Source organism: Malus domestica, chromosome 15 (genome assembly GCF_042453785.1).
Source record: "Malus domestica chromosome 15, GDT2T_hap1".
Lineage (NCBI taxonomy): Eukaryota > Viridiplantae > Streptophyta > Magnoliopsida > Rosales > Rosaceae > Malus > Malus domestica.
Genome location: NC_091675.1, coordinates 54442503 through 54559942, shown reverse-complemented (window position 1 = coordinate 54559942; position 117440 = coordinate 54442503). Strand labels below are relative to the sequence as shown.

The window sequence follows — 117440 nt, the reverse complement described above, 5'->3', positions numbered from 1 at the left end:
CGGACATAAAAAAGAGCGGTTATTGAGACACTAAATTTCTTGCCGTTCATTTCACCCAAGTTGAAATTTCGTCCCTACGAATTAATGGATTATGGTAGTTTAAAACGTCGTTCCTAGAAACTAGTCTCTCCTTTTTATCACGTGCGTCGCTCCCAACTCACAGATTATTGTTTTGTTCCATGTATTTGTGTACGGGTATACAGATCAATTAGTTACATAAGAAAAAAAAAATGCAACTCTTTGCTGTTTTGTGGTCATTAAATTATACAATTGATGTTTCATGGTCAAGTTTTTCCGTTGATTTGGAACAATTTTTTACATTCGATTGTTTTTTTCTGGTTGTATTAACAGAGGGCAATTTGAGATTATTTCAATGTTTAACCATAACGCCTTCTGCCTTAATAATATAGACTAGCCTTCATGAAAGCGCTCACGCGTGTGCAGAAAGCATTTTTTGAATCACGGTGTACTACGTGCGACTTACACTTTTTAAATGTGTTTATATGCGTAAATTGACAAAAGAAAAGTCAAATATTTGAAGTAAATGAATAATTTTAGATCATGCTAGACGAAATCCCTCATAAACCAATTAAAGCAGCTGAATTCACATAATAAAATCGGTCTCTATAGAATTTACAGTAATAATAGAGAAAATAATATTTAATAAAAAATTTATTGAATCATATTATTGCTAGCCCATTGTGAGGCTAAACTCACCCATCATCCCCTTAGTGTAGATAATATCGTTTGTTTAAACAAAAAAACAATAATTTGATAATTAATTTAATCACATTATTATTCGCATGCGAAATATATTTTTTTATAATTGGCATTACACGCCTCTTAAGATGTTTTGAACATGTTTAAAAATAGAGAAAATAATATTTAAAATATACAATTTGATGTTTCATGGTCAAGTTTTTCCGTTGATTTCGAACACTTTTTTATATTCGATTTTTTTTCTTCTGGTTGTATTAACAGAGGCCAATTTGAGATTATTTGAATGTTTAACCATAACAATGAATTAAAAGGCCGAGGCGTGGGCGAGGAGGGATGGTCTGGCCTAGGCGTGAGGTGTGAGGGGAAGCCTCACGGGACCTAAATTTTTTAATATATACACTAAGCATACACATATATTATATTAAAAAAAGATTATTAATCAATAATCACCTTGAGCACACACATATATTATAAATACATACATAATAATGCATGTAGACAGTACACACATTCATTATAAAAAATAAATAAAAATCAGAAAAAAAAAAGGCTGAGAGACGATAGTGCAAGGAAGAGGTATGAGACAGTTAAAACCTACCCAAAATTTGGGTTTGGGAGTTAAAAAATAAAATTTAAAAAAAAAAAAAAAGCAGCCAAACAGAGATGCCTGGACATCCTGAGGCGCGGCTCCGACAAAGCCTTCCGCCCACTCCCTCAAAACAGAGGCGGCGACCCTCACGTCCAGCATCAGAGGCCGCCTAGGTGCCCCTAAGGGGCGCCCTTTAAAACATTGAACCATAATGCCTTCTGCCTTAATAATATAGATATAGATAAAAACAAACCACTATTAAAAGTTGGATCCAAAATTTATAAGGAAAATTGAAGAGCACAAAGAAGTTGCAGATCTTTTTATACAACTTAGGAGATTTATAGAGTGGTAATATACACAAATACCTTCTAATCAAATTGGTTTTCTCCTTATTGAATGTACAGCACCAATATGTGGTATAAGCATCGATTTATTACAAGAATCACGATTCAAGATGCTATACGAGGGCAGAAATATCACTCACAGCCACATCCTCTTGCAGGTATAATCGAAAACAGTCTGCAAAATACTTCTTGACGATTCGTCTGGTGGCAACTTTAGAAGCTGAGCCACTTTCGAGAATCCAGCCTTGTGCCTAAGCAAAATAACTTCATCCACTTCTAATTCCGTCTCCTGCTTGAACAGCGGTGGTTTTGTTAAAGCCCACTGCATTGACCAAATCGCCAGAGGGCGCATGTAAGCTAAAGATCTGTATTCGCCGCTGGTGGTCCAAGCTTCAGGAGTCTGAAAAGAGTATCTGTCGATATAAAATGATAAAGGAGTTAGGAAGCGAGAAACAGAGAGCAGATAACATGTACATCAATACGTTGAGTTAGCAAGAAATTGACAATAAGTGAGCCAACATTTAATGGATCATATATCCCTTGACTCCCTTCAATGAGATTGTTGACAATCTCCAGTATGGTCGCATTTCAGAAACTTGGAAGAGAAGTCATGTATTGGCATTTGTTTAAGCTGACACCCGACATACTCTTTAAACAGATATGATGCTCTCAGAAACTCAATCTGAAACTATGTGACGGTAAAACTAAAAAATATGGATACCAGGCTGAAGCTGTTCCTATCGGTTAAAAGTTCAACTGAACTTGGAGACAGAGATGATACTTGTGGTTGTGGTGATGAGAGGTTTTTTCTTTTATACTATTTCTTTCAGGGATAAATCTGGTTAACGAAATATGCACAAGGGAGGGGTTAATATGAGCAAATTTGGAGGTTACACAAGAACCACCCTATGGTTATTTGATGTCCGACTTCTACCAATCTTGAGCTTTCGGATTACTGATCGTAAGTTAACTCACCCAAGTCCTTCTTTGGACCATCCAGCTTCATAAATTCCCTCCGCAGTATGAAATCCCATATCAATTGCATCTTCCTGAATCATTGTTGCAGCTACAGCGTATGTAACTCCGGACCATATTTCTCTTGACTGCAATGTTGACATGTCAACCTTTCCATTAGGTAGCATCCCGTTAACAGCCCCTCGTCTTCCATCCTTAAACTTTAGGACATTGTAATTATAAACCTTTTCCAGTGCAGTTCGTGCCTTGTCTTCGTCAACAATTGGCAAAAGACCGCATGCTCTGGCATACCTACAAAGTAGCTAGACAGTAAGTTTTAATTCATCGCCATGCATTACTAAAGAACAAATAACCACATGATTTCCCCAAAGTACTGAATAGGTCATTACTAAAGAGAATAACTTCACCGTGTGTGATGGTTTTGTGAAAGGAATCTTTTAATTGGCATGAATAGATGACATTCAAAATATCTAAAATGTTAGTTGAGTCACAACATACCATTGTCCGGCCAGTTGATCAGCTTGAATTGATGAACTAGAAGCTTGACCACTGTTGTCATAATTAAAGTAAGATCCATTCCATAATTTCGCATACACGGCTTTTGCCTTCTGAAACTTTTGCCAAAAATAAACTTCTGAACCCTTGTCACCTACTTCTCGTGCCATGGCTGATGCAGCCTGCAATGCTGCTACCCACAGCCCACCACTATATGCACTCACACCATAGACTGACCACGTATCATAAGTCTGATCTGGGAAGCCATCATTCTCAATCATTCCATCTCCATCTTTATCAAATTGTTCCATATAAGCCATTGCAACATAAACAGCGGGCCAAACGGCTTCTGCAAACTTCTTATCACCCGTGGCAACCACATCCCTGTAAACTTGGAGAACAAACTTAGGATTCAAGTCTTTCCACCTATCTGTGTTATACAGGTTATAAGCATTTACTTCAAACCAGGGGTCATGGAGGCCGATATCATGAGGAACAGCTCCAAGAACCTTTCTTTGGACCCATGTTCCATCACAGAGAAGTCTCATTTTACTGGGGTCATGCATCATTACTGCTGCTGCAAAGTCTCGTTGGATGCTGAGTTGAAGTTTTGGAAATAGCATGACTAGTGCAAAAGATGAGTAGAAATGGACATCGTAAGTATTCCACATCTGATATTCAATTCCTTCAAGATAAAGGAATTGACCAATGTTTTCTTCTCCCTCCTGAAGGAGATTTGTTCCAAATGCAGAGTTTGCTGCAATGGGCATGTGAACTTGCTCAAGTGTTGATGTCATCCTTCCAAGAATGTCGATAGCAGTATCATTTTGTTCGGGTGCATCAATGATGCTTTTCAAACCTAATGAGGACTTATCAAGGGAAAACTTCCTTTCTATAATACTTCTTAAGCTATGGACTGCAGGTGATCCATCTGCAAAACGATTTATATGAAAAAAAATGAGCTAATGTTTCACTATAACTGTCAAATTTCACTGCGAAAAATCTCAAACTTAACAAATACCTGTCCAAACTGTGCCCCCAGAATTTAGAAAGTATAGCTCATTGAACAGAGTGACAGGGTACCTGCAGAGAACTTTGACAAATCTTAGGAATCTTATCGGACATATGCTCAAACCAGATTAGACATCTAAAACTCACCATTCTGGAAGTCTCTTGTCCTCAAGAACTGGTCTTTGCCATGCTTCAATCTGGGATTCCCAATGGCGATGCTCTACGTTTCAAGGAAAATAGAACAAAAAACAAAGGATGTAAGGCAACCGATGACAATCAATGGATAATATAACAAAAGAAATGGTGAATTAGGATTTCCTAGTTAAAGGAGTAGGTGAGTTTCACACTCCTTTGTGTGACCAGGCGACAATATACTATGTGACCACTTCCTAGTTTATAGACCAATGTTCCTTTAGGGTTGGATGATGACACAAGGGTTATGTAAGAGTGACTGACCATGGATTAGGTACACTCAAATAAATAATTATATTTAACAGCCTTAAAAAAATTCACCAACATGAAATGTATGTAATCAACCATTACCAAGAATAGCATCATGAGCAATATTTGCAGCAGCTTCCCCATGTGTTCCATAAAATTTAGTGTACCGCCTGTTTATAAACAAATTTCAGCACGTAAATAACTAAATACTATTCTACAATATCATATCTTTCCCCCATGTGTTTGGCCACCCACCTGTGATACGTCTTCCCACCCGTAAATTTTGCTTCTGGGCAATCCCATGCCAATGAAAATGTTACAGTACGTACTTCACCAGATGGAACTGCCACAGACGCAGCAATGGCTGCCCCAATAGATGATCCGGGTTCTGAAGGTAATGGCATTTCTGCAGAATTAAGACGATCAAAGGATCCATGCTGTAACAAAGGAGGCACAAGTATCAAGGTTTATGAAGAATAAGAAAAGTTCGAATACACCAAAATCAAATGGGTCTCCCACCCAGCACCATTTCCTTCAAGAGCATCAAATGATTAAATGAAAATCTCCCATAAAAAGACAAAATTGTTGTATATAGACCAGATATTTGGTACAATCAAACTGTCGTTTGAAACAGTGAAATCTAGCCTTATAAACTACTTCATTGTAACAATTAAAATACAAAGGGACGAAGACACTTCTATGACATGAAAATGTTAGCATAATCTGCTGACCTCTTTTATCTCACTCCACATGTCCTTAGCCGTGACACCCTTTGAGTCACCAGATATTACAAAGCAAGGACACTCTGATACGTGAACACCATCAGTCTCCTGTGCTGCTATTGCAAATGTCACTGGGGACAGCCCACTTGCAGTCTTGTATCTGCAAATAATGAGTGTTACATGTAGATAAAATATCAAACATGTCGTAAATTGAGCAAATCATTTCAATAATTGTTTTCCATCAAGAAAGAAAACTTACTTGTGATGTAGAAGTACGCCATGCACACCATCCTTCATCCTAAAAGGTTAAATACTGTGGGTTAGAATAAATTTTAGTTAAGGTGATGAGCAATAGGGTACATTTAGAGATACATCATGAAAAATTTATATGCACCACCATGTGTATAAGTACACATGCATGTTATTTTGAAAACTCAAAGGTCTAAATTGGAAATCCAAAGAGAAGTGAAGCTAACTACAAGATCTTACAATGCTCTTGAATTGGAGTGATGACCAGAAAATTCAGAAAGCCCTCCAACAGAATTCTGAATGGGACATGCCGAAATGATTTTGAATTAGTTGTAATGGCATCTCATGGGATAAGTCTAGATTCAAGATTGCCAAGAAAACATACAAAAAGAAAAAGATAAATAAAATAATTCACAAAAAATAAAAATGACTTACTGCCCAGGTGAAAAGCAGTGTGACATCAGCTGAAGTCTTCCCAGAATTATATAGCTGGAAAGAGAGAGAAAGAAAAAGAAAACTCCTGATACAGCTGCACCAGATTTTAAGAAAACATATTTCTCACAGAATCATTCTTACTGTATAAGTAAAAACTGAAACAGGTAGGCTGCTCTCCTTGTAATTATGGGGGATAAAAGGTGAAATTTGACGACAGACTATTTTGAGAGCTGGGTCAGGTTCACCTGCATTAAAGAGAAAATTATGACCCACAAAGAACATAATACCACTCAGATGTATAACATTTGATGTATCTTACCGTCATAAACAGACCAAGCCCTTGGAAAAAGGGCATAATATGTAGAATTATCCCCGTTCAGATTCCAGTCCCAAGATCCAATCCCTGAAACTTGACTTTCTCTGTTCATGCACACAATATCAGTAAATTCGTTCATTCATTCATAGGGGTTCCTAATTATAATGAAAAGTAAACAAGTTGTCTTGTTTCATGTTTAGGAACTTACTTCAGATCATCTGGGCTCCTCGGACAGAGCACAGTAGAATATTTTTCACCATTGGTGCGGGAAACAAATACCTGGCACAGCATTTGTGATTCAGTAATTAAGGGAAGAAACTTTTACATCATCTTGAAAAAAAAAGGTCTAATAAGAAAGGCTACTGCAACTATTGGGTTAAAATGATGATGAAATATCATCAGAAGGTTCCAGAAGGGATAAGAGCGAAGCTAAAAGGACGTCTATTGAGGTTGTATCAGACATTTATGCATCTTATAACTTAAGGAAAAATCAAATGAAGGTTATGTAATGAGGTACCATAAAACTATTGATTTTTGAAAAAGATTCCAAAAGAAATCATGGACTTAAATTTGCAGGTTCTTCTGCACACTTAACTGAACAACTGTAGACTCAGCATCAGTGTCTAACACATGAGGAGATGTATTATGCTTCTAGAGTGTTGCACTCCATTAAGTACATAATTCTCCCCAAGAGGATGTGTATATTATCTAACTTCTGATTGTTGAAGGCATTAGCAAAGAAATGCCTTGAGATGGCCGGCAATAAACTTACATAATTTTCTACTTTTCTTTCTATAAGAATTAACTTACAGAAAATTGATCTGCTAAAACAGGTTTCTCTTCACATCTTCCAGGGAACAGCTGCCACCGCTGAAAATCCCCACTGTAACTTCTTCCGATGCTTCCTGCCCTAAGAAAGCAAACAAAGGGATTATATAAGACACATTTGCAAACAAACTGATCTGCTAAAATGGTTGAAACAGATCACAACTGAAACAAACACACAAAAGAAATAAATTGGGAAAACCAAAAGTTCTCCTGTGAGAAACGGTAAATAGATACAGAGTACAGTAAATATATTTAGCTTCAATAATAATTCCCTGCATCTTGTGACGTTCAACAATGTCTTTGGTTATAAAAAAATGAACCTTCAAATATGATATGCAAATAAATGTATATTCAAGTATGATATATACAACATATGTCTATCTGCCCCACCACCAGCAACGTCTTAAAAAATCATCTTGTTTCTCTCCAAGCAAACTGCCCCAAAAAAGCCAATATTATGCACCCATAAAAGTTTGACCTTCTCCCTATATTTCTTCTCTATCAAATTAATAGAAAAGTAAAAACTGAAACCCAAAATGATAAGGTTTTCAAACGGACCCTAAACTACATGTAACCAGCAAGCTTCAAATACACACAACAAGATAGACATATGCATAAAAATTTGTCTTACTTCTATACTATGCAATTGGTTATGCTTATGAGAGAGAGAGAGAGAGAGAGAGAGAGAGAGATTGATGAGTTACCCAATACCACCAAGTGGGACACCATGACTAGATGTTAGATGGCGCTTGGCAAAGGGATCAATGAAGCCCTCCTGCAGATAAAAAACAAACAGGGTGCATCCGTGTTAGGAAGAAATCCAAGTAGATGGATCCCCTAAAATAAGCAATCATCAAAGTAACTATGCTCATTAAGAAGATTACCCTTTTGTTAGCAGCTTCTTCTCGTAAATGACGCCATAGGCGAATACCTATTGGAGCCTACCAAAAACGAAACACGCAATATTGTTGAGAGAAACAATAAGAGAAGGTAAAGGTCAGATATCAAATGGCAGTCACCAGTCAGTGATATGCTGCATCACCAAGGCCTAAGGCCAAAACTTCATGCGAAATATCTCCAGTCAATACGTCATTTGTTCAACTTCATATATGGTGCACTTTAAACTTCGTACATTCATATATGGTGTACTTCAAACTTCATTCATTCTATATTGTTTAAAAGACCTTAACTGTTTCCAAAAGAGTACATAATTAAGTGTTTCTAACTCAAGATATGAACATGAAATCGCACGACCCATAGGATTTTAAATAAACATTTATATTGAAATTTGCAAACTTACCAAATGAATTATCTCTTTTAAACTTAGAGTGAATAGCAAAGGTGCACTGCCCTTGCTGTTTAATTTTCGTTGCCATGTCAGTGATGCAGGCTTCCCAGGGTCGACCTTAATCCAGATAAACAAAAGAAAATACATATTAGAGAGCGCCAAATAGCACAAAATTTCAAGTCTCAAACAAATTTCAATCAACAGTCTTAGGTCACTTGTCAGATCTTAATTACATCACACAGACTATGTTAAGTAAAAAAAAAAAAACCCACTATTTTTATTGGCCAAATCCACCATTCCCCAGTGACAGATTCTAAGCGTTTTCTTCAATTTTCATATTTAAAGAGTAGAGACATGAACACAGTGGGTCTTCAATATAAAATGATGCGATATAATCAGCCTTCCTTTCTATACTTGAAGACATTGAAAAGTTAGACTGAATACAATTACTTCATTTATTGGCACAGTTGCATTGTCACAATTATCCGTCTCCTCTAAGATGCATACGAAACAGATGCTGAAACTAAAGCCTCTAAGACATATTCAGCAGAAGTTAAAAGTCACAGGCTTTTCGTAAGAGAATGCAAAGTCAGTAATTAGCTGGATAAGTACACGAATTTCATCTTTTGAAGAATATAAGGACGAGTTAAAAGTCAAAACCTTTAATACACATCAAAAACAGGTTCAATTTACTTGTTTCAAACAAACAGGGAATGCTGCTACAAATAATCTGTATTGATCCTACCTTTTCAAGTGAAGAATCCGAAAGCTCGTGATCTCTTTCAGCAAACCCATTCTCCAGTATCTTCTTCTCAGGCATGTTTCCTGTATCAAACAAAACAGTACTTAATCGGACAGACCGCAGTTACATGATTAATTAATAATGTTCTTCATCTTATCATGTGCCTTCGGTTAACTGGAAGTTAAGAACATCAACACAGGCATTGAAATTACAGCTACCATTTTACCTCGATAAGTTGGTAACAAGAAAATGTCCTTTTCCATCCTCTCATCCACCAAAATAAAATAAAACAAAACTAATGCAAATAATTTCAGAGCATTCTCTGCAAGATGATCAAAATTACAGAAGTGGTAACCCAGATAGTCATGTTTTGGATAACGGTAGGACCCACAGTCCTTTGACTTTAGCTGATCACTTTGCAATGCTTCCTGATTCCGCAGGATTATTGAAATTTGCAGTTCACACAACCTCAAATTTCACAACAAAAACAAAAAAGAAACAGAACCCAATTGCGGAAATAAACAAGAATACAAATCAAGATAAGAAATCTTCATGACCGATTTCAACCGAACATGAACCCGACCCAACAATCCAAATAAACATAAACAAAAATATCGACTTGAAAATGCAAAAGAATCGACCCGAAGGGACGAACAAAACTGTGTATATAATTCAAACCTGACAGTTATCAGACTGGAACTCCAACCAGAGACACAGAAGAGAGAGGGAGAGAGAGATGGTGAATAATGCTAATGGTTTGATCATATAGAGGTTAAGGGCCGGGCTTTGACCGCTATGCATGTCCAATCCAAACGCAATAAAACGCAAGAAAAAGTCTTGAACTCCAACAGCATGACAACGACATTGATACTTAATGAATTATGTCTCTTCTTTTTTGCTGGTTAGTGGGGATGTCTGGGGGTCCCGGTTTTCTTGACGTTTAAATTTCGGAATGAGACTTTTATGTTCATTATTTTAACACTCTTATCTTTTCTAATCCTTACTTATCGGAGGTTTAGTGTTGTTTGATTGATTAAGTTGTCAATTTTTAGTGTTCTAGCAACAAAATATACTCGGGTAGGCAAATTAATGGTACTGTAAAAACATATTAACGACTTCTATGGTGATGTGACGATTTAATATTCGTAAATGTTTTAAGTCTTATACCAATGTATTACTTAAAAATGAAAGTTTGGAAGCAATGTGCTTAAGTATTTTTTGTTAGAAAAGTCATGTGCTTAAGTAAAAATAAATATTGTGTGACAATAAATTAAAATGCAAGGCTCGTAGCTCAGCTAAGTAAAAGCATTTGCTCTTGCACCCATTCCATAGTTTACATGAACTAGTGGATTATCTTATCGTTTGTCAAAAATAAAAATAAAGAATTTTTCTCATAAAATGGCGGGCTTCTTATTTTTCCTTTTTCTTGATTTGTTTTGCGACGCTAAAAGAGAGTCTAAGGTGATTCATGTTGAATTAAGGTGATTCATGTTCGCTGGTTGCCTTAACAATGTTGTTTATTCAAACTGAAAATGTGTTGGCGAAAAAGAAAATAAAAAATCTCAAGATACTTTAGAGGTTTCGCGTAGAACGAGGGTTTGCGCAGGGCAATTTGTGTGTTGAGTTGGAGATGCTTCTGTTTTCTACGCATCTCGTATTTATAAAACTATCATCTTGATAGTCGTCGTGTTGTAAAACTGCCATCAATTCCAACGCTTCCTCTTGCATAACAATTTCATGCAAAAGGAAAGATTGTTATGCCTTATCACTTACCAGCACGGCACCACCATGTGCTAATTAATAGCATGTACCAATTATTAGCACATATCTTTATGCTGATAAGCATCTTAATTTGAAATATACCACATCTTGCATGCACGGCTAACCAACTCCAAGCACATGTGGAGTTGATTCTCTGCTGATTACGCATTTTGGCATCCCATTTAAATGCATGCATTAATCTTCTGTGTCAATCAATATCCGTTTGCCAACCAACTCCACAATATATTAAAACTCTTGATAAAACGCTCTAATCCTCCAATCCACCATGCGTCCAAACTCCAAGAGTCTCAAATCAAATTGAACTGCATTACTTGCTTTGGAAATATAATTTGCATCTCATCTATCTTTAAACAACCAGCTGGATATAGCTAATATTAGGTTTAGATAATCTAACACATATTAAGAGATAATATTATGATTAAAACCATTTATCATCCAACGGTCTAAAACTCTACTCATCTAACGGCCTCAATTACTCAAACCGATTGTGTAATTTTGGGCCCAAACAGCTTCATATTCGACTTTGACGAGAATCGAACTTAAGACATATCACTTACAAGTGAAGAGGAATACCACTATAAAAAAAAATTGGATCATTTCTCGATTTATCGAGTCATCCTTGCGCAATCTTCAACTTTTTTAAAAAGTTACTTTTACAACAAAAAGAAAACTAATAAAAAGAGTTTGAAAACTTTAAGTTTTAATTAAAATGACAAAAATGTGTTGTAAGTGAATAGTAACATAAGTGACTTTTTAGAGTAAAAATGTATTTTTCGTTAAAATGTCTTTTTAGAGTAAAAAACTACTGCAAATAATTTCAAACAATTCTCTGCAAAATGATCAAAATTACGGACAAGGATTGTCTGCCCTCCACTTTTGGTGCCCTCTCCGTGCCCTCCTGTTTGTATGGTCACGGTTAAGCTACGTCAATATTTTATATTACTATTCATTTTTGTCTTATTATATCTACAAATAATCTGTATTGATCATACCTTTTCAAGTGAAGAATCCGAAAGCTCGTGATCTCTTTCAGCAAACCCATTCTCCAGTATCTTCTTCGCAGGCATGTTTCCTGTATCAAACAAAACAGTACTTAATCGGACAGACCGCAGCTACATGATTAATTAATAATGTTCTTCATCTTATCATGTGCCTTCAGTTACCTGGAAGTTAAGAACATCAACACAGGCATTGAAATTACAGCTACCATTTTACCTCGATAAGTTGGCAACAAGAAAATGTCCTTTTCCATCCTCTCATCCACCAAAATAAAATAAAATAAAACTACTGCAAATAATTTCAGAGAATTCTCTGCAAGATGATCAAAATTACAGAAGTGGTAACCCAGATAGTCATGTTTTGGAAAACTGTAGGACCCACGTTCCTTTGACTTTAGGTGATCACTTTGCAATGCATCCTGATTCCGCAGGATTATTGAAATTTGCAGTTCACACAACCTCAAATTTCACAACAAAAATACAAAAGAAACAGAACCCAATTGCGGAAATAAACAAGAATACAAATCAAGATAAGAAATCTTCATGACCGATTTCAACTGAACATGAACCCGACCCAACAATCCAGATAAACATAAACAAAAATATCGACTTGAAAATGCAAAAGAATCGACCCGAAGGGATGAACAAAACTGTGTATATAATTCAAACCTGACAGTTATCAGACTGGAACTCCAACCCAGAGACGCAGAAGAGAGAGAGGGAGAGAGAGATGGTGAATAATGCTAACGGTTTGGTCACATAAAGGTTAAAGGCCGGCCTTTGACCGGCATGCATGTCCAATCCGAACGCAATAAAACGCAAGAAAAAATCTTGGAACTCCGACAGCATGACAACGACATTGATATTTGAGGAATTATTTCTCTTCTTTTTCGCCGGTTGGTGAGATGCGTAGGGGTCTCGGTTTTCAAATTAATGGTTTAGGGGTCCACTGTAAAAACATATTATACTGTAACGACTTCTATGGTGATGTGACAATTAATTTAATATTCGTGAATGTTTTTAATCTTGTGCCAATGTATCACTTAAAAATGAAAGTTTGGAAGCAATGTGCTTAAGTATTTTTTGTTGAAAAAGTAATGTGCTTAAGTAAAAATAAATATTGTGTGAAAATAAATTAACATGAACCAGTGGGATTACCTTATTGTTTGTCAATAAATAAAGATTTTGAAATAGTACATGGCTTCAATTTCTCATAAAACGGTGGGCTTCTTATTTTTCCTTTTTCTTGATTTGTTTTGCGACGCTAAAAGAGAGTCCAAGGTGATTCATGTCGAATTAAAGTATAGTTGTTGAGATATGGTAATCAAGAAATTATACACTCTAAACGTGAGTTAGGCTTGTTGGTCATAATATCGTATCTGTTATTTTGCATTCAGTACAAATCAATTGTAGTTTACATTATTTGCATTTAAAAAAGGATAAGTATACTTTCATTTCTATTAGGACTAGTTTGGGGTTGTTGTGTTTTTTTTTTATTTTCAAATTACTTCTATTGTGCTGTGAAATTAAATAGCAGTGAAAAAAAATCGGTAAGTTTTTGGTAAACTATAGTTCACTTGCTTTAATGAAAAAAAAAAACCATTTTTTTTAGAAGCATGTGTAGTGCTATTTCTGATTCTGCTATCATGGACCCATGATTTTGAAAGAAAAAAAAAACTTTTTTTTTACATTTACCAAACATAATTAAGGCTCCAACTTTTTTTTTTTTGGAACAAATGATATTATTACACTAAGAGAAGGAGGTAGGCTTAGCCTCACAATGAGTTAGCAATAATGTAGTTCATATCCACTTTTGATAAGAATCAAATTTAAAATCTCTCATTTACAAATAAAGATGAATACCATTAAAAAAAATTTAACTATTTTTTTATTTATGCATGTCATCCTTGCCCGGCTCCAACTTTTTAAAAAAAACTACTTTTACAAAAACTTTATGCAAGTCCAAAACAGGTTCCAACTTTTTAAAATAGCTACTTTTTTTTTTTTAAAAAAAAGCTACTTTTACAAAACTTTATGCAAGTCCAAAACAGGTTCCAACTTTTTAAAACAGCTACTTTTTTTTTTTTAAAGGCTACTTTTACAAAATCTTTATGCAAATCCAAAACTGCCCTTAATTTTCGACCGTCGGATCGAATGAATTGAAGAAAATTAAAGGATAGAAATTAACAAAGGATGTGGAAGAAGTAAAGAGAAGTGTGTGGATAGCACACCCCATCAAAAAAAAAATTGCATAAGAGTAAGTACTGGTGAGATGCTTTTATAAGAAGTTGATATAAAAAAAAATTGAGCTCAAAATGATGTTTGGTAAACACTTAAAAACAACTTATTTTCATAGTTTTGGATGAAGAAAAAAAAAAACTGAAAACGTGAAGCAACAAAAATGAGCTTATTCTCACATCACAACAAAAACATTTTTTTTTCAAAGCACATCAATACCAAACCAGCCCGAAAAACATACGGATTTGGATCCTAGGGATTAAGTAACACGGACTGTTGATAAAAAATCGTGCGGTCCCAATTAAATGTTTTTTATATTTTTAAAAGTAAAGCAGCATCATTTTGCTTGAAAAATATAAAAAATGAAAAAATTGTGACTACACGATTTTTGATCAACAGTCCATATTCATTGATCCCCTAGAATCCCCAAGGAGGGGATCCGGCGAGGATCCAAATCCAAAACGTACGCCCCAAATATTGTACCACATCAAACTAAACCTTGTTTTTTACTTCCCAACAGGATCCTCTTCGAATCTTTTTGGAAAGGATCCCAATGATCCGTGAATCATGTTCATTCATCGTACATCATACGATCAGTTTTTGTCAAATACTATTTATGTTTAATTTTAAATAAAAATATTTAAGATAATTTCTAACCGCACGATGTACGATGAACGGACAAGATTGACGGATCCCCGGATCCACACAAAGAGGATCCGGATGTAAAAATTGACAAGTACTTAACCGCCACAGGACTGAAAATACTGAGAAGTAAAAACTAACTGATAGCTTCAGGCATATTCATCTTACTATATACCAGAACAAGAAAACCATCTCAAAGTTATGGGATTTACTCGGATAAAAAAGTAAAGGGTAGTTGATCCCCGGCAGTCCGTGCCACACTGGACAAACGGCTCACACACGAGGCCCGAAAATCATAATCGAATAGGCACAATGTTAATAACTCAACTCAACATCATGGACTGAGAATTTACAGAAGTGCTGATACACGTCGTTTCTTCAGAGGCAAGCAACTTACGTATCCCAACCTTCTGCTGCGTCAATTCCAGGAATATACTGGTGAGTTCAAGTTACAATGAATTCTCCGTCTGGGGCCCTTCCAAACATAAAACGTTGCAGGGACCTTTTGCTGTCTAACTCATCACTGGTACTTTCCAAATCAAATAACTCTTGCATGAATTAATGGTACGTTTGAGTACAAGTATGTGTTGACTGGTTTCGAGTTTTCAATGAATTCTTCCTTCCAGATCTAGGAAAGCTGGCAGAAATGTTTCAGAGAACATCAACAGATTTCTTCTGCAAATATGATATCAAAGATGAATTGAACTGCAAAAAGAAAAGAGAAAGAATTACCAAGGAGAGCATGAGTTGCGTACTTCAGTGTCATCCATATAACTTAAAAGAGATGACAACTACATGAAATAAACAATATCGAAAAGACACAAATTGAATAATTATTGAAGAGAAAACAGAACGAGGTAAGTAGAAGTCGGAATATTTTAATCGCATGGACCATAAAGGATAGATGATTGACCAAATATCAAATGAAACAAAAGGACAAAGGTTTCAGTTTCAATTCCACGTCAATTAACTTGTCAAAACCAGTCGTAACACAAATATTTGTACAAGAAAATGGAAGGAAAGTGGCTCAAAGCATATATATAGTTGAAAAGATTGGTCTAACCCTATCACATATTGTATCTTACCTTCCTCCTTGGGGATGTTAGGCTGATCAACCAAGAGCTGCTGGAGTGCACCCAAATCACTGTCACTGGAAAATTGATGAACAAACGTCAAGTACAAAAGCTTAGTTCTTAAAAGTAGGAAGAAATATGTTGAAATATGACCATGTTAAAAAATGGCTGACGCATCTGCAGATTACACTGAGTTCCAAAGTGTGCCAAATTTATAGTAGACTTGTAACTGTAACAATAAAAAACTCAAGTAGAATGGAGGTCCAAATAAAGTTCAGTCTACTGATCTCAGCTCCCAAATCCCCCAGCCCGGATAAAAAAGGAATGGAAACTCAGAAATTGAGAAAGTTGAACTACAAATATATAAATCAGGGTGGGATGCGAGGGGTTGGAATCTCAACATAGCTGGCTGCTGGTATTAACAGTTCATTCTCCCTCGACGTTATATGTTAAAGAAGAATAAAAGTTGCATTAAATAACATCTTCCAAACTACAACAGAATCTCTTCACATTTGGAAGGATCAAGTTCCTAAACAAATTGGAAAGGTAAAAGTATCAGTTCTGGTTAGAAGATAAGTACTTCGCACACCTGGGTTTCAAGGTCAGTTCTGACAGTGCTGAAACCAATGATGACTTCAAAAGGTACCTGATAAAGGAAGGGGAAAAGATAAAATTATTCATGATCTCAAGTCTCAACCAATATATAACCCCAAAAGAAAGTTTAATTACATTGGTGCGTGGTGTGCGACTGTGCGTGTGGGCAGGAGAGGACCAGACATTTTGCAGCAATTTAGATTAAACTTCCAATACATCCAATTACCATAAAGTCACAGAAAAATAGGAATGACATCTGGCGAAACCTCATTTGACATCTCAAAGCTAGCACACAACAATTATCATTTAAGAAACCAAAGAGTTACATACTCAGAGCAATGCATGTCCTGGAGAAGCATAAGCCCATCTAAGCAATCTGCAAGACTGGGCTTTACACCAATTCGTTGCTGCAGTTGTTTTACACTCAGCTGACCAGAAGCACCGCCTTTTACCATCTGCCTACCATCACGATGGATCTTCCCAAGAGACAGTACAATAGCATGAAACTCTTCCCTGAAAATAATAACACAAGTTTAACCATTTTCCCCCCTTTCCACCTAAAAAATGACTGGTAGCACTAGATATACGCAAATAAGCACGCTATGCTTTCAATTGGAATAATCATGGTTTAGGACTGAAATGGATGCATTCATAATAAATTTCAGTTACCGCTACAACAACAACAAAACCTTATCCCACCAAGTGGGGTCAGCTGTATGAATCCAAAAAAGCGACTGCTTTCGGTTTTGGGCCATGTCTGACTGCCGTAGTCCCGGTTACCAGTACCAGAAAGAAGATAACAGGAGGAAACTTACATGGTTTTCTTCATGGAAAGGAAGATGTTTTGCAATGATTCCATCTGCTTTGCCAGTAGTGCCTCTTCAATACCAACGACATCTTTCAAACGGCCGTAGTTCTTGGAATCTTGAAGCACCTGATCAAAAACGCAAAGTTAAGAAATGAAACCCAAGTTGTAAATTAACAAAAGGCATATCAAGAAATGGTTTTTCTTTGGGGTGGGTTTGTTTTTCGTGGCTGCGTATGGAAAAAACAAATGGATAAGAAGAGGGGGTTCGAGACCTGCAACCTCTGGATGATGGAGGAGGCGTTCCTGAACTGCGAAATCAAGCGAGACTGAAGCAGGGCCCAGCTATCCATCTCATCCTTCACCTTCCTGAACCTCTGCTGATACCTCTTCACCATCGCCTCCATCCCCATGACACCACACTCCACACAGAGTGTCAGAGACGGACTCTAACAGCGTAGCCGAAATTTTAAAATTTTGGTTTGCTTGTAGAGACGGGTCGATTTCGAGATTCCACCTCTTTCGCATGAGGCTGCGGCTGTGTTGGTGGTGAGGCGGAAATGAATTGACGATGGGTGGGTAGTAGGGTGGAACCGTGCAAGGGTGGGTGGGCGGCCCATTTACTTTTTAACTTTAAATTATTTTCTTCCTAATCATTATTAACCTTTTAAAAATAATTATGATTGAGGAAATGACCAAGGAATGTATGACATTGCAGTAAAATTTTAAATTTGTATATGAGATTGTAGTGTTTTTATTAAGGTGTGAAGTTGTAATAAAATCAAAACTTGAAAATGCAAAATGTAATTTACTCATTATAATTACTCCCACAAACGCAAACTTTTCGTCCCACTTTAAAATTTACTCATTATAATCTACCCCTTGTGAAGCTATAGGTCCCATAGCAGAAGTAGCATATTGAGGACCCGCAATAAAGTTCAAACCAAAAATTACAAAGATGGAACTTCAAATGGAAAAATGTAAAGGGGGAGCTGGAGGAGCAATACTCTCTCAAGCCATCCTGCAAAATAAGCAATTAAGCACACAGAAACACAAGCAACACATCGCCCCCGCACAGAAACCTCAGTGAAACTGGAGAGATTTCAAGGATTTTTTTTTTTTTTTTGTTAAACGATAGATTTGTTAGATTAAATATTTGATTAAGGAGCCAACAGAATTCGAACCAACGCCGTGGTACAAGAACAACACTCTTTTCCACTACTGTGATATAAGGTCACTTGCAATTTCAAGGTTTCAGTTAAAATACTTGGTATTACTATTACATTACACCACGGAACAACCGAAAACTTCAACCACTCACACGATCGATGGATTGATTAACAACAAACCAGTCTTGCAGATTTAGAGCTAACGAGTCTGTCTACAATTTGGTAGCTAATCTCATCCAACTGGAAAACAAAATCATGTTTCAACTCAACAGATTCGAATCAAAATCGAAAGGTTTTGCATATAATAATACAATTAGATCTTCATTTCAGCAAACAAGAAATGTGGATTAAGAGAGAGAGAGAGAGAGAGATCATATCATGAATTCGATCAAGCAAGCAAAAACCCATCACTAATCGGAAGAAAACTAGAAAAACAAAAAACAAACCAAGAACAAAAATCCTTATTCAAAAATTTAAACCCTTTACAATCAGTTTTTCTTTACCACAAAATTGATATTGATATTGACCAGGCGAACTCAGTTGCGGCTGCATGCTTCTATCTAGCTGTGGTTCCGTGAACTTCAACTACTGGTGAGTGAGATGATGGAAGGGGGCGCATGGGCCACCCGAGCAGCGGAGGTGAGTCCGGGGGTGATGCATCTCGACTAGGAGAGAAGAGGCTCAGTTCCACAAAGGGTACCCTAGAAGAACCCTCCTCCCTTTCCAAAGTACGAAACGAAATTGATCCACGCTTTGCTGACGCATCAGAGTTTCTACATGGGCTGATTCCAGAACTTCCCTCCATATGACTCTGGTTAGCAATAAGAGAAATGGTATCATTTTGATCATCATTAACTCTCCTACTCTCCAAGTCCTGTAAACTCCCCAGGGCTAAAGAATCCGCAACTGGGCAGTAAACAAGCATGCATATACACACCCCGGCACAACATAAAAGTGCAAGAAAAGCCAAGAAAGCAAGAGCTTCAAACTGAATGTGCTCTGGTTTAGATAAAACAGAGAAACCAAGCAAAGTAACTCTTAATGGAAGGAAACTTGAAACCGAGAATATCAATGTATAAACTCTCTTCTGTAGACCCTTGTTGATGACCAATTTCAAAATCTGCCTTCCAAGCCAAAACAAGTAGGCAGTAAGAATGATTGCAAAAATCCCAAGGAGGATGGTACTCAGCAAGGGGTAAGTGCAGAGGGCAATGTGATCAGTCTTGTTCACTGTACTTGTGAAGTAGGAAGGCAATTTATGTAAACTCTCATTCCTGTAGAGTTCGGGTCCAATTAAAATAACAAAGAGCTGAAGAGCAACCACTGGAAGGCAAAAGAAAAGAACGTAACCAGCTGTTTTCCCATTCCACGTTTGGCTTAGAATTCCAGTCTCCATTGTCTGCAAGGGCGCACGAAGTAGAAACACAAGCGTCAGGAATAGGCATGGTTCTGCAAACCCAAGGTTTGAGACAATGTAACATTTGCAAAGAGTCTCCTGCCATTTCAAGTTAAGGGCGTTCAACACTCTCCCCTCACGTCTCAACAGACTTAAACGGACAATTTCACCGAAACCCCACCAGATTGCAAACACGATGAAAGTGATTCGGATAATCCAAGGGCCACTGAAATAACCCAGCTGAATAAAACCCTGACTACGAATGCGAGAGCGAAAGTAAAACAAGTATATAATGCAGAGGAAACCAAGAAGGATCAAGAGAGCAACTAGACATATGGTCAACACACCGAGTGTATCGGCAGCAATACTCGTCAGGGGCATTACCCGAAGCACAGATTCCACGCATGCTCTCTGCCAGCATGGATACAATGATCCTCTGGTAGCGTAAACGCTTCCTTCCCAGAATTAACGAGAACTATCAAAGCAGTTTAAATAGTAATACCAGAAGATTCTCATCGCACCCATAGATATATCAATTACTGAAGTTGATGTTTCCAGGACATTCCCATGAACAACCATACAGCACCAACACTATCTGAACAATGTTGGGCTCTTAGGTTGATTATGTGACCCACACACCTGCAAAACAGATGGAAGAAAACCATGAGCACACAGGGTTTCCAGAGATTGAAGATTAAAAAATTTATGGTTACAATCAACATAACTCAGACAACTTAAACTTTAATTAAACAAGAAGCTAAAAAATACTACACCAATAAAAATTTATAACTGGCATACCTGTAAGAAAGGGTAAAAAGGTCACACAAAATAACCAACCCCATATAAGATTGTCAAAACATAATAAAGACAAGTGCATACCACTTAAAAGAGGAAACATGAAAGAATAGCTTTTACTCGAGGCAAATGATAAGTGATTACAGATTCTATGAATATGTCAGATTTTGCAAGTACCAATTTTTGCATAAAAAAATTAGAGCACGTCAAAGTGTCTGCGCACCCAAATATCTACTCTTTGTAATAGAAGAGATCTGTAGATCACATGTCCAGAGAGAAGAAGCGCGGATGGAATCTCATTGCTTGCGTAACATTCTTCCCTCAGCATTGTGAGAACTAGTTTCGAACGATTAAAGCTTATGAAAATATCAATCAAGCTACAATATCTCTCTTCTCACAAAAGAGTGTTTGCTCTAAACTGCTTATACTCTTATAATCTGACAAAAATCTTAGTATTGCATCTCATTCAAGGACACTACTGATATTCTATCGAGCTATATAGACGTGTGCAAACAAATCATAAAAAAGAAAACAAAAACGAAACCAGGAAGCCTAAGGTTGTTCATTTATTTGATATCCATTATAATAGACCCAAAAACTGGAAAATATAGTTTAAATTTATAATCTAGTTTCTTTTCATTTCCTACCATTTCTCAGCAACCAAACAGTCCATAAACATTAAACCGAATTTCAAAATAGTAAACCTTACACAAACATTATATTCCAAATCATTTCAAGAAGAAAGTACAGGAAAACAAAAGTCACAAAAATGACTAAAAAATAACTATACCCCGAAAAATTAAATGAACTATGAATAACATAAAGAGAACAGCAAGCCGCAAACATATTAGAAACCCTAAATTTAAGAAACGATGGCACAAATTAGTACGAAATAAAGCAAAAGGGGGATCAATCGAGATCTTACAGAGCCGAGAATCGTGATCTGCTGAAGCCGAGGCCTGAATTGCAGAATCGGACGAGAAGATCAGAAAACCCTAACTTGCACAGAGAGATGGAGAGAGGAGAGAGGGGAGGGTGAGAGAGAACAGAGGGACTGGAGAGAGAGAGAGAGAGCATAGTTAGGGGAATAGGTGAGTGGGACTTTGTTGGTGACAGGCTGTTTCCAGCTGTGTCGTCCGAGCCTCGTGGTTCGAAATCTGAATAGACTTGCTTCGCTTTCTTATCGAGCCTACGTGGCAATGTCGTGGCGGCGTTTACAGTGAGTTTCCTTTTTCTCCTTTTTGTTTTTTTTTTGCCGTTTATTTTTTTGTTTTATTTTTCCGTTGAGGACAATTCTTTGGGAGATTGGGCAGTAGATTCTCGAGTTTCCTCTTCTACACATTTTTGACTAAAACAGCATAACCCCTTGCAAAAATATAATTTTAATTTCTTAATATGTTAGTTGTAATAATTTGGTCAGAACATGACATTGATAATCGAAGTTAAGACTTCACATACAAGTAAAGAACAATACAACTTAAAAATAATTTTTTCTAAATACAAAGGTATATTCAATAAGAAAAAACCGCATTAATATAAAACTTCTCCAACAAACAAACAACTAATTGATACACTCGTTAAATAATAAATTTTGAAATGAGATTTGGAGGATTCTCAAAATAGTTAAACAACAAGTCACAGTGAAGAGCATAACGAGCTAACTAATGAGCATCACCATTGGCTTGGTGTCGTACATGGTAAAAGTTACTCCAATGATTGTAGAGAGTAGATACCATGCATCTTTCACAATAGGTCAAACAAAATACAAATTGACAAAAATATTCTTCAATGCTATGACTCAATCGTACGCGGAGGCGCGTAAATTTGATTCAAACAGTTATAGTCGATAAAGTAACAAATAAAAAGCACAAAATAAGTGCTTCTTTTAAAATGCACTCAAGCAACTCAAAACGAGCCTTTGAAATCTTGGCTAATAGTGATAGTGATTTTAGCATTATTTTACTATAAATAAGAGAACACAACTTGTTAACCTTTTTGAAAATTCTATCCATGTCATCATTTTAATATTTACACAAGTCTCCGACTCTCCCCTCAACCACAATTTTATTTATAAATATTTTCCTATCGAATTAAAAACCCGATTATGTTGACAAAAGAAAAGTAAACCTGATACTGAACCCGCACTTGAATTGTAAAAGGTTGGGTTGCTCTTCTTACCCGACCAACCACTTGCAAGTTTTAGTTAGGAATTTAAAGAATTTTGAAAAAAAGTTATAACCCTATGAAGTTTTATGGAATTTCGTTGACTCTATGTAGTCGTTTAGAAGTGCTTTTAAAATAACTGAAAGAGTTTTTAGAGAAAATAATTTGGATGACTCTGCATGATTCGGTCTCAGTCTAGGTTCGAGGATCCCGACCTTATGGCCGATCATTTTCTAAAAGATGTTCAAGGTTGAGTTGTGAGTTATGGGGGATGCTTTTGCCCTTCTGTGCTTGTAATGTGTTCTCAAACGTTATTCTTTTGAATGAAATTTGACACATCCTGACCCGAAATGTCCAGTAGAACTCCGAATCGAGCTGTGATGGCCGACACCTAGAAGGTGACGAAACCATTAAGTATAGTGATGTGAAAAATGTGAATAAATTTAAACCTAAAAGTGACTAAAGACAAAAGTACGCTATGAGCGAGAATGAACCCATTTCACACGCGACGTCAGAGCATAAGTGAAATACAGTAGTGTGGGTAAGGATCATACTTATATTGAGATTCGCCATGAACCCTCGTCGATACGAACTTTCACCAGCTAAAACTTGGAGGGGTGCAAAACAATAGCGAGTGGGCCTAAAAATAAAGTTTTTTTAATAAAAACCTTTTGCCCTAGCCGTAAAACCCATATAATTTCCCAGAAAATAATAACACATACGTATATAGAAATCATGCTCAATAGTAATGAAAACCAAGTATATGCCATGTCAAGTATCTCAGCAATGAAATAAGTAAGCTAGGTGAAATATATCAATGTAAAATGATATGCCAGCTAGAGTCACCTAACGTGACCTGTACGGCTGAACCTACAACTCATTAACCAATTCATACACATAAGTCGGAACCACCTAATGTGGTTTGTACGACAAGTTGGGTCTAAATAAATACACTCAAGTGCTACGATCACGTGAATGTTGTGCGAAGTATTGCAAGTCACCTACGTGTCGGAACCACCTAATGTGGTATGTACGACAGGCTGTCACCTGCCTTGGATCCAAGGTGAGCGTGTGGTGTGGGAGGTGAACGATCACGTGAAGGCTAGCCTTGGCCTCGGGCGGAGCACCAACACCGAGGTGCAGGATAATGAGTACTAAATGCATCTAAACATAACCATACACACTGCAATCACTATCATCAATATGCACTCACCCGAAGCTTACCTGGGCGTCCACAGCGTCATGCAATAATATGCATATCTATACTAATGCATATACTAAAATGTAATGCAATTGACATGGCATTTAAAAACATAAATCCATTTAAAACAATTTCTGGGAAAATGGAAAACATATATATACGTATATATAGAAAACCAAAAGCCCACTCACCTGGAGTCCGCGCTACAGCTCCCTAGCACAAACAACAAGGTGTCACAAACAATCGGCGCCTAGAACAATTATCAAATCATGTCTTAGAATTCTTATCAATAGAACATATAACTTACATATCCTATTCAAGAAGATCCGTACGTCAGATTCCTGATTCGTAAGTTTTTAATATCCTCAAATATTACGTATTATAACGTATCAAAGTTTGATGACGATCCAATGGTCAGATCGTTGATTGCTATAATAATTAAGTGGCGGACCTTAATGGAACTACGTTCAAATGACGAAAATTCGTCAATCGGACTTCACCAATGGAACCAGGGTATTCAAATTTAGCTTAGGAAGATCATGGGACGTCTCGGCTCATGTGCCGCCGCAGGTGGCAGTCGGCCGCCCCTACTTGCCGGAAAATTCAACTATTTTTTAAAATTCTCAAACTTCACAAAAATGAAGATCTTAGTTAGTAGAGCAACTTTCATACATGTGACTAAGGCCAATTTGGCCGGGAAAAGCCCCAATTTTACGAAAACCCGCTGGAAGCCTTAAATTTGGGTAGTTGTTGATTCGCCACCAAATCGAACTTCGATGCCTCTACCAAAGCTTAGGCCTTGCTCCTGGGGTTGAGAGGAGTCTTTTGGTGGTGGTCATCGACGGTGAAACTCGCCGAAGCCATCGAAAAAAGATTAAAATCGTCGGATGCTTTCGTGGGTTTGTGGCTTCAATTTGTGAATTTGGGTTAGAAATCTAGAATTCTAACACCACAGAGATGTTGGGCTTGATGCGAGCTTTCCTTAGACACCAAAATCACCTCAAACGGACATCGGATGAAGGGGATAGGACCGGGTTAAGGAACCGGGTCGGCAGGTTGGAAACAAATCAAGGTGATCCCGTGCTCTCTTCCTTCTCATTTCCCCTCATTTCTTCTCTCCCCCATTGGTCACCCTCTTTTTCTCTTCTTTCTAATTGGGCGTCCCACCCCTCATTTCTCTCCTTTATCTTTCATCTTCACCGCTTATCTTTCTTTTCCTTCAATCTCAGCCACACATGTTGCTTTCTAGATTTGGCTCCAAAAATCTGGAGCTTTCTTGATATTAATTAATTTACTAAAATACCCACAACTTTAAACGTTAATATCTCATTCGTTATAACTCCAAATTGCATTCCGTTTGCGCCCATGTGTCCTTAGCGACGAGTAATACGAGGATACGCCAAGAAAATGAATCTTACGTAACTTGACAAGGTAGTCAACAAAAGTCAATGCATTTGCCTTGAAGGGCATTTTCATAAATTCACTTTAAAAATTATAAAGACTGTAACTTTTGGGGACGGATCGTTACAAAATTTATTGTTGCTTGTCAAAAAAAAAACAATTCAAGTGCTTTTCCATGATTCCATTGCATTTTTACCAAAAGATTGAATAAAAAAATATTGTCACTAAAAGTGCTTTTAACCATTTTAAAATTGACACACCCCGATCCTAGAATCAAGGCATGTTGGCCGTCACGTGAGCATGACGTCACCATAAGTGCGGTGCGGAAGCAAAATAAGAGAATTACGAAAGAATAAAAACCAACTACTAGCAAGGATAACCAAAAGCATGCTAGAGAGAGTTAAAGTGTGCAACACACAATTTCAGAGCATAAGCAACTAGGTGCAGTCAAGTAGGACTATAATTAAGTTACAACACCCGCAGGTGAGTCCTACATTAGGAGAGTCTGTCAGAACGTCGAAGAAAGCCTCGTGAGCCACCAACTGCTAACTAGAACTTGGAGGGGCGCAAAACAAAATTGAGTGGGTCAGTAAAACAAAACTTTTCGAAAACCTTTCATTTAAAATATTTCTAACCCCTCGCTGTAAAACCTGTATACTTTCCCAGAAAATAGCATACTAGCATAATACTTTTCATTTATCTCAAATCGTCAATCTTTCTTAAAAACCAGAAAGTATGCCATGTTAAAAACTTTCAAAAACAGAATGAATGATGCATCAATGTAACAGGTGAAATAATGAATTAACCGGAGACCCTGCAGTTGATCCTGTACGGTTAATTCTATAGCTCAACATCAAATCCATCCGGAGTCACCTCGGTGACCTGTACGGCACTACACTGCATATACATCAGAACTACCTGAAGTAGTCTGTACGATAAGGATGGTGTAATAATAATACGCTCTAGTGCTTCTCTCATCAAACATCTGTGTACACAATCTAAGGTCACCTATCAGTTGGAACCCTCTCATGGTCTGTACGACATGTCGGAACCTTCTCATGGTCTGTACGACATGCACCTACTTGGATCCAAGGTGAACGTGCGGTGTGAGGTGAATAATATAAGCACTAACACCATGATTGCAGGTTATGAGCTATCAACATAATACATATCAACAATGCACATGAATAACATAAACTCACCTGATACTCACATGTGAGTCCACAGCACCAATTCACATATATATATGCATCAATTATCAATTCATATAACTCATATCATGCATGCATGGCATTTGAAAACGTATTTTCGTTCAAACTCAATTTATGGGAAACATATCAATAGTATATAGGTATAAACAGAAATACTGCCCATTCACTGATAAGTCGAAGGGTCGTAACCCCCGTGACGTCCCTGGATGCGCTCGTCCTCGGGATAGGTGTCACCTATATGCGAAATAACTATAAAAACGTTATTTTTAAAGCATATAACCAACAATTCGTAATAACTTCTCATACGGTGCTCAAATCGGGTATATGAATATACCTATTCGACGTCACGAACGTCGACAAATTTTTAAAATAATTTTTGGGCTTGTCACGCGCCCCGACGCGCCGTGGGTGGCACGGACCTACGCGCCCCCACGCGCATCTTTTTCCTCGATGCTCGCCGGACTGAGTTTTCCGGTGGCCGGAAAACTGGGCAATTTTCAATTGCCTTGTTCTCCCTCGTTTCTCAACCATTTTCTTTGAATTTTATATCAATTTGAAGCCCTAAACAGGTAGTTTCACGATAGACTAGTTTAAAGCTCTAAAAACTACGAAATCTCACCGGAGAAATCCCACAAAAACCGGCCAAAGTTGAATCCGGTGATCCCGACGTCCAAAACCTTCAAACGAAGCACTCCGAGCTTCCTTGGGACCTCACTAAGCTCACTACAAGCTTAGAATTCCCTGAAAATCGACATATTACGATTGCATGAATAGTGACATAAAATGGAGGTTCGGGTTTCACGTGATTTCGAAGGTTTCACGTCCTAAAACTAACACCAATCGACTCAGGAGGTTAAAATGATGAAGAATCATACCTTTTTGGCGTCGATCCGTGAAAGTTGGAGGGTTCTTGGTCTCGTCCGTACGGTTCGAGAGAGAGAGAGACTGAGAGAGTCGTGAGGGAGAAGAGAGAGAGAGAGAGCACAGGGGAAGGGGAGAGGTCATGTGCGTGTATGTGGTCCAACCAAAACCATACATACCAATTTTAATCCCTCACCACACAAAAATACCATCCAAAATTAATCCAACTTAAATTATTTTCTCCAAAAGCTTAGGGAGTAGGAAATATTCAAAACATGTCACAACACTTACCTTAGTAACGTCAAGGGTACTTTCGTCATTTCACGTCCTTAATAAGAAAATCTCGGGACAGGCTGTGACAATCTTCCCCCCTTATAGAATTTCGTCCTCGAAATTCATACAACCAATCAAAACACTTAATACCCATAAAACAACCTCGGATACATCTCTCTCATTCGGTCTTCCGTCTCCCAAGTAGCTTCTTCCACTGAGTGCTTCTTCCACAATACTTTCACCAAACTCACCGTCTTATTCCTTAGAACCTTGTCTTTCCAATCCAAGATAGTGACTGGTTCCTCATCATACGTGAAATTCGGATTAATCTCCAAAGGTTGAGGAGGAATCACATGTGAAGGATCTGAAACATAATGTCGAAGCATCGAGACATGAAACACATTATGCACTTTAGATAACTCTGGAGGCAACTCCAATCTGTAAGCAACTTCACCAATCCTCTCGGTCATCTCATAAGGTCCTATGTACCTAGAACTTAGCTTGCCTCTTTTTCCAAACCGCACTACACTTCTCCAAGGTGACAACTTCAAGAACACCAAATTACCCACGTTATAAACTCAATCAGTAGCATGTCTATTTGCTATACTCTTTTGTCGATCTTGGGCCGTTTTTAGGTTAGCCTTAATCACCTGAACATTTTGCGTAGTCTCATCCACAATCTCTGGGCCTTCTAGCACTCTTTCACCAACCTCTGACCAACACAATGGCGTACGACAAGCTCTACCATAAAGTGCCTCAAATGGTGACATACCAATGCTCGAATGAAAGCTATTGTTGTAGGCAAATTCCATCAAATCCAGGCGATCATGCCAAGAATCACCAAACTGCAACACTGAAGATCTCAACATATCCTCCAACGTCTGAATAGTCTTCTCTGATTGTCCATCTGTCTGATGATGATAAGCAGTACTGTAAAGTAATTTCGTACCAAGAGTTTCCTGAAAAGCTATCCAAAACTTAGAAGTAAATCTTGGATCTCGATCAGAAATAATATTCACTGGAACGCCATGATACTTTACAATCTTCATGATGAACAACTTAGCCAATTTATTCAGAGGGAACTTTTCCCTCACAGGAATGAAGTGTGCTGATTTGGTAAGCCGATCTACAATCACCCAAACGCCATCAAATCCATTCTGAGTACGAGGAAGCTTATACACAAAGTCCATAGTGATATTTTCCCATTTCCACTGAGGAACGGGAAGTGGTTGCATCCGACCAAAAGGCTTCTTCCTTTCAGCTTTGACTTGCTGACAAACAATACATCTACTTACGTACTCAGCAATTTCCCTTTTCATACCTGGCCAATAATAAAATGGGCGAATGGTATGATACATCTTGGTTCTTCCTGGGTGCATCGCATGAGCCGAACAATGTGCTTCATCCAAAATTTCTTTCTTTAGTTCCTCGTTATTCGGCACATACATCCTGTTCTCTTGCATAAGCATGCATAAGCATGCCATCCGATTCCCGAATCTTGAGGTTTTTCTTTTTCCCTTCACTTCTCAATTGAATCAATTCCTGAATCTCCTCATCAACCAACTGAGCTTCAAGTACACGATCAACCAAAATTGGCTTGACTTGGAAACTAGCAAGAAAAGCTTTTCTTCGCTCTTCCATTTCCAACTTAACTCCAGTAGCTCTCAAATCTGCAAGTAGAGGAACACGACAAGCATACAAAGCTTTAAGTCGACCTTGAGGTTTCCTACTCAGTGCATCAGCTCACATTTGCACGACCCGGGTGATACTCAATAGTGTAGTCATAGTCACTTAGCAACTCCATCCACCTTGCTGACGAAGATTAAGATCATGCTGAGTGAAAAGATACTGAAGACTCTTATGATCTGTGAAGATCTTACATTTCTCGCCATAGAGATAATGCCTCCAAATCTTCAGAGCAAAAACAATGGCTGCCAACTCAAGATCGTGAGTAGGATAATTCCTTTAATGAATCTTCAACTGTCGAGAAGCATAGGCGATCACTCTGTTATGCTGCATCAATGAAGCATCACTGTAAATCTCATAGTTACCACTATCGTCAGGAAGTACCAATACTGGAGCGTGAGTGAGGCAATGTTTCAGCTGCTGGAAACTTTGCTCACAATTCTCATCCCAAACAAACTTAACATCCTTCCTGGTTAACTTTGTCAGTGGTAAAGCAATCATAGAGAAATCTTGAACAAACCGTCGATAGTAACCTGCTAAACCAAGAAAACTTCGTACCTCGGTGACGGTTCGTGGTTGTTCCCAATTCTCCACTGCTGCTATCTTCTGAGGATCAACTTGAATTCCCTGTGCCGATACTACATGTCCCAAAAATGCCACTTGATTCAACCAAAACTGACATTTACTAAACTTGGCATACAACTGATGCTCCCTCAATTTCCTTAATACCAAGTTTAGATGTCGAATATGGTCTACTTTCGACTTAGAGTATACCAGAATATCATCAATAAAAACAATGACAAACCTATCAAGATATTGTTGGAATACTTCATTCATCAACCTCATGAAAGCTGCAGGTGCATTAGTCAATCCGAATGGCATTACCAAAAACTCATAATGTCCATAACGGGTTCTGAAAGCTGTTTTAGGTACATCCTCATCCTTAATCTTCAGCTGATAATATCCAGATCTCAAGTCAATCTTGGAGAACACACATGCACCTTTAAGTTGATCAAACAAATCATCAATACGAGGCAATGGATAACGGTTTTTAATCGTTACCCGATTCAATTGCCTGTAATCAATACATAACCTCAAAGTTCCATCTTTCTTCCTTACAAACAATACCGGAGCTCCCCAAGGTGAAGTACTAGGTTGGATGAAACCTTTATCAGTTAATTCCTGTAACTGAATTTTCAACTCTCTTAATTCAGCTGGAGCCATTCTATAAGGAGTCAAAGATATAGGATCCGTACCTGGAAGTAAATCAATCGAAAGCTCCACATCTCTGTCTGGCGGCAATCCAGGCAAATCATTTGGAAATACATCAGGATAGTGCCTGACTACTCCCACTTCCTCAATATTGCTAGGAGCAACATCATTTAACACCACATGTGCTAAGTATCCTTGACAACCTTTCGATAATAGCTTCTTTGCTCTCATGGCAGAAATAACACCATGTCTCACCCCACTTCTTTCACCCACAAAAGTAACCTCTGGTAGTCCAGGACGAAGAAAAGAAACTGATTTCCCGTAACAATCAATATGGGCACGATTATAATGCAACCAATATGCCCCTAAAATCACATCAAAATCCACAATATCTAACGGGATAAGGTCAGCTGGCATAACTACGCCATCTACCATCACTGGACACCCTGGATAAACACTATCAACATAACATTTGTCTCCTCTAGGCATAGCAAACTCTAAATCAAATCCTAGAGGTGTAGGGTGAGGTTGTGTCATTTGAGCAAACGTATGAGAAATCACAGAATGGGTAGCACCACAATCAATCAAAACTCTAGCAAAGTGACCAAGGATGTTTAATGTACCCATAATCAAGTCTGGATGGTTCTGAGCATCCTGTAGTGAGATGTGATTAACATGTCCCTAACCTTGCTGTCGTCCACCACGACCTCTGTTACTCTGACTACCTCGTCCCTGGGAAGTGCGTCCCTGACCTGACTGGCTAGCCTGCCTAGACGGTCCTGTGCCGCTAGCAGTAACATCTCCCTGACGGGGTTGATTTCCCTGATGCCACTGGGATCCACTAGCTGGCATAGAAGAATACGAAGAATAACCTCCAGGATCTTGAGAATACCCACTTTGGAAATAAGAATCCTGCGAATACTGATTCTGTCCGGAGGCATAGGGAGCAACATCACCATGATAGTGGTAAGCACCACCTCGACTCGTCTAACCATAGCTGCCTGATCCATAATTCTGCTGAACCGGTGCTGGGGGTGGCATAGTAGACTGCTGAGGTCTCTGCTGACTCTGGGGACACTGTGCAGCTCGATGTCCCATCTACCCACAAGTAAAACAACCACCACTACCACTTCTCCTGTACTATCCATGATGCCTGAAGTTACATCGACGACACAACGGAGCATTTAAACCACCAGCTCCACTAAAATCTCTCGGCCTCTGAAATCTGGGTCAACCAGCAAATCTTCCACCTCTCCTCGGGCCTGTCACACTAAGCCCTCCATTGGAAGAACTAGAACTCGCTCCACTCCTCTTGAAAGTCTGCGTCCTACGGGGTCTCGGAATAGAGATACCCTTTCCCCTGTCATCTCTCATCTGATTATCATTTTTCTCTTCATCATCCTCATTGTTACTGGGAAGGTTATTGGAATCCTCCATCCGAACCAGAATCTTAGAAAACTCATGATAATCGTTGCAAGGAAGTGCACTAGCAAAAGTTCGCCATTTCCTCTTAGTTCCTAACTTAAAGCGGCGAAGCATCTCTACCGGATTACCAGCTGTATCAGGATCGTAACGAGATAAGTCTGTAAATTTTCGGTAGTACTCATGCGCCGACATATCCTTTTGCTTCAGTCGGGCGAATTCTTGCTTCTTACGGTCAATATACTCTGGAGGAACAAATCTCTTCTTAAAATTCTCCTTAAATACCTCCCAATCAGATGCCATCTCTGGTGACATAAACTGGGCCTGATTCTTCCACCAACCTGCTGGTTCTCGTCCCAAAAACCAAGTAGTGGTCTCAACCCATCTGTTAGCAGGAAGGTTCCCCTGACTTTGCATCACCTGAAACGTCTTCTCAATATGGTCTAGCCATTTCTCTGCCCCTTCGTGACCCTCATTACCCATGAAGCGGTCTAATTTCAGGTTGTACATGGTCTCTAGGGGTGTTCTCTGAGGAGAGGGATGAGGATGGATAACATTCTGAAAAGCATGAGCCATCGCTTCCCCTAATTGAACTATATCAGGGAAGTTAGACTCGGAAGTACGACGTCGTTCCCTACGAGGCGGCATGGTTTTGACAAAAGACACCAAAAGATCATTAGAACATTAACAATTATACAGGACTGCAACCTAAGCTCTGATACCAAACTAACACATCCCGATCCTAGAATCAAGGCATGTTGGCCGTCACGTAAGCGTGACGTAACCATAAGTGCGGTGCGGAAGCAAAATAAGAGAATTACGAAAGAATAAAAACCAACTACTAGCAAGGATAACCAAAAGCATGCTAAAGAGAGTTAAAGTGTGCAACACACAATTTCAGAGCATAAGCAACTAGGTGAAGTCAAGTAGGACTATAATTAAGTTACAACACCCGCAGGTGAGTCCTACATTAGGAGAGTCTGTCAGAACGTCGAAGAAAGCCTCGTGAGCCACCAACTGCTAACTAGAACCTGGAGGGCTGCTAAACAAAATTGAGTGGGTCAGTAAAACAAAACTTTTTGAAAACCTTTCATTTAAAATATTTCTAACCCCTCGCTGTAAAACCTGTATACTTTCCCAGAAAATAGCATACTAGCATAATACTTTTCATTTATCTCAAATCGTCAATCTTTCTTAAAAACCAGAAAGTATGCCATGTTAAAAACTTTCAAAAACAGAATGAATGATGCATCAATGTAACAGGTGAAATAATGAATTAACCGGAGACCCTGCAGTTGATCCTGTACGGTTAATTCTATAGCTCAACATCAAATCCATCCGGAGTCACCTCGGTGACCTGTACGGCACTACACTGCATATACATCAGAACTACCTGAAGTAGTCTGTACGATAAGGATGGTGTAATAATAATACGCTCTAGTGCTTCTCTCATCAAACATCTGTGTACACAATCTAAGGTCACATATCAGTCGGAACCCTCTCATGGTCTGTACGACATGTCGGAACCCTCTCATGGTCTGTACGACATGCACCTACTTGGATCCAAGGTGAACGTGCGGTGCGAGGTGAATAATATAAGCACTAACACCATGATTGCTGGTTATGAGCTATCAACATAATACATATCAACAATGCACATGAATAACATAAACTCACCTGATACTCACATGTGCGTCCACAGCACCAATTCACATATATATATGCATCAATTATCAATTCATATAACTCATATCATGCATGCATGGCATTTGAAAACGTATTTTCGTTCAAACTCAATTTATGGGAAACATATCAATAGTATATAGGTATAAACAGAAATACTGCCCACTCACTGATAAGTCGAAGGGTCGTAACCCCCGTGACGTCCCTGGATGCGCTCGTCCTCGGGATAGGTGTCACCTATATGCGAAATAACTATAAAAACGTTATTTTTAAAGCATATAACCAACAATTCGTAATAACTTCTCATACGGTGCTCAAATCGGGTATATGAATATACCTACTCGACGTCACGAACGTCGACAAATTTTTAAAATAATTTTTGGGCTTGTCACGCGACCCCACGCGCTGTGGGTGGCACGGACCTACGCGCCCCCACGCGCATCTTTTTCCTCGATGCTCGCCGGACTGAGTTTTCCGGTGGCCGGAAAACTGGGCAATTTTCAATTGCCTTGTTCTCCCTCGTTTCTCAACCATTTTCTTCTAATTCTATATCAATTTAAAGCCCTAAACATGTAGTTTCACGATAGACTAGTTTAAAGCTCTAAAAACTACAAAATCTCACCGGAGAAATCCCACAAAAACTGACCAAAGTCGAATCTGGTGATCCCGACGTCCAAAACCTTCAAACGAAGCACTCCGAGCTTCCTTGGGACCTCACTAAGCTTACTACAAGCTTAGAATTCCCTGAAAATCGACATATTACGATTGCATGAATAGTGACATAAAATGGAGGTTCGGGTTTCACGTGATTTCGAACGTTTCATGTCCTAAAACTAACACCAATCGACTTAGGAGGTTAAAAGGATGAAGAATCATACATTTTTGGCGTCGATCCGTGAAAGTTGGAGGGTTCTTGGTCTCGTCCGTACGGTTCGAGAGAAAGAGAGACTGAGAGAGTCGTGAGGGCGGAGAGAGAGAGAGCACAGGGGAAGGGGAGAGGTCTTGTGCGTGTATGTGGTCCAACCAAAACCATACATACCAATTTTAATCCCTAACCACACAAAAATACCATCCAAAATTAATCCAACTTAAATTATTTTCTCCAAAAGCTTAGGGAGTAGGAAATATTCAAAACATGTCACAACACTTACCTTAGTAACGTCAAGGGTACTTTCGTCCTTTCACGTCCTTAATAAGAAAATCTCGGGACGGGCTGTGACAAAAATACTTCCAAACGAATCCTTTGTGAATTATGTAAAATCATTAAGAATCTTAAATGCCTTATTTCCTAAAGTCTAAATAATTACAAATCCCTTAAAATTCTTCGTATTTTAAAAATATTTTCAAATCAAATTCTAATAGAATACTAATTTACTACTATGAATTTATTTAAAATATTAATTAAATTTTTTGTATTTTTAAATACCTTAAAATTAAATCTTAATAAAACAATAATATAGTTATATATATATTTTTTTGTGTCAAAAGATAGATTTTCTTAAATTAAATGTCAGATTAGTCACCGACGATATTCGAACTCACGTCGTCATGTAACTTAACATTTTTCCACCATTGTGATAAATGGCCACCTGCCACTAATTTACTTCTATGAATTTATTTAAAGGTAATTTAGTCAAAGATCAACAAAAACTACTGTTTAGTCATATATCAATGCTTATTTTTGTTATGGACTTAATCAATGATATATTTTTGTTAATTAGGAATAGGTTAATGATAAATGTTACATGGGCTTTAAGGCATTATCATAGTTAGTATTTTACCCTTCTCTCATTTTCTCTCATTTGTTTAAAAAAAAAATTGTGATTACATGCTGCGACCTTTCTCTTCCACCTCATAACTAGCTGCCAACTAGATTTGCGAAATGTGCAATTAAGCCGTTACGTGCACTCCGTCTTCCCTTGCCAGGACACCATGTCGATCTCTCTTAACCTTCTCCCATTCTCAATCTAGCAACTTGTTCTTGGTGAGACTATTCGACGACGCTACACCACCGCCACCACCTGCAGGAGAAAAAAGACCCAAAAATCAGACCAAAAAAGCTATGATTTCAATACATACGCCTCATTGTCGCTATCTTTCACCGGCAAGGCCTTCTCGTTGAGCCCAAAACAGGTAAAGTCATGATGAGCATTTGTGGGGGATGAATTTGGGGTTGAATTTTATGGGTTTTGATGTTTTCTTCTTTTGGGTTTGAAATCTTTTTGCGTTTTGATTAATTTGATGGGTTATATCTCCTTTTGTTCTATGATATGAAATTTATATTGTCTTAAAGAAGTAATTTTATGGGTTGAGGGAGACTTCGTGAATTGTGGAAACGATGACAGAAAGAAGAAGAGAATTAGGAAACGGACATTGTAATGTAGTGTCCTGAATAAAAATGTAAAAACAGAACCAAGAAACAGACACTGCATTGCAGTGTCTGAATCAAAATGTAAGAAAGAAAAAAAAAAAAAAAAAACCAGGAAACAGACATTGCACTGTAGTTTCTAAATCAAACAGTAAAAAAAGACAAACAGAACAGGGAAACGGACACTGCATTGCAGTAGAGGGTGGGCAAATGGGCACTAGGCTCGCGAGGTGGGCCAGTTCCATGCGGTTTGGGGCGAGTTTGAAATTTGTAAAGACAAAAAGGCTTGAGAAAATGCCCGGGCCCGTTTCTCCCTATTCTCACCAAAATATCTGCTGTGGTTAAGTGGTACTACACTATTAGTACAATTGCATTTGTTTTCTTGAGTGGTAGTACATTTGTACTACACTGTTTTCTTTCTTTATTTCATTTTTTTTTAATTTTATTTTTTAGCTGGGGCCCTATGTACATCACTGATCACTATCCATCACAACTCTCTCTCACTTCTTCCCATCTCCTCACCATAAAGAAATCAAACTTGGCTCTCACCAATCACTATTTTCACTGTTTGGCACCGTCGTTTCGAGACTATCGTTATCACAGTCACCAACCATGTCGTCGTCGTCGAAAAAGAACACCCTTAAGAGCTCGGACGGTGAGTCATTCGAGGTCGAGAAGGGGGTGGCGCTGGAGTCGCAGACCATCAAGCACGTGATCGAGAACGATTGCGTCGATAACGGCATGTCGATGTCGCCAAGCCCAACGAGAAGATCTTAAGGATGATCTCAAGGCCTGGATCAGAATTTGGTTTGATTCTAAGGTTTCAGAATTTGGGGATTCGGTTGGGTTAGGGTTTTTTGATTTGGGGATTGGGGTCAATTGTGTTGTTCTAGGGCCTAAGGTTACTAATTTAGGGGGTTTCTATGATGATGGATTGAATGACGAACAAGTATTGGGTGGTGTCTCTGCCGGTTCAAAACTCAACATCGTCCCCATCATCGCCGTCTGATCATCCATCATCATCGTCGTCGCTGTCGTTATCTTACTCAAAAGTCGACAAGAAAGGGAAATTGAATGGCGGCTAAAGGGTTTGGGTGGGAAAAAAATAATAATAGAGGACCCGTGTACCAAGGCCATAATTGACCCATTTTAAACGGGCCAAGTTAGGTCCAGTTCTAGTGATCAGATTTGCAATACCCGGCCCGGCCCTTCCTATTTCCTATTTAAGCTGGTCTAGTTTGGTCCCTCCAAATTTGGGCCCAGCCCAACCCGTGCCCACCCCTACATTGTAGTGTCTGAATCCAAATGTAAAAATAAAGAGTCGCACGAAAAATGAAGCATAGAAGGCGTGTGAGTGATGAAAAAAAGGGAACCAAGAAACGGACACTGTAACACAGTGTTTGAATCCGAGTGTAAAAGACAGAATTAAGAAACAGACACTGCGTTCCAGTGTTTGAATCGTATTGACCTATTCCAAAATATGAAGAAAAAAAAAAAGAGAAATGGGGCAATGGTTGATTAGTATTGACCTATTCCAAAATATGAGAAATGGGGTATTAGTTGGAGTGGATGTCCGCTGTAGTGGCATATTTTGTAATTTTTGTTTATTTTAAATGCATTTAAGTGTCATAATACATGATTGACCTATTTATAATTAACATAAATATTGTTGATCTACTATCAATATGATAACTTTGTATTGATTTTATACAAAATCACCCTTTATGTGACATGTTAATCGAATACAACTCTTCCAAAATATTTAAACTCCTAACTATTTACTAATTCGTAATCAGTTGAGAGAAATTGAATTGAAGAGAAATTAAATTAAGAATAAATTATAACCAGATTCCTATTAAGTTGTTTGCTAAAATCGTCTGGAATCAGAGTATAAAAGCTACGGACCATATAAACTGTGCATTAACTCATATGAATCGAATGAAAATTAATATTATTACCAAAATGCCCTATTATCGGTAATCCATTTGTTGTTGCTGTTGAAGTTGGATTCACTGAATTGTCTATCTTTTCTCCTCCTCCTTATAAAAGGTTCAGCTTGTGTCCTCCTCCTCCACGTTCAGACTTTCACTCCGACGCCCATATGCTGCCGCATTATTACAGTTCAGATTCTCCTCTTCTGCGTCGCCGGAGCTTTGTTCCTTCTTCCTTCTCGCTCTTAATTTGTAGTCTGGTTTCTTTCTAAATCCCGATTTCACGGATCCCTATAGGAATTGAGGTCCTCACCGTCGCCGGAGCTTTGTTTCCGGTCAAACTCCTCTGGAATCAGTGTATACTGAGACGCACCTCTCTTCATCGCCGGGGTCCTCTGGATCTTCAACAATCAACATGGCTTACGTTTCGAGCAACAAAGAGGTAAACCTTACATTGCTCAATTTGATGAAGCAACAGCTTAATTAGTATGATCTGCTTCCTAGTTTTGAAAATATTGTGTTAAATGACGATTTGGCGGGCTTTGTGCTTGCGTGCTTGCAGGGAGACTCTTATGATGTGAGCAATGGTGATGCTCCGAAAACGGTTTTCGATTTGGGTGCATTTGTTGGGGACTTGACTGTTGAGGAGGACGCAAGCAGGTATATGCTTATATCATATATCTACGTAGATGATGTATTGAGTTCGCATTGTCAAATTTCGGCTAACAGCTATCGGATGCTACACTAGGAATCGGTATTCATCCATGTATGAGTAATGCCATGCACAAACAAATTTATAACCTCTTACACGCGATGGCACAGACAATCGTGTATGTTGACGGGGCACTTTTCACAAGTGCTTTGATAAACAAGCCTGCACAGATATTATATGGAATTTTTTATTTTTATTATCTGTGTATCAAAATTAGGAGAGGTTTATGCGTGCAAATTAAATTGCTTACTTGAAATGCATGTGTGGCGTGGCCACATGTTATGCTGAGTATGTTGATGACAGATGGAATAAGTATTCTAGAATTTCAAATTATAGTCTGAAAGTGCTTCATCTCAGAAATGATTCCATCGTAACTTTTTCCTCTCCTTTCAGTGATGATATATCGTTAGAAGGACTGCAGCAAGAATTGGAAGAATGTAAACACGATGATGTGAGTAACATTCAAGTTTCTATGCTCTTTAATGCTCCAATACATGGTTTCAACATATTTCTTTTAATTGGTATTTTGTTTGTTGCAATAAGAGAGAATGGTCTTTTCTCTGTGCTTTGAGGTTTTGAAAATGGTTCTTGTGAAATGTAATTATCTGTTGACTAAGGAGAAGTTTATGAACTCATGACAAATGGAATGCCTGGAAGTGATTTTTTTCCTGGTCAGAGAACTCATATGATTTTATTTACATTTTGAAAATAAGCTAGTTAGTTCATAAGGATTCATGTGGTTGGACACCTATCCCATTTTAATACTTAAGTGTAGTTTGTGTGAATAGTGAATACAGTGATTTCCTTGTAATTTCGTAGCTCTATTACTTGTGATGAACTACTCAAATGCATCAATATTTCTTTTATCTATCATCTGAATCTGATGTAGAAAGTTGGGAATATATTGTCTTGTGGTTATCACTAAAATGCATTAATCTTTCGACCATATATCATCTAATATAGGTAGTTGCGAACATATTGTCTAAAGGCACGAAACTTCGGGAGCATACAAAGGGGGTTGAGAACAATATACGACAAGTTGAATTGGACTCCATCCAGGTTCTTGTTCGCTCACATTCTCTTTACCATTTTATGTGCATTCCCTAGTTGAATTATTTCTAACAGATTTATCGAGTTATTGGTATCGTGATAATAGTTCCTTTTTTTCTTTTGTTTCATTTGAGTAGCTTTGTTTGTGTGCATAATATGTGCAAATAAGATAGTGTTAATATTCCTGTTGAAATGTGTACTTCCTTGAGCTTTTTGTGATTACAATATTTACCTTGTAACAAGGTTTATTCACGGTGAACTGTTCTCCTTTTGGTTATCAAACATTTGTTATGTGTTTCAAATCTTTTCAAGAGGTACTCATTTTTCTTGGAAGAAGCTGTGAAAATTTATGAAGGGTTAAGATTTTGGTTTCATCCTGTTGTGTTTTGGTGCATTTTGAAATAATGTTGTCAAATATCGTCGTTTTCAGCATAAATGCTTCTTCTGTGGTGCATGATTATTAATTTTTGTGAAAATCATTTATGCATGGCTCCCATGTAGTTTCCTGCATTAATTATATATATATATATATATCTATATAGTGGATAAGGTTCTTGGAATAATTAATTTGATCGTTAGGATCTTCCTTTATGCAATACTGCAGGACTATATTAAAGAAAGTGATAATCTGGTATCTCTTCATGATCAAATTCGTGATTGTGACAGCATTTTGTCACAGATGGAAACTCTTCTGAGTGGATTTCAGGTAGATTGGTCCCTTCTTTACTGTTTTACAATCATTACATGCTTTCACTCACACGATGACTGTATCTTCTTTTGCTTATATTGATAGAAAGACTTCTGGCTTCTCACTTATGTTTGCGGAAAATATATTTAATGATGACTCTTTAACATCAACATATTTACCCAAATAAAAACCCTCGTCAATATCTCTAGGAGGATTACTTTACAGAAAAAAAAATTCCTTCTTTTGACCAGCTTATAAAGTTTTGCTTCATGCAAATACTTTGTATATGTATAGTACCATTATTTGAGTTTTGAAGGTGTTATGTTAGATAGATGAACTTTTATATTTTTTTTTCCAGATTTTCATTAATAAAGTATGTGTTTCTTCTAATGGTTTCTAAATTTTTATTTTATCCCACAACTATGCACGAAAACAATACTAGTATCATTTCAGCTGTGATACAACTCAAAAGCACATAAATTTCCAATATTAGATGCATTTTAAATGATATCCATTTCCTTTTTCCTGTTCCTTTTCCTTTGGTTTATTAATTTCATATTAGGTTTCCTCAAGTCTTGTTGCTTAACCTTCAATTTCTTGCATTGAAATTTTATTTTATTTTATTTCCAATTTTGTTTTTTTTTTTTTAAAATTTAAAGCAAGAGCTTCTATTAAAAACATAAGCATAAGACTGGAGAACAAGGAGTCATCTGAAAAATAAGCACAACATGCAATCAGCCACTCTATCCTTAATTAAATACAACAAACCATAGAATTTTAAGGGGATTGTTTGTCAATTATCCTCACCCTTAACATATATTATATAAATGTCATTAATACGTCAAGAATTCTTTTCCAGTCAGAGATTGGTTCAATAAGTTCAGACATCAAAATTCTCCAGGAGAAGTCTATGGACATGGGTTTGAAGCTGAAGAATCGCAAGGTACCATTTGTTTGTATAAAAAAGCTCTATGTCTTTGCTTCTTTTGAGTTCAATTAACAATTAACCTTTTGAGTATTGATGAGGCATGCTCCTCTGTAGCTTGCTGGTTTGTGTTATAAAATTGTTGGAATAATATCTGTAGAAATTTCTTACTAGATTAGCAGATAGTATGGTATGGAATGCCTGTAAATCATCATCATTGATTAAGGTGAAATAATGATAGACATAGTTGGTGTGCTTCTTATCCATATGCTTCTTGTTTCTTATATGAATGACCGGTTTATGTTCATTTAACAGGTGGCAGAATCAAAATTGGCAAAGTTTGTTGAAGATATTATAGTCCCTCCAAGAATGGTAGACATAATTGTTGAAGGCGAGGTATATCTTATTCTTTTAATTGTTAAATTTCTCCTTGTAAATGCAATATCATCATTTTTCACTTTTTTTCTGTTTGTATATGATAAAAAAGTGCCATTATAATCTTGATAAGAATGTTTTCTCACAATCTCAGCTGTATCATTTGTTAAGTGAAACTTAATGCAGAGTAACATGTTCTTTAGTTGGCATATTGAATTTGTATTATGTTGTGTTGTCTTTCTTTCATTTCTGTTAACATGCTCAATATGTCGTTGTTATCCAGGTGAATGATGAATATATGAGAACTTTAGAGATTCTAAGTAAGAAGCTCAAGTTTGTAGAAGTAGATCTTATGGTTAAAACTTCAAAAGCCCTAAAAGATGTTCAGCCCGAGCTTGAAAAACTCCGACAGAAAGCAGTTTCCAAGGTTGGTACCAGAGTTGCCAGATAAACTGTCTGATATTGATCACCTAATTGCTTGTGTAATTGTATGTTCTTATCATACATGCCTGATCTATGTCAGTAGAGCAGTAAACGCCTTTTAGGAGTAAAATCTAGTGTCTTCTGACAAAAATTGGTCATCCTAGCCAGTTAAACATGTGTGCATGCGAGTATGTCCATTGCTATATGGGAAGCAATGTAATTGAGATATTTGTCTACTAACTAGTAACTAATTTATTGGGAGGGATTTCGCAGTCTCTAGTCTAGACTACCAGGTTTTTCACTCAATGTTTTGTTTGAAGTTATGATATGGTTACAGCCTCATGTACACTACTAATCCATGGTCAGTAAAAGCTGAAATTTGAAAAGAGAAAAAAAAACTGTGCTGTAGATGGTAACTGACATATTTTATATAGACAATTTTTCAGTTGAATTCTTGTTAGTAGTTGTTATGGATTAGTATTTGAGTTCTATTGTGTTCCCCTAATAATGTACGAAAGAATGAATTCTTTTTTATTTCATTGTTCAGTACATTATCTTGAGCTAACTCTTGGTTCTCTTATATCAGTGTGTAAAAAACTTGGTCACTTTCTTAGGTATCGAACTAATTCAGGTCTTATATCAGTATTTGAAAATATTGGTCACTTTCTTATGTCTTCAAGCTCTTTTGCATTTATTTCCTTGGAAGTGTTAATTTCACATGATTTAAACCAGTCAAAGCATGATTTAGACTTGGCACAAAACCGAGTGTAGTGGCGTTCTAGGATTCGTACAGCCGACCTCACTTAGTAGATAAGGCTTTGTTGTTGTTGTTGTTGTTGTTGTCAAGTTATGCTGCTGTTTAATTTCAATGATCCATCCCTTCTACAAAAGATTCATAGTGTATGAGTTTTCATCTGTCTATCTATCTTTCCACAGGTGTTTGACTTCATTGTTCAGAAGCTTTATGCATTGAGAAAACCTAAAACAAATATCCAGATCCTTCAGCAGAATGTTCTTTTGAAGTACAAGTGAGTAGTTTCTTACTGTATTCTCAATTCTATTTAGTTGGTTTCCATTAATATCACAATTTAATGGATCAAATTCAAGTTGAATTCAGATCATTGAACCAACCCATTGACAGACCCAGTTGCTGATATTCATGGTGGCAGCAACTATTAAGGATAATGGTCTATTTACATGGGATATTAGAGGATTCATTTGGGAAAAAGTTATGTTGCTTATTATTTTGATGCCGGGAAACAATCTGATTCACTTATGAGTTTGTTCGTACGAGATAAATCAGGCTGTGAAACTATTTGATTGTCCCATGAGTTTAAGATTAGGAGAAACTGGATTATACAGTCTAAGTGTCATTTTTATGTGTGTCCCAATCCTACTATCCTTTTTCTGGATTATGTGTTGGTAGTGCTTAATGATTGTAAAAAATAGTCTTCCTTGAGCTGTTCAGAACAAGTTCTCCATGGTGATATTGTTTCTGTATAAATATAGCATTCACTCATGTACCAGTAATGTGTGAGTGTAACACGACCAAACATAGGTATCTGTTAAATGTGCATGCTGTTTTGGGTTTATTTCGGGTGCAACTGCTGGTATCTATTAGGTGTGTATAGATATTGTTATCAGAATGATTTTATTTTTTCTGTTTGATTTATTATTTGACTGATTCCAGTGTGACAATGTAGGTACGTTGTTTCCTTCCTGAAGGAACATGGCAAGGAGGTATATATTGAGGTTCGCGGAGCATACATTGACACAATGAACAAGGTCAATGCTTTAAAACTGATGACCTTCTTTGAATTATGATCTTGAAGAACTAGAATACTGCTAGATGAATTACCATACATAAACAGGGAGTGTCACAACCTCCTTGTCCATTTAACTTAAAATTCTCTCTGTTTTCTTCTATTATCAATTCTGGATTAGGTGATTTTGATTGTACATTTTATTGATCTATAATACTTTCATCAAAGCCGAAGCTAAGCTGCATAAGTGTTTAACCGCAGTTAGTATCCTACTTCATAAAAAATGCTTCACAAATTTAATTTTTTATTTTTTTTTCTGTTTGTCTTTTTGGGTACTGGTTACACAGTTTATAAATGTTTACTAGCAGATTACAAGCTTTATAAATGTTTACTTCCAGTTTGTATCCAACTTAATCAAAAAGTCTTTAGAAAGTCTTGTTTTTTAAGTGGAAGCCAAGTAATTTTAAAGACCTTTCTCATTGCATCATCTGACATTCAAATTATGCATTGCCTTCCTGTCATTTTGAGGACAGAAATTCCAAAAAAAAAAAAAAAACTACTTACATGAGATGTGAAACTCATGGTGGTCAGAGTTTTGATGATACACTTAGCTGCCCTGTGCAACTGTACTATGATATCTGATGCAAGGGGAAGTTAGGGGAGAATGAAGCGAAGGATCTGTTAGGTAGAAGGAGGGAGTTAAGGGACTGACTTTTTACTTTTTAGTTATGTATTTTACAGGTTTTAATATAAATAGAGACACACGGAATTGATGAAGAAATTTAGAGCGGAAGAATGAGGGTGATGGAAAAGAATGGAGTCAAAAACTAGGCAACCATGGCTAAATACTCAAAAGCAAACCTATATGCAGAGAAAACACATATTTACTGAGAAATTAATGTTTGAACCTCCTAACAAGAGGGGTATAAGAGAAAACACAAATTTATTTATTCACATGTTAGTTGATTGATTAAATTTGATGCTATATTCTCTATTTTATAAAATTTGGTTTCAACATAGAAATAGTGTACAAATACTTTGTTTTATTCTATTTCTGCATGTTTATACATTACCTTGTTTTAAACTGTTTACATTTTGTCCCACCAATACTCTATACACAATTGGCCTGTTTCTTTAATATTCTAAGGTTTGTAACTTCATATAAAAGGGCCTTTCTGCATGGTTCTGATATTTGAAGTTCATTCCTTGGTTCCTCATTTTAACATTTAATGTAGCTTTATTAAAGGAGTTGGATAATTTATGCTATAAATACTATTGTAAAGAGTAATTGATAATGGCACATCTTTTCCCATTAATAAAAATGGGGCAAAAAGAAAATGGATAATGTATGTAGGATATTGAAATTCAGTTATATGTTTTGCAGGTTCTCAGTGCACATTTCCGCGCTTACATTCAAGCACTTGAGAAACTACAGTTGGATATAGCAACATCTAATGATTTAATTGGTGTTGAGACTAGAAACACTAGTCTCTTTTTAAGAGGAAGGGAACCACTGAAGAACCGGTCTGCTGTCTTTGCCCTTGGGGAGAGGAGAAAAATTTTAAAGGTTTTGTTACTGCAACTAACTCGTTAATCCAATTTTATACAAGCCCATGGGAAAATGATACTAACTTTATTATCTTTGCTAAAAGGTTGTTTCCTTTTTTTCGTAAAAATAGTTGCGAAAAACTATCGACAAACTAATGCAACCTGTGTAACTTATTTATGGCATAGCGATTATTATGCTGAATGTTGCCATTTTTGTCCCACTATATTAGCAGTGTGACATTACATGTTAGAACGGCCTGCTATATATGTTGAAGAATATAAAAATTGCAAGATAGGCTGGAGCAACAGAGGAGCTCTTGTGTTATGTTGATCATTGTATCATGATTCATGCCTTTATGAATGAAGAATGATCAACATTTTAAATCTGTTGTCATAATCAAATTGAGGAGATCTTTAACTTCTTTGGGCCTGTTGGTACTATTGATACTGAATGTCTTTGAGATGGGAATTGTTGGGAGCTTAGAATGAGTATATCTTTAATAGCTTTTGAATGGTTGGAATTGGCTGTCTAAAAACAGGCAACACTGTAAATGTAGTGTATTGTGACAAATGACATCTTTAATTGTGAGTATTTTAATTTTAATAAGGATTGTTATACTTTGTCTTATACTCCACTTTTAGATGTTCAATTGGTATAAATGTGATAGATGATGATTTTGTAATGGGCAGCTATTGTTAGTTTTCTTATAATGGCATTTTCTTTATATATATCTTGCATGTAAAAAAACATGTCATGTTTGAATTTTGTTATCTACCAGGAAATTGAGGAACCTGCATTGATTCCACATATAGCTGAAGCCAGCAACATCAAGTATCCATACGAGGTCCTCTTCAGGAGCTTGCACAAGCTACTTATGGATACTGCTACTTCCGAGTACGCTAGAGTTTGCCTCTTCTCCTCATTGATGGTTTCTAAAATGCTAATGGAAAATTGATCAAATAATGATATTTGTTTTCACAATTTTCCCCTCTTATATGCAGGTATCATTTCTGCGATGATTTCTTTGGTGAAGAATCCATATTTTATGAAATTTTTGCAGGTAAATCTGACAGCTATTCTTAATTCATTTTCTTATGGTTAAATCTTTGGCAAAATGCATACTGATTATAAGTACAAAGTGCATGAACTTCTCCCAAATTTTAAAGCATTACTGGTGACTGTGTTTAGATTCAGATGATCACTTTGGATCTTTTGAAGATCTCACTGTGCTTCTTTTTGAAAATTTGGCTCATTTTGATGACTTCTAATGTTTTTTAATGCCAGGCCCATTTTCTGTAATTGACGAGCACTTCAATTCAATACTTCCAAATTGTTACGATGCTATTGGGGTAATGCTTATGATTCGCATAATACACCAGCACCAGGTAGTGTTCCAGTTCCTAAGATCATATTTTTTGTATACGAGTTTAATCATGTCCAGAGTTGTTATTTAACCTGGTTGTCTGTATGTTGGTCTAGGTTTTCTCATTAATTTGTTGTGTTTATTTTGTTTTTTGAAGTGTTTCATGGACTACTTGTCTGTGCTTCTTGTATTCCTTGTGCTTTCTCTGGATCAATCTTGTGGTTCTAACTTTCTTATATAAATAAACCAAATAGTTTTAAATATCAGTTGACTTTTCTGGGCCTCCATATTGTCTGCATTTTTTGCTTGGTTTGGTCCTGATGCAAGTGTTCTTACTTTGTAGTTTGTACCACAAACTCAAGACATAGTCATCTTGTGCATACCATGTGGCATTGCCGCATGTCACTTGGCTATAGATATTGAACAGAAAGTGTTGGACAATTCTCATTCTAATGAGACCCTCAACCTGTGTTCTGTGGTGCATTTGCTAGAAGATATTCTATTTCTGATTCTTTTTCCTTCCTTTGCAGCTAATTATGTCTAGGCGGCGTATTCCATGCTTGGACTCATACCTTGATAAGGTTTGTGTCCTTAATTTGTCTGCATTCTAATCTTATCATCTGCATTCTGCATGCATTTTCATGTATTCTTAGATGGTTGACGATAGGTAAATGTAAAGAGAGTTACAAATTGCTAGTATTGACTTATGTTTCTTCAAGTGGATCATATTGAAAGCACAGCTTGTATTGGGCTCTTATACCGTCTGATTTGAAACATTAACAGGTCAATATTGCCCTATGGCCTCGCTTTAAGATGGTATTTGACCTGCATCTAAACAGTCTGCGGAATGCAAATGTGAAGACATTGTGGGAAGATGATGTTCATCCTCACTATGTCATGAGGCGTTATGCTGAATTTACAGCTTCACTTATCCACCTCAATGTGGAATATGGAGATGGGCAGGTTAGATATAGAAAATGAACTTAAAAACTTAATGCTCAGGAAGATTCTTGATCACTTCATGGGCTTAATTATCCATTCATGATTCGCAGCTTGAATTAAATTTGGAGCGGCTGAGAATGGCTATTGACGACTTGCTTATCAAGCTTGCTAAATCATTTCCAAAACCAAAACTACAAACTGTGTTTCTGATAAACAATTATGATATGACGATTGCTGTGTTGAAGGTAACCTCAGTTTCTAGTTTTTTTTTTGTCTTTTCAAAATTGAAAAGGAACATCAAAGATTCTATATCAACATGAAGGTGAAATTTAAGCGTCTGGCAAAATTTCTTGAACATGCTCAGTTGTATCAGTTGCATGCTTTGGCAGCTGCTGTTTTTACAATTTTTGTCATTTGAATACTAGGAAGCTGATCCAGAAGGTGGTAAAATTCAAATGCACTTTGAGGAACTTCTGAAAAGCAACACGGCATTATTTGTGGTAAGTGCCTGGTCGTGCTATCTGTCTTGCAGATAATGTTTTGGTGCAAATTGAAGGTTGCATTATGAGTTCGGGTGTCAGCTAAACATTTTATCTTTCTAATTCATATTTGATATGGAACTTCGGTATTGCTTGCATATTCTTTAGAAGCTTTTAACAAGAACGTAAATGGAAGCATATCAAGTAAAAGTATTAAGTTGATAAAAGTCGAATTTACTTATTAAAGTAATGGTCCCTTTTTCATAGATAGGAAGGGATAACGATTTGCATCGGTGGAAACAGTGGAAACAGTTCTTTCCTTTAATTCACCCAGGAAGCTTTAAGGAGAAGTTAATTGGTTATAGATTATATGTTTTTAAATTAAGAAGAAATTAGGTTTTATAGCCATTAGCCAATCAAATGCTTCCTCTTACTTACCAGTATATTGTAATCAAAATGGTGAGAAAGGGAGAAATAACGCAAACGTACAGCCTCTCGTGTTCTTTCTTCCCTTTACGGTATATGGTTTTGCTTTGCTTCTTTTGTTTTAAGCTTTCACCTCTCTCTCCTTGCAGGAAGAACTACTACTAGAGCATTTTGGCGATTTAATCAAGTTTGTTAAAACCCGAGCTTGTAAGTATTTTGATGAATAATGCTTAGGCGTCTTAAACCCTTCTAGTTTCTTTATATTAATGTACTTATTTACAATTTCCTTATCAGCGGAGGATCCAAGTGCTAGTTCTGAGAGGCCTATAACTGTTGCGGAGGTTGAGCCCCTTGTGAAGGACTTTGCAAGTAGATGGAAAGCTGCAATCGAACTGATGCACAAAGACGTCATAACTTCTTTCAGCAACTTCTTGTGTGGTATGGAGATCTTGAGGGCGGCATTGACTCAGCTGTTGCTCTATTACACTAGGCTCTCGGATTGCATAAAGAGGGTTGTTGGTGGGTCTGCTCTCAACAAGGATCTAGTGTCCATACCGTCAATCATGTACGAGATTAGAAAATACTCGAGGACTTTCTAGGTTGTTTCGGTTCATATGGGTTTCCTGCGTTTGGACTTTGAAGATAAAGACAGTGACAGAGTGCTTTTCGCGGATAATCTGTTGCGAAATTTCGTGATTGCTTTTGAATCTTTGGTTTTGTCACCAAGACGCCATTGTTGTAGACTAGTAGGTCGTGATGGTAATTTACTTACTGTTATTATTGAGCTGAAGAGGGGAGCCATAATCAGGAGAGATTCTCTCATGCAACCAAGATTTAATACCAGTTATATTGTCGTATAATAAATGTTTGCCATGTTCGGTGACATGAGAAAATCTCTCCGTAATCCGAGGGGCGTTCAGACTGCTCAAGTTCAACAATGACTTCGTTAGTCGCCACCAGCCAGAAAGGTCATGTTGAGCTTATTTCAAGGGTTAGACACGAATTTCTTCTTAGTACATTTTGCACGTCAAAATTAAGTCTTTGTTTGGTATTTAGGATTGAATTGTACGTTGAAGGGAGATGGTAGGATCTGGTAAAGCAGAAGAAGAAATTGCTCGAAGTCTTCCTTTGAAATTTTGTTTCCACCGTTTCCAAAGACGTTTGGATACTTTAGTCACGCAAAACACCTGTCCCGCTGAGTGTGCCAACACATGATTTGGCTCGAGTATTTCTTTCAGTCTCAATGCCAAGAGAAAGATTTGTGAGGAAATATGATTGCATGCGTGCCACTGTTAGAGGCTATCAACAGATAGTGTTTGTGTGGTGATTTTGTAAGTTTGTGCGAGATCTCTAAATCAAACAATTGAGACTTTGGTTCGGTTAAGTTATTTTTTATGCCTTAATGACCGAGGACTTTTGGGTTTTCAATGTGTCATGCTTGCCTCAAAGAATGCAAAGACTATGAGCCAACTAAAAGGAATTACATATGAACGTAAGAATGAAAACTGTGATAATGCTAAATCAGATTAGTGATATATGATACCAAACTGGGTTAAGTGGAGAACATTTTGCCTCGGAGAGGAAAACTTAGTTGAAAGTCCATCAAATAAAATTATACTAAGGAGTAGCTGAGCTATAAACATTGGATCGATGGGTTTGTTTGGAGATTTGCGTTGAAGAAGGTTTTAAAAATAAGCTGAATAGCTTTAAAGAGTTGAGTTGATCAAACGTGAAGTTTTGACAGTTGTAGAGATTAAATTTGACAATAGTCATGAACTTTGAGGTCTTCGCTCCAATTTTTAAGACGAAAGTTTGACAATTTTCTGTTTCCTCGGATTTTTGTACACCATACACCACCCTTCATTTAATTAAATTTGGATTTCAATTTTGAAAAGGTAGTTATGGGAATGAGATCCATTATAAACCTATTATGATTATATATTTCATGTTCTTTTGTCTAACAGTTACCAATCTCTATTACTTAATGAAACTCTAATTGTCAATTAAAAGAAGGTGAAAAGACAACTTAATCAGCTATTACACAAAAAAATGATGGGCAATAATGTAATTTCACATGTCCAAATTTTACTTTTTTTTATTGAAGCCTCACCTACAGATGATGTTAAAATATCTCTAATATTTTAAATTAAAAAAAAAAAACCAAAAACAAAAACCTCCCACTCCCTCCATATTCTCTCTCCCTCCCTCTCATTCTCATTTTCTAAAAAAATGTGTTCAGACACACAAAGTGTGTAGGCAAATAGTAGTTGCTCTATTAAAAAACAATTAAAAATAATTAGACGAATTTAAAAATAATATAAAAAATTTAAGAAAGACAGCCTGGACCTTGACTAGTCCTGTCCCATTGCATCTTCCTGTGGGACCAATAATCTTGGACCCACATGTCGCCACGTTGCAGAACCTCAACTCTCTACCCGTGTGGTCTCTCTCTCTCTCTCTCTCTCTCTCTCTCTCTTCCTTCTGTATGTCGCTCTCTTTGTTCGAATGTAAATTTTAGAGTAAACTGTCGATTTGTCATCTGAATTATCACCCAACTTTCGATTTGCTCCCTGAACTTTTTAATTGAAAAATTAAGGACTTAAACTAATTTTTTTGGCCAATTTGCCCCCTGCTGTTAATTTTTCATTTATTCCATCCAAATTTCTGTTAAATGAAAGCATATGCACAACATGTGTGGGTAGTTCGGTCACTTCATTCTTTAAAATAATTGAAAACCTTAGATTTCTAAAATATAAACCTATGCAAATATGTGTGATTCTATAGCTTTTCTGTCTGAAGGTCTAGTGAAATGACGCTTTTGTCCACAAATGAGAGTTACGTGGTTTGCACATGATAAGAGTTAACGTTAATTTGGATGAAATTTATGAAAAACTAACGGTAGGGGGGAAATCGGCCAAAAAAATTAGTTTAAGTCCTTAATTTTCTAATTAAAAAGTTCAGGGGGCAAATCGAAAGTTGGATGATAGTTCAGGGGTTAAATCGGCAGTTTACTCTAAATTTTAAGCTCTCCCTCTCTCTCTCTCTCTCTCTCTCTCTCTCTCTCTCTCTAAAACTACCAATAACAGAGAGCAAAGCAAATAAAACTTACTCGGTTTCTTTCTGTTGAAGAAAACAGAGTGGAATGGTGTCTGAGAGAGCTCTGCCTCTTCCGAGTTCAATATCGTTGGCTGGCTCATCGTAATTCCAGATCCTAAAATCTCTCCCCCTCCCCCTCTCTCCCTCTCTAGAATCTCCCCGTTGCTCGTCTGTCATAAACCACATTTGAATTCCCCAAAAGGGTAAATATTTTCAATTCAAAGTAATAGTCTTGGATGGCTTTCGTTGGAATTTACCTACTTTTTCTATTTATGGAGTTAACCGCATTGGCCCCAGAAATTTTCGCTACTTAGTCACCCTCGCTCTGTTGTTCCTTTTCCGCCATTTGATTCCGTTCTGCATTGCCTGATTCCCCAATTCACATTCTTTCTGCAGGTTTGATTCCTTCTCTTTCTATATCTCTCTAAATCCCACTGGATAAAAAGCATTGGCCTTTTTTGACAAAAAGTTTCCTGCTTGGGGTTGATTTTGATTGAACGACTTGTTTTCCATCTGGGTTTTTGTAATTTGTGAATTTGGCATTGGGGAATTCTTAATCTCAACTGGTAGTGTGGAGAAATCCCCTCATTGGGTTGTTGGCATTGCTGGAGTTTTCTTGAATTTGGGGATCTGGGTTCTTTTGCGAGTTATACTTTTATAGTTCTTTGTAGGTATTCGTTTAGTACCGTCGATTCGGAGATCTGGATTCTCTGCCATTTCCTTGGTTTGTAGAAATTTGAGTTGAACTGCTGGTCGTGCATTTCGTATTCAAGAACTAATCTGAAGGGTGCATTCATTATATAGAAGTTGTTGATTGGAGAAGTCAGGTTATTGATCAGTTGAAAGTGGTGATGCAATGCTGATCGGATTACATGCTTTGCCTGCAAAATTCACGGCCTGAGAAATGGCTCTTTGCGCTTGGAATTGATGAATTTTGCAGTATTCTTGTTGGAATAAGGGACTGTGAAGTAGAATAATGGGCTGCATTTGCTCAAAAGGAAGGTCAGCCAATCAGTATGTTTCCGAGAATCATCGTAGAGACAAAGAACAAAAATCAAACAAGTCTTCAAAACGGTCAGAAGCTGCAGTTGGGGCTGATGCAACTGCGCGGTTGATAACCAATCCCCGCACAGAAGACAATGCAGGGTCAACTCCTATTTCATCGGATGAAGGGGAGAAGAAGATGGTGGTTGCTGAGAAACCCACAAAACCCTTCATGGAGGGTGGGGCAAGTGGGGGAAAGTTACCGTCTGGGCTGACTAGGATAACCAGCGTAACAAATGGAGAAAGAGGTGCACAAGTTATTGCTGGATGGCCTTCTTGGCTGACTGCAGTGGCAGGTGAAGCGATTAGTGGATGGGTGCCTCTCAAGGCAGACTCATTTGAGAAATTAGAGAAGGTCTGTTTGTTTGCTTTTATATCTTTAATCCTCTCGTTTAATAACAATGGTATTACGTCCCCTACATTTGAAAATTTTCAGGTGTGAATATTACTAGTTATTGTGAATCTCTGATTCCTTTCATTTACTTTTCAGAGTAAAATAAAACTTTGGGGTTTGTTTTGGAGTTTTACTTTAAGTTTGTGCCAAGAACATATGCGCATTTAGTTTTTGGGTGACATGCTTTAGAAAAGTCTTAATTTGTCAGATTGATTTGCTTACAATTGTTGTCGGGTGGTGTCAGTAGATTTTTATTTGTAAAGAGATCTATATGCTTGCACATTCTGATAGTAAATTTATCATGCATATCACCATTTTAAAGTGGGTTAGATGCACTCATACTGCAAAAAAATAACTAAAACTAGCTACTTCTGATTGAAGTTTTCAGCTACAATACCAATGGATCCCATCTATGCTCACTGTTGCATTGATACCTTGTTTGTGAGAACCACATAAAACCAAGACGTTTGAAACTACTCCTCTCTTGTCGGTGTCGACATTAAGGACATTTTCTTTTAGTAATTCTTTCTCTTCTGTGTATAATGCAGATTGGACAAGGAACTTACAGCAGTGTGTACAGAGCCCGTGATCTTGATTCAAACAAAATAGTTGCACTGAAGAAGGTGCGGTTTGCCAATATGGATCCGGAAAGTGTGCGTTTTATGGCGAGAGAAATTCTTATTTTGCGTAGGCTTGATCACCCCAATATCATGAAGCTTGAAGGTCTGATTACATCAAGGGTTTCGGGCAGCTTATACCTTGTCTTTGAGTACATGGAGCATGATCTTGCAGGGATTGCAGCACGACCTGGGGTCAAGTTCACTGAAGCACAGGTCTTTTCATCCTTCTGATCTTATTTTTATTATAGTAGCAGGACGTTCTTGCGGTTGACATGTGTTGTTTGTGCACTGGGTTGCAGATTAAGTGTTACATGCAACAGCTTCTTCGTGGACTTGAGCATTGTCATAGTCATGGTATCTTGCACCGTGACATCAAGGGATCAAATCTTTTGATCGACCATTATGGCAACCTTAAGATTGCTGACTTTGGGCTAGCAACCTTTTACCGACCCCGCCAAAAGCAGCCCCTGACAAGTCGGGTAGTAACCTTGTGGTACCGACCACCTGAACTTCTGCTTGGCTCTACAGACTATGGGGTTGCTGTGGATTTGTGGAGTGCTGGTTGTATTCTTGCAGAATTATTTGCTGGGAAGCCTATCATGCCAGGAAGAACAGAGGTATTTTTCCCAGCTTCTTCATGATATATACACCTAAAACTATAAATGTATATATTTATGTCCGCTTGCTTTACATGTATTAGATGTGGAAAAAAAAAAAAAAACTAGGTATTCATAGTCATTTTGAACTCCCAACAGCAAACTTCGAATTTAGTATCTTTGTATGTGAATGTGTTATGGGTATGAGAGGGGAATATAAACACAAAGTCCTGCTTACATGTTTGATAACTGGTTTTGCCATATGGTCCGAAATAGGCCACAACTGCGTTGTTCTTTGTTTGTTTCTTCCCACCATCATTTGATAAAGATATGCGCTGTAACTTAGAATGTAAGCATGAAGAATTTAAACTACTCTGAGATGCAACTGTAGTCGTTCAAAAGCACGAGCTTGATGTTTGACTGATTTGAACGTTTACGTAACCAGATTGTAATGAATTTCATTTTGTATGGTTAAGGCCTTGTGCTCTAACGTGAATCTAGCAACTATGCCAATGAAACTATCAGACATCTTATTTGATTGTGATGAGATCTCATTGTTTATTGTTTTTGAAGGTGGAGCAACTACATAAGATATTCAAACTTTGTGGCTCACCTTCTGAAGAATACTGGAAGAGATCAAAATTGCCACATGCAACTATTTTTAAACCAACACATCCATACAAGAGATGTGTTGCTGAGACATTCAAGGACTTCCCTCAATCCACATTGGCCCTGTTAGAGGTTCTTCTAGATGTAGAACCTGAAGGACGGGGAACAGCTTCTTCTGCCCTTCAGAGTGAGGTAATCACGGGTTTTCTTTGCTTTTGGAAACCATGCTGCCTATTTCTGTTGGATTTTGTGATCTTGTCAATTTGAAACAATTTTGGAAATTAGATCTTACTTCTGATCTATTTTTATTTATTTTTGTTTCCCAGTTCTTCACATCTTTGCCTCTTCCCTGTGATCCATCAAGTTTGCCCAAGTACCCACCGAGCAAAGAGTTTGATGCCAAGCTCCGAGACGAGGAAGCTAGAAGGTGAGCTATTTCCAAATTGTATTAACTAATTTTCAGGTCCTTGTGCAAGCGTTGGTTACGAAATCTCTTTACTCATACCATTAAAGAGTATCTATTTACAGAGAGAATAATGTTCTCTTGCTAGATATTTCACATGTTATGTTGCCAAGATGTCAATCTGGCACCACACATTCAAACAAGAGTCCATCTAATTAATGGAAAGAGATGTGTATGTGTGTTTTGAGTCAAAACCAATCTTGTTTTTACTCACGCTTGAAAATTATTCTCGTCTGAACCAGGCGAAAAGCAGCTGGTGGTAAAGGTGGGAGTTCCAAAGACTCAAAGGTTGTGCCAGCATCAGATGCCAATGCAATACAGGTATTATTCCCTTAAAAGTTTGTAATTATATCTTCATGTTTTTAAATACAAAACTCAAATTGTTGCAAAGAATTACTTATTTAGGTTCTAAACATTTTGTTGTTTATATTTTCTAATCTTGAAGCGACAAGGACAGGCTAACCCCAAAAGCATCAGTGAGAAGTACAATCCGGAAGAGGATAGTGGCTCTGGCTTTCCTATTGAGCCTCCCAAAGGAGCAGCACCAAATGCCTTCTCCCATTCTGGCCAGTCAGTGCACCCAAGTGCATTTGGATCTTTGCAATCTGGCCATTCTAAGAATGGTGCGGAGTTTAGCAGGCAGAAGTCTTACATGTATCGTGGAGCAGCCCAGTCATCGAGGTTTTCTAATTCAGCTTCAGTTCGAAGTGGTTCACAGTTTGATGGTAATATAGAAAGTGCAAATCCACACTGGCCAGAGGAGCGTATGAATGGCAGATATAACTATTTTGATAACGGGGAGTCCTCTGCGAAACATGATTGGTCCCGCCATTTTCTGGAAAGGCCAAAGTCTTCCCATAAGAAGGATGAACAGCCATCTGGGAAGGAGTCTGCAACGGTAAAGGAGTTTACCATTTTCATCTATTACATGTTTAATTTTAAAATTTGACTCATGCAAAACAATATTTTAAAACTTGTATGTAATAGAAACTCTCATCGCTTGCTTCTGAACCCCATGTCTACACCTTTGTTTACTGCCTTTGTAGAATTTAAACATGAATAATACTGAATCATTTTCCGTTTGGCATCAGGGTTACACTAACAGGAAGAACCGGATTCACTACTCTGGACCATTGATGCCCCCTGGAGGAAACATTGAGGAGATGCTCAAGGAGCATGAGAAACAAATACAACATGCTGTCCGCAAAGCTCGCCTGGACAAGACCAAAACCAAGAAAGCTAACAGTGACAATGGACAAACAGAATCCCTACTTCAGCATGTAAGAAACGGCAGGTGATGACGAAAGAGAGAATTGCACTGCCTTAATTTTGAAAGCCAGAGCTCCTCAGATCGGCATAATTCTGATATTGAAGAATATATTCCTTTCGAGAACTTGACAAATCTCATCACGGAAAGATAAACTGGGACGCATGGAGCTCCTTCTGATTATATCACATCGAATATATACTCGATTTATGAAGGTACGCCATCAACCATCAACTCGAGTACTAATCATCACATGCTAGAGTTGATTCAGAACGAGTATTAATCTTGCATTCGAAGTTTGTTAAATCCGCGGGCATTGACTTATAACCTGCTCCTGAATGATGGTATTTGTTATTGACAAACCGGAAAATGTTTCGTGGGCAGATGGCGAGAGAAGATCGTCGCTTTGGTGTTGAGATGCTGGAGACAAGCTGAAACCCTATCTGCTCAATCAGCTCTATTACATTCTTTGTAAAGTAAAAGGTTAAGTTATATGATTAAGTAGGAGGTTTTGTCATCACATTCACAAGTGCATATAATTAAGGATAAGCCTCCGATGTGTGCAGTTTGTTTGTCGTAGATTAATTTTTTACAAGGTTATATTGCAAGCTGTTTTAATTTAAGGAGATGAACATACGAACCTGGAAGCAACGCGGGACGTTGTTTAGGGTGGTGTTATCCACACACGTCTTTTTACTTCTCACACTTTTTTAATTTCCGATCGTCAGATGAAATTTATTAAAGAAGATCAAAGGACAAATTAACAAGGAATGTGTAGAAAGTAAAAATTAGTGTAGATAGCATCACCCTTGTTTTATTGCTTGAATCAAAATCCTGGAGTCCCCTTCAATAATAATTTGATTAAAACTTAAATCCATTTCTGTGATTAACTATAAAGACTATGAATAAAATGTATCTAAACTAACAATGAACATGATAAAAATACAAAAATTGATTACAAAATGGATAATGATAGGGTAGACAAAATTTCTAAATCAAATGATGTGTTAACAATAAAAAATAAGTACGTTAATCGATACTTAACATTCCAATTATTGACGACCACATCATTTGGTTTAAAAATTTGTTCTCCCTAGCATTACCCTTACAAAATAATATTTTGTTTTTGTAAATACCTATAAAGAATTGGAATTTTTCAAGCTAAGAACATTTTGAAAAAAAAAAAAAAATTGGATCAGAAATTCAAAATTCCTATAATTTTTTTTGGAATATTTGGAATCCCTATATTCATTTCAATTTCCATATAAGAGAAAAGTATACATTTGGCAATTTAAGATTCCAATAAACTAAATTAATGAGTGTAAACTGAAGAAAGAGTAGATGGTAAGTTTATTAATTAATTAATTTAATTTCTTTTCTTTTTCGCAAGAAATAATTACATGTATGAGCTATTCATGGTTAGTTTGTAAACACATGGCACAAATCGATAGCGGGGTAACGCTACATACATCCTGATTAAGGAGGATAAGCAAAATCGAGTTTTATTATGCATGATACCTATAATACGTTTTTGAAGTGTCAATAACAACTCCATAAATAAAACCTAGTACTCTATCATCAACACCTCCAAACTCAGGAAATTAAGCAGCCACTAAACAAATCTCAGAATTTAAAAATGGCCAAACAATTGAGACCTGCAACCAAATGGAACTCGTAGATCTACCCACCTTAACTTGATCCCTTTGCTTCACAAAGAATCCTAGCAGCTCTTATGTCTTGATCAATTAAGCATCCGAACCAACTTCCTTCCCTTCGTGTTTAAGCATCCAATACAAGTACTACAACGCAACGCCTCCTCATCAACCCAGTCTCTTTCTTCCTCCAACTCACTCTACCAAATTAGTCAAAACCGTTACATATACATACATGCATATACATATATATATTACAGAAATTATATGCGCATACACATATATATGCTTGGTTTAGGGTTCCAACCTCTCATCTTAACCTATTTCTCTCCACACATACTGATCAAAGACACACAAAAAACCAGATAAAACCAGCCAAACCATGAGAACCAAAACCTATCCAACTTTCAATGTTAAGCTTCTCCTCCTTGGAATTTTCCTTGCTTTGGTTGTCATCTTTGTCTTCAGGACAAGTTCTGATTCATCACCAGCTTCCTCCAATGAAAAATCCCCCATTTCGGGGAAACAAGCCAAAGATGATCACGAAAAATCAACAAATTGTGACTCCACAGGGACTTGCAACAAGATTCCAACCTCCCTAGCCAAAGCCCTAATCCACTACACAACCTCCACCATCACCCCACAACAAACCCTAAAAGAAATCTCAGTCACATCCAAGGTCTTGGACAAGAAATCGCCCTGCAACTTCCTCGTCTTCGGCCTAGGCCACGACAGCCTCATGTGGACTTCCCTCAACCACGGCGGACGCACCATTTTCCTCGAAGAAGACGAGTCATGGATAGAGCAAATCCGGCGCCGCTTCCCCACTTTGGAATCGTACCATGTCACATACGATAGCAAAGTGAACGAGGCTAACAGTCTCATGGATGTTGGGAAGGGGCCTGAGTGCACTGCAGTTGGTGATCCTAGGTATAGCGTATGCCAGCTGGCACTCAAGGGGTTGCCCAGTGAAGTGTATGAGATAAAATGGGATTTGATCATGGTGGATGCACCCACAGGGTATCATGATGAAGCACCAGGGAGGATGAGTGCCATTTATACGGCTGGGATGATGGCCAGGAACAAAGAGGGGGGAGAGACTGATGTGTTTGTGCATGATGTGAATAGGGATGTGGAAGATAAGTTCTCCAAGGCTTTTCTTTGTGAAGGGTACATGAAAAAACAAGAAGGGAGGTTGAGGCACTTCAATATTCCTAGTCACAAGGATAGTTCCAACAGGCCCTTTTGCCCCGAGTAAATAATTCATGTGTTTTTTTTTTTTTTTTTTGCAAATTAATTCATGTTTCATATGATCATATCGATTTTGATTGTCTCAATTTGATTCCATCCATTTAAGCGTTTCTTTCTGTTTTTTTTTTTACTTATGGCCATCCTTATGTAATTTAGTGTACGTCTAGAACTTCAAAGATCGTCGGGCCCTAGAATGAATATAAACTATGAAAACCTTTGCTTTTCTTGTTGTGTTTTTCTTTCACTCAAGTCTTCCTTATATAGTGGTTCGGAAGAGTGGAGAATGACAAATTAGTCCATGAAAATCCTAAGTATATTCCAGTATGAATATCTTTTAATTTTCTTCTAACTATACCAATAATAATAAAGATAAATTATATCAATCAAACACCCTCATTTAGATGGATTAACATTTTATTTATCTAATAGATAAATCCTACAATGATCAACAAAGTCCCACCCGGATAGTTTTGATAAGTGCTTCTCCAAGAGTATTCCATTGTACGACTACGATTGACGAAGAGGACCTACTTCATCTTCTCGTATATCTATAAAAATCCTTTTTCAAAAAACAACAGGGAAATTTTGTTTCTTCATCTCAGTTTTATTTGACCAAGTATAACAATAATCTACTTAAATTGGAGATAATGATGGCGCACAAGTTACGAGGTCGAGATGTGATGGCTGACATTAAATTGACTATATAACCCCATCTGTAGATGACGTCACAAACCAACTTAATAACGAAGCCATAGTAAGATATTTATGATGTATAAGAATTTGAACCAAAAGATGTTCATTGAAATAATAAATTCAAAGCTGCTACATAAGTACTTATCATCCTTCTTACTTGGGGGTATTATCTCGGGTTTGATCCCGTTATTAATCACATCACATCATAGTAGCTAGAAGTTTCACACAGCAGTAAATACAACAAAGTGCAGTGCTATGTATAATCAAAAGTGCGATCGTGCAATAATTATTACAACATAGATAAAACTGTAGTAAATGAGTCATCACCCAAAACCCAGAGGTTGAAAGCCTCACTGCCAAGCCCACTCGTCCCCACCGATGTTCTCCTTAGTCTCGTTACATCCTGAAGGGGTCGATAAAACAAAACGTGAGTAGACCAGTTTTATCACAATTATAAAATTTTCATTTAAACATAATAACCCCTGTTTTGAAAACATATATAGTAAAAAACTATATAATATAATACTACCATAATAGTAAAGTCTCATTCATCAATATCAACGAAAAACCATCAAGTCAAATCCAGAAATCATACATTCAATCAATCAGTCATGCTAGCATCCACTAACATAAGTATAGCAAGCAGGAAATATACTAGCATCAACTAGTTAATCTCAATACCAGTAATAATCATCAACCCTAGCGTCCACTAGGACAAATATAACTTGCAAACAAATCTACGGCCGAAGATAGCTACACAACTCATCACCTGATGACCATGTGGTCAAAATAGATCACGAATGATCTAAAGATATTATCGATATGGTCACTAGTCTCGTCAAAGACTTAACATATTAATATGCATCCACATATTAAGCATATATGCATATATAAGCATGTATATATATGTATATATATATTAATGACTAACTATGAATAAGCATTGCTGTTTTTCAAATTTTAATCATTTGACATGGTGATTATTACCGTGATAAAGTGGTCGTATGAGGTGGTGGTGACAATGATGCTGGTACAAGTGTCCCATGGTAATTGTTGGCAAGATAGTGATATTATATGTATTGTCTTAAGTGGCTACAATAGTAGTAGGGATGGTGATTGTGGCGACATGGTGATGGGGTGGTGGAGGATTGGGGTGGGGGCATGGTGATGATAGTGGTAGAGAGAAGTGAAACGAAAGAGTTTCACAACAAGGAGGTATATACAGTCGTGCAAGGTTACTTATTGGACAAATTTGCGATATCGAACACTCAATTAAACACATGTGAACTGTTGTGAAATATAATTGTTGGAATTGAATTAGGATTTGTGGTTATCTCGTTTGTAAAATAAGCATGTTAAGTTGAGTCGAACTGAACTGCAGTATGTAACACACCAATAGGGTCAACAGTGGGAAAAGAACATGTCAATTGAACATCACTGGTGTGGCAAGCCATCTCAGCAGTCATGTTAGTCTGTAACATTATATCTTGCATCTCTTTCCTGATGTCTGTGTGGTGATGTATTACTAGTAATTTTGCTATGAGGGAATATGAAAACATGAAGTTACGTTTTATATTCTTTTGTGTGCCTTTTTCAACCCCAAAGGAGTCTCCCAATATTCCACTATTTAAGTGGACTAGATGTTCCGTAAAGCGTACGAAGCTTGGATTTGTCAAGGAATTCTGATTGATTGAATTTTGATCTTGATCCATGTGGAACTGAAACTCTATTTGGATTATAATGGAGTTTGTGAGACTTTTATCAGAAATTTTGATAGAATTTGTGGATTGACACATATTTTAATGACTAATTATGAATAAGCATTGATGTTTTTCAAATTTTAATCATTTAACATGGTGATTATTACCATGATAAAGTGGTCATATGAGATGGTGGTGGCAACAATGCTGTTTTCCAAATCTTTTCCTTTTTATGTTGAATAATAACTTAATTTCAGAAGAATTTCCCATGGAGCTTTGCATGCTACAAGCGTTGTTATCACAAAATGCTGCAACTCAAATAGGCTATAATTATGTCCACTTTTCCATTTACAACCAACGGGTTAATGCGTTCTTTTTTTTTTTTTTTTTTTCTAAATGGGTTAAGAAAAAATTTATATATTGAATTAGATTATGCGGGTAGTTTAGGTGGTAAATTTGGGTTTGAAGAGATATTGATTGTTTAATTAAGAGTAATATAGGTGAAGAGAGTAAGTTAAGTGTAAAAATAAGTTATATGAGTTCAAATAAAATTTTTCATCCCGTAATTGAAATCTAATTCCATGTTTTGATTATGATTACGAGTTTGTAAACATACCATAAAGTTAGTTGACAAGTTGGACTGAGGTGAAAAGATCACAAAATTATACGGATGAAAAATATTAACCAAAAGTAAAATTAAAAGAACGAAAGTGAAAATTAAAGTACATTAATTCGGCCTTTACAAAATGCAAAACAAAATCGTCATTGCATGATTGCATCTACGGTAAATTATATTTTACCACCTTATGTTTGAGGTTTATTGCAATCTCATACAACATTTTCAAAAAATTTCATTTTAATACCTTACGTACTATTTTATTTTAATATAATATGTTCGTTATATTTTCCATCCATTGATCCATTGAGAGCTGACGTGGCTGCCACATTTGTGCCACATGGCAAACAAATATTTTTTTTATTCATTTAAAATATTAATAAACTTTTTGTAAAATTCAATTTTTTTCTTCTCACCCTTGGGCTTAATTTTTGTTTGGTTACAAACAAAATGACGTTGAGTCCGTGCAGATCGCTGGTTCTCGAGTCGAGTCGGTCAGATATGTCCATGGCGTGCAAAGCGCTCACGACAGAGGCAGAATCGCTAGTTCTCGAGCACCAGGTGAGGGGTGCACACGATAAGGGGTGGGGTGGGGTTGGGGGTTGGGGGGGGGGGTGTTGCGGGGGAGGTCGGGGTGGGGTGGGTTTTTGGATGGGAGGGGAGGTGAAGAGGGTGGAGGGGAGAGAGGTGGGTTTCTGGGTTTATTTGTTTATTTGTTTTTTTTTAAAGGATCAATATAATATTTTTAATGCATAAAGAATTATGTTTTGTCACATGGTATAAATTTAGCAGCCATGCTAACTCGTAACGAACCAATAGATGGAAAATGTAAATGATGTATTATATTGAAATAAAATAGTACGTGAGGTATAAAATGAGGTATAAAAGTGAAATTTTTTGAAGATATTGTATTAGGTTGCAACAGACCTCAAACCTGAGGTGGTAAAGTGTAATTTACCATTGCATCTATATTCTTATTGGAGAACAAATGGCTTGTCGTTTGCGCTTCAAAGCTGATAATGAATTGACAACAAGCTTCTAAAAGACGCTAAGTGCTAGTCGGATGACGAGTTGGGGTTCATGCCTAGACAGCTAGACGGGGTCCAACTGTTGGAGTGAGATTTCCTACAAGAAGAAATAACTCCATAGATTTGTTGACCGTAATCCTCACGTTTGCCGAATCCTTCTTTGAGGTGGCCCAGAATAACCTTCCTCCGTAGCTTGCCCAGGCAGGGTACCTGCAAAAGATACTCCGACGCTCAAGTCAGTCGATTGGTTTCCTACTCTTTGGATTCTCTCAACTTTTTCCTACATACCTTGTTCTTTGGCTCTTCTCCATAATTATAGGATTGCATGCCTGAAGAACAAGTATCACGATCTCTTTTCCTTTTCCACTTCCTTAGTGGTCCTCTGTAATATGACCGCATGCTTTGGGAACAAGCACCACGTCATATTTTCCTTTCCCACTTCCTCAATGATCCTCTGTAGTGGAGGCGGTTACCTGGACACATGCGCGCGTTCTTCGTGGGCTTTCCTTACGGTTTACCTTGCATAACACCATCCCCTGGGTGACTTAGATTGGCCCATGAGTCGAAACCGGATTTTATCCTCCCACAATGCCCCATTTTTCCCTTTTTTACTTATGTAAAATAGGGGAAAACTAAGTTTTTCGATCATATGTGGCCTTGAAACTATGATTTTTGAACCTAGCTAAACTTTAAGCATTTCTTACTAAGACCAAATTTATGGAAGTTGCTAAACTTTAAGTCATTGTTCCGTGTGCCTAACTCGCGAAAGCCAAACAGGCTTCTTCGCTTACTTTACGAAAGTCACCTCACATCTTCACATAAAATGTGGGCTGACACCTTCCACGAAAGCAGACTGACATTTACGAACGAAGATTTACGAATGAGAATTTAAGTATGAAAATTTACGAACGAGGACTGACACGAAAGTGGACTGACTTGTATGGTTTACGAACGAGGATTTACGTACGAAGATTTACGAGTGAGGATTTACGAAGACATTACGAAGGTGGACTGACATGACGAACGAGAACTGACATTACGAAAGTGGACTGACATGATGAAAGAGGGCTGACATTACGAAAGTGGACTGACATGACAAAAGATGACCGACGAAATTTAACTGAGTAGGCTGTCTGACAGGTTACACGTATGCGTATCTATTATATAACTCACTGTCCCATCTTGTCGAACTGACGAAAGCAGCAGCTGTAGCTGCAGCGCAGAAGCCTAAAACACGTTCACACACTCGCATGCATATATATAGACACCAATATCGACACTTGCCTTTATACATACATATATATGTGTACGTTTGTGGACATCACGTCATTGCCACACTTTTGCATGCTTTTCTATATGTTTACACACCAATATATAGGACTAAATGGATTTAATTAAATTTATTATATTAATTGGACGGTGATCAGACAAGCGCTTAGTCGGGCCTAGGCGGGATTTTTAGGCTATCTCCAACCGAAGGGTCCAGAGGGTCGAAAATAGCCCTAAAACCGTCTCCAACCGAGGGCTAGGCCAGAGGGCTCGGGAATCTGGGAGAGCCCCACGAAATTTCAAAGGGCCAAAGGGCTGACTGCTTTTGCCAGCCAGCTAGCCCCAGGCTGGCTATTTTTTTTTAATGTTTTGTTATTCCTGTCGGTTATGACCGACATGATTTATTAAGAAAAAATTCAAATGAAACAGCTACTAGCCGTTGCATTTGATTTGATATTTTTTTTTACATTATTATTATTATTTTTTATTTACAAAAATTTTCATATAACTTCTATTTTTTCCTATAACTTCTATTTCACAAAATTTATTTCATATTTTTTTTAAATTCCATTTTTTTTCCTATAACTTCCTAAGCCATTATACAATATTAAATTAAATTAAGTAACATGAAACAACATTAAACAATATGAAACAACATTAAATAACATTAACCAACATAAAAATTATACAACATGAAACTTAAATAACATTTTTAAAAACATTTAAAAACATAAAACGTAAATGCCTACTCCATGCTGACGTCGCTTAGCCGTTGGATTTGAATTTAATTTGTAGTTTTTAAATAATAAATTATATTTGACCCTATAGCCCTTTGGCGCTCGATTGGAGATGGTTTTTTGTGAAAGGGCTAAAACGAACCCCTCTGGCCCTCGGTTGGAGATGGAAGCAAATATAACCCTATACTATTTATTAAAATATTAATATCTTGAAAATTTTTGAAGGGTGGGCTCCATCGGTTGGAGATGGCCTTAGAACTGACAGTCGAGGCTGCCCAGCCCGCGGGACGACGCTAAAATAGCAAAGGGTTTAGAGGGCAGAAACAGGAAGAGCAACCATGGCGGGTCCTTGAGTTCTACTGCGGCATTGGCGGAATGGTAATACGGTAACCCATATACCCTAAATACCCCGTTTTGCTTTCCAGTTTTTTAATTCTTCAACGTTTTTTGCTCAAGTTTGCATCTTTGCGATTGTCAGAGGTACTCGCTAATGAGGGTAGGAGTGAACGCCGAAGTTGTGGAAGCGTTCGACATCAACGACAATGCCAACAAAGTTCACCAGCATAATTTCGGCCACCGTCCCTATCAGGTTCTTCCCATTTTTTAGTTCAATTTTGTAATTTATCCAAATTCAAGCTCCTTTTTATACAGTGTGCACAGCCTAAGTACAAATTTGTGGTGTTTGATTTCTTGAGGATCAAAAGTTTTTTTATATATGGCTACCCAATTTGAGTTTCTTACACTTAGGGATCGTTTAAGACTGCTTTTGTAGGAATCACTCTGCTCATAAGCACTTTTGTAGAAGTGCTTTTATCCGTTGAAATTGTTATTGAAATGCAAAGTGCTTGGTGCATTCTATGACCCAGAAATACTTAAAAGCTTTTTGCAAAAAGTAGGCGGAAGCGCCGTTGGTTATTAAAAATTACTTTTAGTGAACAGTTCCAAACAGGCGCTTAATCTCTTAGATGCTTTAATTTTGGATGTTTTACAATTTGTTTGAATATTTTGGTTTAAAATTGCTTGTCAACTGGTTCTGTATGGGGTCAGTTTTGTATTAGTACTGTTGGATAGTGGCCAAATTAGTGGCCAAGGGGACAACAAGCCAACTCTCCTTTCAGCTATTAAACAAAGAAAAGTTTGGTGGACATCATCATGAGTAAAAACACAATGATGATGTTTGTTGAAAAGAAAAAGGAAGGTCATGATGATGTTTGTAAAGGAATGATTATTCCTTTACTTTGGATTTTTTTATAGGCAAATGGAATTGGGTTTATTCAGCTCATTCCTTTGCAACTTGACAAAAGAGCATTTCTTTTGGTATTTTCTAAGGCAGCAGCAGCTGCTATATGTTTGAGGAGAAGCCGAGAGAAGAAAAGGGAGGGAGCGGCAGATGAGAGAAACCAGGGAGAGCATTCGGCTCTCCCATTTGAATATGAGCTGCTCCTTCCCACCATTTGTAATAATCCCATTTTGTTAGTAATCACTCAATCAAAGGTGTTGGTGCTACTTGTGTAGCTTTTGGGAGAGAAGGATTTTGATATGTGTTTCTTCTTCTCCATTTGTTTCTTAGTTTGAGTGAGAGCTATTGGTTGTATGTGGAATTTGGGTTTGAGAGTTAAAACTCTATTTGTAATCTCCTTTTGATATAAGTAGAATTTCCTCTCCTCGCCGTCTCGGAACTGGACGTAGGCTTACGCCGAACCAGTATAAATCATTGTGTTCTTTGGATTATTTGTCTTGTCATATTTTGCCGTTGTAATTTATTGGTTTCATATTTGACGCTTCCGCACAACAAGTGGTATCAGAGCTCCGGGTTTCGACTTGGAGGCTTTGTACTAGTTTGTCTATGAAATCTTCGAATGACGGTGAAATATGAAAAAATTTGACAGGAGGAATGACTTTGGCATTTGGTCAATTGGAGATACAAGTTTTGCTTGCATTGCTGCGAAATGTGTGGCGTTGAAGAAGGATGGTAAGGGACCATAATGCAGTCCCTGAGCTCGCATATTGGAGAATGGTTCCGGAAAAAAAAAGTAGAAGTTGTTGAGAATTGAAAAGAAAATGTTGGTTCCTTTTCTTTTGCCATTTGTTTTGGCAGAAGGACATCATGATGACAAATGATGTTGTTGGCTAAAGAAAAGGGAAAAAGGCTAAGGCTAAGTTTTCTTCTCTTTGGCATTTTTTCAACGGTAGAGAAGTTTTTCTTCACTCCCACTAGTTGCCTTTGGAGCAAGTTGATGGAAACATTGGAGGAGTTTGTGAGGGCCAATTTGTTGAGTTCTGCAAAGGTTTGGATAGTGAGACATAACACTATTTTGGATACACCACTTGCACTGCATAACATTTGTGTGGAACCCTCTTGTAGAAGGCAAGTTATATGCTTTCTAACTTTGTTTGGTCTATAGACATTTGGTTGGATTTGTTTGCCACTGCTATTTGGTCTGTTGGTCTCCATCATCTGCAATTAGTTTTCTTGAAGACTCCAGTTGAGGTATGATTTTGGATCTCCTGCTGATTATTTGAATTTGAAATTTTTGGTTGTCCTGTTGGTGCTCATGTGATGATGGTAAACTTGAGTGAAGGGCATATTTTTTTGTATGTGGTATGTTAGACCTTGTTGCCAAATTTGTAATCAGTTTTGACTTGGAGAATATGCCATGCTATGTGAATGAGTCTATTGGTACAGTTTCAGACCATGGTGTTTGTGAGCAAGTGGAGTTCGTTGTATGTCCAACTTTGGTATGGTGTGCTTGATCTTTTGTCGGTGATATTGAAGAATTTCAGTTCTTCGTTTGAATCACTTTTGTTTTGATCAAGGCACTTATGGTTTGCAAATTTGGAGAAGACGGTAGAGAAATGGTCTACTTTTGTTGGCTTTGGTACAATTTGAGTCGAGGTGGAGATCATTATGAGTACCGAGAGTTTGGGAATTTGATATAGTTCCCGTTGTCTTTAGTTTGTACTTTGGGTGCTTATGGTGATTGTTGATTCGATTCTCTGTGAAGTTTTCGAAATTTGGCCAAGGTGGAGATTGTTGGATAGTGGCCAAATTAGTGGCCAAGGGGACAACAAGCCAACTCTCCTTTCGGCTATTAAACAAAGAAAAGTTTGGTGGACATCATCATGAGTAAAAACACAATGATGATGTTTGTTGAAAAGAAAAAGGAAGGTCATGATGATGTTTGTAAAGGAATGATTATTCCTTTACTTTGGATTTTTTTATAGGCAAATGGAATTGGGTTTATTCGGCTCCTTCCTTTGCAACTTGACAAAAGAGCTTTTCTTTGGGTATTTTCTAAGGCAGCAGCAGCTGCTATATGTTTGAGGAGAAGCCGAGAGAAGAAAAGGGGGGGAGCGGCAGATGAGAGAAACCAGGGAGAGCATTCGGCTCTCCCATTTGAATATGAGCTGCTCCTTCCCACCATTTGTAATAATCCCATTTTGTTAGTAATCACTCAATCAAAGATGTTGGTGCTACTTGTGTAGCTTTTGGGAGAGAAGGATTTTGATATGTGTTTCTTCTTCTCCATTTGTTTCTTAGTTCGAGTGAGAGCTATTGGTTGTATGTGGGATTTGGGTTTGAGAGTTAAAACTCTATTTGTAATCTCCTTTTGATATAAGTGGAATTTCCTTGCCGTCTCGGAACTGGACGTAGGCTTACGCCGAACCAGTATAAATCATTGTGTTCTTTGGATTATTTGTCTTGTCATATTTTGCCGTTGTAATTTATTGGTTTCATATTTGACGCTTCCGCACAACAAGTACCATTTGTTTCGGTGTTTGGTATTTTGAGCCACTTTCTGATGTTTCCTAAACCTACTTGAGCTCATCTTGCACTGAAATTTGAATATTCTTGTTTGTAAAGGGTAATATTCAGAGCCTTACTGCTGCTGATCTCGACTGTTTGGGGCGGATGCATGACTTCTTTCTCCTCCTTGCCAACTTTACACTCGACAAGGTTAGTTTTCATCATTTTCGTCTTTACAGATGTATGGCAACCGCTTAAACAGATTTTCACTAGTTACTTATGGATAGGTCTCCAGAAGCAATCCGGCGATGCTCAGGCATTTTCATTTCTCAACATTCTTGAGTTGATACTACACACATCTCGACCAATGGTGTTATTTGTGGAAAATGTTGTCGGATTTGAGGTCAATCCTTGGAAGTTTTATCTTAATTGTAGGTAAAATATTGATTTGTTTTTTGTTTTCCAATTCCTTTGTTTTATCTCCTGGCTGCAGACATCTGATACGCATACAAAAATGATAGAGATATTGGGAAGAACAAATTTTGTTCTGCAGGAGTTCATATTGAGTCTGTTACAGTTTGGCGAACCCTATTCCAGGCCACGCTATTTTTGCCTGGTAGCCTCCTCTCTCACTGGTTTTCTAGGTCATTCAGAAGCTCTTGGAAACCTCTTGCTCTTATTCTTTCAAGAGTTAACACATAAATTCATTTATCCTGCAGGCAAGGAGGAAACCTTGAACCTTTCACAACAAGTTTTCAATAATCAGCTTCTTCGCTCGCTAGGGCCATTATTTGGGGATGCAAATGCTGATGAGACAGTGTTCTCTAAACTCGATGAACCACAAGAGAGCCGGGATACGTTACTTGAATATTGTGAGCCTATAGAAAGCTTTCTTGAATTCAAGAATTGCAGTGACCAATCGGAGTCCAATTTTGTGGGCACCACTACTGGTTCTACAAATACTGAAGGAATATTGAAGAAAGATGAAGGGAGTGGATTTTGTAGTGGCATCGTAGATCAGTACATTGTTCCATTAAGCTTGGTAGAGAGGTGGGGAAGTGCCATGGATATCCTTCTTCGTTTCTACGTCCAGTGATGTAAGTATGTAAAATTTGTACTTGGGAAGCTATGTACTTTATTGTATTAAGAAGTAAATATTTGTACCCTTTTTCCCTTTCGGAAGGCTTGTGCTTTGTAGCTCTTATGTGCAGTAATTATTTAGTATTAAACCAGGGAGGATCTGTACATATCCAGGATCTAGTCTCTTGGGACTCAATTACGTCTGTATGGTTCTATGGTGATGACAAGGATGAACACTTAGTCTCCTTATGGTTTTTGTTTTATCATAAGGACTTCTGTGTCTGAACTCTACATTTTTTGTGAGGTAAAATGAAAAACCAAGTTTTTGATCCGGGAACAAGGATCACCATATTCTTACCCCCCACTTGCATGTATTGCTAGCTAATGCATCATGCACCATCTTTCGGTTCTATCATTAATTATTGGTTGAATGATATGGTATCATTGTGTATGTGGAAGATTGGTTATTTTGTTCTGCATATCACATGGAATATGAAGTGTGTTGTAATGCCATATTATCTTTTTACTCATTGAATTGTGCTTGGTTTACTTGTTACCATGTGAATGCATACAGAGTTCGGTTTCACGATTCTTATTTCAAATCCCTGTATTTTCAGGGCCAAGGTTGGACCCTTGCTTGCCTTGCTTCCAAAAGCTTTAGATGATGCTGGGATTTATCATTTTGGCATGTACAATGGGACAATCTATTTCCAATTTTCTTGGTGTACGACTATGTCGCCAGCAAATGGTACAATTGTTTCCTCTGTTTCTTTGATGTGGTTCATTTCAGCTTTGCTGGGAACTAGGACACATCTTGTGCAAAGAACGTGAACTTTTAAAAGGTTTCCAGTTTGCTTGATGCAGTTTACCTGATCTTTTGTTCTATGAACTCTGTATTTTCTATCAATTTTCCGTATTGCTTGACATAAAAAGCTACGTTAGTTTAGCACTATTTCCATGCACTTTCTGAATTTGTCCAGTAAACTTTCTGTATTTTTGTTTTATCTTATTGAACTCTGAAATGTTTATATGATCCATATCCATCTGTTTATTCGAGACTCCTTAACTGTCGGTACCTTGTGCATTTCATTGACAACCTTACATCGCTCCGAATTTACCATATAAAACCCCTGTTTGGCATGCATTTATTTCCTTATTAGTTTATGTACTTCGATCATAGTAATCTGAAGGCACTAATATTTCTGTTTTGATAGTGTCATGACATTACAAGCATATGATATGTTCAATTTAAAATAATAATTCTGATGCTATGAACCTAAGCTTTTGATGGTATTGAAATTGTCATATTTACAGGAGGTGATTCACGCAAGTAGAGAGAAGTGAAAGGAAAGAACTAAACTGCTTTGGATGATGAGAAGTCTGTAACTAGATTCATGTTATGCAATTGTTTATTTGGAATACGATCATGGTAATTGCGTATTTGTTTGAAATTAGCAAGAAAATTACTCTGTTCGCATACACAAACATAAATATTGGTACAACTTATTCATGCAGTAATAGTTATGAAGATTCAACAGTAATATCATAAATCTTTTCAAACATTGGCATATCCAAGTTGGTTAAAGCAACGCTCTTTCACTCTGCACTTAAGTTCGAATGCTCATAGTTTCTCTTGAATTATGGCATAGAGCTTGCTCACAATATTATTTTGGAACCGCGAAAACCCAGTACTCCATGGCATGTTCAACAACAACGAGCCAAGAACACTCCAAAATCCAAATGCAAACCCTAGTCCCAAGCTCAGATCCAACCAACCGTCTTCAAGTAAACGACCAATTCCTCCCTTTTTTTGATCACCCGATGAAATTGAACTCCCACCATGGGTTGTGCTGCACTTTTCCAGTGGAGGTCCACAAAGTTTATTGCCAAAGAAACTCGACCTATCAAGGCTCTGAAGCTGTGTGCTTTCTGGAATCTGTCCTGTCAGATAGTTGTAGGACAAGTTCAAGTTGCTTAGAAATGTTAACTTTGACATGCTTGGAGAAATCTGACCAGTAAGTTTGTTCCTCGAGAGATCGAGAGATTCCAACCATCTCATATCACCAATCTTTGAAGGGATTTTTCCAACCAAAAGATTTCCTGATAAGTTGAATGATTGCAAGTAGATGAGGCTGGTCAGCTCTTCAGGGATCTCTCCGGATATAAAGTTGTCTGAAAGGTCCAAGCTTGTCACCAAAGTAAGTATTTTGTTATACTCCATCTCTCTACCTTTTCTCACCAAGATTGCATTCTCTATGTAGTTGTCCTCGAAGGAGGCTTCACCATCACCAAATGATATAGTGGAGAACAAAATGGGGTCTCTCGAGTTTGAAAAATTTGCCATGGCTGTGAAATTCTTGAAACATGTTGGTATTGCTCCGGAAAGGTGGTTGTCCGCGACGTCTAGGATCTGGAGATTTCGGAGACTGCATAGTTCATGAGGAATGTTGTCGTGAAGCATGTTCGAACGGAGGCTGAGAATTCCCAAATGTGAAAGACTTTTACCAATCCATGTTGGTATGGTTCCAACAAATTCATTTTTGTGAAGATCAAGAAGGAACAAGGACTCACATTTTTGTAGGGAAGTAGGTACTTCTCCAGATAAGTGATTATTGCGCAAGTGCAATGATCGGAGGAGTCCTAAGTGTCCAACGGAGGCTGGAATGTTCCCACCCAAATTGTTGTTTTCTAAGTTGAGAAGTGTCAAGTTTTGTAGATTGTCCAAACAGTCAGGAATTTCTCCGTTGAGAAAATTGTCTTGAAGTTGAAGAATTTCAAGTTGTTTTGGCCCATCAGTCTTGTCACAAAAGAAATGAAACAGAGTTCCGGAAAATGATGAGTTGGAAAGATCTAGTGTAGTTATGTGGGAAGAAAACAAAGGTAATGAACCGTGGAACTGGTTAGAACCTAGGTTAATTACTTCTGAAGACATAGAATCTATATTCGGAACCTTTCCGTACAATTGATTGTAAGAGAGATCCAAAAGGCCTAATCCAAGGGAGGAAAAGTTCCAAAACCAAGTAGGAATGATACCTGAAATAGCTGTATTTGACAGGTTAAGAGCATACAGTTTTGTTTGAGTTTGAAGCCATGCAGGCAACTCTGATGGCTCTAGATGCCAAGAATTTAGAAACAAGGTGTTTAGTTGGAAGGGAGGAAGCCAATCTAGACTAGTTTTCAGAGTCAGCGAATTTTCGCTTGCATAAAAGTATTTCAGTTTTGTAAGATTGGTGAAATGAACTTCGGAGACAACACCCTCTAATTGATTGTTACCAATGTCCAAACTTTCTAAGCATGACAGATTTCCCAAAGATACTGGAATCGGACCTGATATTGAATTACTTGAAAAGTCAAGCGAGCCTAAATTTTTGAAGTTACCAAGCTGAGACAGATAACCTGAAAGATTATTATCTGATAGACCCAATAACTCAATGCGCCCTGAACTGCACGTAGACAAGCTTTCAAATATTTCTGAAATGCTTCCGCTAAAATTGTTCCTCGAAAATTCGAGAACCATCAGCTTACAAAGGTTTCCCAATGAGTTTGGGATTTTCCCATCAAGTTGGTTGTCCGATGTGTCAAGATTGACAAGGGCTGTTAAGTTTCCAATGGAACTTGAAATTTCACCATGAAAGTTATTTTCTGAAAGAACTAGTGTTTCAAGATTGCTAAAAGTATACAACCATATGGGAATTATAGAACTGATAGAGTTGTAATCGAGATTAAGAACTCGAAGACTAGTCATGTTCGAAATTCCGCCTGGTAGGACACCTAGATCACATTCAGACATATGTAGTTCTACCAGCTGAGAGGGAAGTGTGTTTGTCCCCTGCAACCAATGTGATACTTTGCTAAGATCTATACCAGCAATATTCAGGTGTTGCAAAAGAGAAAGGCCAGAAATCCATTGAAGGTTCTCAACTACCAAAAGGTTATCAAACAGATCAAGAGTGCGAAGACTCGAGAGGTTTCCTAGTTGAGGAGGAATTGTTCCTCCAAACCTTGCTTCTGAAAGGTTGAGATATCTTAAACTTTTCAAAGAACCTAAGAAGCTAGGAATCTGTTTTCCTTCAAAATCATTTCTGTATAGGTCTAGGTAGCTAAGATGCTTTAAGTTGAGCAGAGAAGGATTTAACTTACCACCCAAGGACGAACTCTCACTTGAAAATTCCTCATCTGCATAATAATTCCCAAGGTGGAGCTCGCGGACATGACCAGTTTTTTTATCGCATATAACTCCAGTCCAGTTGCAGCAGTCTCCTTCGCCGCCAACCCAAGATGAAAGCCGGTTTGAAGGATCCTTGAGGTCTTGCTTCAACATCAAAAGTGCTTGTCTCTCATATTCCTTGCAAGGCACACTGATCAGATTGCCATTGCATGGGCAAATGCTAATGGTTATTACAATGCTTAGAAATCTGAGAAGTGAAACAACTCTCATGGGATTATCCATATGGTTTTTTTTTAATATAAACTATATATCAAGTGTTTGGGGTGAGTGAGGAATGAGTAATTTGTAGTGCGTTCATCTAGTTATATAAAACATGTTATTGAGGAGAGGAGGTCCAATTGTGGCCTACTCAATACAATATGTTGAAAGATAATACCAGCGTCAGTAAGTGTGTCACGCTCAAGAGCAGGGCCAGGAAATTTCCTAAGGGCCATGCTGCATTTGGTACTTGGCATAATTGCACTCATAAGGGTTGCAAGACTAATACAGTGTAGGTCAAGCAATAGACAAAGTCACAATTGCTTATCAAAGAGCTGCTATTTTGTCTATATCCATCTCCACATCATGGTAGACCAACGCGTTACTGACTAGTTCTTAGGTCAGTCAAGAAGAAAAAGACGAAATGGAAAAAGAAAAGTGTGACATGCCTTATTCAAATCACATTCACACCTAATTTTCCACGCAAAAAAGATGGTCCTTGGTCCAACCCCAAAGAAAACTAGTGTGGTTTTAAACTTTTAATTAGGGTTTTTTTTTGGTTTAAAGTTTGCTCAAAATCTTCCTGGCTTCAGAAATCAAGGCTAGTGGTTTTCAGATAATCTTAGGTGGTGTATCGTATATAGAGTTTGATGGATTTTTATAGAATTATGAATATATGAATTTTGAGCTTGATCCATGTGGATTTTAACTGAATTCTATTTGGATTATAATGGAGTTTTTGATACTTTTATCAGAAAATTTAATAGAATTTGTGGATTGTCAAGGATATTTTAATGACTAATTTATAAATAAGCATTGCTGTTTTTCAAATTTTCATTATTTGAACTGGTGATTACTACCATGACAAAGTGGTCATATGAGGTAGTGGCACCAACAAAGTTGGTGGAAATGCCATGTGGTGATGGTCAGCAAGATAGTGATAGTATAGGTGTTGTCTTAAGTGGCTGCAATAATAAGGGTGGTGATTGTGGTGGGCAACATGGTGTTGGGGTGGTGGAGGAATGGGGATGGGGGCGGTGGTGATGGTAGTGGTAGAGAGAAGTGAAGGGAAAGAGCTTCACACCAAGGAGGTGTATTTGGTCGTGCAAGGTTACTTATTGGACAAAGTTTGCGATATCTAACACTCAATTCGACACATCTGAACTATAGTGAAATATGATTTTCACAATTGAGTTAGGATTTGTGGTTATCTCATTTGTAAAATAAGCATGCTAAGTTGAATCGAACTTAATTGGAGTATGCAACACCAACAGTGTCAACATTGGGAAAAGAACATGTCAATTGAACATCACTGGTGTGGCACGCCAACTCAGCTGCCATGTTAATATGTAACATTATATCTTGCATCTCTTTTTCCTGGTGTCTGTGTGGTGCTGTATTAATGGTAATTTTGCTATGAGGGATATAAAAACTTGAAGTTACGTGTATTAATGGTAACTAGCAACCGATGCCAACGCGGTGATGCGGGAATGAAAACCGTACAAATTTTTTTGTATATAGTATTATTTATACATAAAGGATAATACTTGATGTGTGTACATACTATTTACACTATTTACATACAAAAGATTTAATGGATAATGCTATTGATAATCTCACTATATATGCGGATAATCACGCTATTTTACTCTACCATAACCAAACTGTGGTTCTAACGAATCTTAAGTCGTCAGTTAATCTCTGAAGGAAAATGTCTCTATTAATTAGTTGTAGGAGTTCCCTGAATGGCTTTCCCCCACCACCTGGTTTCATGGATTGGCAGAAGTCATGGTTCCAGATCTCCACTTAAACAATCTGAAGACACATCAAATCTCATAAAGTTTGAACAAAATCTACAAATTAACTTGTACTGTTTATCACATGTGAAGATTGGTAGACAATGAAATGAATAATATGTACATAAAAATTGAAAGTGATTGATAGCCAAACCCTGAAATCACCACAACATGTATGAGTTCTACAAAGGTTTCAGAGCTTACATAGAAAAAGAACGATGTCAGAAGTAGAGGAAAGGGGAGGTGATGGGATTGTAGTAGAGGTCACGGTGAAAAGGAAAGCAGCGGGTGTATCCACCAGGACCAGGACAATCCACCATAAGCAAATGTAGGAAGAAAATACATTTGTTGAGCGTCACCTAACCAATATAGTAAGTCAAGCTATTCCTTACTATGGAATCATATGAATTACTTGGCCAAGCTAATCTCCTGTATCCATTAACAGGTATGTAAGTGGAGACTAAGATTTTATATTTTTGAAATGCTGAATTACGTTATCTAATTATATGCAATGACATTAGTGAAGACTAAGGGTGCGTTTATTGCACCGACTGTCTCGGACTGGACTAGTTGTAGGGATTAAGCTGGACTGGCTTAGACTAGACTAAGCTGGACTAGCTTAGTGAAACGTTTGTGATGTGAAAATTAACTTGACACACAAATTAAACCCTATGGATGACAATTGTAGTATATGAGCAAATAGGGATCGTTCTAACCGGGGATTAACTAGGGATGCTAATCAATGTAAAACTGACTCAAGAACATAAAAATATAATGTAGAACACTAAACTAGACTCAATTAATGCAAAACTAGGGTTTAAAATACCTAAACAAACTAAAAACTCAAAACAGCAACTAAAAGGCTCAAAACTGCCTTAAAACCACTTTCTGGGCAGTTTTGAGTACCTAACACTAGTTTGGACGAATTTGGACTATGACTTGACTCAAAACACTTAAAAACACAACTAAATGGATTTCTAACTAATCTAACACTTTAAAATAAATGGGGGAATGATTTTGACGAAATTAAAACTTTAAAACTCAAACTTTAAAAACAAATGTAAAGCAAAACAGATTGTGATTAAATAGAATGGTGAGAAGCTAGTTAGAGGGTTCCTTATCCACACATGAACATATGCATACAACTCGATCTCCAATTACTCTTTCAACAAACCATGAATGACAATGTCCCAAATTAACTAGATTGCACCAATTAATTCTCAGATTTCCCTAGATTCATTGAATTGAATGGAATACGCATTACAACCAAATTATTCTTATCAAGGGCCCTAACTATGGAATACGCATGATAGAGACACATATCAAAGATCATTAAGTTCAATGGACATCATAAGCATTGACGAGGCATTCATAACTATGGGATACGCATGTTACTCTTGCCTAGGATTTACTTAACGCAATCGTGACTAGCGACTTTCACTACTTATGAATATAAGTTAATGACGATTAGGTGAAATTCTCTTATATCCTAGCATCAAGTTTAGGCATGCAAATTAAGTGTCGACCCTCAACCCACATACATAAACAAGTTATCAATCCAATAGATAAGTAAATCACATTCACAATTTCTGAAATCATAATTGGAAGAAATCAAATCATATAAAACATATGTCCATGGCTTCAAATTCACCTCTAACTAAAAAGAAATTAGTTCCACATGTCTAACATAATTGAAAGGCAAGTTAAATTAAACATGAAAACAGAAACAAAGAAAGAAAGAACTCCAAACACTCCACTAATGGCAGATTGCATGTGCAAGGCTTCTCCTTCCTTTGGACTGCACGGCACTCCTTCTTTCTCCTCCTTTAGTGGCTGCACAAGGTGGATGAATGGTTATGGAAGGATGTAGGAATGGTTTGGGGAAGGGGATGGTGCGGCAATGGTGTAGAAATCAGAAATATGGAAGTTTTAGGGTGAAAGGCTGCGGCAAGGATGTAACTAGGGTTTTTGGCGTGAATGAATTAGATGGGGAGTGGTAGGTTCGGCCAAAGGGTTAGAATGAATATATATAGGCACTTAAAAACCCTAGCAATCAGATTAGGGTTTCTAGAAACCCAAATCCACCAGAAATTAGGTTAACACAATAGGAATTTGCATGGGAAAAGGGCTAGGGTGCGGCAGATTTGGTGGGAGTGTGGATAGGCCTTCTAGAAAGCCTTGCAAGGCAAGGAAATCAGATATTTTGGGGCCTAGGTGCGGCAAAGGCTTAGAAGTCAGAAATATGCAATGGGCTAGGGTTTAGGTGCGGCATTAAGTGAGGATCCAAGATGAATTGGGCTAGGAAGGTGCGGCCTTGTCCAAGAGGTAAGGATGGGTCATCTAGAAGCCCAAAGCCAAGAATAGAAACTCTCACAAATGGAAACCTCCGAGAATAGAAACTTCCAACTTTAGAAACTTTGGTTTCTAATTCTGAATTCTTTGTTCTTCACTTTCATTTCTTCATTTCTTAAGCTCCCTTGACCTTCAAACTCGTCCATTCCTTGTGCTCCAAGCATGTACTTTTCAATCCAAGCTCACTTTTGCTCTAAAATGCTCCATTTTGCCATCTTTTATGTATTATGCCCCTTTGAACCTGAAAACACATGAAAGTAGCTCAAAAGACTACTCTAATGAAGAAAACATAACGAAAATGCATAAGAACTAGCTAACTAAGGCGCATAAATATGCTCCTATCAAATTCCCCCACACTTAGCTTTTGCTAGTCCTCGAGCAAAACAAAGAAACAAAAGAAACAAAATGAAACAAAACAAACAAAAACAACCTAAACCTTCCAACATTTGCCTCAGGGATTTCCAATGCACATGACAAATTAAAAATCATCATTCCCACAGATTTTAGCCATCTTTACACTTAAGCACATACTTAATTATAGTTACCACGTACTAGTTCGCATTTAACCAAGTAAAACATGATTTTGAATGTAGTAACATGCCTTAGAGAATTTGCTCAATTCCTCACTAGATATGCACTCAATTTTCACACAGATTTTCTGACTACACACCCTATACTAGTTATATGTGAGAAGATTGATGTAAATATGAAAACGAATGCTCACATATGTTATAACAAGGAAAGCTTTTTCTGAATTTAATAAGCATGTATATGATCTCATGAAAGGAATGCTACTACTTAGACGCGAGAACCAGTGACACCATATGCTCATACCAATCCCAAACTCCACAAATTGAAATACACAACACTCAAGATAGAAGTTAAGGGTTGTAACGGAGCTTGGGGTATTGGCTAACAAAGAAAGGTGAAGGGTAAACAAACGTTCTTAAAACAATAGTAAGCAAAGCAATGAAATTGACACTTAGAATTCACTTTTGAATGCAAAAATCAACTTTTAAACTCAAAGGGGAAATTCATGCAACACTTAGGGTCAAATTCACTGTTTTGGACCCATTCTTCAACAACCAACACCTTAGAGCTCATTTTCATGCTCTTTCAACTCTTTTTCACACTTTTCACATTTTTTTTTTCTTTTCTTTTTCTTTTCTACCCCATGCCTCATTTAAGACTTTGGCACACAATACACAAGGCTCACTTTCCCCCACACTTGTTTTCTGCACACCCTTGATCAAAAGGAATTCATTTTAAGTCATGCTTACTATGCTTTAAGAACAAGGGTATGGATGGTCCTAATCTAGGCTAGGTAAGGATAACGTGGGTTAACAAACAATATAGGCTAAACAAGGCTCAACGGGGCTAAAACCTACAAAAACAAATGTATGGAATGAAGGCTTTTTGGCTATGGTGGTAACTACTAAACAACTTCATCTTGAATACGTGTTATGCAATTCAATGAAATGTTTTGAATGAAATTGGCATGAGTTCTAGCATTTGGAACTAAAGTGATGAAACGCCTTCTAAGTAATAACCAAGCAAAGAATAGTGAGATCATGCAACGACTTTAGAAAACAAGAATGCACAGATTTTAACTCTCCAGATAATGTTTAGGCTCAAGTCTCACAAGGTTGTAGCGTTAGTTTGAGTTCCTTCCTTCAAACATGTTACAAAAACTAATTTTTTTTCTTTATGATTACATGTGAATTCATAAGTTATAACCACAACCAAGCATAAACCAAGAGTAAATCAAACTTTCATCCATGTTTATAACTCTCTTTAACAGTCATGCAATTAAAAACCGAATCCTCATCATTGTGTTGGAAGGTACCCTAAGACAAACAAACACACAAAAACAACTTAAAAACGACTCTTTTTGGGTTTTGTAAAACAATTTTTCAAAAAACAGCAAAAAACAACATTGGAAATTATGAGTGAGAAAACCCTACGAATTTGCATCAAAACACTTTGGTTACCGTTTGGTGCAATGTCGGACTAAGAAGCAGGATAATGAAAACAGTATTGTCACCAGTTTGATGTTTGCTCAGAATAGTACTATATTATTGTTCTATTTTAATTGCTTTTTTTATAAATATATTATTAAAATTAATAATATTGGATGAGAGTGAGACTCAATAAAAATACAAAAACCAAATTTGCTTGCCAACGAAAGAAACATACATGATTCAAAACATGAATATAACAAAGTGTTCTCCCAACAATCGACAAGGTTCATGACGCTTTTCTTAATTATTCACCTTTGGTTTAAAGTTGTAGATTAAAGTTAAAGGTATTTGAGTAGAACGAAAATTGATGTCTGACAAGTTCAGTTTGTTACGCAATTGTGAAATAATTACTTGGAATTGCTCTTGTATGTATAAGTCAATTTCAATCCATACCATGACAATTGCATTCAATCCCAAGACCACAATGATGCGAGGCAAAAAACCAAACCGATTAGAACCGAATCCACCCCACACATCATTAACTTGAACGAAATAGTTCTTTGACAAGTCATCATTTTGTTTACATGCTTCCACATACTCGCATCCTGAAAATACATTGAACCAACACAAGGGCATGTCCAAAATCTAGGCATATAGTTTTCATTTGAAACAACGTTTGAAACTTCAAGTACATTTAAATGACAATATATAACATATCAAGTCTATGATTAAAAATGAGTGATAACTCATATAACCCTCCACGGTATGAGGATTACCACCACCACGGTTAAGGTAACTTAAGCAGCTCAGTGTACTTGGAACAAAGCACAATTATCACTTCAAGCACCACATGCAGCTTTGCTATTCATTCTTCTGCAGCACTAGCAGCACTTAGGTCCACACTGAGGTCAAGAACCTGCTCAAACATTCCAGGAAATTTGGTTAAACCTTATATGAAAGACATGGTTCTATGAAACAGTAAAAAGAAACAAAGGGATAACTCGGGATGAATAAATATCCACCAACAAGCTATTGGTTCAAAGAATACACAAGTTCCCCCAGAGGCCTGCTCTAAATACCACTGTTTTCTCCTTTTGGTAGTAGTTTGGAGTTGAAATGATAGTAGGATAATATTAATATGCATCAAGCAAGTGTTACCACAATTTTTAAATTTCTGTTGTGTAATTAGATATGCAATTGCAATGTTATCCTACTATCATTAAGATAAAGAAAACTTCGAGAAGTGCTTTGTGCAGCAGCATTCCATGATCCACCGTCTTGAAACAAATAGTCTACGCAACGTTGCGAAGTTTTTTGCGCATTTACTCAGCTCGGACGCCCATCCCTGCATGTATGTACGCCTGACGGAAGAGGACACCACTTCGTCTTCTCGGATTTTCCTCAAGTTCCTTTTCCAGGAATTGTCACAGCAGCAACTCAATGATCCTGCAATGGAGATGCAGGGCTGTTATGATTCTATTTTTCCAAAGGATAATCCCAAGAACACCCGCTTTGCCATTAACTTTTTCGCATCCATTGGGCTGTCGGATGAAGATGAACATGAGAGTGCTAGTTCTGAGTCTGATGAAAGTGAAAGTGATAGGAACAAACGACACAACAAGCACAAGCGTATGCTACAGAGTGAAAGGCGCGAAAGACACGAGCAGCACAAGCGTAGCAGTGGAAGTGAAAGGCACAAAAAACATAAACGGCGAAAGACACAGGCAGCACAAGCGTAGCAGAGAAGTGAAAGGCACAAAAAACACGAACGATGAAACGAACGGTTGTTCGAACCTTGATGCCAAGCAAGAAATTGAATTAACCGAACTAGTACACAGCTTCTCTCTTATTCATGCTTGGTTTTGCAATCTAATTAAGCACTAACTTTGTCCAATGAATTCAAACCAACAGTCTTGTAACAAACAATTAAGTTTTAATTTTTACTTTTATGTTTTTTTTGTTTCTGTAGTACAATATCGAGCATGGTTTTCGAATTATTGCTCGTAAAATGAAAAAAACACTCCCCAGTCTGAGTTACAGAACTGGGCAGGTAGACAGGATGTTAAATTTGAATGACCAAAAAACACACTTTCCTTTCAACAGAAAATAAGATTCCTAAACCCTGGGAATAAACTGATTATAATTGCAAATATATACTGGACTGGACGCAACAATTAAACCATCGATATGGTGGTCTGAAATAATTTTAAAGCAAAAGTTATATCCATACGTTGAGGATATAATGTAAGTCTACAACATGCTGAACAGGAACACAAAACTAAAATCTGATATGCAAAAATACAAATACAAGGCGTCACTCTCAAAAAAACCTCACCCAGTTCATCATTGGAGAAGTCCGACGTGTTATCTTCACTGCAAGCAATTCTCTCAGCAGCACGTAACTTAAAACTCCACATATGCTTTGACTGCAGAAAGCCTTTCTGCAAGCACTCTAGTTCCTTGTCAAGCAAAGTGTATAAGGATCACATTCCAAGCCGGCTTAATTTTTCGTTGCCAATGTTTGAGACCGGAGTTATTACCTATATGGATATACAAGAGATGAAACAGAAATGAGATAACGCTGTAGAATCAGAATACATAATTTGGGTATAGTGATAGGATTTTAGCCATCTGCAAAGCCAGGGTTTTATCACATAGAAATACTTGCAAGAGAACACGGTAATTGTAGTGCAAAAGGCTCAAGCAAGGTCGATCTCCACAGGGACTGACGCCCTTACTATCAATATCAGCAAAAAGAAGAGGAGTTTGCTCGTAATCAACCAAAATCTTGCAATGAAGAAACCAAGTATGCATGCTAATGAATAACACCAAGGATGCAATGATTAGTCTCAAAACCCAAAAAAACAAAACATTGCATCCAGACTCAAGTTGAAAATTGCACAACATAAAATCGAACTATTACCAAAATTGACATTATACTTCAAACACCAACTCATTTAGACACACCTAACAAATGATGAACAAGACTTATTTCACTAATAACATATCTATACCAGTGCAACATGATGTGACACATTACAAATTTTGGCTAAAAAAGTTAATAAAACATATCTACACCAACGTGGCAGATAACATGCCTGAAACCCCAAAACAAAATTGCCTCCAGATAGCACACAATGTGGCACATCAAAGATATGTAGACAGTTTTTTTTTTTTTTTTATTATTGATTCTTCCAATCTGCTTTGTGAGATTACAGGGTGGGGTAAGAAACAATTAAATCCTCATCTCCAGTAGAGGGTTTATCTTATAGAAAGTAATTTCCACCCCCCCATCGACCAGCAATAAGTGCAGCACTAGATAATGATTGCAAAATTATAACTGAAAAAAATAAAGTACAATTTGGTTTTCAATGCGTGTTGTAATTTGCAAATGTGTGAAATAAATTATGAATGGGTTGAAAGTCCTTTATGTAAACTGCAAATATGTATCAACAAGTTTATAATTACCGGGTCAAGAAGATGGCAGTTGGGCTTCCAGGGGACGGCGGATTCTGCTCTATTAATTTAACAAGTGAACCAGCTTTAGCAAGAGCATCAGGGTCAGTACCAGACAGAACTTCTACTTCTTCAAGCTCGACTTGTCCCTTAGTGTCCACCTTCACTTGTCTCTTAATTAAGTCCAAGTTCTCTTGAAGGACCTCAATCTCTCCAAATGGTAGCTTCAAGTCTAAGGCATGGGCCCCAAGAGTAACCGCCTCATCCTTCTTGAACCTCAAAAAAGGCATACAAAGCTTTTGTGTTTGTCTAAAATCTTTACTCTGACCAATTGAACTTCTTTGCAAAGCCTCCAGAATTACCTTGTCTGAAGCAAAAGTGCGAGTATCTTGGTCAAAGTTACTTTGTAGTATCCTCAAACACTCAGCCTTCCATCCATCGAATTGCTCATTTACATATATCAAACCAATCAACCTTTTGGTTTCCGTCGAGGTTTTAGCTGGAGGACCCTTCTTATTGCCTTTTGTTGAGCCTGAAGTTTGCTTTTCAAGAAGCTTCCTCATAACAACAATGGAATGTTGCAAATACTTGTTGGCACTCTGGAGGATCAGATCTGGAGAATCAGCCACAGGCCATCCTGCATTAACCACAAACCCTTCCTTCTTCAAAAGTTCCCTCCAGACATATTCGGCATAGTGTGGACAGATTGGGGTAATGAGACGTGTCTGCACATCCATAAAACGCCACAGCAATTCACGGTTCATACCCCCAGAACCACATGAAAGCCTGTACTCATCCCTAGAAGCCTGAAGATCGTAAAACCCAGTCTTGAGCGCATCTCGGAACATGTAATCCCGGTAATTCTGCTCAGTCCTGTTCACAGCAATATTTATCTCGTTCAAAAAGACCCTGTCAGCATAAGTAGAAGGAGGACCTATTCTCAAAGAGGATTCTGCAGCTAAAACTTCTTCCATCCATGCGATCTCTTTAGTTAGCTTTAGAATAGCAGCATTTGCAGTCTCAAATACGAAATTTGCATCATCAACACCATCTCCAGCATCAGCCAATGAGAATCGCGTGGCATCAGCAGAAAATTCCTCAATTGCCTGGCGAATGGTCCTAAAGTTCCCTGTAGACTTGGACATTTTCTCAGCATTTAACATGATGTGCCCATTGCATCTAAACCCACAAGGCCAGTGCTTCTTGGCCATAATTGCCGTGTGGTTGTAAATGCAGAAGGTTAAATGATTTTGGATTAGATCCTTGCCAGACACTCGAAGATCAAAAGGATACCAATACTCAAACTCCTGCTTCATCTTATTAAGAATGGATGACGAGATGTCAGATGATTCAGGATAAGGGCCATCACAGAAAATATACTCCCAGACCTCATCAGTCATTTGTTCAGGTTTAATTGCAGATTTGCTGGAACCATACATGTCTCCATTGTGTAAAAAGTGAGCAATAGTGTAATAAGCCATGTAAATAGTTGAATCAGACAACGACTCAACTAAGAACTCTTCATCCCAGGGAATACGAGTCCCAAGCCCAAAAGATCGTGAACAAGCCCATTGATTCAACCAACCCAATGTGTGTTCAAAGCCATGTCTTGTCTCGTCATGATACAAATTCATGCTGGACAAGCACTCCTCAGCCAGTTTTTTCCATTCAGGTTCCCCATATGTGATGTACCATTGATCTGTGAGAGCCACAACACATTCATCACCTGATCGTGACACCACCCGCTTCTCAGGTTCACTATACACAATTGCTTCATTTGCCTCTATGAGCTTGCTCCTTATCAACGGTTTCGCCTCCTGGACTTTCCATCCTTCGAATTCACCCACAATAAGTGTTCCCTCAGTGAATCCTTTCAGGTATGTCAGTCTCTTGGCTTCTGCTAGCTTCTCTTTTTCATTCTGGCTCTTGATTTTTAGATCTGCACAGACCTTTTCCGCAGCCTTATTTCCGAATTCAGGAATATTGATAATTGGAATAATCTCAAAGGGCATGACCCACTCATCCTTCACGCCATATTTTGCTCTAAGAGCGGGTTTTGCTTTTAAATCATGTAAGGCCATATAATCATCAGGAGAATCAGCAGGCACGCTGGTCACAATCCCAGTACCTTTGTCTGTCAGGACAGTCAACATAGGAAGAGTGTAAATAATCTGATTGATTGCGCGTGGTGACTTCAATGGAAGGCCAATCAAATCACGACCTGTGAGCTCCACCAAACAAGTAGGTTTCTCTGGGACCCTAGAATACTTCTGATAGGCAAGATTAAGTGCTGCTCTCTGCGTTAGAATAAGTACCTCTGTTTCATTGATTTCAAAGGCTCCATATTTCCCATCAGGCAATACCCATGCATTTGTTTGTCCATACATGGTCTCAGGTCTCAGTGTTGCTGCAGCAAGGAACACTTTCCTTCCATCCAACACTTTCAGTTTAGACGGGAAAGGTGCGACCACCTCCATTTTGATAAGGGTGTATTCCTGGGGCTGAACACCTTCGCCACTTGCCCTGTCATGATCTGCACATGGCTGCCCATCCAATGGAGAGTAAATTGCGTAACGGACATCTTTCACAATCTTGCCCATGGATTTTAATTTCCTCACCTGCCACCTCACAAAGGCATCAAAAACTGGGTTCATGTCTGTAGTAATAAATGACCGCCTCCAATCACATCCCAATCCAAAAGCCTTGAGGTCTTCCACTGCCAATGGAGGAAAGAATGTCAACCAGTTGTATGGATTTTGGAATTTGGATATCTCGCTATCAGAGAGGCCAAAACTACGCATGATTTCCCATTGGTATGCTTGTCCACCTGATTTTGATGCAGCCTTCGACTTCTTTCCCTTGAACTTATCTGGAGGTGCTCCACTATTTGCACCTTCTGTTTCTGCTTCAACTTCCTGACTCCCCTGTTCCACTTCTTTTGGAAAAACTGGAGGGTCGCCAAACAGTTGAATCTCTCTCGCAAGTTTATCAGCCGACGCTTTGATAGGCATGCCAGTGCAGTGAAAAGCGAAAGGCAAAAGCACATTGGCACCTCTTAACCTATGGTAAGCTGCAGCAAACTCTAGCTTGGAGAGTGAGAATGCATGTCCAAGATGCAAAAAACCATTCATGTACGGAAATGGAAAGTTTCCAAAGAACTTCTCCCCAGGTTCGGGAGGCTTTTCACAAGATTCAGCTCTGAAAACATCCTTCTCTTCCCACCAGCTTCGAACCTTTGTCTCAATCTCGAGGAGGTGGTCTCTCCTGGCGAAGCTCCTCCCACCACCTTCAGCCGCCATTTCAGTAATCTTACAGAAACTGCAAACGGTGCAATGTTTTACATAAGCAAACCAGTGTTCCAAAGGCATTATTACCTCAAATAAAAATGCAAGTAAAACATCCAAATTCACATTAACGCCATAGAGTGAATGAAAAGGCAATATGGTTGTAGCACAATTAAAAAAATAAGCAAAGATTATTATTATTATTTTTTTTTTGAGAAGAAAGAATTATTATTATTATAGAGGATTAAAAGAAAAGCAAGTCTGCACTGGTTATTCACATAATTCGCAGGTAAATTTCAGCTAGATAAAAACCAGTCATCACCACTACATACGTACAGTGTTTGAAAGTTCTTCGATATGGTTGATGTTTCAAGAAATCAGAGGAAGGTATGAAAGGGGGTGGAATCTAAACTTCACCCATATTGGAGAAATTCTTCAATTTCGGCTAAAATCGACAAATTTCGTCAATATTTCTGACATATCGGTTAAATCTCGGAGAAACACTTATATGTCGTTTTTGACATTCCTAAAATTTCATTTTAAATTTCAACATTTTTGAGTAAATTTCCATCATTTTGCAACCAATATTGATATCGATATATCCATCTATATTTCCACAAATTTGCATATCGATATTTCCATCAGTATCGGTATTTAAATATTGTGCATACATAGATACATATTCACATGTATGCACTTACACTAACCAAATCAAAGAATCAGAGAAATCCAAATTCCATCTTAACAAATAGATACTAAAAACTAAAACATCAAATTTAATCGGAAATTGTAGCAGTTGCATTCAGAAACTCAAATTTTCCAAATTAAAATAAAAATCTTCACTTTAACTCCCATTCATTCTGATCAGTAAATTAAGTCGTTGAGAAAAAAAAATCAGTAAATTAATTCGACATGAGCAATTTGTAAAGAACAAATCTTTACTATTCAATCACAGAATTCATAGATCGATAAGCTCGAGTAAAAATCAAATAATAATATTTGAAACCGAAAAAATTAGAAGAAAAAAAACCAGTGAGAAATATACCTCCGGTTCAAGATTGAACAGGGTAGGGCATTACATGTAAGTTTGCGCGCGTTTTCTCGAGCTAGAAGAAAAGCCAGGGGAGAGATTAGGGTTTCTGCTTCTTTGGGGACGATAACGATGTGATAATAATAGCGGAAGAAGGAAGGAGGAGAAGGAAAGGAGAGCTTGGGAAGAAGAAGATGGGGACTGACGACTGAGGTGTAAATTAGGGTTTTGGGGACTCGGACTTTAACTGGGCCACGTGGCAAATTGGGTTTAATAGCCCTTTACAACGAATATTGTTAAAATTCAATTTCGTTTTTTTCGACGAAATTACACGTTAAATTGCTCTTAATTTTTAGGGTTGTGACACACTTATTTTTATCTCTTACATATAATTTTTAATTTCTGACCGTTAAATTAAATAAATTAAAAAAAATCAATGAACAAAATTAACAAGAGTGTATAGAAGGCAAACCCAATTTTTATCTCTTATGTGTGCTTGTGCTTACTATGAGTTGTTGACAAAATATTTTGAGTCGTCGTATATGTCATTGATGTTCCATTTGAGATGGCATTAATATTTCATTGATATTCTATTGATATGCTCATGCTTTGTTGTTGGTAAAATATCAATGTCCTATGGACATCATATCGAAGAAATATTAACACTATCTTGATGAAATATTAAAATCGATATCGACATACTATGACAACACAATATCGAACATGAGATAAATAATGTAGATCGTGTATCGATGAGATATAGATCCAATTGATGAAAATAGTATCACCAAAGGGACACAATATCTACAAAAATGATATCAATGGAGAAGACCAAATATATTTAAATTACAAAATCAATGTCAAATACAACATATTTTTAATTCAATGACACCACTTATTAGCACTATCATTTTCTGAGTGGAAAGAGAATAAAGCATCCAGACATCCACGCAACTACTTTGGCACATGTTCTTCCGAACAGATTCCTTAATATGTTCTTCCGAACTGATTCCTTAACATGTTCTTCCGAACAGATTCCTTAACATGTTCTTCCAAATGCTTTGTTAGGATTTGTGATTTTAGCTAGAGAGTGCAGCATAGGAGCAAAAGGAGTCAACGGAGAGGTTGAGAGAGAAGGGTCGGCATATCTGAACTTATGACTCTCAGAGATCTCCTCCATATGATTTTGAAGAAGAGGTTTTATTATAAAGCTAATTGGTAATATGGAGATTAGTCCAACGTTTTACAATCTTTGCAAGGTTTATTCTTTCACTAATGTGAAGGTAAAATGTGAGACTCTTTTACGTCTACATTCTCACACGTCATATAATATGTGGCTAATTTTCAAGCCAAAGACGTGGACAACACGAAACAAATGATGTGGAGCTCGTATTATTGTTGGGTTTCACATGTGGACCAACCTACTCTGATACCATGAAGAAGTTGAGGTTCCATCATAAAATCGATTGGCAATATGGGGTGCAATCCAACCTTTTATAAGCCCTTGCAAGGTTTATCCTTCATATGAATTTCTTTTAGCTTCACATACTCAATTTCAAAAGTAGGTTTTAGATTAAGAGTATTTTCGTCAAAAAGAACTAATTGAAGCTAGGCTATTTTCTGTTGGTGAGTTTGTAGTGAACCCAATTTCCCCTTATTTTTTCCTTAGATTATGTGGAGATTTTTTTTTTTAAGTTATGGGTATTCAAGCAGTATTCTACATGTCTTTATATAAGTGGAGGAAATTATATATATTTTTTTCGTGTCTCTCCACTTGTATTAAGACAATTGGAATGCCCACTTAAATACAGGGCATTCTGAAAAAAAAAAAGTTCTCAATTATGTGCATGATGTCCATGGTTTGTGAGAGGAGAGAAAGACTTGGTCCACCATCGTGGCGTTTTGGTCGAATAATTATGTGTAAGTTTTACTTCATATGACATGATATTATTGAATCGAAACACCTGTGGTGATGAACTCATACCATACAATTGCTCTTATAGATAAGCTTTGTGTCATGAATCATGATCTCATGTCAACTTCAATCATTGAATTTTGCCAATGTTTTTTTTTAGAGAAAATCAACAATTAAGTTCAGAGGCTCCTCGAACCAAATGAAATCTTGTGCTGCCATCAAGCCATGCCTTGTCAGCCTATGGGCTCGTTTAATACACATGATTTGATTGAATTAGAGATTATCAAATTTCAAGATATTTAAAGGTGGGAGTGAATTTCTTTTCATTTGGAAGGGATTATTAGAAGAGAATTAGCTATGAAGAAAATTCATTCCTTCTATTCCTATTTAAGAAGAATTATAATAAATAATATTTCTTCATAAGTAATCCACTCTTCTATCCTTGAAGTGTTCATAACTTTATAATTTCTCTCTGCAATATACTTTTAATTTAGTATGTCATCCCTTACATTTCAAATTCCAATCATTTGTGTCAGACGAGCTCTATATGCTTATTTATGTGGTCAATGTCGTTTTAGTTTAAACAAGCTAAGGAGGCAATAAAAGCAGGTAGACTCTTCATCTTCGTTAATTAGTCATGTACTAGAAATTAGGCATGTGCGTTGCCGCAGGAACCAGCTGTTTCAAGCGTAATCGGATGAATAAAACACATTTAAGTTGAATAAATTCAACACAATTATGAACAAACAAAGGAATAAATGAGTGAATAAGATCAATAAGATAAGCAGTTTTGTTTTTATACATTCAAGTGAGCTGACATATAAACACATTGTACAATGAGTAGGAAGAAATTGAACGTTTTGATTAGGAAGAGAACAAACATGTAGTTCACACATCTAATATGTGTCCTACAGTGTAGGCAGCCATTTAAAATGGTAATTAAAAACATTAAGTGTTGAGGACTTGTTCAAGTAGCTAAATTTGTAACCACAACTGTTCAAACGCAAAAATAAGCAGAATGTCTGTTTCCATACGAAACTGAAGAAACAGAAGCAAGCTGCAGTTCACACATATTTTGCCCCTGCAGTTAAGACGGCAAAACATATGCCCTGCAGCCTACATACCTTACTTAGCAATTAGCAAAACACAGAAAAAGCGGTGTTTGAGCAGGTAAGTCATCAAGCACAGATGTTCAAACAAAAAAATATGCAACATGGTGTGCAGTATTCGATGACTGAGAGCGTGGCTGTTCACTTTTTTCTGAGGACATCTTCGACACCATAGCAAAAAACATAAATCATAATTTAACAAAGGCAGCCATTATGGACGCTATTCAGGCATGTGTTGATACTCATAACTGTGTTCACTTATCCATATTATATTTGAATATGAATGAGGATAGATGGTTGATATTCATAACTGTGTTCACTTATCCATAATAAAATTTAAAAGGATGAAACTTTTAATTACCAATAAACCAATAATGAATACTGATTATTGAAAACAAATAATGCAAAAATACCAGTCAATCTATTAAATAAAACCAACCCATACTCTGACAACAAAAAAGGTAAAACTACATAAGTTAAAGGTCAGTCCTTTGCAAAACCAACAATTGCATATAGCAAAAAATGAAATAAAAACAAAATCTAACAACCAAAAAATATGTATGTATGCAGTAGCAATCATGCAAGAGTTTATTCATCGGCTAAAATTCGAAATTTCTGATTGACCAATTACACCATTTCTATAAAATTTCAGTTATGGCATTAGTATTGAGAAAAATTAATATGTTAGAACAGAAACAATTTCTTACATATGTCAACAATCCATAAAAAGGGGTCCTTATTCAACAATAAATATTTTTTTTATACCAAAAACAAAGCAATAAAATAAATGTTTTACTTTGAAATTTCAAATAGACTTAGTTCAGACATTAACAATTTCCATGGAATTTCTCTTGGGTTTACATAGAGAGGAAAGCGAGAGAGCTCTCCAGATTTTGAGCAAAATCCCCCAAAACTACGATTAGATAGCTTCAGCTGGGATACATGTAAACAAATTCAAAGCTCAAGACCTGAAACTGAGCTTAAAAACTGGAAATCTCACTTTAATTAAGCAGTTTTTCAGATCTTTACAGCTTAAATATGCATGATAACAAAAAAGAAGCATCCTTTCTTGACCAATCGGACACTAACAGAAAAGCCTTAATTCATATTATTTAGATTACAAATACACAGGCGACCAAATAGCTAATAAAGCTAGACACTTTGACCCCAATCCAACACAAAAATTGTTGTGGTTATACATGCGATACCTGCCTAAAATATCAACAATTCCAAATTAAAATGGAAAATGAAATGAAGCAACATAGATTGAATACAATTTGGGGAAATATTATCTTACCTGGAGCTCCGAATTGGGCTGAATCCATTAGGTTTGGGGGGAGAGGAACACGGAGCTACTATGAGAGAGAGAGAGAGAGAGAGAGAGAGCATGCGTTGTCCTTTTCTTCTATACAGCCATTGGACTGCAGTTCTTTCACAAATAAATTATATGCATGTGTTAGTTTTTCAAGTTGTAGTCTTGCAATCAACTTAATAAGCATAAGTTCAAACATTAAATGAATATAAAATGATATATGTACTAAAAAAATGTTCCATTTTTACATGAACAACTAAGCAAAAGCATTATTACAACTAAGCATTATTATAACCAAGAATCTAAGTTCATAACCAACAACCAGTCATCAAGAACAAACCCCATTAGGCCCGAACCCAAATACAAATGCCACTAACATAATCACCCAAAATTCACTACAGCAAACACAAAACCCACCCAAAAATTATCTTCATAAAAAATGCCACCAAAAACCTATTAAGCCCAGTCAGTCGATTAAGAACCTATTTGACTAATTCCAACTCAGCAGATAGTCAGATTGTTAGTTCTGGAAAAGATTATTGCCCAATAAACAGGTAGAATCAAAGTATGAATATATTCAGTATGAGTACATTCAGTTAATATCACAGTATCTTCATTTAAGCAAAATCCCCCTAAATTTGGCATCCACTGTTTTCATACATTCATAAATTCATTGCTAACAACAAAATATAATGAAAAAATAAAAAAATAATAAGGTCAAAAATGGACCAACAGGACCTCTTGCATTCAAAATTTTGAACCAAAAGTCAAAAAATTGATATTTTGGATTTCCAATTTCATATCATTTCAAGAAAAGATCAAAAAACTAAATTTTTAACATTCCCAAAAACTGAAAATCCAATCTTTGGGGGAAATCCATGAGAGCATGCACTTGTATCAGTCAAAATATATTCCTTACGTCAACAAATTGTATTAACCCATAGAGCTAATTATTATGTAATTACACATCTAGAGCTATCAGCTATAGCGAATCTTTTATCTTCAACCTTAAATATTACTCCCTTAATTAGTGCTTCTTTTCAGATCACAACATTGGATACGATTAATTAGGTGCTACATCGACTGTGACTTGTGAGGACCACTATGCTAATAAATTCTACAATACAATTTGAAGATCTAATTGCAACAACTCGAAACCCTAGCAAAACGATCAATCGAATCAAGAAAGAGACCTCGAGCGAGGATCATTTTTCCTTGAATATGAATCCGCATCATGTATTCAACTACGATATAAATCCCCATAAATCCATTTTTGGAAAGTACTAAAACACCGAAAACAAATATATGTGTGCACATAAATATATATATATATATATATATATATATATATATATATATATATCAGTATGAATATGAGGCATTGAATGGTAAATTGGATGAGGAAGTCTAAATAGACCAGTGGTGGCGAGTGGTGAGGATGAGCTTCATACCGACGCCATGTTCTTGGGCTGCTTTCAGAACCTTCTCAGATTCAATTAGATCCACAACCGCTGCTTTTTTGATATTATCGCCAATAATTCTAATCACCAATACATAGTTATATTTTCTCTGAGTCGTATAGCAACACTCATAGGGTAATAGCCAATGAACATTGATACAAAACTTGAATTAGACAGGTATAATATTATTCTCCTTAAAAGAAGAACTATTTGTAAGATCATACCTTTGACTTTGGTTGGAAGTGTGCTCTCTGTTACTTTCGCATTGGATTTTGCGGCCAATTTCAGTGAATTGCTTAAAGCGATTACATATATATGGCTATTAAATTAAAACAAAAAGAGATGCCAGCGGATAGCTGAAAGCTGGGTTTCGTGTTACAGCAACGACACCTTCCACTGTTCATGAATCACTGCAAAACAACACAAAGTTCTTATGCCTACACTACATTTACTAAATCAATTCAAAATGGTCCTTACGGTAAAAAAAAAAATTGCTCTATAAGTAACGCATGGTGTCAACTATATCGAATGTCATTATTATGTGAGAAAAAATAAAAACCCAGAAATTAAAAGAAATAATGCGGAAATTCCAGATCAAAGTGACAACTGAAGACGCCCAAAAATACCAATTTGGGAAATCATGAGAGCAAGGATCAATTGAGAACTCACTGAAATCGAATCAAATGGTGAGAATGAAGGAAATATTATACAATAAATACAGAAACAGAATTTCCTACAACAAATAATAAGATTCCAGAGTCGCACCAATAGAAACGTAAATCACCATATATAAGTAGACAAAGTTTCTAGCAATATATACAAAAACCTCTAAAAAAATCTACCTAAACTCAAAAAGCAGCAATTCCATTTCCTTACATGGTGCGACACACAATGGGTTTCACAGCTATTAATCAAAATACGCAACATGAAAGCCTGTTTGAGTTAGAACACTATAATGTGAAATCCACACACAGTGGGTTTCACCAAGGTCCACATATCCAATCCAAATTACATAGCTAATATTCAATAACATGTCCAATCTTTAAGCACATTTACCAAACAGATTTAGAACAGTATAGAATCTACTTAGTAGCAGAAGCAAACACCAGGAAATTATGAAGAAGCACATAATTGAGCATAGTCGTCGTACCCAGTGCACAAGGCTCCCGCTTTACGCAGGGTCTGAGAGAGGTGAATGTCGGCTAGCCTTACCCCCATTTATGAAGAGGCTGCTCCCAAACATAATTGAGCATAGTGAAACCAAAAAAAATTCGAATGATGGTTTTAACAAAGCAAACGGAAAACAAAACAATAAACAATGATTTTCAAACAGTACATAACCTGTTGAATTAGAGGAAAAAACTGAAAACCCATACCCTTCCATACATCCCTCTGTCATTCTGTCCTCACTGACCCTCTGCACTAACCCATTAATTAACCCCAAAAAATGCACACAACCATGCTTTCTCTTCTCCCTCTCTCTATCTCTATCTCCCTGTCCACATCTCTTTCTCAAATGATAAATCCCCCAAAACCGGACCTAGCAAACTAAACAATTCGAAAATCTAAGCTACCATTAAAGAATATAATTTAAAAAACAAACTTGTCTTTGGATTTGAGGCATGCATCGCAAGATCTGGCACACCCCACTCTCAGTAAGGTTTGTTCATGACCCCTACCCCTATCTCCCTGAAATCCTGACGACCCATACGGTCTTCTCTGACCATACCCACTCTCCCACTTGTAAAATCCATCTGCAGCAACAGTGTCGAGACCTCTCTCTCTCTCTCTCTCTCTCTCTCTCGGAAACCCTCCATCCCCGAAACCCTAGTTGAACGACAGCAAATGATACCTACCCGGTTACCCCCCATCTCGCCCAAAACCGGTAGGACAAAATTGCCCTTCCTAACTTTTACATTATAGAACAACGCAGCAAAAACTCAAGCAAGAAAATGAACACATACCAGTGATTATTTCCTCATCGGTTATTCCCAATGTAATATGTTACATTGGATAATTTCCAGAAATAAAATAAACATTCCGAAAGGTTCAGCTAAGTTTCTTGTTTCTCCAAAGAAAGTTACCTGTACATGAAGAACATCTGCTAATGGCAACCTCTTCAAGTGAGGGAAGGTAAGCAGTTGGGATGCCGTTTGCCCAAAGTATGCAATCTGGTCCTGTGTTGCACGCTGTTGTACCTGATTTTGGCACAGAGGAAAAAAGAATGTACTGAAAAAAATTATAAAACAATAATGGAAAAAATCATACAGATGCCAACAGAAACTATACTTACTGGGTCTGAGATCTTATGAATATCCACTGTCCCTTCATAGGTAATGTAAAAGAAAAAATTATTTGCCATTATAGCTTCTTTGCCACGCTGCTTATACCTGTATGTTCCAATTTATTAATGAATATAACAGTTTCAAAAATGAAACATTCAAAGTTGATATAGTCTAGAGTTGTGATGAACTTATCAAAGAAAAAGTTAAAAACAAAATGAAATGAAAGAAAAAGAGGTAGATACAAACCAAAAATAAACTAAAATTAAAAATCTCCAAAGTCCAAAGAAAACCTACCCGAATATGAGATCAATCCATTCATGCAAATGCGTAGATGCATGCTCACTTTCAAGAGCCCAGGTTGTTGAAATACCAGCCACAACAATCTTACCATCAACCTCGTCCTGCAAGGAAATGAAGTTAAACTTAAAACAGATCATTCTGGGAACACATGTAACCTAAAAAATGTTATGCATTAAACTTGTGCTTCCAAGCATATATTATAGATGACTTGTCCTGGATGTTCTTCTTATATTAAAGAAACCATCATTATTGTTGCGTACACCTTAAGCTGTGATAGTAGCATATATACAGCTCGATAAGCAGGGTCTTCTGTGCTTTCCACAATAAACATAAACTCTAAGGGACCACCATAGAGAGAAGTGACCTGTTTTCGTTAATTAAACAAAATAATTCAGACCATATTGGAAGAAAACCTTGGATACAAATTCAACCTATTAAATCAGTTAGCAGGAGGATTTTGAACACTTCACCAGATAAGACATCCCTACCGTGCAAATACAGAAATTTAGACATGCCCACCAAAAGAAAATATAGCTTGACTATGTTAATCTAATATCACAAAGATATTGAGTTTCCAAGTCTCAGACCCAATAGAGTGTAATTTAAACTTCTTATGAAGAAAAACCTAATTTTCAACTCAAAAATAATACAAAAACATGATTGGCTTTGACCACTCTCATTCCAAATGTTCTAGCGTAGCCCCTGACTCAAGGGCTCACCAAATGGGTTTTTGATTTCTGACGTGATAGAATCTGAATCAGGAGGAAGAAGAAAGCTAGTAGCTCAACGTAAAAGCTAAAATGAATCCCTCCTCAACAATGGCAGCGGAGACAACGATGAACACCAGGTTCATTTTTTTAATTTAATTTTAATTTTTAATTTTTTGGATTTAAGAAAATGAAACAAATTCTCATTTTAAAAGGTGAACATTTGTTGATTGGATTCTGTAAAAGGGTTTTACTTTGATTTATTTTATTTTTTATTTTTTATTTTTTTTGTAGTGTAAGCCTTTACACTTTAGAGCAAACACTTCCATTCGAAACCTTAAATAAAACCCAATTTAATTGGAAATGGGAGAGTATGAAGTAATTAGAGCATGACAAGTAAATAGATATGGGGCCTTTTTTTTTTTTTTTTTTTTTTTTCAATTGAGCTCTTGAAGAGTTTTTGTATGAATCAGAAAATGTTGATGAACTCGTGGAGGGCCTGAGCTGAAAATGAAAGCCGGTGTAGCTTCAACCAACAATCAAAAATCAAAGAAGAAGAAACAAAAGAAAAGCAAAGAGGCTTCTTCATCTTCCTCCGATGCTTCGAACGTCGAAAAGCCCTTTTGAGATTTTGTGGTGGAGGATATATTGCAATGCAGGGCATGCGTTAATCGGGCCGCACCACCAGTAGGTAAGCAATTTATCTTACTCTAGATTTAAAATGATAATAATAAAAAAAAGGTCTGTATTAGGGGCTTTTTTGGGGCCGTTTTTCTGATTTTAGGGGTTTAAATTTGGTATTATGGGTTCTGTTTGGATGCTCATAAAGTATGAGAGCAGCAGGTATACTGAATTTGGTGTTCTAGGTTTGTTGTGTTTGTTAGTGAAATCAGAGTTTCCATAACTTTTTGAGGTGTTCAAAGCTTTTGGTTGCGGAACATTTAATATTTGAACTATTAGTAATTATTCTTAGGACATAAATTGAATAATGAAAACAAGTGAATTGAAGTTTTTCTAATTTGTATTAGTTGAAGCTTTGAAAATTAGTGTTTGTTTTGCACCATTTCACTTAGAAATCCGCCCTTTTAAGGTAGTAGAAGTGTCTCATCTTTTGTTTGGTGGAGTATTTTCTTTTCTTTTCTGTTTTTGTTGTTGTTGATTTTATTATAAATATTGCGGAGATATGTGAAATGAGAGCTTCCGAGTAACGAATCATCAATATCATCTAGACTCTAGAGGTTGGATAAAGCAAAATCAATAACCTAAAGTATAATCAAACAAAGAAACACAATACAAAACCCAAATAGAAAAAACCCATTTAAAATTCAATTATCCACTGTCCAAATTTCAAAGAGAAAAAAGCTAGTAATCAATAGTATCATTTTCAACGATTTCAAATTCCACAGCAGAGCGTATGTATTTTTGCTAGTTATCTATTCTAAAGTTGAGGAGGGATTTGACTGTAGCTTAGCTACAGTCAAATCTTTGCCACTCGATTTGCTTTATTTACACCATTGCCATCAGATCTGAGATTGGGTTGGAGGGTAAATATCAAAAGTTAGGAGGGTAATTTTGTCTCCGAACAGATTTCGAAATATTTACGATTTTGCAGTCTATTCATGTTTGTTTTGAGATGGGCCCTTGATTTTGTATTATTTACATTCCTGCCATTTCCAAAAAGCATGGGCTGCAAAGATAGGGATGGGTAAATATCCATTGGTTATGGGTAACCGCAGTTATCCACCCATTTAAATTAAAATGTTACGGTTATGGGTAACCGTTTAGATAAATAAACGGTTATGAGTATAACCGTTTACCCGTAAAATTTAAATGGACGGTTATGAGTATTAACCGCGGTTATAAACGGATAACCGTTTACCCATTTATTTTATATATGTAAAATTAGCACAAACCATGTTCTCGATTCAATAATACTTAGCAACTAATAAATTAGCAAGGAATGTTCTTTTCTCAGTAACACTGTTGCAGGAATAATGATTCTCATCATCAAGGAATGGAATGGGGAAGGGGAGCGAGGAGTGAGGTTGCCATAAAAGGGGGTTAGGGTTGATTTTTTTTCCTCAAAATCAAGGGTTGGTGTCGGGATGGGTCGAAATTGCCACTAGAAGCCTAAATTAATGGGTAGATGTCGGTGATTGAGAGATTGAGAGATTGAGAGGGAGAAAATTGAGGGAGGTTGTCACTGACCCGATTGAGTGAGGGATTTTGTGAGGATTCGACTGACTTAATGACTAGCAACACAAGATAAGACATGCTTCCGGTAAACCGCCTCCGTCCTTTTCCTCCTCTCGCCTCCGCCTACCTCCTCTCCCCTTCGTCGTCTCCCCCCTCCTCTCTCTCTCTGGAATCGATCGATCTTCGAAGAGGATAAAAAGATCTGAAATGGTGTGCTTCTTCTACTGTGATTCTGTGTTTTTTATTTTTCTGGGTTTGGCTTCTTCTGTTATTCCACTGTTTATTTACGAAAATAATGATTTTTGTTCATTTTGTTTTTATTTTACTTTTTGTTATATTTCATTGCAATATCAAATAAAGTTGGTATTTTAAAATCTCTCTGCAATATCAAATAATATAGTTGTTACAGAAGCAAGTTGTTTAGTTAAAATCCTAAGAAGATTAGGGTAAAACATTCCGGCTGTCTCATTATTGATAGTCAGAATTTCTGCAATCTCTGAGATATATTTTTGGGATAATTTTATAGTGATATACGTCAAGGTTCAAGAAAAACTTTGCTACACTGCACTATAGGAGTATCTGGGTTAAAGAAAATTTTCTGATTTAAGCATTTAGCTCCTGGATTGCATTAAATCAGTATTTAAAGAAATAATGCATTGATACAAATTTTTTTGCCCAAAAATTAACTCCCGGAGCTTCCTGTGAGTTATTCTTAGCTTTTGATTTAATTTTTTTAGAATTATTATCATTTTTTTTATCTCTGCTGCTGTTTTGGATTTTTTAATTATAATTTTTATGCGAGTGTAGGCACTCAAATTAGTGTTTTGGAGTGCATCTTGATCAGACCACCACAAAGAGAAAACGGAAACCAAAATCAGAGCCATCAAAACAAACAAATGCTGGTATGTCCTAAAAAAAGGTTGGTTTGTGTACTTTCGAAGAATATATGGAAGAAGAGAATATTGATCATGGTGTAGAATGTGATGGTAATGTGGTTGAAAAAGATAAAATGTTGCACGAAAAGATCTTGGAACTCATTGACGAAAATATGCAGCACCGAGCTGAGTTGATAAGGAGAAACAAGGAGAATCGTGAAACAATTGAGCGGCTTTTGTCCCAGGTGCATAAGCTAACGGATGAGAACAAAATTTTGAGGATTAATCTGGGAATCCATAAGGATACTACTGATCATACAATTGCAATCCATAAGGATCCTACTGATCATACAATTACAAGGCAAAACAAGCCTCAATTTTCGAGGTCTAAGTCCATGGGGCCATCTTTCCCTGGAAGGCTCACTGGATGCATTGGAACTTGATCTTAATTAGCTACTTGTGAAGGTGAGGTTAACAAAGTGTGCTTTAGCACCAAGATTGGAATCTGGGTTTTCTGAGTTTTGTTTTGTTGTGATTTTTCTATAATCTAGATGCTGAAATACCTGGAGTTGGAATTAATGAGAATCGATTGAACATGGATTTTTTATTAGATTGGTACGGCTGACATAGTTAAGAAGTAGTTTAAGATGCAGTGATTAGGGAATTTCTTTAACTGAACATATTTGTTTTCACGAGGTAGATAAAATCCTCTGTAATTTAATTAATTAGATTGAAATTTGGGGTCCGGATTCTTAAACTATTATGGTTAATGTGGTTTTTTGGTGAATTTTTCAAGTGGGGAAAAAGGGGTGGGTGTGGGATTTATATTGTTATTCTCAATTGGCATATAGACATTTGAGTGTGCAAGAAATGGATACCGTACAAGAAATGCAAGAATTGAAATTAGAAGGGATGAGGGCAGTTTTCAGAGGGTGGGTTCGGGGATGGTAAAAGTTGTGTAGGTGGCAAGATTAATGGTGGTGGTTTCATGGTGGCGTAGTTCTCCGTGAAAAATGTCGACGGTGGTCGCCTTGCTATTTCTGTGCAGCGAGCACAGTATCGAGAGAGAGAGGTGAGGGAAATGGGGAGAGTGGTAGAGAGGGAGTGAGACATGAGAATGGTGGCAAGGTGGTGCCTTTAGGGAGTGGCGAGTGAGGTGGTCATGGTTTCTCGAACGGGAGATTGATGGTGCACTAGAGAACTTGACTCCTCTCTCAGTCTGGTCTCTGGAGAAGAAAACCCAACAGAGCTATGCATTAGCAAAGTTTGAAATGAGGGTTTTTAATCTTTGGCATGCTATTGTCTTTATTTGATCAATCTTTGAATAAAATTCCTATGGACAAGTGAAAAAAATTGAATGAAAACTTGGAGAAGAAGTTCTGATTTTTAATATCTTCAATCGAGGATTATTGTGATGCCTTTTGACAATTGAAATGTGAATGCATTATGTACACTTGAACTTTATAACGCTCTCTTATTGGGAATCTTATTTGTCTTCCATTCACACAACCATAATATGTCACTGCTTGTCTGAACTCCTTTCTATTGGCAAATATCATTCCAGTTCTAAATTGTGGGTTCTTGATATCCAAATCACTTCTAAAAGGAATGAGTTTGGACATTTTCTTCTTACTTTTCCGCTTCACTGGTTGTTCACCTTCAGATGATGAGCTAGAACCACTTCTAAGCCATCAGAATCTTCGTAGTCTGTTTCAACATCTCCAAATCCTAAATCAAGGAAGGGGTCAGTATTACGTGATGCTTACCTATTTCCATTGCATTTTCCAATGGTATTTGTCCCTTTAGTTTTCTCTACATTGTTGTCAAATAAGTTGTCATCGACATCACTTTGTTCATAGTCTGAGTCTTGATAATCTGAATCTTCCGAATTGCCATCGCCATCGCTCTCTTCATTTTCCATGTTATGTATACCTACCTCAACAAGATTGTCTTGTTCCCGATCTCCTTCATAAGCTTGCTCCAAAAATCCCTCAAATATGCCAAAAGGATCATACATGTGAGGAATGTCAAAAGAGTTTGTTGAAGCTTGAATTTCAGTGTTTGGGGCTAACATGTGAGGAATGTCAAAAGAGTCTACTGAAGCTTGAATTTCAATGTTTGGGGATGAATTCATCAGTTGGTCATCATCAACAATGTACACAAGTACCACTCTATTTTGGGGCAATACAGTAGCTAAAGTCCAAAAATCACTATCAGCAACCATAGGCTTGTAAGTTGTGTCATTTGGCAATGTGTAATAGTACCTGGACATTAGATCACAGTTCATATTGTCAAATCAAGCAAGATGACCACCAACTTAAGTCATTGTCCCATTACAGGCTTCTATAAAGTGACCTCCATGGTGCAATTGTAAATAAATCAGATTTATTTGTACAAGATAAGTGATCAAAGTTTAAGCAATCGGTAAAATGACAAATCAAATAAACATTCCCTACTTAGATACAAAGTAACCATCAGCATAAAAGTGCATGGACATGAAAATAGTTTTCAGTACTTTAAATTTTGAGATTCAAGGTGTTCAAGTCACACTTAGGGATGGCAACGGCGCGGATTGGGTTCGGATGTGCCATCCCCAAACCTGAACCCGCTTATTTTCCCCAAACCCGAACTCGTAAAATCCCTGAATAGGTTTTCCCCATAACCGAACCCGTGGGTGATGGATTTTTTATTGGGGAACGGTTTTCCCCATTACGATATTTATATATTTATTTATATTATTAAATAAATGAAGAATATTAAAAAAAATTTAAAAAAATTGCTATTATTAATACAATTGAATTGATACAATGCATCTAATAAGTAATATTAAAAATTTATATTACTAAGAAAACATTTACACTCTTAAAAATTATAAGCATATAATTCCTATTATTAATGATATAATAGTAAATAATTAATTTCATATTTAATAATTCATGATTATTAACAACCCATTTTCATATAATAAATATTTATATATTTTTTATTTGTAGATGAAATGGTTCGGTTTCGGGTATGGGTTTGGGGCGGATACCCCAATAACCATAACCGAACCCGAAACCGAAAAATTTACTCGACGGTTACCCATACCCGTAAAATACCTGAAATTTTATACCCAAAACCGAACCATTTGGATCGGTTACATGCGGGGATCGGATTTAAATTTGATGGGTTAATTTGCCATCCCTAGTCACACTTAAAGTCTGATTGCCCCACAATCACAAACTTTCAATGGACGCCATTTATATGTCTAGAAAAGAAAAAAAGAGGAAGATAAAAACTCTCAATTTCTTGTCTCGATACATAAAATGTTAAACAAAGACCTTGTCCCAATCCAATCCGCCCTCTATAAACAAACCAAATCATGTTGATTTATGTCATCTTTTATTTGAGATATAGATGGGACTACTTTGTATCCTAGTAGGGAACCAGGATTCTCTCCTGAGCATTTCCCTAGGGATCCCGCAATCTTGTCCGTTCATTTATATCGTGCGGTCAGTTTTTGTTAGGTACTATTCATATTTAAATTTTAAATGATTTCTGACCGCACGATACACGATGAATGGACATGATTGCGGGATCCTTAGGATCCCTAGGGAATGCTCAGGAGAGAATCCTGGTTCCCTAGTAGGACTCTTTGTAATCCAATTTATTTATACGCTGTCGATGAATGAATATGAGCTACGGTTTTTACAATTCAAAATTTTCTACATAAAAGCATTAACAAAACACATGAAGACATTAATATAAAACTAGTAGTCGACATTCTACACATAGACATTATCTATTCTAAAGTTGAGGAGTGAATTGACTGTAGCTTAGCTACAGTCAATTGTTTGCCACTTGATTTTACTTTATTTACGCCATTCCATCAAACTGGGGTTGGGTGGATTAGTGTGTTTTGGGGGTTGGGTTACTTTGTTTTGGGCCGCCCATCATGTGTTTGATGGGCTTTCCTAGATTCTTCATAAGGCTGGCCCTTAGGGTGCTAAAATGACGGAAATATCTATCTAGGGTTAGGGTCACGCGGCTGAGATTGAAGGACTGCAGGGCACTTTTGTCATCTTAATTTTGGACGGACTCGGATCGATGGGTAGGGAATTCTGGAGCAGACAGAGGGGGTTAGCCATGTCGCTTGCACAGAGAGAGAGAGAGAGAGAGAGAGAGGGAGAGATTTGGTGCGGATCTTTGATTCCAGAATGGGAGTGGGGTAGTGAAATTACCATTTTCTCTGCTTGATTCCATATCCAACGGCCACAAGTTGTGGGCATTTATGTAATTCGCGCTTAGGAGGGTTGTTCTGTCGGTCTCAATCAGACTAGGTTGAGGGCAGTTCAGAAAGTGACAGAGGGTATGGACTTTTGTTAAATTTTATTCTGTAGCAATGGCATACATGAATGGTTTAGTACGGTTAGAGAGGGAAAGGAACATAAGGCCGGATGCAGAAATTGATGCATTTATGAAGGTTTGTTATTATAATTTAATTTTGACACAAGAAAAAAGAAAGAACTGAATTTTGCATTTTGTAATTGTTTTAGTTTAACTAAAGTTTTTATTTTATTTTGGTCCTTTTCATTGCAGAGTTTGCAATTGAGGTGTGTATACGCGTGTTTTGTATGTTGTCCTGAAACATGTGATCATGTTTACCTTTTTGATAATGACTATGATGATTCAAAAGATATCTACAGGAAATCCATGCGTTGCAGATTCCCATATGATCAGAGATGTCGACTTATCTTGGAGGTAATGCTAATCAAAATATGCCACTAACCACCAATCTCATCTCTCTAATTCCTGCATGCTTTTATAGTGTTGCCCTTGATCACATAAGATGTTGGTATGCTCTCCATTGTTGGAAGTCTTTAACTTCTTTTTCATTTTGCTTGACAGCCATTTAAACCCTGGAAAGCAATAAATATGCCGTGTTGCAAACAAGCACATAAAAAAGCATTTGCTAGATAGGATGTTTTCTATATCAAAGATTAATTTTTCTAAGATTGATTTTTCTGTATCGAAGATTGATTTGGTGGTTTTTATAAGCTCAGGATGTTTTCTATATCGAAGATTGATTTTTCTGTCTTAACCATTTGCTAGATAGGAAAATTGTCTGAGATAGTTCCCGCTTAAATCATGCTCTCTCTCTCTCTCACAATCTAAAATAGAGACATGATTCAAAATTAACATCACAAATATTGTGGATGCCACATCTTTTGTTGAGAAGTCATGAAACAAAAGACATGTTGCTAAGATCCTGAAAGATTGAACAAAGTTATTGTAAACACAAAAATTTCCTGAAACGAACGAGACAAGAACACGTGTACAATGACATGCCTCGACCCTGATATTCCCCGAATACCAGGATATACATGTGCTGGCCAACACCTGAGGGTGACGAAAGCCATTAATTGATACAAAAGCTAAGAATAAAAAATAAATAAGGGTTATGAATTTAAATACAATGAATTAACAATATAGGAACGTGTTCAGAGCATACAACTAAACCTAATCACTAAAAAGAATTAAGATAAAATTGAATGAATAAAGGAGTGAGTCCTACATCGAGAGGATCCGAAGATGCTGCTGCGGAAGTGCCTTGATATCGGGATTCTATGCCTCGTTCCTAAGACTTGAATGGGGGCGCAAAACAAGGGTGAGTAGACTAAGTTTATATACATATATAATACGAAAACAGTTATGAACATACTAACCCCCATAGTTTAATATGATGAAAACTACAAAATAATAAGTAATAGGTTTCTCAAAACCTGTAGCATGCCATAAAAACAATTCATATATCTATTTGCAAACCAATCTCAGAAATCATATCAGGAAGCATAACATAAGTTGTGCTGCACCTCAGTTTCTGTGCCTATAGCCAGAGATATCTCCCTCCCGGCCCAATGCCTGTCTCCGTGTCCCTCAGCCTTTCGCTAGGGATTATTTCTACCGGCCTCAATGCCAACACCAGATCCTCGCCCCAGGTGGCATAGTGTTCACTAGGTACGCACAAAACAGTTTTCTAAAATACAACTTCGTAGCATAAATTCATCGATCCTCTATACTACGAAGAGGTGTTCGAAAATCATTTGAAACACATTCTTAGTATCCTATCGTCATCGATCAGATATATAATCAATCATCATCAAATCATTATACTTCCTGTAAAGTATTCCTCAAATCAATAAATCTGCAAGACATGCTATTTATATATGCAATTCTATAATTAAAACATGCTATTTTTGAAGGTGGTCCACTCACAGTACTTTGCCGTCGAAAAGCTACGCTGCAAGCGAAGATGTAAGGCCACAATAATTGCCCATAAGCACATTAAATGATACAATTAATAAAACTATATTAAGACAATTGAATTTGGGAAAACAGACGTCGGAGGCGGATTCAGGACGTCGTCTTACCCTAAGAAGGGTCCCAGATACATTTCGTAAAGTCAAAAGAATATTCTAAAGAATATTCCCTAACGGAATATTCCACACAAAGGGTTTGGGTTGGACGGGATCTAGGGTTAAGGGTCTCCTAACTTAAATAGGTTTTGGGCTAATAGATTAGAGGATTGGGCTTAGAGTTTAAATAAATAGGGAAGTGGGTTTTAGGGTTTGGGCTTAAAACAAAATAAAAGGATTTGAGTTTTAGGTTAAATGAGTTAGAGGGTTAAAAGGGTTTTGGGCTTAAAGCCCTTAACAAAAACCGGCCTAAGGCCCTTATTTTAAAAACAACAAATAAAATAAATAATAAAACAGAAATGGGTTTTGGGTTGGGCTCAGCAGGAAAGGCCCAAAGGCCTTGGGGTTTTTGGGCTACCGGATTCAAAGGAAGAAGAAGGCCGGAAATTCGGCCGGAAAACCACCCAACTTTAAATGGCCATAACTTTGTCACTACTCAACAAAATCAAGTGAAACAAGAACGAAAGTTGTAGTTCTCGAAGAGACAAAGAGAATGGTATCTCTCACGATGTCTAACTCACTGTAGTTTGGCCGGAAAACGCCTCGAAAACTGTCGGACTCGCCGGAAATTGGGTAAGATTCAAATGAGTATAACTTCTTCAATACTCAACGAAATTGGGTGAAACAAAAAGGAAGGTTGTAGTACTCAGAGAGACGAAGAGATTGATACCTTACACGCCGGCCAACTCACCGTGGTTTGGCCGAAAATTGGCTCGAAAGCCGTTGGTTTCTCGTCAGAAATCCAGGGAAGTCTCCCCGACGTGTTTCTTCATGGTTTGACGTCCAAAAACACAACCACGGGGTAGAAAAGAACTATAGGGATGAAAAGAGAAGTATTTGGAGTGTTTTTTCGAGACCTACCCATGTCGAGTGTGACAGAGACTCGCCGGAGCTCTTCCTCGGGTTTATGCCGTGACTTGCAGCGGTGGGAGAGAGAGGGAAAGCTGATGGTGTTGATGATGAGGGAGATGAGGGTGTGCAAGGAGGGAGAACATGGGTGAGAGGGAGAGAGTTACAGAGAAATGGAGAGAGATACGGGAAAGGGAGAACAGAGAGAGAAGAGAGAGATGAGAGGTTGGGGACAGAAATCAGGGGTGGGTCCCCTTGGCTCACCATTTAAGACCCAAAAACAAATTTTAAAAGGAAAATAAATTCCCAAACTTGGTGAAAATACAAAAATACCTTTTTCTATATAGTAAATCCCGGAACGGGTTGTTACAATCTACCCCCTTAAAAGAATTTCGTCCCGAAATTTAAAATAATTTACTTAATTAAAATACTCGAAAATAGAAAGAAGAATATATGTATAAAGGGTAATTAAGTCAGAGTGGGTGCATCAAAGAGAATATGCCACACTGTCGCGAGCGGGTCACAAAATCCTCTGTCATGCCTCCAAACTCTTGCTTTCTTCCCCATCAAAGTAAACGTAGAAAAATACTTTATAAAGATATAAGGTCGAAAACACAAAATAACTTAAGGTCAAAAGTAAGTACATAAAATACGATAACGTCCAAAATAGATAGGTAAAAACATATAGGTCAAAAACTCGTGCTAAACTTAAAACTGAAAACGGAAATACTTCCCCAAAACATTTGTAACTTCAAAAATACAAATAACTAAAGTAAAGGAAGTTAAAATACTTATACTGAAAATCCAAAACCAAAAAATAAGAGTGGATCTCGCCTAGGCATATGAAACGTCACGTACTATGAGAATGAATGTTTTTGGGTCGAGCCCCAAGAATAATAAATCCGCAACAACTGTTGTAGACGGGTCTTCTTGCCCACTTGCTTAATGAACCCAACAAATAAGCTATCGATATCACAATCTGTAGCCCGCAATATCGACCTCACATTTGTTATATTGATAAGCAAGCAAGTAATTCCTTGAGGGTGCACAATTTCCCACGTCGTAAATTTCATCTTCCGAATACCAGTTCAAAAAATCCCTTTGTCAACCAGTGTTGCTTGCAGAAGTTCTCGTACCATCTCGCAAAAGTGTCGTACCTAAACCAAACAAAACAAAAACTGTTGTCATCAAAACTCTAATTAGCACCAAGGATTCTATTCTTCTCAGTTCCTCCAAATGTGACCAGTAAGTCCAAAATTTTGTCAACGAGGAACTCACTTGATAACCGTACCTTGAGATACCGATGTGATGCCTATGAATTGTAGTAAGATGATGATCAACAATTCAGTCTGAAGATATTGATACAATCTGCTGATCACCTGCACTACAATCTTCACCAAACTCTTACCAAATGACAGCTCAAATCTCAAGCCAAAAGAAAATCTTCTCGATAAGACTAGTAAGCGTGTGTACAGGTTATGCTCTAAATATTCTTGCTAGCATCGTTAGGAAACTAGGTGTACGCATTCGCCTAATTGATTAATCATGATTTCCTCACTGATTGAGCGAGAAACTTTGTCGAGAAGGCTGAAAGAACACTAAAGAATTTGAGGGTCAAACGAGTCCACTAAATCTAGAGTACAAAATATCTGGTTGAGTGAGAAACCATGCCGATTTTTTGCCCTCAGTGTATTGTTCCGGCATGATTCAATTCACATTGAGAAACAAACAAGCGAAGGAAGGTGAAGATGCATAAATAGAAGTCACTGTTTATGATTATTTTGCAAATCATCACAGTATGGTCAACTGGTTTCTTAGCCAAAAAGGAAATAGGTCTACGCTCAAGGATAACTAAGAAATATTAATAAGATTTGACGAGGCCAAAGACATTTCGTAATTCACCATACTTTGTGAGAGTTCTTTTAGAGTTCAAAAATTAAACATAGAACCTCTGAATCAACAGAATGACGAAGTAGAAATATATGAAGCAGCCTGCGTATGCATGCAGTGACACGATTGGCTACCTTAAAGTGATGCGCTTGAGCAAACCAAAGCTCAATGAGTCCAGAGAAGTTCAAAGTAAAGCTCGATCTTCATACAATGATGAATGTGGTAGAATCTCAAGCCATTACACTGAAAAATTACAAGGTTGAACAATTACTGGATAAGAGCACTGATCAATTGGGCTACAAGCAAAAGGCTAAATTCACCTCTACCGAAAAGTACGTGGTCAAGGTGCTAGGGTTTATCACAGAGTACTAAACTCAAGTGGAATTCAATGAGTCTATTTATCCAAACAAGACTGGGTCTTCATCATCCAAGTCCAATTACAACGACAAGAATCGTAGCTCCACTTGGGAAAATGGATGAGAATAGCGTCTGCTATTGAGGAGTTTCCCAAGAAAAATAATGAATGAAGACGAAGTCAGCACTAGAAGAATTTGGTGTAAAGCTGACGGTCAAAGGTTAAGGAACTTGACTTCGTCGTTGGAAAAAGCAAGAAAGTTATCAATAGAATAATTACTGAGAATTGTTTTAAAGAACCACACCAATTTCCTCAGTGGTAATGAGTTCGAGAACACTGATTCGATGCCACCAATTACCACTAAGACATGGCTCTGCTCGCCATTTCTGGGGAAGGCATGTCGTAGAGTGATATCACCGTTTTAGATTTCTAATTGGTCTTAACCAACTCGTACCGCCAAGGTTTTTTTATTTCCAAAGATTTCCATGTAGAGCCGACTCCACCCGCAATTCCTAGGGAACGCATGTTGCAGAGTAATATCACCGATTCAGAACCTCGGTTGGTCTTAACCAGAATTTCTCAAACTGAGATTTCTAAAACACGTCGCTGAGTATCGATTCGATGTTGAAAGTCGTCCAGCAAACCAATTCGTCACCTATGAGGCATAATCCCGACACGAACTCTTGTATTTCAACCAGAAGGTGACAATACAAACAGAGAAAGATTTGCACAATTGCACTGAAAGACAGCAAATCCAGAAGTCGTGACATCCAAATGATGTCATAACCGACACAAAACGAGAATTGAAGAGAATCCTAAGTATGCTCTGAACAAAACCTATGCTCTGATACCAATATGACACGCCCCGACCCTGATATTCCCATTCGATGTTGAAAGTCGTCCAGCAACCAATTCGTCACCTATGAGGCACAATCCCGACACGAACTCTTGTATTTCAACCAGAATGTGACAATTCAAACAGAGAAAGATTTGCACAATTGTGCTGAAAGACAGCAAATCCGGAAGTCGTGACATCCAATGCTTGCACCGAATAATAATATCTCCCGGCCCAATACTTGCACCTCAGTCTCTGTGCCCGTAGCCAGAGATATCTCCATCTAGACCCAATGCCTGTCTCTGTGTCCCTCAGCCTTTCGCTAGGGATTATTTCTCTCGGCCTCAATGCCAACACCAGATCCTCGCCCCAAGCGGCATAGTGTTCACTAGGTACGCACAAAATAGTTTTCTAAAATACAACTTCGTAGCATAAATTCATCGATCCTCTATACTACGAAGAGGTGTTCGAAAATCATTTGAAACACATTCTTAGTATCCTATCGTCATCGATCAGATAGTCTACCAAAATGAGGGTTCTATAGAAAATATGATATAATGAAAATAGTTCAATATATATATATATATATATATATATATATATATAATCAATCGTCATCAAATCATTATGCTTCCTGTAAAGTATTTCTCAAATCAATAAATTTGCAAGGCATGCTATTTATATATGCAATTCTATAACTAAAAAATGCTATTTTTGAAGGTGGTCCACTCTCAGTACTTCGCCGTCGAAAAGCTGCACTGCAAGCGAAGATGTAACGCCACAATAATTGCCCCTAAGCACATTAAATGGTACAATTAATAAAACTATATGAAGACAATTGAATTTGGGAAAACGGACATCTGAGACGGATTCAAGACATCATTTTACCCTAAGAAGGGTCCCAGATACATTTCGTAAAGTGGAATTTTCTCTAATGGAATATTCCCTAACATAATATTCCACACAAAAGGTTTGGGTTGGACTGGATCTAGGGTTAAGGGTCTCCTAACTTAAATAGGTTTTGGGCTAATAGGTTAGAGGATTGGGTTTAGAGTTTAAATAAATAGGGAAGTGGGTTTTAGGGTTTGGGCTTAAAACAAAATAAAAGGATTTGAGTTTTAGGTTAAATGAGTTAGAGGGTTAAAAGGGTTTTGGGCTTAAAGCCCTTAACAAAAACCGGCCCAAGGCCCTTATTTTAAAAACAACAAATAAAATAAATAATAAAACAGAAATGGGTTTTGGGTTGGGCTCGGCAGGAAAGGCCCAAAGGCCTTGGGGTTTATGGGCTACCAGATTCAAAGGAAGAAGAAGGCTGGAAATTCGGCCGGAAAACCACCCAACTTTAAACGGCCATAACTTTGTCACTACTCAACGCAATCAAGTAAAAAAAGAACAAAAGTTGTATTTCTTGAAGAGACAAAGAGAATGGTACCTTGCACGACGTCTAACTCACTGTAGTTTGGCCGGAAAACGCCTCGAAAGCTGTCGGACTCGCCGGAAATTGGGGTAAGATTCAAATGAGTATAACTTCTTCAATACTCAACGAAATTAGGTGAAACAAAAAGGAAGGTTGTAGTACTCAGAGAGACGAAGAGATTGATACCTTACACGCAGGCCAACTCACTGTGGTGTGGCCAAAAATTGGCTCGAAAGCCGTCGATTTCTCGTCGGAAATCCAGGGAAGTCTCCCCGACGTGTTTCTTCATGGTTTGACGTCCAAAAAACACAACCACGGGGTCAGAAAAGAACTATAAGGGTGAAAAGGTAAGTAATCAGGGAAGGATTCCAGGCAGTCGGTTCCTACTGGAAGTTTGACTTTAAGCTCCGACTGATTGCTTTGTTTCTCCTTGTCCTACAGGTAAGAACAATGACAAAGATAAGGACATGGAGACAACATGATATGAGATACTCTTACTTTCGAAGAAGTGGTGGCGATTTGACAGAGTTGCGCAGCGAGGCTTTGCTCTTCGGCGACGGTGCTAGCGAAAGACTATTGAAGCTTCCGAGCATTTTGATTAGAGCAACGATGCCGAGCTTGGTTTTGCAGGGAAGGGCATTGTGCTATAGTGATCTGTTCCAGTTCATCATTGATCTTTCTGCTTCAATCTCTTACAGTATTTGTTCCCGATGCATGAGTGGAATGCAACCTTTGCATTTAAATGGTCATTCAGAACATTACTTCTCGATGATGAATACTTGAAAGCAATGCAAGGTAAGCAACTAGACAAAGGTTCTGGGCAATCAGTTTCAGATCGAAAGTTTGATTTCAGGTTCCAACTGATTGCTTTCTTTCTCATTGTCTTGTAGGCAAGAGTAATGGCAAAGGAAAAGACAGGGAAAAAACATGATATGAGATACTCTTACTTTCAACCCTGATGATATGAGATATTTTTGCTTTGGTGTCATTTGTTTACAGAGGTATTCCCGGAGAGGAAGAAAACTGAGTATTTCGAGAGGTTTTGCTGTGAGTGTACTCTCGGAGGTGAGGAAAAGTTGGGCATTTTTTGCAGGTTTGCCTTGCCATGAGGACGAATGTCGACATATATAGGAATGGCTCAACAGCCAGTAGTGGCACTATTCTTTTACTCTTGTCGGCAACCGTTGGGTAATTGAAACAGTAAGATTCATGCGTTTTCAATTTTGTCAGAAATCTTTGACAAAGTTGCCCATGATTTCTGCAAAGCTGAGGTTATGTGTGAAAGGTGATGACAAATCTGGAAAAGCCGGTCTTTTGAAATTCGGAGAGCAGTGCCTCTTCGATCTCTAAACAAGTGGCCTCGTTGCCTCTTCGATTTCTGAACAAGCGACTCGACTTTTGGAGATGAGCCTCTTTGATTTCTGAACGGCCATGCGGCCTCCTCGATTTTTGACCAGGCCCTGTTGTCTTTTTTTTATTTTTATAGAGGCATTAAACGTGTTCCAAAAACACACTTAGAGAGTTGCTGCCTGTAGTAATTTTCCTCCTTTTGTATTTCTAAGAACTCGATTTACACGACCTCTTCTTCCTTCATCATTCCTGCAAATGGCTTGCCCATCTGACCGTCGTCTTGATTTGAATGTTGAGGAAGACGCTAACATGTCTTCTCAGGACAACATATGACATCCATCCTTCTTATCCCCTAACGGTCTTCTTACAGTTGGGGACTCTGTGATGAAGAAAGACATAACCGCTACGGTGGTTGCTAGAAATTTTCTCACCCCCAAGGATAACAGGATCCTTTCCAAGCCGTCTGATGAGCTGGCTGTTCAAGACTCTTTGGCTTTCAGTATTCAGTGTGCGGGCTCTGTATCAAATATGGGCCAACGCCTTCTTACTCGAACTCGCCAGGTCGAATCCTTGATGGCTGAGGTGGTGAGCCGGCCACGAGGTCAGAAATCAAATAGGCGTTTGCTTTCTCAAAAGCTGGGCTGCTCAAAGACCACGACGGCCGATGCTCTTGCTTTCTCAAAAGTTGGGCTCCTTGTCAGCACCTGTCATATGCACTCAGCTTTGCGGAAATTACGGGCTTTCTGTCAAAAATTTATGGTGAAGTAGAAAGCACGTGAATCTTATTGTTCAATAATCCACTTTCCACACGCAACATTAGCTCATGGGTACCACAGATAACTTTGTCAAATATCTCTGACAAAGTTTAGACACGTGAAGCTTGCAGCTTCCATTACATCGCTATGACTAAGAAGGGTAAAAGAATAGCAAAGAAACAGCACTACCAAAGTTTTAGACACATAAATTTTGAAGGTCTAGCTACCATATTATTACCCACAAGGGTAAAGGAACAACACCACTGCTGGAAAATTGGAAAGCCCCTGTGTGTCAACCTCTGTGCTCCGTAGCAAGATAGACTAGCAAACATGCCCAACCTTTACTCACATTCGAGAAAACACTCCCAACAAGATTGCTTCCTCCAAAATCGAAGAGGCACCGCCCTCCGAATCTCGAGAGCCAGACTCCCAACATGATTACTTTCTCAAAAATCGAAGAGACACTGCTCTCCGAATCTCGAGACCAGACTCCCAGCAGGATTGCCTTCTCAAAAATCGAAGAGGCACCGTTCTCCGAATTTCGAGAGTCAGATCCCCGATAGGATTGCTTGTTCGAAAAGCGAAGAGGCACCACTTTCTCAACTTTGAGAGCCATATCTCATTGGATAAAGCTTGTCTGTAATCTTCACACGTAACATCAGCTTTCCAGATACCACAGACCATTTTTTCAAAGTGCTCTGACAGAGTTAAAACACGTGAAGCAGAGCCGTTTTCTTTCTCAAAAGCTGGGCTGCTCAAAAACCACGACGGTCGATACGCTTGCTTTCTCAAAAGTTGGGCTCCTTGTCAGCACCTGTCACATGCACTCAGCTTTGCGGAAATTACGGGCATTCTGTCAAAGATTTCTGGTGAAGTAGAAAGCACGTGAATCTTACTGTTCAATCATCCACTTTCCACACACAACATTAGCTCATGGGTACCACAGATAACTTTGCCAAAGATCTCTGACAAAGTTTAGACACGTGAAGCTTGCAACTTCCACTACATCGCTATGACCAAGAAGGGTAAAAGAATAACAAAGAAACAGCACTAACAAAGTTTTAGACACATAAATTTTGAAGGTCTAGCAACTATATTATTACCCACAAGGGTAAAGGAACAACACCACTGCTGGAAAATTGGAAAGCCCCTGTGTGTCAACCTCTGTGCTCCGTAGCAAGGTAGACTAGCAAACATGCCCAACCTTTACTCACATTCAAGAAAACACTCCCAACAAGATTGCTTGCTCCAAAATCGAAGAGGCACCACCCTCCGAATCTCGAGAGCCAGACTCTCAACATGATTACTTTCTCAAAAATCGAAGAGACACCGCTCTTCGAATCTCGAGAGTCAGACTCCCAGCAGGATTACCTTCTTAAAAATCGAAGAGGCACCGTTCTTCGAATCTCGATAGCCAGATCCCCGACATGATTGCTTATTCGAAAACCGAAGAGGCACCACTTTCTCAACTTTGAGAGCGAAATCTCATTGGATAAAGCTTGTCTGTCACGCAACATCAGCTTTCCAGATACCACAGACCACTTTTTCAAAGTGCTCTGACAGAGTTAAAACACGTGAAGCTGGCAGCTTCCACTACCGTGCTATGACCAAGCAGGGTAAAGGAATAGCATTACTACTTGTTGTTGGGGAGACTTCTATATATGTCGACCTTCATCCTCAACGGACAGGCAGACCTGCAAAAATGCTCAACCCTTCCTCATATCTAAGAGGGCACTCCCAACGAAGCTTCTCGAAATACTCAGCTTTCTTTCCCCCCGATAATACCTCTGCAAACAAGCTACACCAGAGCAAGAATATCTCATATCATCAGGGTTAAAAGCAAGAGTATCCCATATCATGCTTTTTCCCTGTCTTTTCATTTGGCCTTGTTCTTACATGCAAGACAATGAGAAAGAGAGCAATCAGTCAGCACTTGGAATCAAGTTTCCAGTCAAGAACTGACTGCTTGGAACCCCTTACCTGATTACTTACCTGACATTGCTCTCGAGTACTCATCTTCAACATCTTATGCTTCCAGAGAAGATACCACATATGCCTGAGGAACAGATAGGGCAAGTGAGAAGGATAAAAGGAAGCATGTGGAGACAAGCCTAACAGAACACGTGCCGATACATCCACTACTTTGTCAACAGCAAAAGTATCCCATATCAGTAGGGTCGAACGTACTCTAGATTTGATGGACTTGTTTTGACCTTCAAATTCTTCAGTCGGCCTTATACTCTGGAGGAAACCAGAAAACCCTCGAGCCCAGTTCAAGAATAAGCCTGTGGAAAGTTACTTCTTCAAAAGCAAAAGTATCTCATATCATCTCTTCTCCTTTTTCTTCTCTTTATCCTTCATGCTGCCTGCCAGATAGAGAGAATGAGAACAATCAGCCAGAACTCGAAATCAAACTTCTGATCTGGGACTGATTGCTTGGAGCTTTGATT

The 117440-nt window shown here is 37.5% G+C and overlaps 10 protein-coding genes, 3 long non-coding RNA genes and 1 pseudogene across 18 annotated transcripts; 6 read left to right on the top strand and 8 right to left on the bottom strand.

Annotated features, from left to right (window-relative positions):
* Positions 1–1565: 1565 nt before the first annotated feature.
* Positions 1566–10009, bottom strand: LOC103425391 (uncharacterized). Of its 3 annotated transcripts, none has more exons than XM_029094215.2 (20): positions 9834–10009; positions 9159–9238; positions 8426–8530; positions 8010–8066; positions 7830–7900; positions 7108–7207; positions 6506–6576; positions 6301–6401; positions 6123–6226; positions 5982–6035; positions 5787–5842; positions 5557–5595; positions 5307–5457; positions 4831–5012; positions 4678–4745; positions 4282–4354; positions 4145–4206; positions 3127–4054; positions 2629–2919; positions 1566–2066 (listed from the first exon to the last, which is right to left on the bottom strand). In XM_029094215.2, exons 2-20 carry the CDS (start codon positions 9231–9233, stop codon positions 1790–1792), a joined length of 2865 nt encoding a protein of 954 aa, XP_028950048.1. In that variant the 5' UTR covers positions 9234–9238; positions 9834–10009; the 3' UTR covers positions 1566–1789. The 3 variants fall into 3 exon arrangements, with proteins under 3 accessions (XP_028950048.1, XP_028950045.1, XP_070669559.1); XM_029094212.2 differs by having other exon boundaries at positions 9382–9893; XM_070813458.1 differs by lacking the exon at positions 9834–10009 and adding an exon at positions 9382–9651 and having other exon boundaries at positions 5307–5455; positions 5561–5595.
* A 1498-nt stretch (positions 10010–11507) lies between these two features.
* On the bottom strand, positions 11508–12819 carry LOC139192105 (uncharacterized). Its single transcript, XR_011575924.1, has 3 exons — positions 12605–12819; positions 11930–12009; positions 11508–11835 (listed from the first exon to the last, which is right to left on the bottom strand). It is a non-coding gene; the product is annotated as an uncharacterized lncRNA (long non-coding RNA).
* A 2116-nt stretch (positions 12820–14935) lies between these two features.
* On the bottom strand, positions 14936–17886 carry LOC103402445 (uncharacterized protein At5g43822). Its single transcript, XM_008341197.4, has 6 exons — positions 17563–17886; positions 17298–17416; positions 16813–16995; positions 16478–16534; positions 15901–15965; positions 14936–15520 (listed from the first exon to the last, which is right to left on the bottom strand). The coding sequence occupies exons 1-6, from the start codon at positions 17698–17700 to the stop codon at positions 15477–15479; spliced, it is 606 nt and encodes a 201-aa protein (XP_008339419.2). The 5' UTR covers positions 17701–17886; the 3' UTR covers positions 14936–15476.
* A 1013-nt stretch (positions 17887–18899) lies between these two features.
* LOC103402444 (uncharacterized) lies at positions 18900–21788 on the bottom strand. Its single transcript, XM_008341196.4, has 2 exons — positions 21573–21788; positions 18900–20491 (listed from the first exon to the last, which is right to left on the bottom strand). The coding sequence occupies exon 2, from the start codon at positions 20231–20233 to the stop codon at positions 19013–19015; it is 1221 nt and encodes a 406-aa protein (XP_008339418.2). The 5' UTR covers positions 20234–20491; positions 21573–21788; the 3' UTR covers positions 18900–19012.
* Positions 21789–38068: 16280 nt separating this feature from the next.
* LOC103428970 (vacuolar protein sorting-associated protein 52 A) lies at positions 38069–49647 on the top strand. Its single transcript, XM_029093714.2, has 20 exons — positions 38069–38501; positions 38622–38719; positions 39165–39222; positions 39735–39830; positions 40426–40527; positions 41369–41452; positions 41750–41830; positions 42093–42236; positions 43169–43260; positions 43936–44017; positions 45380–45562; positions 46323–46438; positions 46546–46604; positions 46829–46929; positions 47438–47488; positions 47691–47870; positions 47960–48094; positions 48275–48349; positions 48904–48961; positions 49049–49647. Exons 1-20 carry the CDS (start codon positions 38475–38477, stop codon positions 49351–49353), a joined length of 2127 nt encoding a protein of 708 aa, XP_028949547.2. The 5' UTR covers positions 38069–38474; the 3' UTR covers positions 49354–49647.
* A 2160-nt stretch (positions 49648–51807) lies between these two features.
* Positions 51808–57408, top strand: LOC103402499 (probable serine/threonine-protein kinase At1g09600). Of its 2 annotated transcripts, XM_070814085.1 has the most exons (10): positions 51821–52246; positions 52522–53249; positions 53837–54121; positions 54208–54525; positions 55078–55305; positions 55440–55540; positions 55819–55897; positions 56022–56474; positions 56668–57058; positions 57228–57408. In XM_070814085.1, the coding sequence occupies exons 2-9, from the start codon at positions 52827–52829 to the stop codon at positions 56872–56874; spliced, it is 2094 nt and encodes a 697-aa protein (XP_070670186.1). In that variant the 5' UTR covers positions 51821–52246; positions 52522–52826; the 3' UTR covers positions 56875–57058; positions 57228–57408. The 2 variants fall into 2 exon arrangements, with proteins under 2 accessions (XP_070670185.1, XP_070670186.1); XM_070814084.1 differs by having other exon boundaries at positions 51808–53249.
* Positions 57409–58337: 929 nt separating this feature from the next.
* On the top strand, positions 58338–59970 carry LOC103402442 (glucuronoxylan 4-O-methyltransferase 1). Its single transcript, XM_008341195.4, has one exon. It carries the CDS (start codon positions 58878–58880, stop codon positions 59751–59753), a length of 876 nt encoding a protein of 291 aa, XP_008339417.2. The 5' UTR covers positions 58338–58877; the 3' UTR covers positions 59754–59970.
* A 3235-nt stretch (positions 59971–63205) lies between these two features.
* On the top strand, positions 63206–70813 carry LOC103441974 (tRNA (cytosine(38)-C(5))-methyltransferase 2-like; annotated as a pseudogene).
* Positions 70814–72025: 1212 nt separating this feature from the next.
* On the bottom strand, positions 72026–75276 carry LOC139192179 (receptor-like protein EIX1). 2 transcript variants are annotated; one of them, XM_070813717.1, is made up of 2 exons: positions 72847–75182; positions 72026–72558 (listed from the first exon to the last, which is right to left on the bottom strand). In XM_070813717.1, exons 1-2 carry the CDS (start codon positions 75065–75067, stop codon positions 72239–72241), a joined length of 2541 nt encoding a protein of 846 aa, XP_070669818.1. In that variant the 5' UTR covers positions 75068–75182; the 3' UTR covers positions 72026–72238. The 2 variants fall into 2 exon arrangements, with proteins under 2 accessions (XP_070669818.1, XP_070669817.1); XM_070813716.1 differs by having other exon boundaries at positions 72026–75276.
* A 7141-nt stretch (positions 75277–82417) lies between these two features.
* LOC103442038 (uncharacterized) lies at positions 82418–82891 on the top strand. The gene has a single exon (XM_008380777.2). It carries the CDS (start codon positions 82418–82420, stop codon positions 82889–82891), a length of 474 nt encoding a protein of 157 aa, XP_008378999.2.
* Positions 82892–83275: 384 nt separating this feature from the next.
* Positions 83276–89161, bottom strand: LOC103441973 (leucine--tRNA ligase, cytoplasmic-like). The gene is made up of 3 exons (XM_008380687.4): positions 88938–89161; positions 84621–87926; positions 83276–83692 (listed from the first exon to the last, which is right to left on the bottom strand). Exons 2-3 carry the CDS (start codon positions 87905–87907, stop codon positions 83689–83691), a joined length of 3291 nt encoding a protein of 1096 aa, XP_008378909.1. The 5' UTR covers positions 87908–87926; positions 88938–89161; the 3' UTR covers positions 83276–83688.
* Positions 89162–92749: 3588 nt separating this feature from the next.
* On the bottom strand, positions 92750–93367 carry LOC114821602 (uncharacterized). The gene is made up of 2 exons (XR_003769219.2): positions 93244–93367; positions 92750–93158 (listed from the first exon to the last, which is right to left on the bottom strand). It is a non-coding gene; the product is annotated as an uncharacterized lncRNA (long non-coding RNA).
* A 1689-nt stretch (positions 93368–95056) lies between these two features.
* Positions 95057–97561, bottom strand: LOC103416401 (BEACH domain-containing protein C2-like). Its single transcript, XM_029095325.2, has 4 exons — positions 97298–97561; positions 97012–97108; positions 96803–96916; positions 95057–95128 (listed from the first exon to the last, which is right to left on the bottom strand). The coding sequence occupies exons 1-4, from the start codon at positions 97438–97440 to the stop codon at positions 95126–95128; spliced, it is 357 nt and encodes a 118-aa protein (XP_028951158.1). The 5' UTR covers positions 97441–97561; the 3' UTR covers positions 95057–95125.
* Positions 97562–97948: 387 nt separating this feature from the next.
* On the top strand, positions 97949–101768 carry LOC103416400 (uncharacterized). 2 transcript variants are annotated; one of them, XR_526388.4, is made up of 3 exons: positions 97949–98150; positions 98484–100416; positions 101014–101768. It is a non-coding gene; the product is annotated as an uncharacterized lncRNA (long non-coding RNA). The 2 variants fall into 2 exon arrangements; XR_011576638.1 differs by having other exon boundaries at positions 98484–101108; positions 101327–101768.
* Positions 101769–117440: the final 15672 nt, after the last annotated feature.

Excerpts from the sequence above, each read along its gene's own strand:
- LOC103425391 (XM_029094212.2), bottom strand. The coding sequence starts at position 9,418 with ATGGAAAAGGACATTTTCTTGTTACCAACTTATCGAG. Across the intron at positions 6,402-6,505 it reads AGGAGCCCAGATGATCTGAA|AGAAAGTCAAGTTTCAGGGA; the intron begins GTAAGTTCCTAA and ends GTGCATGAACAG. Across the intron at positions 2,920-3,126 it reads GATCAACTGGCCGGACAATG|GTATGCCAGAGCATGCGGTC; the intron begins GTATGTTGTGAC and ends GCTACTTTGTAG.
- LOC103402445 (XM_008341197.4), bottom strand. The coding sequence starts at position 17,700 with ATGGGGATGGAGGCGATGGTGAAGAGGTATCAGCAGAGGTTCAGGAAG. Across the intron at positions 17,417-17,562 it reads CCATCATCCAGAGGTTGCAG|GTGCTTCAAGATTCCAAGAA; the intron begins GTCTCGAACCCC and ends GTTTTTGATCAG. Across the intron at positions 15,521-15,900 it reads TAACATCCCCAAGGAGGAAG|TTCAATTCATCTTTGATATC; the intron begins GTAAGATACAAT and ends TTCTTTTTGCAG.
- LOC103402444 (XM_008341196.4), bottom strand. The coding sequence starts at position 20,233 with ATGCCCCTGACGAGTATTGCTGCCGATACACTCGGTGTGTTGACCATA.
- LOC103428970 (XM_029093714.2), top strand. The coding sequence starts at position 38,475 with ATGGCTTACGTTTCGAGCAACAAAGAG. Across the intron at positions 42,237-43,168 it reads GACAGAAAGCAGTTTCCAAG|GTGTTTGACTTCATTGTTCA; the intron begins GTTGGTACCAGA and ends ATCTTTCCACAG. Across the intron at positions 46,605-46,828 it reads ATTTTATGAAATTTTTGCAG|GCCCATTTTCTGTAATTGAC; the intron begins GTAAATCTGACA and ends TTTTAATGCCAG.
- LOC103402499 (XM_070814084.1), top strand. The coding sequence starts at position 52,827 with ATGGGCTGCATTTGCTCAAAAGGAAGGTCAGCCAATCAGTATGTTTCC. Across the intron at positions 55,898-56,021 it reads CAGATGCCAATGCAATACAG|CGACAAGGACAGGCTAACCC; the intron begins GTATTATTCCCT and ends CTAATCTTGAAG. Across the intron at positions 56,475-56,667 it reads CTGGGAAGGAGTCTGCAACG|GGTTACACTAACAGGAAGAA; the intron begins GTAAAGGAGTTT and ends GTTTGGCATCAG.
- LOC103402442 (XM_008341195.4), top strand. The coding sequence starts at position 58,878 with ATGAGAACCAAAACCTATCCAACTTTCAATGTTAAGCTTCTCCTCCTT.
- LOC139192179 (XM_070813716.1), bottom strand. The coding sequence starts at position 75,067 with ATGGATAATCCCATGAGAGTTGTTTCACTTCTCAGATTTCTAAGCATT.
- LOC103442038 (XM_008380777.2), top strand. The coding sequence starts at position 82,418 with ATGATCCACCGTCTTGAAACAAATAGTCTACGCAACGTTGCGAAGTTT.
- LOC103441973 (XM_008380687.4), bottom strand. The coding sequence starts at position 87,907 with ATGGCGGCTGAAGGTGGTGGGAGGAGCTTCGCCAGGAGAGACCACCTC.
- LOC103416401 (XM_029095325.2), bottom strand. The coding sequence starts at position 97,440 with ATGATCTGTTTTAAGTTTAACTTCATTTCCTTGCAGGACGAGGTTGAT. Across the intron at positions 97,109-97,297 it reads TGGATTGATCTCATATTCGG|GTATAAGCAGCGTGGCAAAG; the intron begins GTAGGTTTTCTT and ends TGGAACATACAG. Across the intron at positions 96,917-97,011 it reads TTCATAAGATCTCAGACCCA|GTACAACAGCGTGCAACACA; the intron begins GTAAGTATAGTT and ends TGCCAAAATCAG.